This window comes from Cajanus cajan, chromosome 2, assembly GCF_000230855.2.
Source record: "Cajanus cajan strain Asha chromosome 2, NIPB_CcT2T_4, whole genome shotgun sequence".
Classification (NCBI taxonomy): Eukaryota; Viridiplantae; Streptophyta; class Magnoliopsida; order Fabales; family Fabaceae; genus Cajanus; species Cajanus cajan.
This window is the reverse complement of record NC_138518.1, coordinates 59,624,251-59,768,429: the sequence shown is the minus strand read 5'-3', so window position 1 is coordinate 59,768,429 and position 144,179 is coordinate 59,624,251. Positions and strand designations below refer to the sequence as shown.

The 144,179-nt window shown below is 33.9% G+C and overlaps 3 protein-coding genes, 1 long non-coding RNA gene and 2 pseudogenes across 5 annotated transcripts; 4 read left to right on the top strand and 2 right to left on the bottom strand.

Annotated features, from left to right (window-relative positions):
* The first annotated feature begins 14,596 nt into the window (after window positions 1–14,596).
* LOC145954426 (uncharacterized) lies at window positions 14,597–16,966 on the top strand. Its single transcript, XR_014431630.1, has 2 exons — window positions 14,597–15,743; window positions 16,698–16,966. It is a non-coding gene; the product is annotated as an uncharacterized LOC145954426 (long non-coding RNA).
* Window positions 16,967–19,837: 2,871 nt separating this feature from the next.
* LOC145955094 (secreted RxLR effector protein 161 pseudogene) lies at window positions 19,838–20,626 on the bottom strand (annotated as a pseudogene).
* A 17,185-nt stretch (window positions 20,627–37,811) lies between these two features.
* On the bottom strand, window positions 37,812–44,605 carry LOC114916984 (uncharacterized). 2 transcript variants are annotated; one of them, XR_014431629.1, is made up of 5 exons: window positions 42,220–44,605; window positions 41,950–42,034; window positions 41,704–41,785; window positions 39,887–41,184; window positions 37,812–39,794 (listed from the first exon to the last, which is right to left on the bottom strand). XR_014431629.1 is itself a non-coding variant. In XM_083068562.1 (5 exons), the coding sequence occupies exons 1-5, from the start codon at window positions 42,730–42,732 to the stop codon at window positions 41,044–41,046; spliced, it is 666 nt and encodes a 221-aa protein (XP_082924688.1). In that variant the 5' UTR covers window positions 42,733–43,918; the 3' UTR covers window positions 39,898–41,043. The 2 variants fall into 2 exon arrangements, 1 of the variants encoding a protein (XP_082924688.1); XM_083068562.1 differs by lacking the exon at window positions 37,812–39,794 and having other exon boundaries at window positions 39,898–41,184; window positions 41,950–42,032; window positions 42,220–42,346; window positions 42,500–43,918.
* Window positions 44,606–45,348: 743 nt separating this feature from the next.
* On the top strand, window positions 45,349–48,250 carry LOC145954425 (uncharacterized). The gene is made up of 6 exons (XM_083068561.1): window positions 45,349–45,933; window positions 46,076–46,213; window positions 46,318–46,557; window positions 47,169–47,303; window positions 47,440–47,509; window positions 47,931–48,250. Exons 3-6 carry the CDS (start codon window positions 46,318–46,320, stop codon window positions 48,155–48,157), a joined length of 672 nt encoding a protein of 223 aa, XP_082924687.1. The 5' UTR covers window positions 45,349–45,933; window positions 46,076–46,213; the 3' UTR covers window positions 48,158–48,250.
* An 8,966-nt stretch (window positions 48,251–57,216) lies between these two features.
* On the top strand, window positions 57,217–61,933 carry LOC145955093 (uncharacterized). The gene is made up of 6 exons (XM_083069793.1): window positions 57,217–57,889; window positions 58,023–58,138; window positions 58,253–58,561; window positions 59,849–59,952; window positions 60,580–61,239; window positions 61,819–61,933. Exons 1-6 carry the CDS (start codon window positions 57,217–57,219, stop codon window positions 61,931–61,933), a joined length of 1,977 nt encoding a protein of 658 aa, XP_082925919.1.
* A 10,910-nt stretch (window positions 61,934–72,843) lies between these two features.
* On the top strand, window positions 72,844–76,168 carry LOC145955318 (cytochrome P450 71D9 pseudogene; annotated as a pseudogene).
* Window positions 76,169–144,179: the final 68,011 nt, after the last annotated feature.

The window sequence follows — 144,179 nt, the reverse complement described above, 5'->3', positions numbered from 1 at the left end:
AAACTGAGTGAGATGTTTCTCACTCCCTTGTTGTTTTTGTATATGTTTTAAATTATGTTGCAGATAATCAGCATCATGGGGATGTTGGTGATGAGGCTTAAGGCTTCAGTGGGGCATGCTCTGATAGGATGTGACGTCGGGCATAGCTAGGTTTATTTTGGATGTTATTATATTAAAAAGCTTTAATTTTCTCTTCTTATGTAATTTTGAACGTTCCTGAGAAAAGACCAAAATGTACATCTTTATTATACTATTTTATTATATGATTTCAAAGTTATAAATTAATTCCTAACTAGGAGGCTCTGCCACCTTTGCTGGAATTAATCTATATTTTCCTTTATGTGATTTCTTGAATCTTAATACTTATATGTTGACTTTTTATGATTGATGAGTTACGAATGTGAATCTTCTACCTTATAATATTTGAAACAATTGTTTTATACATGAAAGATGTTATTAAACTATGAAAGATTTTATTTACCCAAAAAGAAAAAAAAAAAGAAATTTTTCTTATTACTTAATTGTGAATTGATGATGGGATAGAGGGTGTCACAAAGGCTGCGTTCGCTTTCGGCACCGTCTTCGCTAGTGTCATTTTCTTAATCATTTCTTGCTTTTTTTCTTTTCACCTGAGAAAAGATATGAACAGAAAATGACACCACCGAAGACAGAGCTAAAAGAGGTCACAACATTGTTCAGATGAAACTTCAACTTTATTTATTTTCATGATATGAACACTCTTATATATAGTATACAAGTTCTACTCCATGAGCCAAAATTTTCAAAAAGTTGTTATAATTTAAGGGTGAGTCAAAATTTTCAAAAGGTTGTTATAATTAATTTAACGGCGAGCCAATGTTTTCAAAAAGTTGTTAATATTTAAAAGCCACTTTATACAACGTTTATTTAATTAGTTGAAAGTTTAGAGTTTAGAAAATATATCTTAGGCAATAAGATATAAATTAAAAAATAATGTATATAAGTCCTTAAAATTATTTTAAATATTTAATTAAGTTCTGTTGTTAAAAATATTTTAGAATAATTCTTAAAGTTTAAAAATCTTGTAATTAAATCATTCATTTACTAATGTTGTTACAATTTTTTTTAGTTTTTGCTTACAATATATGACAATTTCTTTTAAATATGCTAATTACCTTTCTATCTGCATAATTAACATTTTAATTTAATATTCTATTTTTTATTATTATAGTTTGTGCAATACACTAAATGAATGTCTATTTTAAAATATAATTTATATTTTTAAAAATATTTACTTATTATAAACTTTAGTTATAGCATATTTAAATATTAAAAAATATTATTTTTTGTGGTGATTAAGATCTTTGCCAAAAATGTAATATGCTTTGACGGTTGATTGAAATTGCGAGAAATAAACGATCAATAATTTTAAATAAAAATTGTTGTGAATTAAAATTACTCTAATTAAATGTAAAAAAATTTTAAGTATTATGACAAAATTTAACAAATGAATTTATAATATATAATTTTAACTGCAAAATAATACGCTTAGACATTATTATCATATTCTTAGCCACATCATATATTTCGATGGTGTGTCATTTTGTTCTCACAATTCACGTCTCTTTTCATTAACCTTTCCCATTTGTAACTCTCATTTATACAATTAGTGTGATTACAACACATGCTTACTCTAATGAGAAAAAATCAAAACAATAATAACAACACAATAAAAATAACTCAATAAATTAGCAATAAGCAACAAAAATAAAATCCTCAACATGCAAGAATATAAGAGAAATGCCAAGAGAAGTAGAATAAAAATAAAGATAATTCAAACATATAAGAAATATAAAGATTTTTGAATTACATACTATTATTATGCTGACACATTATGAAACAAAATCTCACATGATGTCAAATCACTTCAATCTTGTCCTCGTGTGTATGAGATGTATTTTGTGTTACTTAACTATTTCGATCATACCCAGATAGTATATCCTCCTAGTGAGAGTGTGCAAAGGGTGCGACTTCACACATAATCTTATGCAACTTGACATGTATTGTTAGTGACAATGCCCAAGTGTGATATGTAATGTTTCTACTGACACCACAAACTTGATAATATGTAGTCCTTGTCCATTGGACAATACATTATCATGTATCTATTATTGCTTATTATGTTATGAATGAATAAGTATGATGATGATTGTCGTAACCAGAGTCATAATGGTAATGACGCAAAAATATATTTTTATGAATCAACCACCAATTTTTTATTTTAAGGGAAAAGTATCGGAAAATCCATTTAAAAATAATTTTTAAAATCAAAATTGGGTTTGGAAGTCAATTACGTGTAGGAAAGGTATTAACACCCTACGACACCTGTGACACCCTCTACCCCAACATACATATACAATAATTATAAAAAAAAAATAGAATTTTTCATCAATAAAAATCGAATTTCCAACCACGTAAGGGTAAAGAGTTCACATTCATAAACTTAATCCAAATAACATGCCTGTAAAATTACAAAGAAATAAAACTGAATTTTCCAAAATAATTTAATAAGAACATTTTAAACTAATCCTATCTATGTCCCGATGTCACATGTCCTATCAGAGCAAAACCCAACATAGAAGCCTAAGCTTCATCACCAACATCATCAGCCTCACGCTAATGATCACCTGTATATCAAACAAGAGAAACAACACAAAAGAAGGGAGTGAGAAACATCTCACTCTAGCTCACGGTGTAGGAACGCACACCGGATAGCCAAACACAAACAATACAGTTACCTCATAGATCAATCAACAACAATAGTTTATTCAATCATCCAAGTCATACAAATAGTAATTTATCATCATTTAATAATAAGGATGCACATGCATGAACACGGACTTCATATTATCATGCATGTGGCGCCAGTAAAACATCACATGACATATTGCCGCTAGCAATACACGAAGAGTAGTCTAGGAGTACATGCCGGGTTACACCCTCTGTGCACTCTCACTAGAAGGATATACTACCAGAGTCTCGTCGGGATAGCTAAGCCGCGCAAGATACATCCCATGCACACAATGGGCGAGACTGGGACTTCCAAACCGAGCTATCCCCAAGGACTAATCCCCAAAGCTTTTACACTAGGGGGCCTTCTCTGGCGGTGTATTCCATATCGTACCCTTAAAACATTTATGCAAATGATGCATGTCAAACAAGACTCTATGCATTAACACATATCACATTTTCATGTCTCATTCCCATATCACATTATCATGTCTCAACATATCTCATCATCACATCTCCTCATTATATTTCATCATCACATCTCATCATTACATTTCATCATCACATTCGCATTATCACATCATATTCACAATTTTCACAGAGCACTTTTATTCAAATCAGAACTCATCTATTTGCAAAAGTAAACATATATTCATACATCTCATACAATAATGAATACAACAGAACAACCAGAAGCTAAAACAGAAACTATTAGAAATATGTCTGTTTCTCATAGGATTCCCACAGGAACCCACAGAGCACTCTAATTCATATCAAAACTTGTTTATTTAATAAATTAGACACATATTTACGCTCAGCAAATATCAAGAAACACAACAGAAAACTCAGAAGGTAAAACAAAAAACATTTATATTTTGCCTGTTTTCTCATAGGGTTTCCCGTAGAAACCCACAGAGCACTCTAATTCATATCAAAACTTGTTTATTTAATAAATTAAACACATATTTATACATTACATTCAACAAGAAATACAATAGAGCAATCAGATAGCAAAACAGAAAACATTCCTATTTTGCCTGCTGCTCATAGGGTTCTCTCAAGAACCCATAGAGCGTTCCAATTTATGCAATAAACATTTAAAATAAGACAATTCACGTATATAATTAATATCACAATTAATTTACTCATACAAGCATCAATGCACTCCCTTAGGGTTTCCCGTAGGAACCCATAGAAGTACCAAATTCCACAATCATAGTCTAAACAAAGTTTTTATTCATACACGCATATTAAGTAAGTAATTGGAACATACAAGACAAATATGACATACAACAAACACAGGATTGGGGGCCAATCCCACTACCCTGCATACAATCCCACACTCAGAGCGAGGTTTCTCACTCCCCTCTTACCTCGATAAGCAGAGCCGAATCTTGTTGGTCGCCCCCTCTAGGTTCCTCTTCGTCTTCAGAGAGAAAGGAGGAAAAAGATAAGAAAATGAAAAAATGAGTTTTAGAGAGTGCAAAACGCTTTATTTATAGGAATCAGGTCGTGGCCAGAACGGCCCGTTCAAAATCCGAAACGGCCCGTTCTGGGCACATAGAATATGTACAAAAGCCTCTCCCAGAACGGCCGGTTTCAAGGTGGAACGGCCCGTTCTGGGGTTTTCGGAACGACCCGTTTCAAGGTGGAACGGCCCGTTCCGGGGTTTTCGGAACGACCCGTTCCAAGGTGGAACGACCCGTTCTGAGTTAATAACATGTTCTTAAAAACGACATCCGGAACGGCCCGTTCCCAAAGTGGAACGGCCTTTCCAGAACTATGAAAATCCAAGTTTTCTAATTAATAAATAAATAAATAACATATATATATATATATATATATATATATATCAAAATAAAACATCAATACAATTTAAAACATGATTTTCTTTAAATAATAATTATAACAAAATATCATAATTAATAATATTATACAAAATAATTTTCATAAATGATTAATATTAAAAAACCTTTAAAAATTCAATCAAACACATTTAATTAATCAAAATAATTATAAGGAAATAATTTTTATAAATAGAAAAATAAATAATAATTATTCGTAGTATTAGTAAAAAAATTCGGGGTGTTACAACACCTGTAAAAAATAGTACCTTTAATTAATTGCACAAAATTATATAAATTTATAAATATTTATTTTACTCTTAAGAAATGTATATTTTTTTATAAAAAAATTTTGAAATATGTTTCTTTTGTATTTTTAATTTTAAAAAAAGTTCGGATAAGAATTTAAGCTAACAAAGGGTTAGTCGTTAAACACCAAATTTGATCAAATTAAAGACAGAATTTGCTATTCAACTGTTATGAATAATTATTGTTGTTGATTTTCGTAAAAAGATAGCTTCTATTTTACTTTATGCGTAAAAGCTTATAATAGCATATGACTATTCTATAAACTTTCATGGCCTACGATTTTAAAGGTAGGAATGCTACTCAATTAATATCGTGAACCGTTGCACAAGTTAAAACATTTTATACATGGAATATACTCTTTTAATATATTTTAATTGGAGAAACAAAAATAATTATAAAAATTTGAGTTAGCAAATGACTAATCAATAAACCATTGCAATAACATTAAAGATAGAATTCCTATTCAATTAATGTTATTGATATTTATTCTTTATTATTATATTAAAATAAAAACTTTCATATTTTTACATTTTTATTTTATTTTAAAAAACATGCACAAGAATTTAAGTTAGAAAATGGTTAATCAATAAACCTTTGCAATAACATTAATGATAGAATTGTTATTCAATTAATGTTATTAATAACTGTTTTTATTTTTATAAAATGATAATTTTTATTATACCATAAAAGCTTAGGATAGCAAATAACAATTTTATAAGCTTTTATGATTTACATGATATTAAAGGCGTAAGAGTTCTACTCAATTAATATCATTAACCACTAAAAATAACTCACATGTGTGAGAGAAACCCCTTTCTTTAAATAAATTTTGTTTAACGAAATAAATTTTGCATACGGATTTAAATTAGTAGATGATTATTTATTACTCTCACAATTAAATAACGACATAGATACAACTGTTATTCAATTGACGTTATTGACTATTACAAATTAAAGTAAATTTTAAAGAATATTTTTTCCCAAGAAATAATTTACTATAAACAGAAAAATTCATGATAGCAAATGACTATTCTATAAATTCTTATGATTCACGTGATAATAAAGGTAGAAACGCTACTCAATTAACATCACAAATCATTGCATATGAGAAGATAATTTATATATAAAATAAACCTCTTTTATTTTTTTAAAAAGAGAAAACTTGTGTAAGAATTTAAGTTAGCAAATGGCTAATCATTAAACTCTTAAAACAACATTAATGGATATTCATTAATTGTAAGGTATGTTAAAAAATTTCCATATTAAATTGATAGTTTCTTTTGAAAGAAATTGTAGAATACTCTTTCATAACAAAAAATAAAATAAAATTATTCTCTGAGTTCTCTTTTCTTTTCTTTCTGCTTATACTTTCTTCTCTTCTTCCACTACAAGAAGTAACCTGAAACATAAAAAAAAAAAAAAAGAGAGTCAAAACCACCCTCCAACATCCAAGAAACAAAAGAAAATGCAAAAACATAACAAGAAACTGAATATATTGCTTTTATTTTTCTTCTTTCTTCTAACATTCGTTGGAACAAGGCTGCGTTCGCTTTCGGCACCGTCTTCGCTAGTGTTATTTTCTTAGTCATTTCTTGCTTTTTTTCTTTTCACTTGAGAAAAGATATGAACAGAAAATGACACCACCAAAGACAGAGCTAAAAGAGGTCACAACATTGTTCAGATGAAACTTCAACTTTATTTATTTTCATGATATGAACACTCTTATATATAGTATACAAGTTCTACTCCATGAGCCAAAATTTTCAAAAAGTTGTTATAATTTAAGGGTGAGTCAAAATTTTGAAAAGGTTGTTATAATTAATTTAACGGCGAGCCAATGTTTTCAAAAAGTTGTTAATATTTAAAAGCCACTTTATACAACGTTTATTTAATTAGTTGAAAGTTTAGAGTTTAGAAAATATATCTTAGGCAATAAGATATAAATTAAAAAATAATGTATATAAGTCCTTAAAATTATTTCAAATATTTAATTAAGTTCTGTTGTTAAAAATATTTTAGAATAATTCTTAAAGTTTAAAAATCTTGTAATTAAATCATTCATTTACTAATGTTGTTACAATTTTTTTTAGTTTTTGCTTACAATATATGACAATTTCTTTTAAATATGCTAATTACCTTTCTATCTGCATAATTAACATTTTAATTTAATATTCTATTTTTATTATTATAGTTTGTGCAATACACTAAATGAATGTCTATTTTAAAATATAATTTATATTTTTAAAAATATTTCCTTATTATAAACTTTAGTTATAGCATATTTAAATATTAAAAAATATTATTTTTTGTGGTGATTAAGATTTTTGCCAAAAATGTAATATGCTTTGACGGTTTATTGAAATTGCGAGAAATAAACGATCAATAATTGTAAATAAAAATTGTTGTGAATTAAAATTACTCTAATTAAATGTAAATTTTTTTTAAGTATTATGACAAAATTTAACAAATGAATTTATAATATATAATTTTAACTGCAAAATAATACGCTTACACATTATTATCATATTCTTAGCCACATCATATATTTCGATGGTGTGTCATTTTGTTCTCACAATTCACGTCTCTTTTCATTAACCTTTCCCATTTGTAACTCTCATTTATACAATTAGTGTGATTACAACACATGCTTACTCTAATGAGAAAAAATCAAAACAATAATAACAACACAATAAAAATAACTCAATAAATTAGCAATAAGCAACAAAAATAAAATCCTCAACATGCAAGAATATAAGAGAAATGCCAAGAGAAGTAGAATAAAAATAAAGATAATTCAAACATATAAGAAATATAAAGATTTTTGAATTACATACTATTATTATGCTGACACATTATGAAACAAAATCTCACATGATGTCAAATCACTTCAATCTTGTCCTCGTGTGTATGAGATGTATTTTGTGTTACTTAACTATTTCGATCATACCCAGATAATATATCTTCTTAGTGAGAGTGTGCAAAGGGTGCGACTTCACACATAATCTTAGGCTACTTTACATGTATTGTTAGTGGCAATGCTCAAGTGTGATATGTAATGTTTCTACTGACACCACAAACTTGATAATATGTAGTCTTTGTCCATTGGACAATACATTATCATGTATCTATTATTGCTTATTATGCTATGAATGAATAAGTATGATGATGATTGTCGTAACCAGAGTCATAATGGTAATGACAAAAAAATATATTTTTATGAATCAACCACCAATTTTTTATTTTAAGGGAAAGTACTGGAAAATCCATTTAAAAATAATTTTTAAAATCAAAATTGGGTTTAGAAGTCAATTACGTGTAGGATAGGTATTAACACCCTACGACACCTGTAAAAAATAGTACCTTTAATTAATTGCACAAAATTATATAAATTTATAAATATTTATTTTACTCTTAAGAAATGTATATTTTTTTATAAAAAAATGTGAAATATGTTTCTTTTGTAATTTTATTTTTAAAAAAAGTTTGCATAAGAATTTAAGCTAACAAAGGGTTAGTCGTTAAACTCCAAATTTGATCAAATTAAAGATAGAATTTGCTATTCAACTGTTATGAATAATTATTGTTGTTGATTTTCGTAAAAAGATAGCTTCTATTTTACTTTATGCGTAATAGCTTATAATAGCATATGGCTATTCTATAAACTTTCATGGCCTACGATTTTAAAGGTAGGAATGCTACTCAATTAATATCGTGAACCGTTGCACAAGTTAAAACATTTTATACATGGAATATACTCTTTTAATATATTTTAATTGGAGAAACAAAAAAATTTATAAAGATTTGAGTTAGCAAATGACTAATCAATAAACCATTGCAATAACATTAAAGATAGAATTCCTATTCAATTAATGTTATTGATATTTATTCTTTATTATTATATTAAAATAAAAACTTTCATATTTGTACATTTTTATTTTATTTAAAAAAACTTGCACAAGAATTTAAGTTAGAAAATGGTTAATCAATAAACTTTTGCAATAACATTAATGATAGAATTGTTATTCAATTAATGTTATTAATAACTGTTTTATTTTTAGAAAATGATAATTTTTATTATACCATAAAAGCTTAGGATAGCAAATAACAATTCTATAAGCTTTTATGATTTACATGATATTAAAGGCGTAAGAGTTCTACTCAATTAATATCATTAACCACTAAAAATAACTCACATGTGTGAGAGAAACCCCTTTCTTTAAATAAATTTTGTTTAACGAAATAAATTTTGCATACGGATTTAAATTAGTAGATGATTATTTATTACTCTCACAATTAAATAACGACATAGATACAACTGTTATTCAATTGACGTTATTAACTATTACAAATTAAAGTAAATTTTAAAGAATATTTTTTCCCAAGAAATAATTTACTATAAACAGAAAAATTCATGATAGCAAATGACTGTTCTATAAATTCTTATGATTCACGTGATAATAAAGGTAGAAACGCTACTCAATTAACATCACAAATCATTGCATATGAGAAGATAATTTATATATAAAATAAACCTCTTTTATTTTTTTAAATAGAGAAAACTTGTGTAAGAATTTAAGTTAGCAAATGGCTAATCATTAAACTCTTAAAACAACATTAATGGATATTCATTAATTGTAAGGTATGTTAAATAATTTCCATATTAAATTGATAGTTTCTTTTGAAAGAAATTGTAGAATACTCTTTCATAACAAAAAATAAAATAAAATTATTCTCTGAGTTCTCTTTTCTTTTCTTTCTGCTCATACTTTCTTCTCTTCTTCCACTACAAGAAGTAACCTGAAACATAAAAAGGAAAAAAGAGTAAAAACCACCCTCCAACATCCAAGAAACAAAAGAAAATGCAAAAACATAACAAGAAACTGAATATATTGCTTTTATTTTTCTTCTTTCTTCTAACATTCGTTGGAACAAGGCTGCGTTCATTTTCGGCACCGTCTTCGCTAGTGTCATTTTCTTAATCATTTCTTGCTTTTTTTCTTTTCACCTGAGAAAAGATATGAACAGAAAATGACACCACCGAAGACAGAGCTAAAAGAGGTCACAACATTGTTCAGATGAAACTTCAACTTTATTTATTTTCATGATATGAACACTCTTATATATAGTATACAAGTTCTACTCCATGAGCCAAAATTTTCAAAAAGTTGTTATAATTTAAGGGTGAGTCAAAATTTTCAAAAGGTTGTTATAATTAATTTAACGGCGAGCCAATGTTTTCAAAAGGTTGTTAATATTTAAAAGCCACTTTATACAACGTTTATTTAATTAGTTGAAAGTTTAGAGTTTAGAAAATATATCTTAGGCAATAAGATATAAATTAAAAAATAATGTATATAAGTCCTTAAAATTATTTCAAATATTTAATTAAGTTCTGTTGTTAAAAATATTTTAGAATAATTCTTAAAGTTTAAAAATCTTGTAATTAAATCATTCATTTACTAATGTTGTTACAATTTTTTTTAGTTTTTGCTTACAATATATGACAATTTCTTTTAAATATGCTAATTACCTTTCTATCTGCATAATTAACATTTTAATTTAATATTCTATTTTTATTATTATAGTTTGTGCAATACACTAAATGAATGTCTATTTAAAAATATAATTTATATTTTTAAAAATATTTACTTATTATAAACTTTAGTTATAGCATATTTAAATATTAAAAAATATATTTTTTTGTGGTGATTAAGATTTTTGCCAAAAATGTAATATGCTTTGACGGTTTATTGAAATTGCGAGAAATAAACGATCAATAATTGTAAATAAAAATTGTTGTGAATTAAAATTACTCTAATTAAATGTAAATTTTTTTTAAGTATTATGACAAAATTTAACAAATGAATTTATAATATATAATTTTAACTGCAAAATAATACGCTTACACATTATTATCATATTCTTAGCCACATCATATATTTCGATGGTGTGTCATTTTGTTCTCACAATTCACGTCTCTTTTCATTAACCTTTCCCATTTGTAACTCTCATTTATACAATTAGTATGATTACAACACATGCTTACTCTAATGAGAAAAAATCAAAACAATAATAACAACACAATAAAAATAACTCAATAAATTAGCAATAAGCAACAAAAATAAAATCCTCAACATGCAAGAATATAAGAGAAATGCCAAGAGAAGTAGAATAAAAATAAAGATAATTCAAACATATAAGAATTATAAAGATTTTTGAATTACATACTATTATTATGCTGACACATTATGAAACAAAATCTCACATGATGTCAAATCACTTCAATCTTGTCCTCGTGTGTATGAGATGTATTTTGTGTTACTTAACTATTTCGATCATACCCAGATAGTATATCTTCTTAGTGAGAGTGTGCAAAGGGTGCGACTTCACACATAATCTTAGGCTACTTTACATGTATTGTTAGTGACGATGCTCAAGTGTGATATGTAATTTTTCTACTGACACCACAAACTTGATAATATGTAGTCCTTGTCCATTGGACAATACATTATCATGTATCTATTATTGCTTATGATGCTATGAATGAATAAGTATGATGATGATTTTCGTAACGAGAGTCATAATGGTAATGACACAAAAATATATTTTTATGAATCAACCACCAATTTTTTATTTTAAGGGAAAGTATTGGAAAATCCATTTAAAAATAATTTTTAAAATCAAAATTGGGTTTAGAAGTCAATTACGTGTAGGATAGGTATTAACACCCTACGACACCTGTAAAAAATCGTACCTTTAATTAATTGCACAAAATTATATAAATTTATAAATATTTATTTTACTCTTAAGAAATGTATATTTTTTTATAAAAAAATGTGAAATATGTTTCTTTTGTATTTTTATTTTTAAAAAAAGTTTGGATAAGAATTTAAGCTAACAAAGGGTTAGTCGTTAAACTCCAAATTTGATCAAATTAAAGATAGAATTTGCTATTCAACTGTTATGAATAATTATTGTTGTTGATTTTCGTAAAAAGATAGCTTCTATTTTACTTTATGCGTAAAAGCTTATAATAGCATATGGCTATTCTATAAACTTTCATGGCCTACGATTTTAAAGGTAGGAATGCTACTCAGTTAATATCGTGAACCGTTGCACAAGTTAAAACATTTTATACATGGAATATACTCTTTTAATATATTTTAGTTGGAGAAACAAAAAAATTTATAAAGATTTGAGTTAGCAAATGACTAATCAATAAACCATTGCAATAACATTAAAGATAGAATTCCTATTCAATTAATGTTATTGATATTTATTCTTTATTATTATATTAAAATAAAAACTTTCATATTTGTACATTTTTATTTTATTTAAAAAAACTTGCAAAATGATATTAATAGAATACGGATTTATTATTCAATAAAAACTTGTATGATTTACATGATATTAAAGGCGTAAGAGTTCTACTCAATTAATATCATTAACCACTAAAAATAACTCACATGTGTGAGAGAAACCCCTTTCTTTAAATAAATTTTGTTTAACGAAATAAATTTTGCATACGGATTTAAATTAGTAGATGATTATTTATTACTCTCACAATTAAATAACGACATAGATACAACTGTTATTCAATTGACGTTATTAACTATTACAAATTAAAGTAAATTTTAAAGAATATTTTTTCCCAAGAAATAATTTACTATAAACAGGAAAATTCATGATAGCAAATGACTATTCTATAAATTCTTATGATTCACGTGATAATAAAGGTAGAAACGCTACTCAATTAACATCACAAAATCATTGCATATGAGAAGATAATTTATATATAAAATAAACCTCTTTTATTTTTTTAAAAAGAGAAAACTTGTGTAAGAATTTAAGTTAGCAAATGGCTAATCATTAATCTCTTAAAACAACATTAATGGATATTCATTAATTGTAAGGTATGTTAAATAATTTCCATATTCAATTGATAGTTTCTTTTGAAAGAAATTGTAGAATACTCTTTCATAACAAAAAATAAAATAAAATAATTCTCTGAGTTCTCTTTTCTTTTCTTTCTGCTTATACTTTCTTGTCTTCTTCCACTACAAGAAGTAACCTGAAACATAAAAAAAAAAAAAAAAGAAGAGTAAAAACCACCCTCCAGCATCCAAGAAACAAAAGAAAATGCAAAAACATAACAAGAAACTGAATATATTGCTTTTATTTTTCTTCTTTCTTCTAACATTCGTTGGAACAAGGCTGCGCTCGCTTTCGGCACCGTCTTAGCTAGTGTCATTTTCTTAATCATTTCTTGCTTTTTTTCTTTTCACCTGAGAAAAGATATGAACAGAAAATGACACCACCGAAGACAGAGCTAAAAGAGGTCACAACATTGTTCAGATGAAACTTCAACTTTATTTATTTTCATGATATGAACACTCTTATATATAGTATACAAGTTTTACTCCATGAGCCAAAATTTTCAAAAAGTTGTTATAATTTAAGGGTGATTCAAAATTTTTAAAAGGTTGTTATAATTAATTTAATGGCGAGCCAATGTTTTCAAAAAGTTGTTAATATTTAAAAGCCACTTTATACAACGTTTATTTAATTAGTTGAAAGTTTAGTGTAACAGCCCAATTTTCAATGGGCCTTGGGCCCAATTCGTTGCCCGTAACGGGCCGTTTCAAAAGTGAAATTGGCCTTTTCAGAATAAAGAATTTGCCTAAAAAACGTAGTTGAGAACGGGCCGTTCCGGTTGGAGAACCGACCGTTCTGGTTTGGAGAATGGGCCGTTCTAGAATTGGAACGGGCCGTTCTGCTGGGATTGAGAACGGGCCATTCCGGTTTTGGAACGAGCCGTTCTAGTTGAGATTTTTGCGTGGTTCTGGAGGGTCCAGAACGGCCGTTCCACTTTTGGAACGGGCCGTTCCGGGTTAGTGAGGCAGATTCCTATAAATAGGGGGCTTCACTTCTCATTTTTCACACACCTCTCATTCTCATTATTTCTTCTCTTCTGTTCTCTCTTCTTTCCCTCTCCTTCTTTCTGTAGACCAAGAGGAATCTAGAGAAGGAGGTTCTACCCTAGTTTTAGTTCCGGTCCCTGTTTAAGGAAAAGAGGAGGAGGTTCTGCCCTAGTTCCTATTTATCCAGGTACGGGGGAAAAAGGGATTATTTATATGTGAAGTTACATGAGGGAATTGGGTAGAAGAAGAGCCCTTAGGATTATGAGTAATTTTATAATTATTTTTGTTTGAAAAATTATTGGCATTATTTGATTCTGTATGAATTTAGGATTATGAATATATGATTTATTTGTAAAAAATGATGCTCTGGGAGAGAGAGCGAAATTGTAGAAAAGTGCCTGTAAGCTAGGTTTTGGGGAAAATTGGAATATTTCTGTTTGAGAAATTGATTATCCTAGTAGATTCTGTATGTGTTGAGGATTAGAAATACATATATAATTTGTAAGAATGATGATCTAAGAGGGAGAACGAAATTGTAGAAATAAAGTACTTGTGAGTTGGGTTTTGGAATAATTGGAGATTTTATCGTTTGTATTAAAATTATATTAAATTGCTAATTTATTGATTATTATTACATTTATGAATGTTATATTAAATTGATAATTCTATTGATTTTTAATATTGTATTAAACTGGGGAATTAACTGAGTTTTATATTATTGTTATAATGAGTATTCATGGTGAATTGCGTGAGGATGTGTAAACCCTTATTTTGTTAGACTTATCTGTTGAGTATGTGATATGAAATTGTGTATGTGATATGAAATCGTGATATGAGATGAGATGTTGTATGGACATGATTAAGGTTGTGATTGTGATGTGTTTCCTCACACTAGTGACTAGGGATGGCACGACCCCTGGGTAAGTGGTGCTACAGGGAGGGCGTGACCCTAGTATGGTGTGGGATGAGTAAGACAGTTAACACACACCACTTATGTCGATTATGGCAGCCCTGACATAGGGTTAATTGCAAGAGATTGTATGGATTGTAATGTGATTGTGGTTCCTCACATTCATGCTTCAGGGACGAGCGTACTTGTAACACCCCAGTTTTCCAAAATGGTTATTATTATTATATTTGATAGTTATCTTTTATTCCAAATGTAGCTAATTCACACTCCATTTATGCTTAATTATAGGCTTTAGAAACATATGTATATTGTTGGGCTTAATTAGATAGTTGTAAACTTTCTTTTTGTTAAAATCGTTTTCGCTGGGCTGACTGGCAAGCCTCGGTTTTTGGGGCATAACTCGGTCTGTGGTTGTCCAAATGATACAAACTTTATATCAATGGAAAGCTAAGATAAAATACTATAACTTTTATGAAGAATCCATTTTCAAATTCCTTCATCTACCATGTTGAATATTCTAAAAACCGCAACATATTTAACTCACGCTGGCAGCCTGACCCCTGTTCACTAAAACAGTCATATCTGGAGTTATAGATCTCCTTTTTCGGTGATTCCAAAACGATTGAAAAGATAACATCCTAAGCTACAACTTTCATGAAGACCTCGTGACCAAATTCAGTCGTCTAGAAGGTCAAAATGGGAGTGCCAAAGGACGTGTCCACTAAACTCCACTAACCATCCACCATCACCACTAACTCCTCCACTACCACCACTAACTCATCCACTAAACCTAATTTCCTTATATTTTAATGTCTTTTGAAGGCTATAAATAGCCCCTCAATTCTTCATTTCAGAACCTCCCTAAAACACTTCTCATTTCTCTTCTCTTGTAATTTTTCTCTCTACGTTCTGCTTAGACTGAAGGAGCCTAGGGGAAGAAGTTCTGCTCTAAGTTTTAGCGAGATTCTGCCCAAATTTTTGTATATCCAGGTAAGGGGGGGAGTGGGAAACCTCGCTTGGGGGTGTGGGAGTAATCGTTAAATAGTTGTTTGTAGATTGGCTCCCGATCTTATGTCTGTTGTTTGTATGAAATATTGTTATTAATGTGCTTTGCTTTTTTACTTGATTTCTTGTCTGTAGTAAATAATAACTATACTATTTTTATAAAAGAAAAATAAATAAATTGTTTATTAATAAAGATATGGAAGGCTAAGCCTCCTATTAATTAATAAATATGTAATTGATGTTAAAAATGAATAAGTTTTAAAATAAAAATACCTATACGAACTTATGAAGATCTTATTATGACTTGAGTATATGAAGTATATATGAGACCTGTGCGGACCTATGAGGATATGACCGTATGAAATATGTACTCATGACTTGTGACCTATGATCCATGAATGGACCATTGAACTGTTGAACTATTGGACCGTTGGACTATTGGACTGATTGGACCATTGGACCGTTGGACTATTGGACTATTAAAGTTGGATTAATAAAATAAATCATAATTATGAAATATGAATCTTATATGTGTAATATGCTAAATGTTGAGTCTATGAATGTATGACATGCATTATATGCATATATTATTCCAGGTGTGCCGCTGAGGCCGCATACCAGTGATGCTAACAAGGTGTGCCTTCGGGACACCAGTGATGTAACATGCTAACGAGGTGTATGAACACCAGTGATAGGTGTACCTTTGGGTCACCAGTGATAAATTCTGAAACTTCCGTATGGCGCCACATGCATGCATTTTGTGAGTCGAGTCAATAAAATCATTGCATGATTTATAAATGTACATATATATATATATATATGATATTGATTATATTGTATGTGTGTGTGCTATTTAACTTTTATTTCTATACCTGCAACTAAGTGAGAAGTTTCTCACTCCTCTTGTTATTCTTGTATATGTTTAAATTTATGTTGCAGGTAATCTTAATCATGAGGATGTTGGTAATGAAGTCTAGAGGCTTAAGTGGGCATGCTCTGATAGGATGTGACATCGGGCTTAGCTAGGCTTCTTTCTGGGATAATAATGTTTTATTTTCCTTCTTTTGAAATTTAAATATATTTGTATGATATAAAAAAAAATTATAAATTGATTCCTAACTAGGAGGCACTGCCACCTTTACTGGGATTAATTTATAATCTTTGTTTTATTATGACTTCTTGAGTTTGGTATAAATGTTAATTACGAATGTGCATCTTCTACCTTATGATATTTATTATTTTATATCACTCTAATATACTTTTTAAATATAGTTAATGCTTATTAAGTAATTATGTTGGGGTAGAGGGTGTCACAGTACTCCTGAGTGATCAGGGATGATACGAACCCTGGATAGGTGATGCTTCAGGGACGAGCGTACTCCTGAATGATCAGGGATGATACGAACCCTGGGTAGGTGATGCTTCAGGGACGAGCGTACTCCTGAATGATCAGGGATGATACGAACCCTGGGTAGGTAATGCTTCAGGGACGAGCATACTCCTAGATGATCAGGGATGATACGAACCCTGGTATGGTGTGGGTTGAGTGAGGCAATTAACCCGTATCACTTGTGTCAGATGTGGCGAGGTCTTGGCATAGTGTTAATTGTAAGATTGGCTTAAATTATGGACGTGAAAATGATATTATTAAACGTAAAATGGTGTGGATGGTGATGGATTGATAAATTATGATACATGCTTATATATATGAATTATGATGAGATTTCATTATGATGTGGTGGTATGTACTTTGCATATAGATATTTCTTTTTCTCACCGTATAAATTGTGGATGTTTTAGGTGAGGAAGATCCGGCTACGAGTAGAATGCCAACAGTTGAATTGTGGGTATGCTCTGATATTGTGACATCGGGGCAGAGGATTTTTAGGACATAGATTTGATATGGATTTGGAATTGTAAATATGATTTTGAAAACAATTTGTAAACTTTCAAGTTTTATTTTCAATTATTATGTTGGTTATTGATAAATGAATATGAAGGTTTTATGTGAACCTATTTACCAACGTTAAAAACTTTATTCTTTAGTTTATTTATATGATTAATATTTATATGTGTTGGGGTAGTAAGGGTGTCACATTTAGAGTTTAGAAAATATATCTTAGGCAATAAGATATAAATTAAAAAATAATGTATATAAGTCCTTAAAATTATTTCAAATATTTAATTAAGTTCTGTTGTTAAAAATATTTTAGAATAATTCTTAAAGTTTAAAAATCTTGTAATTAAATTATTCATTTACTAATGTTGTTACAATTTTTTTTTAGTTTTGGTTACAATATATGACAATTTCTTTTAAATATGCTAATTACCTTTCTATCTGCATAATTAACATTTTAATTTAATATTCTATTTTTTATTATTATAGTTTGTGCAATACACTAAATGAATGTCTATTTTAAAATATAATTTATATTTTTAAAATATTTACTTATTATAAACTTTAGTTATAGTATATTTAAATATTAAAAAATATTATGTTTTGTGGTGATTAAGATTTTTGCTAAAAATGTAATATGCTTTGACGGTTTATTGAAATTGCGAGAAATAAACCATCAATAATTGTAAAAAAAAATTGTTGTGAATTAAAATTACTCTAATTAAATCTAATTTTTTTTAAGTATTATGACAAAATTTAACAAATGAATTTATAATATATAATTTTAACTGCAAAATAATACGCTTACACATTATTATCATATTCTTAGCCACATCATATATTTCGATGGTGTGTCATTTTGTTCTCACAATTCACGTCTCTTTTCATTAACCTTTACCATTTGTAACTCTCATTTATACAATTAGTGTGATTACAACACATGCTTACTCTAATGAGAAAAAATCAAAACAATAATAACAACACAATAAAAATAACTCAATAAATTAGCAATAAGCAACAAAAATAAAATCCTCAACATGCAAGAATATAAGAGAAATGCCAAGAGAAGTAGAATAAAAATAAAGATAATTCAAACATATAAGAAATATAAAGATTTTTGAATTATATACTATTATTATGCTGACACATTATGAAACAAAATCTCACATGATGTCAAATCAATTGAATCTTGTCCTCGTGTGTATGAGATGTATTTTGTGTTACTTAACTATTTCGATCATACCCAGATAGTTTATCTATTGGGATAAATTTCTTAAGACAAATAGAAATTTTCCATTAATTATTATTAAGAACCGTTGTCTCAGACTATAGAGTTAATGTTAATAATACGTACATGTATCCATTGACGTTGATCAAAAGGTTGCAGCGGAATAGTCTTTTGGTGCAATGATCTTCCTCAGCCAAATCACTAGATTCCTTGATGGGACTTGATGTTACTCTTCTGATGGGGAGACAGAGAGACGTGTGTTTCTGATTTGACATATTGAGGACCATGACCATCTTTATGATTTTAAACCTATTAGGGTTCCCATTAACCCCTATCGGGCCAAATTTGGTTTCCACTTATTTAGGCCCATATCAGTTTTTTTCTGTTGGCAGTCTAAAGGCTCACTAAAATTAGATCACTTTTGTTGAGCCCAACTAAATGTAAATAACTAATATAAATACTACAAATAATATATGTTGCCCACAATAATTATTTGAAATAAAATTTCTAACAATCTCCCACTTGGGCTTTATATTCATTTAAGTATTTATATCACAAAAATATTTAGGCGCGCAATCGTATGTTATTTACTTTTTGACTTCCCTTAAACAATCTGGTCCATCTCATACAACAACAGGGAACCACTACAGCTTTCATCACTATCTAAATGTGATTAAACCATAATGATCACCACAATTGTATGCACTCAATGACATAGATCAAATATGGATAAGTGGCATGGAAATTACATGCAACGTGATCATAGTCATGTCTATTTCCAACTGGTCCAAACTTTATTCTTTATAGAGATCCATTCAAAATGCAACATATATATATTGCACAAAATAAGCTCAGAATAGAATTGTCAACTTTATTTCTATAGAAAATCCAAATAATACAAACATTTGGAAAAATTAAAAATAAAGAAGACACAAAACATAAATGAGACTCCCACTAAACTAAGGTACTATAAGGCATTACACCCATATGAGCAGTGTGCTCATGAAAGACTTTAGGCACCAAACCCTTAGTAAGTGGATCAGCTAGCATAAAATTAGTCCCTATATGTTCTATAAAAATTTGCTTATTCTGAACTCTTTCCTTAACAACCAGAAACTTTATATCAATGAAATTTGACTTGGTTGTACTCCTATTATTATTGGAATAAAGAACTGCAGAGTTATTATCACAATAGATTTTCAATAGCCTTTCAATGCCATTAACCACACGTAAATTAGTGATAAAATTTCGCAGCCATATCCCATGGTTGGATGCCTCAAAACAAGCAATGAACTCCGCAGCCATAGTTGATGAAGCTATAATCATCTGTTTAACAGACTTCCAAGAGATAGCTCCTCCAGCCAATATAAAGATGTATCCACATGTGGAGTGTTTACTGTCTTGACATCTGACAAAATTAGAGTCTGAGTATCCAATGATCTCTAAACTGTCAGACTTTTGATAAGTGAACATATATCCTTTTGATCTCTTCAAATAGCGCATTACACGCTTTACTGCTTTCCAATGCTGCATCCCAGGATTACTTAAGTATCTACCCAAAACTCCCACTATAAATGCAATATCGGGATGAGTACAAACTTGAGCATACATTAGACTTCCCACAGCTGAAGCATAGGGAATCTTTTGCATCTCATTTCTTTCAAGGTCATTATTAGGGCATTGTTTGAGGCTAAATTTGTCTCCCTTGGCTATAGGGGTATCTCTTGGTTTACTATCTTTCATGCGAATCTATCTAAAACTTTATCGATATAGTTCTCTTGTGATAACCTTATGATACCATGAGAACGATCTCTTAGTATCTTAATACCTAATACAAAAGAGGCTTCACCAAGATCTTTCATTTCAAAATTCTTTGTTAAAAATCTCTTGGTTTCGTGCAATAAGCCTATATCGCTGCTGGCAAGCAGTATATCATCGACATATAACACCAAGAATATATATTTACTCCCACTAAACTTATGATAAACACAATCATCAACTATATTTTCCTCAAAACCATATGAGGTAATAACTTGATGGAACTTGTGATACCATTGATGAGAAGCTTGTTTGAGACCATAGATGGTTTTTTTAGTTTGCATACCATGGACTTTGAGTCACCAGACACAAAATTTTCTGGTTGCATCATATAAATCGTTTCTTCAATGTCACCATTTAGAAACACAGTTTTTAACATCCATATGATGGAGCTCTAAATCATAATGAGCTACGAGTGCCATTATTATTCTAAAAGAATCCTTTGAAGAAACCGGAGAAAAGGTTTCTTTGTAATCAATGCCTTCCTTTTGAGTGAAACCTTTAGCAACTAAACGAGTCTTATATCTCTCGATATTACCTTTTGAATCCCTCTTGGTTTTAAATATCCATTTACAACCAATAGGTTTCACACCTTCAGGTAATTCAACGAGATCGCAAACATCGTTGTCTTGCATAGATTTCATCTCATCCTTCATGGAATCAATCCACTTTTGAGAGCTAGAACTTTGCATAGCTTGATAGAAGTTGATTGGATCATCCTTTGTTAAACCAATGCCATCCTTATGTTCTTGAAGAAACACAGTGTAATCATCTGGAATTGCACTTTTCCTTTCTCTAGTGGATCTCCTTAATGGCACTTCTTGAGATTGTTGAGCTTGCTCTATAGGTATTTGAGGGAGAACCTCAATATTGTCTTGTGTAGGGACAATGTCAGGAATAACTCCATGATTGTCACCTATTACTGGGGTAGGTACTGGAATAGTAATAGGCATGAGGAGTTGATCACTGTCAATGACAGGTTCTTCCTCAAAGACAACATTTCTTATGTTCTTTTCCTTCCCAAGCTCAACATCCTCAAGGAATCTCGCATTCCCTGTCTCAAAGAATGATCTAGTAGTGGGATTGTAAAATTTATAGCCTCGAGAGCGTTCAGGATAACCAACAAAATAACAGCTAACAGTCCTTGACTCCAGCTTGCTTTCATGCGGCCCATAAGGACGCGCTTCAGTCGGACAACCCCAAATGTGTAAATGTTTTAGACTTGGCCTTTTACCCATCCATAGCTCATAAGGAGTTTTGTTAACTACTTTACTTGGTACCCTATTTAGGATGTAGACTACAGTCTTAAGCACTTCTCCCCACAATGACTCTGGTAAGGAAGAATGATTAATCATACTTCTCACCATATCCTTAAGAGTCTTGTTTCTACGTTCTGCAACACCGTTCATGCTTGGTTTCCCAGGCATAGTATACTGAGGAACGATGCCACATTCCCTTAGGAAAAACGCAAAAGGCCCTGGACGTTGTTCACCTGATCCATCATATCTACCGTAATATTCACCACCACGATAAGATTTGACGGCCTTAATTTTCTTTCCAAGTTGAAGCTCAACTTTAGCTTTAAAAGATTTGAAAACATGTAGGGATTGAGACTTCTCATGAATTAAAAATAGGTAGCCGTACCTTGAATAATCATCTATGAACATAATGAAATATTGTTGTCTATTCCAAGATGCCGTAGGGAATGGTCCATAAATATCTGTGTCAATTAATTCCAAAATGTCCTTAGCCCTTTCGGCACCTAATTTTCTAGAATTTGTTTGTTTACCCTTAATACATTCAACGCAAACCTCAAAGTCTAACAAGTTAAAGGGTTCAAGAATCTCATCCGACACAAGCCTCTGAATTCTCTGTTTAGAGATATGGCCTAAACGCTTATGCCATAAGGTGGCTGAGTTCTCATTTATTTTACGCTTCGTACCACGAGAATTAATGTTAAAATTTTCTTTATTGGAACTAATTACATCTAGTAAGTATAAATTATCAATTAAAGAACTAGAACCGACAACATTTGAATTTTGATAGAGGCTAAATTTATTATTTCCAAATGAACAAGAAAAACCAAATTTGTCCAAACTAGAAATAGAAATTAAATTCCGCCTAAAAGACGGTGCAATAAAAGTCTCAAATAAATCCAAATGAAATCCAATTTTTAACTGTAATCTAAATGTTCCAATAGCCTCCACTGTGACCTTGTTTCCATCACCCACATATATAAATCTTTCATTATCACTTGGCGGTTGACTCCAAAGGCAACCCTACATGGATACACTAATGTGAGTAGTAGCACCAGAATCTACCCACGAAGTATCATGTGGTACAAAAGCTAAATTAACTTCAGAACAAACAAAAGAGAGAAAATTACCTTTCTTTACACGCCAAGAGGCGTACTTGGGACACTCTTTCTTCATGTGCCTAGGCTTCTTGCAGAAGAAGCAAGTAGGTGTGTTCTCATCCTTTTTGACTTTCTTTTGCTGAGAAGTCCTTTCTACAACATCCTTATTATTCTTTCTCTTCCTATTCTGAGAGCTTGACGCTAAATGAGCACTTTCAGTCTTTTCTCTTTGCTGCCTTTCCTCCTCTTACACATAGTGAGAAATCAATTCATTCAAGGTCCATTTATCTTTCTGAGTATTATAACTCACCTTGAATTGTCCAGAGTGTGTAGGAAGAGAAATCAAAACTAGATGCACGACCAAGTCATCAGACAACTCTATCTTTAGTGCTTTTAGATTTGACGCGAGATTAGACATTTCCATAATGTACTCCCTTATGTTTCCTTTACCTTTGTATCTCATAGAGATAAGTTTAGCAAGCAAACTGCTTGCATCAGCTTTCTCATTACATGTGAAATACTGCTCAACATCATCAAGGAAACCTTTAGCATTTTGGCTCTCAGAAACAGAGCCCCGAAAAACTTATGGAACAGATCTCTTCATGACCATCAAACACATTCGGTTTGAGCGTTCCCACTTTTAATTTCAACCTTATCCTCATCCGGGTTTTTCGGATTTGGAGTGGGTTTCTCAGCCCGAAGTGCAAGATCAAGATCCATGCAGCCAAGAATTATCTCAACTACTTCCTTCCAGGCCTTAAAGTTTGTCCCATTAAGCATGGGTATACAATTAATTTCAGCAGATAAGTTAACAGCACTAGCAACAACTGTAACAACCCATTTTTCGTGGGCCAAAGGCCCAATTCGTGGCCCAGAACGGGCCGTTTCAATTTTGAAACGGGCCGTTCTGGAATAGTGAGTATGGCCAAAATTGTAGAAACAGAACGGGCCGTTCTGATGGGAGAACGGGCCGTTCTGGTTTGGAGAACGGGTCGTTCTGGAATTAGAACGGGCCGTTCTGCTGGGTTTGAGAACGGGCCATTCTGGTTTGGGAACGGGCCGTTCCAGTTGAAAAATTTACGTAGGTTTGAAGGGCCCAGAACGGGCTGTTCCGATTTTGGAACGGGCCGTAGTGGTAGGTGGGCGAAATATCCTATAAATAGGCCTCAAATCCTCTCATTTCTACACACCTCTCATTCTCACTCTCTCTTCTCTTCTGTTCTCTCTTTCGTTCCTCTTCTTCTCTCTGAAGACCAAGGGGAACTCAGAGGATGAGGTTCTGCTCCATTTTTAGTTCCGATCCTTATTTAAGAAAAAAGAGGAGGAGGTTCTGCCCGAGTTCCTATTTATCCAGGTACGGGGGAAAAGGAGATTATTTATATGTAGAGTTACATGAGGGAAATTGGGTAGGGGAAGAGCCCTATTTTATAATTATTTCTGTTTGGAGAATTAATTATCTTATGTGATTCTATATATATTTAGAATTATGAATATATGATTTATTTGTAAAAATGATGCTCTGGGAGAGAGAACGAAATTATAGAAAAGTGCTTGTAGGCTAGGTTTTGGAAAAATTGAAATATTTCTGTTTGAGGAATTAATGATACCATTAGATTCTGTATGTGTTGAGGATTAGAAATATATATTTAATATATAAGAATGATGATCTGAGAGGGAGAACGAAATTGTAGAAAAGTGCCTGTGAGTTAGGTTTTGGAACAATTGGGGATTTTACTGTTTATGTTAAAATTATATTAAATTGATAATTCTGTTGTTTGTTATATTAGTTTATGAATGTTATTGTTATATTATTTGATGATCTAGATGATGAATTACTTGAGGGGTATGTGAATCACCATTTTTGTGGATTGTGTATGTATTGTGGAATTGAGATGTGGATGTGGATGTGGATGTGGATGTGGATGTGAATGTGAATGTGGATGTGAATGAGATGTGATTGTGGTTCTTCACATCTATGACCAGGGGTGAGCACGGCCCGAGATTGTTACATGAGTATCGTGACCTTGGTTAACATGTCAGGGGTGAGCACGACCCTAGGTTAGGGATAACGTGACCTTGGCACAGTGTTATATCAGGGGTGAGCACGGCTCTGGATTGTTACATGAGTATCGTGACCTTGGTTAACATGTCAGGGGTGAGCACGGCCCTTGAATAGGGATAACGTGACCTTGGCACAGTGTTATATCAGGGGTGAGCACGGCTCTGGATTGTTACGTGGGTATCGTGACCTTGGTTAACATGTCAAGGGTGAGCACGACCCTGGGATAGGGATAACGTGACCTTGGCACAATGTTATATCAGGGGTGAGCACGGCCTGAGATTGTTAAATGGGTAGCGTGACCTTGGCATAGTGTGAAGTGCAAGATTTGTGATGATTGGTGTGATTGAGAATTATGACGTGATGACGATGTATGATTGATTGAAATATGATATGTTGAAATATTTATGAATATTAAGTTATAATGAGATAATATGTTGTGTTTTCTTATGTGCTATATATATAAATGTTTTCTTTTCTCACCGTGCGATTTGTGGATATTTTAGGTGAGGAAGATCTGGCTACGAGTGAATCTAGAATGCTAACGATTGAGTTGTGGTTATGCTCTGATATTGTCACATCGGGGCAGAGGATTTTCTTTAGGACATAGATTGTTATATGGAATTAGAATTGTAAATATTATTTTTGAAAATCATTTGTAAACTCTCACGTTTCATTTTTATCGTTGTGGTTATTGAAGAATAATTTTGAAGATTCTCATGTGAACCCTTTTACCGAAATTGGACATTGTTTTTGTTAAGTTTTCATTATTACAATATATGTGTTGGGGTAGTAAGGGTGTCACAACAACAACTGTAATAGAACATAGAAAAAAATTAATTTAATTACATGCTCACAGTAAAATAAAATAAATAAAACATGCAGATTATTTACATAATAGACCCATTACAAGATACCAAGCATAACATTAATTATTTGTCTTTGGACATACAAATTAACTTGTTAGTGGTACTCTCAATGCAACGATCAAATATTGACAATTAATTCTGTCAAATAATAGTCTTTCTTTGGACCGACTATTATTTACATGATTGTAACTTTATAATTTTCACATATTTATCATCACAGGCATGTTATTATTTGGGCAAATTGTTTCTTCCTTTGGGATGAGCACAAATTGCATAAATAATCTCATACATAACATCTATTGTAATTTTTAATCAAATTAATTTTTGTAATAGGGATTGGTTTGGCAATATATTACATTAATTTATTTAATTAAAAATTACCAGACAAATTAACTAATAAAGAGGGTCTATAATCTGCTAACATTCGCACTCAAATTTGATATAAAAAAAATATCAATTTAAATTTGAACATAATATCGATCAAATTTCAAGAAAATAATTCTTACGCGAATGCCATTAAAAATTTGATAATGTGGAATTTAATATATTGATCATATAATTTTCCCAAATATCATTTAATATTACAACAATGATTTTGACAAAAAAAAAATCCACTTCTGATGGTACTCAAAGGATCAAACATAATATTTATATTTGTGTCTTTATCAACCCTTTTCCTTTTCACATTTCATATTATTTTCCCACTTCCGGTGAGAAAAAAAAAATTCTTTTATTTCATTGTTGCACAATTAACTCGCTTCTGGTGAGAAAATATTTCTTTATTGCATTGTTGCACAATTAACTCCCTTCTGGTGAGAAAATATTTCTTTATTGCATTGTTGCACAATTAACTCACTTCTGGTGAGAAAATATTCCTTTATTGCATTGTTGCACAATTATCTCACTTTCGGTGAGAAAATTAAAAAATTCAAAAAAATTTCTTCATTTGACAATGTCTTTAGGATCATTGCAAAATTGTTACATATATAAATATATAACATTCACAAAAAATTATACAATTTCACAATACAAAAAAAATTCTTTTTAAGAAAAAATCAATTTTTAATCGATCTCTTTATCCGTATAATCAATTAAACCAAATTGAAGCAAAAAAAATGACCAACGCATTCAAATACACGTATTATCAATGAAGAGAGAAAAAAAATTGCAACAATACGCTTTAGAACACCATAACCTAATAACAACGGCGGCTTTGATACCACTTGTTGGGATAAAATTTCTTAAGCCAAATAGAAAATTTTCATTAATCAATATTAACAACCGTTGTCTCAGATTACAGAGTTAATGTTAATAATACGTACTTGTATCCATTGACGTTGATCAAAAGGTTGCAGCGGAGTAGTCTTTTGGTGCAATGATCTTCCTCAGCCAAATCACTGGATTCCTTGATGGGACTTGATGTTACTCTTCTAATGGAGAGACAGAGAGACGTGTGTTTCTGATTTGGCATATTGGAGACCATGACTATCTTTATGATTTTAAACCTATTAGGGTTCCCATTAACCCCTAACGGGCCAAATCTGATCTCCACTTATTTGGGCCCATATCAGTTTTTTTCTGTTGGCAGTCTAAAGGCTCACTAAAATTAGCTCACTTTTATTGAGCCAAGTAAATGTAAATAACTAATATAAATACTACAAATAATATATGTAGCCCACAATAATTATTAGAAATAAAATTTCTAACAATATCCTCCTAGTGAGAGTGTGCAAAGGGTGCGACTTCACACATAACCTTAGGCTACTTTACATGTATTGTTAGTGACAATGCACAAGTGTGATATGTAATGTTTCTACTGACACCACAAACTTGACAATATGTAGTCCTTGTCCATTGGACAATACATATCATGTATCTATTATTGCTTATTATGCTATGAATGAATAAGTATGATGATGATTGTCGTAACCAGAGCCATAACGGTAATGACGCAAAAATATATTTTTTTGAATCAACCACCAATTTTTTATTTTAAGGGAAAAGTATTGGAAAATTCATTTAAAAATAATTTTTAAAATCAAAATTGGGTTTGGAAGTCAATTACGTGTAGGAAAGGTATTAACACCCAACGACACCTATAAAAAATAGTACCTTTAATTAATTGCACAAAATTATATAAATTTATAAATATATATTTTACTCCTAAGAAATGTATATTTTTTTTATAAAAAAATGTGAAATATGTTTCTTTTGTATTTTTATTTTTAAAAAAAGTTCGAATAAGAATTTAAGCTAACAAAGGGTTAGTCGTTAAACTCCAAATTTGATCAAATTAAAGATAGAATTTTCTATTCAACTGTTATCAATAATTATTGTTGTTGATTTTCGTAAAAAGATAGCTTCTATTTTACTTTATGCGTAAAATCTTATAATAGCATATGGCTATTCTATAAACTTTCATGGCCTACGATATTAAAGGTAGGAATGCTACTCAATTAATATCATGAACCGTTGCACAAGTTAAAACATTTTATACATGGAATATACTCTTTTAATATATTTTTATTGAAGAAACTAAAAAAATTATAAAGATTTGAGTTAGCAAATGACTAATCAACAAACCATTGCAATAACATTAAAGATAGAATTGCTATTCAATTAATGTTAATGATATTTATTCTTTATTATTATATTAAAATAAAAACTTTCATATTTGTACATTTTTATTTTATTTAAAAAAACTTGCACAAGAATTTAAGTTAGAAAATGGTTAATTAGTAAACCGTTGCAATAACATTAATGATAGAATTGTTATTCAATTAATGTTATTAATAACTGTTTTTATTTTTATAAAATGATAATTTTTATTATACCATAAAAGCTTAGGATAAGAAATAACAATTCTATAAGCTTTTATGATTTACATGATATTAAAGGCGTAAGAGTTCTACTCAATTAATATCTTTAACCTCTAAAAATAACTCATATGTGTGAGAGAAACCCGTTTTTTTTAAAATAATTTTTGTTTAACGAAATAAATTTTGCATAAGGATTTAAATTAGTAGATGATTATTTATTACTCTCACAATTAAATAACGTCATAGATACAACTGTTATTCAATTGACGTTATTAACTATTACAAATTAAAGTAAATTTTAAAAAATATTTTTTCCCAAGAAATAATTTACTCTAAATATAAAAATTCATGATAGCAAATGACTATTCTATAAATTCTTATGATTCACGTGATAATAATGGTAGAAACGCTACTCAATTAACATCACAAATCATTGCATATGAGAAGATAATTTATATATAAAATAAACCTCTTTTATTTTTTTAAAAAGAGAAAACTTGTGTAAGAATTTAAGTTAGCAAATGGCTAATCATTAAACTCTTAAAACAACATTAATGGATATTCATTAATTGTAAGGTATGTTAAATAATTTCCATATTAAATTGATAGTTTCTTTTGAAAGAAATTGTAGAATACTCATTCATAACAAAAAATAAAATAAAATTATTCTCTGAGTTCTCTTTTCTTTTCTTTCTGCTTATACTTTCTTCTCTTCTTCCACTACAAGAAGTAACCTGAAACATAAAAAAAAAAGAGTAAAAACCACCCTCCAACTTCCAAGAACCAAAAGAAAATGCAAAAACATAACATGAAACTGAATATATTGCTTTTATTTTTCTTCTTTCTTCTAACATTCATTGGAACAAGGTTGCGTTCGCTTTCAGCACCGTCTTCGCTGGTGTCATTTTCTTAATCATTTCTTCCTTTCTTTCTTTTCACCCAAGAAAAGATATGAACAGAAAATGACACAACCGAAGACAGAGCTAAAAGAGGTCACAACATTGTTCAGATGAAACTTCAACTTTATTTATTTTCATGATATGAACACTCTTATATATAGTATACAAGTTCTACTCCGTGAGCCAAAATTTTCAAAAAGTTGTTATAATTTAAGGGTGAGTCAAAATTTTCAAAAGGTTGTTATAATTAATTTAACGGAGAGCCATTGTTTTCAAAAATTTGTTAATATTTAAAACCCACTTTATACAACGTTTATTTAATTAGTTGAAAGTTTAGAGTTTAGAAAATATATCTTAGGCAATAATGTAACATCCCAAATTTTTTTACTAATACTATGAATAATTATTATTTATTTTTGTATTTATGAAGATTATTTCCCTATAATTATTGTGATTAATTAAATGTGTTTGATTGAAGTTTTAAAGGTTTTTAATAATAATCATTTATGAAAATTATTTTGTATAATATTATTAATTATGATATTTTGTTATAATTATTATTTGAAGAAAATCATCTTTTAAATTGTTTTGATATTTTATTTTAATTTGATATATATATATATATATATATGTCATTTATTTATTCATTAACTAATAATCCTGGATTTTCATAGCTCTGGAACGGGTCGTTCCAAATCAGGAATGCGTGGGTAAAATTTTAACCCAGAACGGGGCGTTCCAATTGGGGAACGGGCCGTTCCGGATGTGATTTTACAAGAACAAAGTTTGACTCAGAACGGGTCGTTCCACATTGAAACGGGCCGTTCCTGAAACCCCAGAACGGGTCGTTCTGGTTTTGGAACGAGCCGTTTTGGGAGAGGCTTTTGTACCTATTCCGTGTGCCCAGAACGGGCCGTTCTGGATTCGGAACAGGTCGTTCTGTTCGCTGCCTGATGCCTATAAATAGAGCTTTTTGCACTCTTTAAAATTCATTTTCTTCATTTTCTAATTTTTTTCCTCCTTCCTCTCTGAAGACGAAGGTCAACCTAGAGGGGGCGACCAGCAAGATTCGGCTCCTGCTTATCGAGGTAAGGGGGGAGTGAGAAACCTCGCTCTGGGTGTGGGATTGTATGCTGGGTAGTGGGATTGACCCTCAATCCTGTATTTGTTGTATGCTTCTTTATGAGGAGTTTCTCCCAATTATATTTTTTTCTTCTATTTGCTCTTTTTATACGTAAATAAATATATGATTTGAGATCTCTGTGGGTTCCTATGGGAAACCCTAAGGGAATGAATTAGTGATTGTAAGAGGAGATTGTTTAAAGAGTAATTATATAAGTAAATTATATTATTTTAAATGTTTATTGTATGAATTAGAGTGCTCTGTGGGTTCTTGTGGGAACCCTATGAGAAACAGACAAATTTTAAATGTATTCTGTTTTACCTTTTGAATTTTCTGTTGTGTTCTTTAATGTTTATAGAGTGTAAATAAATGTCTAGTTTTGAAAATAAATAAGTTTTGATATGAATTAGTTTGCTCTGTGGGTTCCTGTGGGAACCCTATGAGAAATAGGCATATTTATAATATTTTCTGTTTTACCTTCTGATTGTTCTGTTGTATTCTTTGTTGTACGAGATGTATGAATATATGTTTACCTTTGCAAATATATGAGTTCTGATATGAATAAAAGTGCTCAGTGAAAATTGTGAATATGATGTGATAATGCCAATGTGATGATGAAATGTAATGAGGAGATGTGATGATGAGATGTGTTGAGACATGATAATGTGATATGAGAACGAGACATGATAATGTGATATAAGAACGAGACATGATAATGTGATATGAGAACGAGACATGATAATGTGATATGAGAATGCATAGAGTCTTGATTGACATGCATCATTTGCATAAGTGTTTTAAGGGTACGATATGGAATACACCGCCAGAGAAGGCCCCCTAGTGTAAAAGCTTTGGGGATTAGTCCTCGGGGATAGCTCGGTTTGGAAGTCCCAATCTCGCCCATTGTGTGCATGGGATGTATCTTGCGCGGCTTGGCTATCCCGACGAGACTCTGGTAGTATATCCTTCTAGTGAGAGTGCGTAGAGGGTGTGACCCGGCATGTACTCCTAGACTACTCTTCGTATATTACTAGCGGAAATATGCCATGTGATGTTTTACTTGCGCCACATGCATGATAATATGTAGTCCGTGTCCATACATGTGCATTTTCAATGTTATATAATTAATTGATATTTTTATGTCTTGGACGAGTGTGATGTTATTATTAATTTATTTATGTTATACTTGTTTTGTTTGTGTTTGGCTATCCGGCGTATATTTCTACACCGTGAGCCAGGGTGAGATGTTTCTCACTCCCTTTTCTCGTGTTGTTTTGTTTTGACTGTTATACAGGTGATCGTCAGCGTGAGGCTAAGATGTTGGTGATGAAGCTTAGGCTTCTATGTTGGGTTTTGCTCTGATAGGACATGTGACATCGGGACATAGATATGATTAGTTTAAGATGTTCTTATTAAATCATTTTGGAATATTCAGTTTTATTTCTTTGTAATTTTATCGACATGTTATTTGGATTAAGTTTATGAATGTGAACTCTTTACCCTTACGTGGTTGGAAATATGATTTTTAATGATGAAAATTTTTATTTGTTTATAATTACTGTATATGTATGTTGGGGTAGAGGGTGTCACATTAAGTGGTATCAGAGCAGGTTGATCTAATCGACCGTGTGTGTTATGTGCTTATCATGACTCTGTTGTGTACTCTGACTGTGTCTTGTTTGTTGTGTACTATGATGATGTTTTGCTTTGATGATGATGATGTTCTTCTTGTGTTAATATTGTTGAGTTTGATATTGTTATTTTGTAATTAGAGGAATGATAGTCATGATAGTGTTAGCTAAAACCATTATGACCGCTCTTCTTCATTCTTATGATTGCTTATTTGTTTGATACTTCTTGCTTACGTAAGAAGTAGTGGTTGAGTGATATGGCTTGTGTTGCAAGCATATGTGCGAGTAGTGGTAGATGAAATATTGTGCTAATATTGTAGGAACTATTGAGGCCTTAAATTTGGGTAAGACATTGATTTTTTTTAGTGTATTAAGAGTTTACGATTGGTAGAATTTTTAAAAGCTATAGTTGTAGCGATTGAATCCAAGGATGATGTATGTTGAGAATTGGAGTTTTGATATTCTTAAGGAGAGATTGAAGTGTTGATGATTTCTAGAGTTTGATGGTTGCATGTTGACCTTTTATGGTTTAGGTAGCATGTGAATTTTATTTTCTAAGCCTTTTGTACTGAATATGTGAGTTGTTTGGTTTAGATTTGTAGTGGGAAGCTTTGATATGAAGTTGAGGTGTGAGTTTGGAAGGGTTGAGGTATTTTTGTGGCCTTAGATATATTGATACACTAATGTTGCTTGGTGTAGAGGATATTTTCGCTGCAGTTTTGTTGTGCCAGTATGAGTACCGTATTGACAGATTTTGATTTTATGGTCTTCACAAAAGTTGTAGCCTTGGACGTTATCTTTCTAATGGAACTGGAATCAGGTAAAACGGAGGTCTAGAACTCTAGTTATAGCTACTTTGGTGATCAAAGGTCTAGCTGTAAGCGCTGAGTATATCTGCTGAGGTTTTTGAGATTTTTAGCTAAGAAGATGATCTTTTTAGAATCTTATGTCTTCATAGGAGTTGTAGCTTATTCTCTTAGCTTTCGTTTGAGATAGGTTTGAGATCATTTAGATGAGTATAACTCTCTGTGTGTTATTTTCTTTGATAGTTGTTGAAAGGAGAAGTAGGCTGTAATAATGTTTTTGGGTTAGTAGGCAATGCAAGGATAAGAATTGATTTTGTTAAGATGTTTTGAGGTGTTTTCATGTGGATTGAGAGGTTGTTTAAGATTGTATGATGCTATGTGGTAAGGGTTGTTCATGTACATGCTTATGGATGGTATATTTGAAGGTTTAAACACTACTACAAAATTACTATTTTACATCGCTATATTTACATCGGTTCTAGTAGAACCGATGTAAATCATAAACGCGGTGGCAAACTTGTAAATAAATAAGAAAAAAAAAATAAATTTACATCGGTTTCGCTTATAACCGATGTAAAAATAAAATTCTGGAGATGTTCTGCATCGGTCTTGCTTATGACCGATGTAGAAATGAGAACCTAATTTTGCCCCTCTCGCTTTTCAGCAACGTAAACCCAGCCGCCTCCTCCCACTCCCAATCCCTCTCCCCCATCCACCAAACCCTAAACCTCATGCTTTCCTCCAGCCTCGCCCCCGACGTCGCTACTGCCGACATCGTCGTCCGCGCCCTCCGCCTCCCCAACACAACCATCTCCTACGAGCCCTCCTCCACTGCACCCGCCACAAAGACCTCCGTAAAGGTCGAGCCTTGCATGCTCTTATCCGCAGAACCAGTTCCATCTCCGCCACCTACCCTCGCGAACACGCTCTTAGCCTCTACGCCAAGTTCGGCCACATCGCCAAAGCCAACTTTTTGAGTATCGAATCTCGTCAGATTATTTGGTAATTAAGTCAACTAAACAATTATATAAATTATTTATTTACTTACATGTTTTGTTATTACTAATGAATTTTGCATTTTTATTATGTATACAATAGGAAAAGAAAAAGTGGGCACAAGAGTTATAGGCTCTTAATATCTACACCCACGTATTGTCTCGTGGGAGGTATGACAAGTTTGAGGAGGACATAATGTAGGAGACTGCTTGAGAAGTAGTATGGAGGATTCTCGTGGGAGGTAAGACAAGCTCGAGAAGTAGTATGGAGGACTGTAAGTATCCTCTTTTTCATATGTTGTATGGGCTACTCATCATCAATTACTAACAAATTTATTTAAATAAAATTATTGTGTTGTAGGGCTATTCAGAAGAACAGGTCAGCCATGGGAGCTTTGTCAAGACATATTGACGGTTACACTTGGAACATAAGAGCATCCAGGTCATGTGTGTACAACTAGAAGGGGTAGAGGCATCTGTCATGTCTTTGGAGCTCCTACAACTAGGCTTTTTAGTAGATCACAACTTTGTGATGATGACTGGGTATGCCTTAAATATGAGGTTTGACGAGACATTTTTCAAGACATGAAAAACACAACTTTTATTAGACCTCAAGGCAAAATGTCCATAAGTCCCATGAAACGACAACCTTTTCCTCATTCTCCTTGTCCTCTTCCTCCTCCTCCTATAAGCTTGAAGGGGAGTTATGTTGCCCTTGACACATCAAAAAAGGATGTAGTTGATGTGGCATAATCAGATGTTCAATTATACAATGATGGCACGTAGGAGTAATGGTAGGTTCGCATGTGGGGGTCAACCATTCACCAGTAGGTGATTGTAAATGATATGTTACGGTTGGAGGTTATCGATGTTAGAGAGCATGACGCTTGAGTCCTTGTGCCCATAATAGAGGTTCAAACAGTGGTGTAGGCCTTAGGTACCTTTATCACATGGTCGAGTAGGCTAACTAGGGCCTATGTGCCTAAGGTAATCAATGTTTCAATTTACTATATTCTAATGATATCCTTAATTAATTATGTTTTACTAACTTAATATGGTGTATTATATCATGTTTAGACTCGTAGACACCCAATTTCGTTTAGGATACCCAAAACAAGGCAAGAAGACTTGGAAGGCCCAACGTGACATTAGATTGGACCTGAACAAATGTCAAGAGGACCAGGAAGACCCTAGAAGGCCTGAAAACCCAAAAGTTGAATTAGAAGCCCAGAACTGGCTGTTCTCGATCTAGAACGGACCGTTTCAAGCTTCTGAAATGGCCTGGAAACCCTAGGTCAAAATGGGTCGTTGCCAATCTAGAACGAACCGTTTAGACCTAATTTGTTATAGGTTAATTTCAAATTTGGAATGGACTGTTCTGATCTCGGAACGGGTCGTCCTAGATTCAAAAATTACCCATAATAAACTAATCCAGAACGGCTCGTCCCAATCATCGGAATGGGCCATTCCATCATGAGTTGAGGCTATAAATAGAAATTCGTGAACAATGTTTAAGAGGGAATTTTTGGCTTATAGAGGTTCTATACAATTCATATATTTTCTCTTTTTCTCTCTTTTGTATTTCTAGAGTAAGCGAGATTATTTATTAATGAAAAAGGTTGTCAAAACGTGCATTGACTCTATATTGAAAGAATCATTCAATAAAAGTTCACTTCAGAGGTATTTTATGTAATCTCATCTCCTTTATTTAATTTTATATATATATATGAATATGCTATAAACGAGTAATAATCATGTAGATAGTTTACTTTCAAACGCTTGGGGTTAAAACCCCTATTTTTACAAATAACTGTAATAAATATAGCATGTAAATAATCAATAAAAGGGGGAATAAATATCCAAACTATTATTATTTATTATGCTAATTTTGTCATAGGGTACCGAATTAAGGCGTTGTAGGGTGCCTAACACCTTCCCTACACGTATCCGACCCCCGAACGCAATTCTGGCTATGAACGCCATAATTGCAAATTTTAAAAACCTTTTCTTTTTCTGATGTTTTGGGTAAAACATCGATGGTGAATTCTAAGAATCTTTTTAAAAAAACCCTGATTAGGGATTAGCCTAGTTTCTGGGCATTCCCTAACTGATGAGATTTTTAAAGAAAGTCCAAACCATTTGAGCACAAGATTGACATTTTTTGGGTTCTGACAAGGATACATGTGGAAAGGGGAAAGTTGTTGCTGCTACATGTGCACCACTTTCTAAGCTTTCTCCTATCTATCAATTGGCATTGGCATCAATTGATCTTAGGAGGCATGACATGCAAATAGACATACTTCTTGAGGTTGTTGGTAGGGACATGTCTATCCTTTTCTTTATATGCCAATGTGATACCTTAGACATAATTTTTGGTGTTGACCTCCTTTCCATATTAGTGATGCAGTTATGGGTTAGGTGAGTATTATTTATAATGGTTCTTATTTTAATAATTCAATTACACATTTCTTACGTTATATTTCTTTTTCACAAATATATATATCTTCATCGTGTGGATTTGGCCATGCAAAATTCCATTTATTATGGTTTAATCAACCTAACTGTCATCCAATGTGTTGGTAACAAAGACATTAAGGTGGAACATTATTTGATTGATTGGTTTAGGTTAGGAGGAAATGAGGTATACTTAGCACCTTATTTGAATGAGTAAATACTTGTATTATATTTTATTTCAAGTTTATAGTAACTTAATAGTTTCTAACAATATTAAAAAGTGCAATCCACGTTGGTAATTGCTTGTTATTATTTCGAGGCAGTTTCTTGTAGGTCTCTTGTGTTCATTACACAAGAAAACTACTAAGTTGTCTATTAGACACTTCATTGACCCATAAGTATTTATTTTCAATCTTTGTCATTTTTTTTTATAATTTCATTAAAAAATGATAATTTTATTCTTTAACTATTTTTGATTTATCATTTATTTTTTTGTAGATCTTTGGAAGCAAGCTTGATCTTACGAGTGCTTCCTCAAAAGCTAGGAAAAAACTTCAATATATGGTTTCCAATGTAAGTCAATTGTTAACCAAATAGTAGTTAGAGTTCAATTAAAATATATTCTAAGTATGATTTATTTATGTTTTATATTATAGTGCCCACATAAAACAGATAATCATATGTATGGCTATTACGTAATGCAACATACACTACTAGAAAAATTAAAATTAGAGAGGGAACAAATTCGTCACTAATCTGCATAAAATCCGTCACAAATAAATTAGTGACAGAATTTGTGACGGAAATGATTCCCTCACAAAATTTGGCGTCACAAAATATTTAGTGACGGATTATTTTCTCCGTCACAATTAGTGACGGAATTAAGGCATCACAAACAGTATAATTTCCGTCACTAATTTCTAATAATAAATGTTTAGAAATTAATAAAAATCCGTCGCAATTTGTGACGCCTCTAACTCCGTCGCAATTTGTGAGGGATTAAATCCCTCGCAATTTGTGAGGGATTAAACCCCCCACAATTTGAGAGGGATTGAGAGGTATGTGAGTCCGTCAAAATCCGTCACAATTTGCGACGAAGAAAATTCGTCACAAACTGTGATGCCTATTATTGACTAGAATCCGTCACAATTTGCGACGCCATAATTTCGTCACAATTTGCGACGGATAAAATTCGTCACTAACTGTGATGCCTATTATTTAAGAGTCTGGTAATCGATTACATGTATAGGTAATCGATTACCAGACAATGAAAATCATATGTTCAAAATTTACTTATTAAAAGGTTCTCTGGTAATTGATTACCCAATTATGGGTAATCGATTTCCAGAAGATGAAAATTTCAAAATTTGAATTTAAACTCTATAAAATTAAGAAGCCATCAAGTTTAAAATTTAAATTCATCTTTGTATCTAAGTAAAACTTTATAAAATTTAAGATCATCAAATTAGTACAACTCAAGCATAAGTGTAAGTTAGCAAGATGTTACATCTAAATTAATTATTAAAAAGATTAAAAATATTTTGTAAAATTTATTGTAGCAATTACATTCAATTATGCCAGGAAAGAAGAGACACTATGTGTTTGAGTGTTTGTCTATTTTTAAAATAAATTAAAATTAAAATAATAAACTCATTTGGTTTTTTCTTTTGTATCTTCGTCTGAATCCTCTGTTGCAGTAGTGCTAGTAATGTTATCTTCCCAAAAGATTCCTTTGCGTCTCCGAAAAAGTCTTTCACTTTATCAAGAACGGTTTTTAGTTGATCTTCTGTTGGGAGCTTGAATTCAGAAAAACATAATATATTAGTGGGAGAGTATCCAAAATTATTTAATTAATTAGAAAGTATACATAATGTAGACTATTATCAATAAATCCTAACTCATATATATATATATATATATATATATATATATAAATAAGGTTTTGAAAATATAAGTTTTGTGTATCTTAAGTTTTAATGAGGAAACTATTGTTTTAAGAGTCTGGTAATCGATTACCTATACATATAATCGATTACCAGACAAATGAAAATCATATGTTCAAAATTTACTTATTAAAAGGTTCTCTGGTAATCGATTACCCATTTATTGTAATCGATTACCAGAAGATGAAAATTTCAAAATTTGATTTTAAGCCGTTGTAATCGATTACCAAGTATTGTAATCGATTACCAGAGCCTATTATTCTGGACTAAACAATAACATTTGTCTTCTGAAATTTAATAACAAGTAACTAAGTGTGCTATATAATCCTATCAGCTGCAAACAATCATTGAAAAATGCGTTTATAGTATGTTAATGGAACAATATGTGACATCTAAATAGTCCAAATTCCAAAGTAAAAATTATGTCAAGACAATCTTAAGCACTACTACTAGTAGTAAGCAACACTAGACAAGCAATAAAAGAATTGACAAATTAGTCAGTTAGCACCAGTGTCACATATAGCATATATTGGTGCAATTCAGTTTTCACATGCAGTCATATTTTGTGGTTATTGATTATTGGTTTTCTCAATTTGTGGTTATTAGGATCAGTTGCTGCAATGCTATTGGATCAAATCAGATTTTAACACTCTATTAAGACTACTATTGTTGTTGTGGCTTCTACAAACTTAATATGCTAATACAACATATATATGTATGATAGAGTAAAAATGTAATAAAGCAAACTAGTGAAGCAGAGGTATAAGGGTCCCTTCTCAACTTTAGAAAATGCCTCAGCTTATAATTGAAGGAAAATGACATTTAGGATTATTTATAGTTGAACAAACCAGAAGGAGACATGTAATAACATGAATAGAGTACAAGCAACTATGAAAAATTCATGCAACTGAAATTAACTTAATGATTCATAAGGAGTTAAAGGAATCAAAATATATATGTTCATCCATTTGAATTAAAATACAAGAAATTGTTAGGAAATCATATGTGGATACAGTGCATTCCAAATATGAACAAAAAGGCCAATGCTCAGTAGGAAGAGGAGTCATTCTACTCAACATCTCTTGCCGAGAGCGATCTGGAGTAGAATAATTGAAGTGATACTGCCTTGCAATCACAACCTATCAATATTATAAAGAGTTAGTCATCAAAAGGTAGCTAAAATCATAAGCAGATTTAAAGGCATAAAATACAGAGTAGAGACACGACTTACAGCTTTCCTAATTCTTTGAGAAACGTGAAAGACAGCCTTCAGTTGGTCATGGTGCAGGTGGCATAGTATTTTAACCTCAATTTTGTCAGAGAATGGGTCAGCATGACAGAAATAGTTCACACAGATAAAATTTAATGCAGAAATACATGACTTAAGCCAATCAACTGAATATAGTAAAATGCAAATATAAAAAAGTGTTTGAAGTTGTGCAGCGATTCACAATGTTAATAATATTCAACAAGCTTGATTAATTCCTGGTGATCCTTCACAATTAAAAATAGCATATAGATAGATTAAAAACAATAAAAACTTACAGAAACATGAGAGATCCCAGTTATAACATAACAACCATACTAAACAGAATATCACACATGCTCTTGAGCATCACACAAATCGATAAAGATGGAGGATAATAGCGTGCAATCAACAAACTCATACTCCAGACTCCTGTATGAGTACTTCATCATAGCACTAACACAAACTTCTACATTCAAACAACTCAGAACACATCACTTATATCTATCTGATATATGAATCAATCAACATAAATTATTTTTAACTTTATCAATGGTCTGAAATTCAATGTTTTGAAATTCAAGTTCTGGATATACAGATATGTTAAATACTTAAAAAACTAAAGTTTGTTTTGATCAAAGTTTATATGTGTTTTTAAGAATTTTTCTACTAAAAATTGTTCTTTATTTAATAAGAAAGCTTTAAAAAGCACTTATAACTTGTATCCAATCAAACTCTTATATTAATTATTTAATTCTACTTGACAAATAGAACTATCTTCTTTAAAAGATAAATATGTACCAAACAAGACCCAAATACAAGTATACATACCTCTAGTAGTAGCCAAGGCATCTGTTCGCCTTAATTTTCGGTAATTTTAAAAGAATACAAATCCAAAATCTATCAAAAAAATTATAAACAACTCCAAAATTTCCATGCCAGTATATGTCTGCATATAAATTAACTGTAAACCAATCATTACGTACCTATTTATCATGAAAAGATGCAACAAAAGTTAATAGCATGTTTGGTTCAGTTTAATTCTAAATAAATAATCACTTATTTATCAAAGGTTCCCTCAAAAAGTTGAAAGAAATAAGAAATTATTCTTTTAAAATAAATTGAACCAATCATGTATTAAATCACTTTTCTTCAGTCTCTATACTTGGCCACCCTTGATCAGCCTGTAACTTGACAAACTCCGCCAATATCTTGATCTCTTCATCTTCCAAACGTGCTCCAAAGGTGCACTGACCCCGTGGCATGCACTCTTTACCAAAGCCCTGCATGGAAAAGCAAGACATTTTTCGACCAATTAGAATCAAAACATGCTTACAGAGACAAAATTTAAATACAATACATACAATAGTCATAAGTATCATTGATATTGTTCTCTAATAAGAATTGAAATTTTATCTTAGTAATATGCGTCAACATTTAAAGGAGGCCTTTAATTATGTATATTCTTAAGGTGAAATTTTAACTCTAATTAAAGAAAAGTACCAACAATATCTTTAGTATTGAATGTAAATTTTCTTCTTATTTAAACCATATCAGGCATGAAATATGAATGATAAGAGAAAATATTAAGGCATCAAGTGCAGCAAATTAACAATGTATTATGTATATATGTGTGTCTTTAGTGAGAGTGAAAGGTAAGGAAGGAGTTCTTCTTTGACCATACAAACTACACAGCAAACTATACATAATGGTCCAGATTGATTTTACTTCTAAACCTGACCATCTATTATTTTTCATTCTTCACAAAGTCTGAAACAAATGAGCTCTGAAATTCTTAGTACATTGTTTACAGATAAGCAAGTTGGGAAAGCAACACCTCTCTCAATCTTCCTCTTCACGTTCTTGTACACATTTCCAGTTTGTCTGTACACACACATAAAACAAACTCTAGAAGCTATAATCCAAAAATATTAAAAATAAATTAATAAACAAAACAGCAATTCCGTATGCATGTATTCACATGTATGTTAAAAAAGTATCACAATTCACAAATAATGCTCCTTCATATATAAATAATAAAACCTTACTCTCTAATATATGAATCCCCTTTCTCACAAATGTCCACAGCTTTGGCCTTAGGTTTGCATTCTGAAATAACTAACTTCAAGGCCTCTGCAAAATCATAAACAGACAAACAATAAAAGGTGAAAAAAAATGAAATCATCAATAAAACCAAAAATGCAAATAAAAAAAAAAGGTGTACTTCATCAAGATTCCAAAAAAAAAAATCATCCAAGATACGAAATTAAAAATAAAAATTCTTGAGAAAATAAAGACATTAAGAGGGTGAGAAACACATTGTTAGCGATCTCAGCCGCAGTCTTGTATTTGGTGACAACTTCATGAGAAGAGAGATCCAACTCCTTCTCCTCCCTTTCATCGTCCGACATGGTGGCAACTCCTAAAAATCTGACTTCTGAAACCCTAAATAAGATGGGTCGATAATTGAAGAAACCAATAACAAAAAATCAAATCTTTATCCAATTGGGTGTCCTGAAAGAGAACAAAAAATGAAGAAAAACAAAGAAGACCCATGTAAAAAGTTAGAAATTTGATGAATTCTGAAGTAAGACTTACTGTGAAGAGGTTAGAGATGAGGCGAATGAGTGATGAAGAAAAAGGTTTAAAGAATGATATAGAAAAAGGGTAAGTGTTGTAGAGCCAAGAGGTGGCTCAGAACAACTAGGGTTACAACCACAGCGGCAGCTTTGCAGTACAACCACCGCAAGAGAACGACCACTTCCCCTTCCGGTTCGGGTTCCGGTTCGGCCTACCCCGTTCCGAGCCGCTCCGGCTCCCAGCAACCGCATTTGATGCTCTCCGGTGGTAAGGAGGATTTGGGCGCGCTGGCCATGTTGGAGGACAGTGTGAAGAAGTTGAAAAGCCCCAAAACGTCTCCTTCCACAAGTACCAGCTGCAGGAGTACGGCCACACCTGGCTCCTCCGCCTCCCGCTTCGAATTCGTCTCCGTCTTTGCCATGATGGAGTGAGAATGGAGGAATTAGAATTTTCAAAAAGAGAAAGTTAAAATTAGGAAGAGAGAAACCTAGGAAGAGAGAAAGGAGGGGTAAGATTTTTGTTTTGGCGCTCTCTCCACTCACCAAAATGGGTCCGTTAAAATAATAATAATCGTTGATATATTTTTTTAAAGTAATTACTCACAACTATTATTTTAATTTATTTTTTATTTATCTTTTAAAAATTAAGAGGTATCAAGTGTTTCCTTTTTTTCTACTAGCCTAAATAAATGCTTTTATGTTATTTTAGTTTCTAACATATACAATAACTTATTATATAATATCTTAAATAAGTTATTTCTTAAAATATATCCTTATTTATCGGATGTTTAATAATAATATAATTTGTTAAAATCTTTAATATTAATATGATTCGTTGAATCTCTAATTAAAACTTACATGGTTTAAAATCCAAAAAAAAATTAATAGTGGAGGTTAAAAATGGACATCAAGTGTAAATTAAAATCACTAGAAATTATAGAGTTAACGACGCTAACTTAATTGGATTGAAAAGATTATATTATAATAAAAAAAATACCAAATCCAAACAAATAAATAAATTAAGAGATGTATGCTCACCATCATTACCAACAACATTACGGACTCATGGAGAAAGGTATTACATTTTAAAATCAAATTAATTACTTTCAATGATTATAAAACAATGGAATGATCATGTTTATATTAACTCTATTTTGAATTAATTCAGTAGGTATTCAAAAATCCACATTTATTTGCCTATGAAGATATGGAAAATATCTGCAAAAGATGAACACCTTCTTTTCTTAAGGAAATTGAGGGTTGATTTATATTTTTCATAAATTGTTTTAGTTTTATTTGTGTACATTGACTAGATATTTATATTTTAGTTTTATCCTCTTGGTACATCTTTGTGTACATTGTTTTAGTTTTATTTGTGTACAATGTTATTAATTAATGACAATTATTATCAACTTTAGCTTTATAGTTAACTGTCTTTGATTCTTATGAAGTTTAATTCATACATTGTTTATTAAATTTGAATGATAGATATTAGATATTATAAGTTTGTATTGAACTAGACAACAATATGTTGAGTTGAACTGCTTGGAATATACTGGAATGTATTTTTATTATTGTGCAAGTTTGGAAAATTCAAAAGGTGTACAACATATTAAAAAAATTACACATTCTTTGAAAGATGTGATCATACCCATCATAAAATGTGAACTTTTTGTGGTAGGTGTGACCATACCCTTCATAGAATGTGAGCCTTTTATGACGGGTGTGACCATACCCACCATAAAAGGTTCACATTCTATGACGGACATGGTCACACTCGTCATAGAATGTGGAAGTCAATGTATTAATATTCATCCCCTTAAACACTTAGTATGATGGATGTTGACCATGCAACATAGAATGTGAACTTTCTATATCAGGTGTTGACTTGTCATAGAATGTGCAAATATTCTATGTTGTCAGGATTTGTGGTGTGTTCCTAGCCAACATAGAATGTCCAAAATATCCATCATAAAATGTCACTAGCACACTAGTGCAATGGGTTAAAATCCCCAAAAATTAAGTTCTCCAAAGCTCAAATCAACTTGAAAATCCTAAACAACCTTCCCAAGGTTTGGAAGCCTAAGGCCATTGTCATCTCAAAGGCATATGAACTGAAGACTCTTAACACTGGAAAAAATCTTAGGAGCCCTAAGAGTTCATGAAGTTTATTTGAACAACAAGGATCATATGAAACTAGATGATATTGTTGTTCTATGAATTGGTGAGACCAATAAGAGAAAGAGAAAGGAATCTAAGCACAACAACTTAGAAAAAGGTTTTGAAGACTTAATAGACAATGAGATTTCTCTCATTTTTAAGAAGTTCAAGAACATGTTAAACAAGAAATCAAGACTCGTAAGCTTCCACAGAAAAAAGGACAAGTCAAAAAGCCCATTAAGGAACTAAAAGGGAGATCATTTGCTTTGAGTGTAAAAAGCTTGGGGACATGAAGGTTGAATTGAATGCCCTAAGATAAAAGAAAATATGGTTTAGCAAGAAAAAGGTCAAGAATAGCTTGATGGCCACCTGGGAGGATCTGGACGGTGGCAACAATAGTTCAGATGATGAGAAAGTCTACATTTGTCTCATGGTAGATTATGATCCTAGCACTAATTCTAGTTTATCTGATGAGTAAAAAAAAACCTCTAAAAAGGAACAAATGTCCTATAAAACTCTTTTGAAACACTACTACAAAATTACTATTTTACATCGCTATATTTACATCGGTTCTAGTATAACCGATGTAAATCATAAACGCGGTGGCAAACTTGTAAATAAATAAGAAAAAAAAAATAAATTTACATCGGTTTCGCTTATAACCGATGTAAAAATAAAATTCTGGAGATGTTCTGCATCGGTCTTGCTTATGACGTATGTAGAAATGAGAACCTAATTTTGCCCCTCTCGCTTTTCAGCAACGTAAACCCAGCCGCCTCCTCCCACTCCCAATCCCTCTCCCCCATCCACCAAACCCTAAACCTCATGCTTTCCTCCAGCCTCGCCCCCGACGTCGCTACTGCCGACATCGTCGTCCGCGCCCTCCGCCTCCCCAACACAACCATCTCCTACGAGCCCTCCTCCACTGCACCCGCCACAAAGACCTCCGTAAAGGTCGAGCCTTGCATGCTCTTATCCGCAGAACCAGTTCCATCTCCGCCACCTACCCTCGCGAACACGCTCTTAGCCTCTACGCCAAGTTCGGCCACATCGCCAAACCCACCCTCGTGTTCCACACCATCACCCACAAAGACGCCGTCTCATGGAACTCACTCATCAACGCCTTCTCCCAGCAACAATCCCACGCCACCTCTCTACACGCCGTGCGCCTCTTCCGCAGCATGATGGGACACAACACCCTCCTCGACGCCCACACCTTCGCCGGCCTCTTCACCGCCGCCTCCACGCTTTCCGACGCCTGCGCCGGCCTCCAGGCCGTTTCGTGCATTTATGGTTTATTCTTCATTTTACTAATGATATTATTAGTAATCAGTCATTCCTGTTTTCTTCATTTTTTACAATTTGCCACTTTTTATTTTATTTTATTTTTTTATATTTTGCATCTTGTCTGATTTTGCGGTGATTAACCAAGCAGATAATGTCAGTAAAGGCTATATCACTAATCTTGTTGTGGTGTAACCAAATCAAAAGAGATGCTCCACATAACTCTGCTTTCACTTTTATATGGCAATTCTTCTAGAGGACTACTAGCTCTTCACTTTCTTGCTCAGAGGTAGCTTGCATACATTAGATGAATTTTCTGTTATAAAATTTGTGAGTTTCTGTCAAAATTGAAGTGTTTGATGATATACTTGTTGCTATGTATGTCTAATGCAGATGGGAGCAGAAATTTCTCTTGCAACATATGAAGCATTAGTTTCTGTTGTCAGAGTTCTTGCTTCAACATACTTTCCTCATTTCTTTAATCTCGTTAAGGAAAATAAGCAATTGTGTTCAGAGACAGAAGGAAGGCCTCAGTTAGATTATATGTGTGCATCTTTCATTCAAAATATCAATGTTCTCCTAGGGTCAGGAGTTTTGACAAGAACTCGAAGGGCTGTTTTGTTGGATATAAAGGTCTCAATCTGTCTTTGTCACAGGGGCACATATCTTTATTGCCATAATATCTTATCTTTATTGCCATAATTTATTTTTTTGGATTGTGATAATTGGACTCTGCAATTTGCATATTCATTTCCTCTTTTATTAATGTTCTGATCATTCATTACCTGTGTCCTGGCATATTATCCTTTCAACTAATCTGTTCCACTTAACGGTCATAAAGCTTAAGCAGTTAATACAATGGTTAGTTTTCACTAGTTATAGGATGTTAAGTAATATATTGGAAAATTTTAACTGATTTATTACTGATTCAGTGGGTGTGCCTAGAATCTTTGCTGTCAATTCCTTCGTGTGCTCTCAAGAATGGATTTTATATTCATTTTAACTGATTTATTCGCCGCGAGCTCCCTCCTCAACATGTACTGCAAAACGGGCCTCGTTTCGGAGGCGCGTCACCTGTTCGATGCAATGCCCGAGAGAAACGCGGTTTCGTGCATTGTTAATTTATTTTTAAATTTTTTGGGTTTAGGGCATTACTAACAATTGATTCCATAAATTATGTAGATAAATTCATGAATACTTTTGACTTGATCAATGGTTGCTAATAATATCTTTTTGTCTTATAGGTATTGGTTATGACACCCCAGGTTCTTTTGAATGCCTTAAGAAAAGCATTCCTGCGTATAGAAATGATAAGCCTGATAATTATTGATGAATGTCATAGAGCTATTGGCAACCATCCCTATACACAAATAATAAAGGTGAGTACTGGAAAACATTCCTTGTTTTTTTCCCTTGTATTTTACTAGTTTGTATATGATTTCTACTCTTTTTGTCTATTCATTTTTTGGGTTAGAGAATATATTTACAAATAACTATTGTCTTATGCCAATGAAGGAATTTTATCACCAAGCTGACGAAAAGCCAAAAATTTTTGCGATGACAGCATCACCGGTAGGAGAAAAAGGTAATTGTTTACGTGCAAACTTTGAGAAACAACCATGGGTTGTGATATCCAATTTACTCCCAATCATATTATTTATTTTGTAGTAGTTTTGCTCCTTCATTTTTTTTAAAAATAAATTATTTCCATTCATTGATGTACTGTATAAATTTAAATATCTTTTTCTACCACAAAAAAATAAATAAATGAAAAGGACACTTATAGAACAAAAAATATAGTTTAGTGAAGACAGCTATGGATACTTACCATAAAAGAAACAATGCATTAAATTTGAAGTAGAATAATCTTCTAAAATTTGTAAAGAGCTAGAACTTATTCCACTCTGTTCAAGTTATTCCCCTGAAATGCTATAACTTATTTGACATTTGAATTTTACTTTATAATAGCAAGTGTTGATTACTATCTGTCACTGTCTATTGTTTAGGCTGGACAAAGCCAATATGCATTGGAAGACATGCTTTTGGAGACCAAGGCGTGTGGCAGCTATGGCCCACTCATGGTATAGTAGGCTGCACCCAACCAAGGCGTGTGGCAGCTATGAGTGTTGCCAAGAGAGTCAGCGAGGAGATGGATACAGAGTTGGGTGATGAAGTTGGCTATGCTATACGTTTTGGGGGGTTTGCTCTTAATTTTATAGTTTCTTTTAAATGATTGAAATCTTTAATGTGATAAATTAAAACTGATAATTTGTTTGTGTAATTTTTGTTATTGTAATTTGGTGGCCAAATTAATCTTGATTGACAATATTTGTCCATTATATATAGAAAAAAAAGAATCCAAAAACAAGCATATTTTTTTTTAAAAAAAAAATGCAATCTACATCGGTTCTCAAGCATAAATCTACATCGGTTCTCAGGAGAACCGATGTAGATTTATGCTTAAATCTACATCGGTTTTTCAGAACCGATGTAAAAATGTATACATTTTCTACGTCACTCTATTCTACATCGGTTTTAGAACCGATGTAGATGACTTTAAAGAACCGATGTAAAATATGCATCTTGTAGTAGTGAAAGTAGGTATTCTAATATGATTTAATATGCATGTATGTTGATATGTGGATAGATGATCTTAGGGATCAATTGGTGAATGTCGTGTGGTTAGTGAGATTGATCTTAGGGTGTGATATGATCATATTGTAGTTGAGGGTGGAGATATATTCAAGACGGTTGTATGTTAAGTTATCTAAGTATTACTATTTTATTTTATCTTATTTTATTTATTTTATTATTTTTTTTTATTGTATGTGATAAGTTTTCTAGTTCCTGTAAATTCTAGTTGAGGTAAACATGGATCTGTCTCAGGTAGAAGTTGTGTTTAAGTGGGGACATATCTAAGCCAGTTAGTGAAGATAAGAGTTTTATGAGGTTAGCTTATTATTATTGGAGATTTATTGAAGGAATTTCTAAGATAGCATTGCCCTTAACTACATTCACTAGGAGGAGTATTCTCTTTATGTGGGATAGTAAGTATGAGAGTAGTTCCAACTCTTAAGGCAAGATTGACTAGTGTTAATATTATTGGATTTTAGTAAGCCTTTTGTGGTATATAGTAGTACTTATAAGATGAATTTGGATGCATTGTTGATGCAAGAAGGAAAGGTAGTAGCTTATGTTTCTAGGCAATCAAAAATTCATGAGAGGAATTACCTTATCTATGAGTTAGTGATTATGATATTACATTAAGATTTGGAGACACTACCTATATGATTCTAAGCTTGAGGTATTTAGTGATTGTTAGAGTCTTAAATATCTTTTGACCAAAAGAGATAGTTGGAATTTCTTAAGGACTAGGATTCTAATCTCAGTTGCTATCTAGGTAAAGGTAATGTGGTGACAGATGTCTTGAGTAGGATGATCTTTCATCTATCATTTTGATGATTTAAAGGTCAAATTTGATTGAAGAGTTTAGAGATTTAAGCTTGATTTGTGAGCTTACCCTTAGAAGCATTGAATTGAGTATGTCGAAGGTAACTAGTGAATTAATGGATGAGATTAGAGGAGCCTAAGAGTTAGATCCTTTCTTAGTGAACCAAGTGGAGAGGATTGGTAAGGGTATAGATAGCCCTTTTCGAGTGGAAGTTGATGGTGTTTTGTGGTTTCAGGATAGAATCTATGTGTCTAATAATCCCGAATTAAGGAAGATGATCTTAGAAAAAGGCAATAAGAGTACTCTTAGTATTCACTTAGGAGCTATTAGGATGAATTAAGACCTTAGGAGGATGTATGAGAGTGGCGTAGCAGAAGCGTAGTGGTCTAAGGTGAAAAGAGGAGTAGAGGAAGTTGTGGACCCGTGTAGTATTCCAGAAGTCTAAGTTGGAACATTAGAAAGTCAAATGCAGGAGACATATCCATTTTTATTTGCTTCAAGTAATTTTGGGGACGAAATTTTTAAAAAGAGGGGAGAATTGTAACATCCCGAATTTTTCTACTAATACTACGAATAATTATTATTTATTTTTGTATTTATGAAGATTATTTCCTTATAATTATTGTGATTAATTAAATGGGTTTGATTGAAGTTTTAAAGGATTTTAATAATAATCATTTATGAAAATTATTTTTTATAATATTATTAATTATGATATTTTGTTATAATTATTATTTGAAGAAAATCATCTTTTAAATTGTTTTGATATTTTATTTTAATTTGATATATATATATATATATATATATATGTCATTTATTTATTCATTAACTAATAATCCTGGATTTTCATAGCTCTGGAACGGGCCGTTCCAAATCAGGCATGCGTGGGTAAAATTTTAACACAGAACAGACCGTTCCACTTTAGGAATGGGCCGTTCCAAATCAGGCATGCGTGGGTAAAATTTTAACCCAGAACGGGGCGTTCCAATTTGGGAACGGGCCGTTCCGGATGTGATTTTACAAGAACAAAGTTTGACTCAGAACGGGTCGTTCCACATTGAAACGGGCCGTTCCGGAAACCCCAGAACGGGCCGTTCTGGTTTTGGAACGGACCGTTCTGGGAGAGGCTTCTGTACCTATTCCGTGTGCCCAGAACAGGCCGTTCCGGATTCGGAACGAGCCGTTCCGGATTCGGAACGAGCCGTTCCGGATTCGGAACGGGCCGTTCTGTTATCGGCCTGATGCCTATAAATAGGGCTTTTTGCACTCTTTAAAATTCATTTTCTTCATTTTCTAATTTTTTTCCTCCTTCCTCTCTGAAGACGAAGGTCAGCCTAGAGGGGGCGACCAGCAAGATTCGGCTCCTGCTTATCGAGGTAAGGAGGGAGTGAGAAACCTCGCTCTGGGTGTGGGACTGTATGCTGGGTAGTGGGATTGGCCCTCAATCCTGTATTTGTTGTATGCTTCTTTATGAGGAGTTTCTCCCAATTATATTTGTTTCTTCTATTTGCTCTTTTTATATGTAAATAAATATATGATTTGAGATCTCTGTGGGTTCCTATGGGAAACCCTAAGGGAATGAATTAGTGATTGTAAGAGGAGATTGTTTAAAGAGTAATTATATAAGTAAATTATATTATTTTAAATGTTTATTGTATGAATTAGAGTGCTCTGTGGGTTCTTGTGGGAACCCTATGAGAAACAGGCAAATTTTAAATGTATTCTGTTTTACCTTTTGAATTTTCTGTTGTGTTCTTTAATGTTTATAGAGTGTAAATAAGTGTCTAATTTTGAAAATAAATAAGTTTTGATATGAATTCGTTTGCTCTGTTGTGTTCTTTAATGTTTATAGGCATATTTATAATATTTTCTGTTTTACCTTCTGATTGTTTTGTTGTATTCTTTGTTGTACGAGATGTATGAATATATGTTTACCTTTGCAAATATATGAGTTCTGATATGAATAAAAGTGCTCAGTAAAAATTGTGAATATGATGTGATAATGCCAATGTGATGATGAAATGTAATGAGGAGATGTGATGATGAGATGTGTTGAGACATGATAATGTGATATGAGAACGAGACATCATAATGTGATATGAGAATGCATAGAGTCTTGATTGACATGCATCATTTGCATAAGTGTTTTAAGGGTACGATATGGAATACACCGCCAGAGAAGGCCCCCTAGTGTAAAAGCTTTGGGGATTAGTCCTTGGGGATAGCTCGGTTTGGAAGTCCCAATCTCGCTCATTGTGTGCATGGGATGTATCTTGCGCGGCTTAGCTATCCCGACGAGACTCTGGTAGTATATCCTTCTAGTGAGAGTGCGCAGAGGGTTTGACCCGGCATGTACTCCTAGACTACTCTTCGTATATTACTAGCGGCAATATGCCATGTGATGTTTTACTAGCGCCACATGCATGATAATATGTAGTCCGTGTCCATACATGTGCATTTTCAATGTTATATAATTAATTGATATTTTTATGTCTTGGACGAGTGTGATGTTATTATTAATTTATTTATGTTATACTTGTTTTGTTTGTGTTTGGCTATCCGGCGTATATTTCTACACCGTGAGCCAGAGTGAGATGTTTCTCACTCCCTTTTCTCGTGTTGTTTTGTTTTGACTGTTATACAGGTGATCGTCAGCGTGAGGCTAAGATGTTGGTGATGAAGCTTAGGCTTCTATGTTGGGTTTTGCTCTGATAGGACATGTGACATCGGGACATAGATAGGATTAGTTTAAGATGTTCTTATTAAATCATTTTGGAAAATTCAGTTTTATTTCTTTGTAATTTTACCGACATGTTATTTAGATTAAGTTTATGAATGTGAACTCTTTACCCTTACGTGGTTGGAAATTTGATTTTTAATGATGAAAATTTTTATTTGTTTATAATTACTGTATATGTATGTTGAGGTAGAGGGTGTCACAAATAAGATATAAATTAAAAAATAATGTATATAAGTCCTTAAAATTATTTCAAATATTTAATTAAGTTCTGTTGTTAAAAATATTTTAGAATAATTCTTAAAGTTTAAAAATCTTGTAATTAAATCATTCATTTACTAATGTTGTTACAATTTTTTTTAGTTTATGCTTACAATATATGACAATTTCTTTTAAATATGCTAATTACCTTTCTATCTGTATAATTAACATTTTAATTTAATATTCTATTTTTATTATTATAGTTTGTGCAATACACTAAATGAATGTCTATTTTAAAATATAATTTATATTTTTAAAAATATTTACTTATTATAAACTTTAGTTATAGTATATTTAAATATTAAAAAATATTATGTTTTGTGGTGATTAAGATTTTTGCCAAAAATGTAATATGCTTTGACGGTTTATTGAAATTGCGAGAAATAAACCATCAATAATTTTCAAAAAAAAATTGTTGTGAATTAAAATTACTCTAATTAAATGTAACTTTTTTTTAAGTATTATGACAAAATTTAACAAATGAATTTATAATATATAATTTTAACTGCAAAATAATACGCTTACACATTATTATCATATTCTTAGCCACATCATATATTTCGATAGTGTGTCATTTTGTTCTCACAATTCACGTCTCTTTTCATTAACCTTTACCATTTGTAACTCTCATTTATACAATTAGTGTGATTACAACACATGCTTACTCTAATGAGAAAAAATCAAAACAATAATAACAACACAATAAAAATAACTCAATAAATTAGCAATAAGCAACAAAAATAAAAACCTCAACATGCAAGAATATAAGAGAAATCCGAAGAGAAGTAGAATAAAAATAAAGATAATTTAAACATATAAGAAATATAAAGATTTTTTACTTACATACTATTATTATGCTGACACATTATGAAACAAAATCTCACATGATGTTAAATCACTTCAATCTTGTCCTCGTGTGTATGAGATGTATTTTGTGTTATTTAACTATTTTGATCATACCCAAATAGTATATCCTCTTAGTGAGAGTGTGCAAAGGGTGCGACTTCACACATAATCTTAGGCTACTTTACATGTATTGTTAGTGACAATGCACAAGTGTGATATGTAATGTTTCTACTGACACCACAAACTTGATAATCTGTAGTCCTTGCCCATTGGATAATACATTATCATGTATCTATTATTGCTTATTATGCTATGAATGAATAAGTATGATGATGATTGTCGTAACCAGAGTCATAATGGTAATGACGCAAAAATATATTTTTATGAAGCAACCACCAATTTTTTATTTTACGGGAAAAGCATTGGAAAATTCATTTAAAAATAATTTTTAAAATCAAAATTGGGTTTGGAAGTCAATTACGTGTAGGAAAGGTATTAGCATCCTACGACACCTGTAAAAAATAGTACCTTTAATTAATTGCACAAAATTATATAAATTTATAAATATTTATTTTACTCCTAAGAAATGTATATTTTTTTATAAAAAAAAATGTGAAATACGTTTCTTTTTTATTTTTATTTTTAAAAAAAAGTTCGGATAAGAATTTAAGCTAACAAAGGGTTAGTCGTTAAACTCCAAATTTGATCAAATTAAAGATAGAATTTTCTATTCAACTGTTATCAATAATTATTGTTGTTGATTTTCGTAAAAAGATAGCTTCTATTTTACTTTATGGGTAAAAGCTTATAATAGCATATGACTATTCTATAAACTTTCATGGCCTACGATATTAAAGGTCAAAATGCTACTCAATTAATTTCATGAACCGTTGCACAAGTTAAATCATTTTATACATGGAATATACTCTTTTAATATATTTTTATTGAAGAAACAAAAAAAATTATAAAGATTTGAGTTAGCAAATGGCTAATCAATAAATCATTGCAATAACATTAAGGATAGAATTCCTATTCAATTAATGTTATTGATATTTATTCTTTGATATTATATTAAAATAAAAACTTTCATATTTGTACATTTTTATTTTATTTAAAAAAACTTGCACAAGAATTTAAGTTAGAAAATGGTTAATCAATAAACCTTTGCAATAACATTAATGATAGAATTGTTATTCAATTAGTGTTATTAATAACTGTTTTTATTTTCAGAAAAAGATAATTTTTATTATACCATAAAAGCTTAGGATAGTAAATAACAATTCTATAAGCTTTTATGATTTACATGATATTAAAGGCGTAAGAGTTCTACTCAATTAATATCATTAACCACTAAAAATAACTCATGTGTGAGAAAAACCCCTTTTTTTAAAATAAATTTTTTTTAACGAAATAAATTTTGCTTAAGGATTTAAATTAGTAGATGATTATTTATTTCTCTCACAATTAAATAACGTCATAGATAAAACTGTTATTCAATTGACGTTATTAACTATTACAAATTAAAGTAAATTTTAAAGAATATTTTTTCCCAAGAAATTGTGAGACCCTTTTCTGACTCTTCCTTTCTTCCATAAGACCTCACCCTCTCCCTCTCATTTTGAACTGAAGCCTCTTTCCTTCAATCCTTTAAAACTCTTTTCTCTCCTTATTTGAACTCAAGGTGGTGGTGCTGAGTTGTGAGGTGTGCTAGCCGGTGTCGGGATCCCCTCTCCTTCCTCTTGCATTCGAAGCTCATTAGTTCTTTTTTCTCCTCTGTTCAAAGCTTCCCGGAACTCGGAATCTTCACCCGAGGTAAGGGAAGCTAGTATTTTTGTTCTTTTTCGCTATTTTTGGGTGTGGATCTGTGCTAGAAACTCGTTGGATGCTTGTAGATGGTTGATTCGTGGCTGGATTAAGAGAAACTTGTTGTTTGGGGTTTCGGGGTGTTGAGAAATTTTGGGGGAAAATCCTTGATTTGTTGTTGCATGTTGAAAAAGGTGGTATTTTTGGACTCTTGGATGAATTTGTAGTGATTCGAACCGATTGCATGTGAAGTTTCTGGTTGTTTTGCAGATTGTTTGAAGAGTTTTTCAAAAATGGTTGGCTGCTGCTGAGCTTCGCGCTGAGCGCAGTTCTTCGCGCCTGGGCGCGTGGCCATCAGGAGACCCCATTTGGCCAAGCTCGCTGAGTGCAATGATGAGTGCGCTGAGCGCGCTTGAGAAGGTGGGTCTCTGGCTGGCCCGCGCTGGGCGTGACTTGGACCGCGTTGGGCGCGATACCAGTTGTGGCAGGTTTTGGTTTTTCTTTTGGGCGCTGAGCGCGCCCCTTGTCGCGCTGGGCGTGAGACTCCTCAGGAGTCTCTGCCTTGTGGGCGCTGAGCGCAAATTTAAATTGCGCTAGGCGCGAGACCAAGGGAGGTCTCTGCCTTCCCCGCGCTGGGCACGGGTTTTGGTGCGCCGGGCGCAAGAGACTCCTTGAGTCTCTGCCCGGCCAGTGTTGGGCGCAAGGACTATTGCGCTAAGCGCGAGATAGTCTTGGGTTCTCTGGTTGAGTCCCGCTGGGCGCGTGCATGCATGCGCTGGGCGCGCTGGCCCCCTGGTGCTCTCTGGTTGCGCTGCGCTGGGCGCAGCCACGTGTGCGCCGGGCGCGGAGAAGGGATGTTCGTGTATGAAATTTTGTGCTGAATTGAATTGAAATAGACGGTTATGAAATGATGTATAGCAGATAAAGTTATTTTTGATATTAAATTGTATCTGATGAATGTGTTGAGAAGTGAGGTTATGTTGTGGCTGATTTGTTGAACTGTGAATTGATATGTTGAGATGTATAAGTTATGTTGTGCTGGAATATTGATGTGAGTTGTTGTAGGCCGCAAGGCTGAGTTGTTGTAGGCCGCAAGGCTGAGTTGTTGTAGGCCGTAAGGCTGAGTTGTTGTAGGAGATCTCCGAGTTGATATGCGTGACGACGCATTGTATGCTCATTGATAATCATGTTGAAAAACCGATGGGATGTATGTTGATGAAGTGTTGATAGTTGTAGTTGTTTATATTACTTAAATCTTTCTATATGTTGTTTCTTTTTATGCTAGCTTACCCTTCTGTTGTTTCCATGTGGTTGGACTGCAATGATCATACTATGTATGGGAGCAGAGCAGGGATAGGTGGTGGATAGTGGTGAGTCTGCAGCTGGTAGGCGGAGCTGACTCCTATGGATGTTTTGTTTTGTTTTTGTTACGACTACTTGATATAGTGGTTTTGGATGTATTTTGTACTCTACACTCTAACTCTAGTCGGATGTAGGACATTGTATATACTTATATTCTAGACACTATATTTATATACTCGTTCTATCCTGTCTCGAGTTTCCGGTGTACTGTGATGGTGAGTGTAGTGACCTGCCGGGTCGTTACACTTTAGTGGTATCAAAGCAGGTCGAGTCTAGTGGACACTCTTTGGGGGTGGTTCCTTTAGGCTTTTGTTGTGTTAACTCTGTGATGTGTTGCCTTGTTGTGTTGCTTGCTGTGCTAATTGATGTGATGAATTACTGTGTTGATAGTTGTTGTTTGGGTGATTGGTAGTGTACTAAAGATATTGTTATTTTGTAGACGATGACTAGAACCAACGAACAGATAGCCCGTGCCATAGAGATGATGGCTATGGCTATGCAACAGCAGAATGCATATTTTGCTAGGATGGAAGCTGAGAGAGCTGCAGCTGGTGCAGCAAGGCCCACGGGGTCACAGGAGAGCCGGGACCTAGCTGAGTTCCGGAAGTGTCAACCCCCGCAGTTTACGGGTGAAGCGGATCCAGAGGTAGCTGACCGCTAGATACGTGAGTTAGAGAAGATCTTTAATGTTCTGGGGTGCTCTCCAAAGAAGAGGTTGGCATATGCTGTGTATATGCTGGTAGGAGAGGCCGAACATTGGTGGAGAAACACTTACCAAATGCTTACTGCTCGGGGAGTTACAGTTGATTGGGAGTGTTTCAGAACCGTATTCATGGAGAAATACTATCCGGAGAGCGTGAGACACGCCAAAGAGGCCGAGTTTTTGCGATTGATTCATGGTGGGTTGACTGTATCAGAGTATGCATTGAAGTTCGAGCACTTGGCTCATTTCTATTCTCAGGCTATTTCTGAAGCCTGGAAGTGCAGAAAATTTGCGGAGGGGCTGAAATATGAGTTGAAGAAGGTGGTGGTGCCTATGGCCATCACCGAGTTTCCCGCCTTAGTGGAGAAGGCGAAGATTGTAGAGAGGTTGGAAGGGAGTAGTCGGGTGATCAGAGCTGCTGATGGACCATCTGGGTCCAAGAGAGGAAGTGGAAGTCAGGGGAGCCGTATGATAGGCCCCAGCCACAACAAAGGGGTCCTGTTATTAGGCAACCTACTGAGACTACAAGAGGGGGGGGGACAGGGTGGAGGTGCTGCCCTTAGGTGTTACAGATGTGGTGGATCCCATTTGATCAGGGATTGTCCACACACTGAAAGCAGGTGTTTCAGATGTCAACAGATAGGACATGTGTCTTTCAACTGTCCCACCAGGGGTAGACCGGAGAGGAGTACTCAGAGGAGCGATGCACAGAGAGCTGATACTCAGAGGAGTAGCGTTCAGAGGACAGAGACTCAGAGGGGTGACCGACCCACTACAGCTGGTAGGGTGTTCGCTTTGACTGGTGCTGAGGCTTCGACTTCTTCTGACCTAGTGAAGGGGAAGGGCAAGGCTGCTGGTAAGGATGTGATGCTTTTGTTTGATTCTGGGGCTTCCCATTCTTTTTATTTCCTATGCTTGTGTTGCTATGTTGGGAGTGCCTGTGTCTGATTTGGGGTTGAGACTGCTAGTGTCGACGCCCGCTTCTGCTTCAGTAGTCGCTTCTGAGCTGTGTGCTGGCTGCCCCATTGTGGTGAATGGGAAGAAGTACAAGGTAAACTTGATTTGTTTACCTTTAGTTGATATTGACATAATCTTGGGGATGGATTGGTTATCTGCCAACCGTGTTCTCAGAGATTGTGCCAACCGACGGTTGATCTTTCCACAGGAGGGAGATGAGTTATTGATTTCAGCTGGTCAAGCTGAATCATGGTTGAGGGATGGAGCAGAAGGTTGCCTTCTGTTTGCTATGATGAGTGAGGAGACTGAGAGAATCATTTCTGAGATAGATGTGGTGAGAGACTTTGCTGAAGTATTCCCTGATGAGGTGCCTGGGTTACCTCCTGTTAGGGAGATAGAGTTTGGCATTGATCTGGTTCCAGGTGCGGGGCCAGTGTCGGTGGCTCCCTACAGGATGGCTCCTGCCGAGCTGAGTGAGTTGAAGGATCAGTTGGAAGACTTATTGGAGAAGCAGTTGGTGCGGCCGAGCGTTTCACCGTGGGGTGCTCCTGTGTTGTTGGTGAAGAAGAAAGATGGGGGCAGTCGTCTTTGTGTGGATTACCGGCAGTTGAATAAGTTGACCATCAAGAACAAATATCCTCTCCCCCGGATAGATGACTTGATGGATCAGCTAAGAGGAGCATCGATGTTTTCTAAGATCGATTTGAGGTCGGGGTATCACCAGATTAGGGTGAAGGAGGGTGACATACCAAAGACTGCTTTCAGGACTAGGTATGGTCACTATGAGTACGTCGTAATGCCGTTTGGCGTGACCAACGCCCCTGCAGTGTTCATGGATTACATGAACAGGATCTTCTGGCCGTTCTTGGATAAATTCGTGGTGGTGTTCATTGATGATATTTTGGTTTATTCAAGAACCCGGGAAGAGCATGGAGAGCATTTGAAGATAGTGCTAGAGGTTTTGAAGGCAAAGCAGCTATATGCTAAGCTTTCTAAATGTGAGTTCTGGTTGGATGAAGTGAAGTTCTTGGGCCACGTGATTTCAACTGAGGGGATTGCTGTTGATCCGGCTAAGGTGGAGTCGGTGTTGCAGTGGGAGCGTCTGAGGACTGTGACTGATATTCGGAGCTTTGTGGGGTTGGCGGGCTACTATCGTCGGTTCATTGAATGATTCTCTAAAATAGTAGCGCCTCTGACCCAGTTGACGAGGAAGGAACAGCCGTTTATTTGGACAGATGCCTGTGAGCGGAGCTTTGAGGAGTTGAAGAGGAGGTTGACTACTTCCCCTGTGTTGGTGTTGCCGGATTCTGGTGAGCCCTTTGATGTGTATTGTGATGCTTCTCACCAGGATCTTGGGTGTGTACTGATGCAACATGGGAAAGTGGTGGCCTATGCTTCAAGGCAACTGAAGAACCATGAGAGGAATTACCCCACTCATGACTTGGAGTTGGCAGCTGTTGTTTTTGCCTTGAAGATATGGCGACACTATTTGTATGGAGCCCGGTTCAGCGTCTTTAGTGATCATAAGAGTCTGAAGTATCTGTTTGATCAGAAGGAGCTGAACATGAGGCAGAGACGATGGATGGAGTTCCTGAAGGACTATGACTTCCAGTTGATGTATCATCCTGGTAAGGCCAATGTTGTGGCGGACGCGTTGAGTAGGAAATCCATCCACATGTCGAGCATGATGGTGAGGGAGATGGATCTAATTGAGAAATTCCGAGATTTGAACCTCGGTGTGGAGTTAGCTCCGGATCACATTAGTTGTGGGGCAGTCACCATAACTAGTGAGTTCCTGAGGCAGGTTGGACTTAAGCAGTTGCAAGATGCCGAGTTGGTGAAGCTTCTTGGGTTGTTGGGTACCGAGAAGGCTGTTGGCTTTGAACTAGGAGGAGATGGAATCTTGAGGTTCAAGGGCAGAGTCTGCCTACCTCAGGATGCTGAGTTGAAGAAAGCTGTGTTGGAGGAAGGCCACAAGAGTAGACTTAGCATACATCCGGGTATGACTAAGATGTACCAGGACCTCAGGAAGACTTTCTGGTGGCCTGGCATGAAGAGGGAAATAGCTGAGTATGTGGCGGCCTGTCTGACTTGTCAAAAAGCAAAGGTGGAGCATCAGAAGCCGAGTGGGTTGATGCAGCAGATGGAGATTCCGGAGTGGAAGTGGGATAACATTACTATGGATTTCATTGTCGGGTTACCTAGGTCAGCTAGGAATAGTGATGCTATCTGGGTGATTGTAGACCGGTTGACCAAGTGCGCACACTTCTTGCCTGTCAACATCAAGTGGTCCTTGGAGAAGCTGACGTAGTTGTATGTGAGGGAAATAGTACGGTTGCACGGGGTGCCTTCCAGTATTATTTCAGACAGAGATCCGAGGTTCACTTCCAGATTCTGGCAGAGTCTACACCAAGCCTTAGGCACGAAGTTGAAGTTGAGCTCTGCTTATCATCCACAAACGGATGGTCAGTCAGAAAGGACAATTCAGTCCTTGGAGGATCTACTTAGGGCGTGTGTGTTGGATCACTTGGGTAGCTGGGAGGAGATCCTACCATTAGTTGAGTTCACCTACAACGACAGCTTTCACGCAAGCATTGGGATGGCACCATTCGAAGCGTTGTATGGCAGAAGATTTAGGACTCCTCTGTGCTGGTACCAGGATGGTGAGGCAGTGGCAGTAGGTTCGGATTTGATCCTACAGACCACTGAGAAAGTGAAAATGATTCAGGAAAGAATGAAGACTGCTCAGAGTAGGCAGAAGTCGTATGCTGACAAGAGGAGGAAGCCGTTAGAATTTTCCGAAGGGGAACACGTGTTTCTGAAGGTGACTCCGACCTCCGGTGTGGGTAGAGCACTGAAAGCAAAGAAGTTAACACCGAGGTTTGTGGGTCCCTACCAGATCATACAGCTTGTGGGTCCGGTTGCCTATCGGTTGGCTTTGCCACCATCTCTCTCAAATCTGCATGATGTGTTTCATGTCTCCCAGCTGAGGAAGTACGTCCACGACCCGAGTCATGTGGTGGAGTTAGATGATGTGCAGGTGAAGGAGAACCTGACCTTTGAGAAGTTTCCGGTAGCTGTAATTGATCGTAAACTGAAGGAGCTGAGGGGCAAGTCAATTGCTCTGGTAAAGGTATTGTGGGACGCAGCTACCGGTGAGGCTACTTGGGAGGTGGAACAGCAGTTCAGGGAGCAGTATTCGTTCCTTTTCTCAAGTAAGTCTGTTTTCGGGGACGAAAACTCTTGTTGTTGGGGAGGTTGTGAGACCCTTTTCTGACTCTTCCTTTCTTCCATAAGACCTCACCCTCTCCCTCTCATTTTGAACTGAAGCCTCTTTCCTTCAATCCTTTAAAACTCTTTTCTCTCCTTATTTGAACTCAAGGTGGTGGTGCTGAGTTGTGAGGTGTGCTAGCTGGTGTCGGGATCCCCTCTCCTTCCTCTTGCATTCGAAGCTCATTAGTTCTCTTTTCTCCTCCGTTCAAAGCTTCCCGGAACTCGGAATCTTCACCCGAGGTAAGGGAAGCTAGTATTTTCGTTCTTTTTCGCTATTTTTGGGTGTGGATGTGTGCTAGAAACTCGTTGGATGCTTGTAGATGGTTGATTCGTGGCTGGATTAAGAGAAACTTGTTGTTTGGGGTTTCGGGGTGTTGAGAAATTTTGGGGGAAAATCCTTGATTTGTTGTTGCATGTTGAAAAAGGTGGTATTTTTGGACTCTTGGATGAATTTGTAGTGATTCGAACCGATTGCATGTGAAGTTTCTGGTTGTTTTGCAGATTGTTTGAAGAGTTTTTCGAAAATGGTTGGCTGCTGCTGAGCTTCGCGCTGAGCGTAGTTCTTCGCGCCTGGGCGCGTGGCCATCAGGAGACCCCATTTGGCCAAGCTCGCTGAGTGCAATGATGAGTGCGCTGAGCGCGCTTGAGAAGGTGGGTCTCTGGCTGGCCCGCGCTGGGCGTGACTTGGACCGCGTTGGGCGCGATACCAGTTGTGGCAGGTTTTGGTTTTTCTTTTGGGCGCTGAGCGCGCCCCTTGTCGCGCTGGGCGTGAGACTCCTCAGGAGTCTCTACCTTGTGGGCGCTGAGCGCAAATTTAAATTGCGCTAGGCGCGAGACCAAGGGAGGTCTCTGCCTTCCCCGCGCTGGGCACGGGTTTTGGTGCGCCGGGCGCAAGAGACTCCTTGAGTCTCTGCCCGGCCAGTGTTGGGCGCAAGGACTATTGCGCTAAGCGCGAGATAGTCTTGGGTTCTCTGGTTGAGTCCCGCTGGGCGCGTGCATGCATGCGCTGGGCGCGCTGGCCCCCTGGTGCTCTCTGGTTGCGCTGCGCTGGGCGCAGCCACGTGTGCGCCGGGCGCGGAGAAGGGATGTTCGTGTATGAAATTTTGTGCTGAGTTGAATTGAAATAGACGGTTATGAAATGATGTATAGCAGATAAAGTTATTTTTGATATTAAATTGTATCTGATGAATGTGTTGAGAAGTGAGGTTATGTTGTGGCTGATTTGTTGAACTGTGAGTTGATATGTTGAGATGTATAAGTTATGTTGTGCTGGAATATTGATGTGAGTTGTTGTAGGCCACAAGGCTGAGTTGTTGTAGGCCGCAAGGCTGAGTTGTTGTAGGCCGTAAGGCTGAGTTGTTGTAGGAGATCTCCGAGTTGATATGCGTGACGACGCGTTGTATGCTCATTGATAATCATGTTGAAAAACCGATGGGATGTATGTTGATGAAGTGTTGATAGTTGTAGTTGTTTATATTACTTAAATCTTTCTATATGCTGTTTCTTTTTATGCTAGCTTACCCTTCTGTTGTTTCCATGTGGTTGGACTGCAATGATCATACTATGTATGGGAGCAGAGCAGCGATAGGTGGTGGATAGTGGTGAGTCTGCAGCTGGTAGGCGGAGCTGACTCCTATGGATGTTTTGTTTTGTTTTTGTTACGGCTACTTGATATAGTGGTTTTGGATGTATTTTGTACTCTACACTCTAACTCTAGTCGGATGTAGGACATTGTATATACTTATATTCTAGACACTATATTTATATACTCGTTCTATCCTGTCTCGAGTTTCCGGTGTACTGTGATGGTGAGTGTAGTGACCTGCCGGGTCGTTACAGAAATAATTTACTCTAAACATAAAAATTCATCATAACATATGACTATTCTATAAATTCTTATGTTCACGTGATAATAAAGGTAGAAACGCTACTCAATTAACATCACAAACCATTGCATATGAGAAGATAATTTATATATAAAATAAACCTCTTTTATTTTTTTAAAAAGAGAAAACTTGTGTAAGAATTTAAGTTAGTAAAGGACTAATCATTAAACTCTTAAAACAACATTAATGGATATTCATTAATTGTAAGGTATGTCAAATAATTTCCATATAAAATTGATAGTTTCTTTTGAAAGAAATTGTAGAATACTCTTTCATAACAAAAAATAAAATAAAATTATTCTTTGAGTTCTCTTTTCTTTTCTTCTGCTTATGCTTTCTTCTCTTCTTCCACTACAAGAAGTAACCTGAAACAGGAAAAAAAAAAGAGTAAAAACCACCCTCCAACTTCCAAGAAACAAAATAAAATGCAAAAACATAACAAGAAACTGAATATATTGCTTTTATTTTTCTTCTTTCTTCTAACATTTGTTGGAACAAGGCTGCGTTCACTTTCAGCACCGTCTTCGCTGGTGTCATTTTCTTACTCATTTCTTGCTTTCTTTCTTTTAACCTAAGAAAAGATATGAGCAGAAAATGATATCACCAAAGACAGAGCTAAAAGAGGTCACAATGTTGTTCAGATGAAACTTCAACTTTATTTATTTTTATGATATGAACACTCTTATATATTGTATACAAGTTCTACTCCGTGAGCCAAATTTTTCAAAAAGTTGTTATAATTTAAGGGTGAGTCAAAATTTTCAAAAGGTTGTTATAATTAATTTAACGGCGAGCCAATGTTTTCAAAAAGTTGCTAAAATTTAAAAGCCACTTTATACAACGTTTATTTAATTAGTTGAAAGTTTAGAGTTTAGAAAATATATCTTAGACAATAAGATATAAATTAAAAAATATAAAGTTAAATTAATGTATATAAGTCCTTAAAATTCTTTCAAATATTTAATTAAGTTTTGTTGTTAAAAATAATTCTTGAAGTTTAAAATTGTTGTAATTAAATCATTCATTAACTAACGTTACAATTTTTTTTTACTTTATGCTTACAATATATGACAATTTCTTTTAAATATGTTAATTACCTTTCAATCTGTATAATTAAAATTTTAATTTAATATTAGTTTTTTTTGTTCGTCTCTGGAGTATCCATCGCCGATAGCAGTGACTAATATCCTCGCTACGTAGGCATCTCAAAGGGTGGGATAGCTGGCCCCAAGATTTAATATTATAGCTAAGCCGCGCAAGATACATCCCATGCACACAATGGGCGAGACGGAGACTTCCAAACCGAGCTATCCCCAAGGACTAATCCCCAAAACTTTTACACTAGGGAGCCTTCTCTGGCGGTGTATTCCATATCGTACCCTTAAAACACATGCAAATGATGCATGTCAATCACGACTCTATGCATTCTCATATCACATTATCATTTCCCATGGTCATTTCACATCATCACATTTCGTTATCACATTTCATTTTCATATTATCTCATCATATTCACAAAGCCTCCACAGAGAACTTTAATTTATATCAAAACTCGTTTATTTATAAAATTAAATACATATTTACATTATACATCACACAAGGAACGTAACAGAACATTCAAAAAGCAAAACAGAAAACATTTATATTTTGCCTGTTTTCTCATAGGGTTTCCCGTAGAAACCCACAGAGCACTCTAAATCATATCAAAACATATTTATTCTCAAAATTAATCACATACTTACACATTACATTCAACAAGGAATACAATAGAGCAGTCAGATAGCAAAACAGAAAATATTCATATTTTGCCTGTTTCTCATAGGGTTCCCATAAGAACCCATAGAGATCTCAAATCTTACAATTAATTGCATATAAGAAAAATAATAAGCAAAATAGATACAATTGGGAGAAATCCCTCATACATGAGCATACAAAAATACAACAAACACAGGATTGGAGGCCAATCCCACTATCCAGCATACAATCCCACACCCAGAGCGAGGTTTCTCACTCTCCCCTTACCTGGATGAGCAGAAGACGGATGGTCTTGGTGTGATCTAAGATCGTTCCTGAGTACTCTTCCTTAGAGCTCTTTGTTTCTCCTCTCTTTTTTTTTTTCCTAACCCCTCAGAATGCAAATGAGGCAGATAGGGTTAACACTACCTGATTCCTTTCTTAAAATTAATCTATTGGGCTAGGTCAACCCAACCCATTTTCCTTCTCTTCTAACCCACTTCTCTTTCTCCTCAAAATAATTAAATAAAATAAATACATGTATATTATAAAATATTTTTCCTCTATAATAATAATATATCTCTGACCCAAAATATAATAATAAATTTCAATAACAAAATATCATATAAAATCAACCTTCTCTTAAAACATATAAATATGTATTTAAAAATACTAATAAAAATACTTATTTAATACGTACAAAATAATTGTCCAAAATAATAATTATTTAAAACGTACAAAATAATATTTCTATATAATTATTAAAATAATTATGATCAAATACCATATAATAATAATATTAACAATAACCTTTTTGAAAACTGGGGTGTTACAATACTTCCCCCCTTTTAAGAAATTCGTCCTCGAATTTCTGAAATGAAGAGGTTCGACTATGACTCCTTCATTAAACTAAGATTCTTCCTAAACTTCTTAGGCAAACCCATAACAAAGTCTAACGCATTATCTCACTTCCAAACAGGGACATCTAAAGGTTACAAAAGTCCTAAAAGGCTTCTGATGTTCTATCTTAGACTTATACCATACTAAACATGAGTACACAAGCTTCCTCTACTCCTCTCTTCACCTTAGGTCACCATGCTTCTGCTGCGTCACTCTGATACATCTTAGTAGCTCCTAAATGGATGTTAAGAGTACTATTATGTCCTCCCTCTAAGATCATTTTCCTAAATTCAAGATTACTAGGCCATAGATCCTATCATTGAACCCCAAAACACCATCAACTTCCACTCGTAAAGGGCTATCTATACCCGTACCAATCCTCTCCACTTGGTTCACTAAGAAAGGATCTAACTCCTAGGCTTCTCTAATCTCGTCCATTAATTCATTAGTCGCTTTCAACATAATTGATTCAATGCTCCTAAAGGTAATCTCACACACCAAGCTTAAGTCTCTAAACTCTTCAATCAAATCCAACTCTTAAATCATCAAAGATGATAGATGAAAGATCATCCTACTCAAGGTATCTTCTAGAATAATAGCTTTATTTCTACGACCCTCTCCAAAGATCAAGTGCCTAAGCGTAAGTTCACTAGGTACACAGAATCGGTCTCCAAGTCTTACCACTTCATCTATACCCAAGGCAACTCTTCTCTCCATTACCTTGTCCTATAGCTTCATATCTTGTCACCAAATTGAATCAACTAATTATGCTTCTCCAATTTCCTTCAACAATCCACTCGTTACTCGAGTCATACCTAGTCTCACACTACTAAGGGTAACCTCATAAGCCAAACTTAAATCCTTAGACTAAGCCAAAAGATCCATCTCTCTAACCATAAGGAAAGGAAAATATAAAGGTTTCCTACTCAAAGCATCGATCACCACATTGGCTTTACCTAGATAACAACTAAAATTAAAATCCTAGTCCTTAAGAAATTCCAACTATATCCTTTGGTCAAAAGATATTTAAGGCTCTAACGATCACTAAATACCTCAAGTTAGAATCATATAGGTAGTGTCTCCAAATCTTAGTGTAAATATCATAACTACTAACTCAAGGTCATGGGTAAGGTAATTCCTCTCATGAATTCTTAATTTCCTAGAAGCATAAGCTACTACCATTCCTTCTTGCATCAACACTCTGCCCAAACTCATCCTAGAAGCACCACTATATACCACAAAAGACTTACTAAATCTAGTAGTATTAACATTAATCAATCTTTCCTTAAGAGTTTGGAAACTACTCTCACACTTACTATCCCACACAAAGACAACACTCTCCCTAGTTGACCTAGTCAAAATTAATGTTATCTTAGAAATTTCCTCAATAACTCTCCTATAATAATAAGCTTATCTAAGAAAACTCTTAACCTCACTAATTGGCTTAGATATCTCCCCACTTAAACATAACTTCTACCTGAGACAGATCCTTGTTTACCTCAACTGGAATTTACAAGAACTAGAAAACTTATCTCATACAATCAAAAAAATAAAATAAAATAAATAAATCAATCAATCAATCAATAAATAAAAAAAAAGATAAAATAAAATAAAATAGTAATACTTAGATAACTTAACATAGAACCGTCTTGGATATATCTCCACCCTCAACTACAATATGATCATATCACACCCTAAGATCAATCTCACTAACCACACGACATTCACCAATTGATCCCTAAGGTCATCTACCCACATATTAACATACATGCATATTAAATCATATTAGAATACCTACTTTAAACCTTCAAATATACCATCCATAAGCATGTACATGAACAACCTTTACCACATAGCATCATACAACCTTAAACAACCTCTCAATCCACATGAAAACACCCCAAAACATCTTAACAAAATCAATTTTTATCCTTGCATTGCCTAACGATTCAAAAATATCATGACACCATACATATCCCTTCAACAATGATCAAAGAAAATGATACCTAGAGATTTATACTCATCCAAATGATTTCAAACCTATCTCAAAAGAAAGATAAGAGAATAAGCTACAACTCCTACGAAGACATAAGATTCTAAAAAGATCATGTTCTTAGCTAAAAATTTCAAAAACCACAGTAGATATATTCAGCGCTTACAGCTAGACCTTTGATCACCAAAGTAGCTATAACTGGAGTTCTAGACCGCCGTTTTACCTGATTTCAGTTCCATTGGAAAGATAACGTCCAAGGCTACAACTTTTGTGAGGACCATAAAATCTAAATCTGTCAATACGGTACTCATACTGGCACAACAAAACTGCAGCGAAAATATCCTCTACACCAAACAGCATTAGTGTATCAATATATCTAAGGCCACAAAAATACCTCAACCCTTCCAAACTCACACCTCAACTTCATATCAAAGTTTCCCACTACAAATCTAAACCAAACAACTCACATATTCAGTACAAAAGACTTAGAAAATAAAATTCACATACTACCTAAACCATAAAAGGTCAACATACAACCATCAAACTCTAGAAATCATCAACACTTCAATCTCTCCTTAAGAATACCAAAACTCCAATTCTCAACATACATCATCCTTGGATTCAATCGCTACAACTATAGCTTTCAAAAATTCCACCAATCGTAAACTCATAATACAGTAAAAAAAAAATAATGTCTTAACCAAAGCTAAGGCCTCAATAGTTCCTAAAATATTAGCACAATATCTCGTCTATCACTACTCGCACACATGATTGCAATACAAGGATATCACTCAACCACTACTTCTTACGTAAGCAAGAAGTATCAAACAAATAAGAAATTATAAGAATGAAGAAAAGCGGTCATAATGATATTAGCTAACACTATCATGACTATCATTCTTCTAATTACAAAATAACTTAACAATATCAAACTCAACAATATCAACACAAGAAGAACATCATCATCATCAAAGTAAAACATCATCATAGTACACAACAAACAAGACACGGTCAGAGCACCCAACAGAGTTGTGATAAGCACATAACACACACGGTCGATTGGATCGACCTGCTCTGATACCACTTAATGTGACACCCTCTACCCCAACATACATATATAGTAATTGTATAAAGTAAATAAAATAAAATACAATTCTTCAACATAAGACGATCAAATCTCCAACAACATAAGGGTAAAGAGTTCACATTCATAAACTTAATCCAAATAACATGTAGAGAAATTACAAGGAAATGAAACTGAGTTTTTTTCAAAATGATTTAATAAAAATAACATTCCAATATAATCCTATTTAAGTCCCGATGTCACATGTCCTATCAGAGAAAATCCCAACATAGAAGCGTAAGCTTCATCACCAACATTCTCAGCCTCATGCTGATAATAACCTGTATGACAGTTAGAGAAAACAACACAAGAGAAAAGAGAGTGAGAAACATCTCACTCTGACTCACAGTGTAGAAATATATGCCAAATAGCCAAACACAAACAAAAACAAGTATAACATAGATAAATTAATAATAACATCACACTCATCCAAGACATAAACCATCACTTTATCATATAACATTAAGAATGCATATGGATGGACACGGACTACATATTATCATGCATGTGGCGCCAATAAAACATCACATGGCATATTGCCGCTAGCAATACATGAAGAGTAGTCTAGGAGTACGTGCCGGGTCACACCCTCTGCACACTCTCACAAGAAGGATATACTACCAGAGTCTCGTCGAGATAGCTAAGCCGCGCAAGATACATCCCATGCACACAATGGGCGAGACTGGGACTTCCAAACCGAGCTATCCCCAAGGACTAATCCCCAAAGCTTTTACACTAGGGGGCCTTCTCTGGCGGTGTATTCCATATCGTACCCTTAAAACACATGCAAATGATGCATGTCAATCACGACTCTATGCATTCTCATATCACATTATCATTTCCCATGGTCATTTCACATCATCACATTTCGTCATCACATTTCATTATCACATTTCATATTATCTCATCATATTCACAAAGCCTCCACAGAGCACTTTTTATATCAAAACTCGTTTATTTATAAAATTAAATACATATTTACATTATACATCACACAAGGAACATAACAGAACATTCAAAAAGCAAAACAGAAAACATTTATATTTTGCCTGTTTTCTCATAGGGTTTCCCGTAGAAACCCACAGAGCACTCTAAATCATATCAAAACATATTTATTCTCAAAATTAATCACATACTTACACATTACATTCAACAAGGAATACAATAGAGCAGTCAGATAGCAAAATAGAAAATATTCATATTTTTTCTGTTTCTCATAGGGTTTCCCATTAGAACCCATAAAGATCTCAAATCTTACAATTAATTGCATATAAGAAAAATAATAAGAAAAATAGATACAATTGGGAGAAATCCCTCATACATGAGCATACAAAAATACAACAAACACAAGATTGAGGGCCAATCCCACTATCCAGCATACAATCCCACACCCAGAGCGAGGTTTCTCACTCTCCCCTTACCTGGATGAGCAGAAGACGGATGGTCTTGGTGTGATCTAAGATCGTTCCTGAGTACTCTTCCTTAGAGCTCTTTGTTTCTCCTCTCTTTTTTTTTCCCTAACCTCTCAGAATGCAAATGAGGCAGATAGGGTTAACACTACCTGATTCCTTTCTTAAAATTAATCTATTGGGCTGGGTCAACCCAACTCATTTTCCTTCTCTTCTAACTCATTTCTCTTTCTCCTCAAAATAATTAAATAAAATAAATACATGTATATTATAAAATATTTTTACTCTATAATAATAATATATCTCTGACCCAAAATATAATAATAAATTTCAATAACAAAATATCATATAAAATCAATCTTCTCTTAAAACATATAAATATTTATTTAAAAATACTAATAAAAATACTTATTTAATACGTACAAAATAATTGTCCAAAATAATAATTATTTAAAACGTACAAAATAATATTTATATATAATTATTAAAATAATTATGATCAAATACCATATAATAATAATAATAAAAATAACTTTTTTGAAAACTGGGGTGTTACATTCTGACCGTACTTCGACTTCTGCTCGTGAAGGTAAGGGGGAGTGAGAAACCTCGCTCGAGAGTGTGGAAATATTTGTTGGGTAGTAGGATTGACCCCTGATCCCTTGCTTGATGCATGCTCATAGGAACAAGCAAATTCTGAATATTTTTTTTTTTGGTGTTTGATGTTTTTGATGTGTTCCTTGTTGGATGTTTTGCATGAATATGTAATGAATTTCGAAGATTGGTATGTTTTGATGTGAATTAGAGTGTTTTGTGGGTTCTTATGAGAAACCCTATGAGAAATAATTAGGGATATGATCATTCGACAAGAATTGAAGTATTTAATGTAAAATTGAGTATGAATTAGTGTTCTAGAAGTTATTTGAAGTAATTGTACTGATTGGTTTGCATGGATATGTGTTTTAATGTGAAAATCGCGTGATTGCGAAGCCTAGGTTAGCATTGAGGGCGTCGGGTGCGGTCCTTCGTGCTTGGCGCAAATCAATAGGTTCCTAGGAAAATTGAGCCAAGCTTCGAAAAATTGAGCCGAGCTCAGGAAAATTGTGTCGAGCATAGGTAAGTTTCACTAGGTGTAGGAAAGTTACACCAAGCGCATGTCAAGTTGCGCTGGGCGGATTTCTCCGCTTTAGGAACGACATTAAATTTGTTAGGCACGCTTAAGGTGCGTTGCTCCATTTTTCATGCAACATTTAATTTGCTGGGTGCGAGTTGGGGTGTGTCAGGCGTGACCCCTGCTGATGTCTATACGTTTTCTTGTGTGTTTGGGGGTACAAAATGGATGTGAATTGTCTTGTACTTATTTGATGTGAATTATGTGTTCTTATGAATGTTACGATGAAGAGAATCCCTATGTGTGTGACCTTTTGAATATGATAATGTAAAAAGTGAACAAGTGACATGAGACATGATATGATATGACAATTAAAGTGAAGAGTCCTTGATATTGTGAATGTGTGACATGCATCATATGCATTTATGTGACAGGGTACGATATGGAGTACACTGTTAGGAAATTCTCTCCAGGTGTGAAACATCTTGGAGGAGTCCTAGGGGATAGCGTGGTTTGGAAGGCCTAATTTTTCTCGTTTGTGTGCATGGGACGTATCTTGCGTGGCTTTGCTATTCCAACGAGACTCTAACAGTACATCCTTCTAGTTGAGAGTGCACAGTTGGGCCTACATGTACTCCTAGACTACTCCAGGTGTGTTGCTTTGACCACATACCACATGATATGTGATGAGATATGTGACTGGCGCCACATGCATGCATTTATGAGTCAAGTTCATGGCATCATTGGATGATAAGTGATTGTGCATGTGTTATTGTGCATGTGTTATTGTATTATTTATGATTAAAAAAATTACATAACATCTTTAAAAACATAAATAACCGTATATATATATATATATATATATATATATATATATATATATATTATTTATTATATGTATGGACATCACAACAACAATTTATTCATTGTCCTCATAGACGGCATCAATGTTGGTGGTGGCAATGGAAGAGGTGTTGATGTGATGGAAGTGATAGAGATAACGATAACAATGATAATGAAAATTATGTTAGTAACAATACATGATAATTTTATTTGTAACTTTTTAATCTAAATCATTTATTTTAGTTTTAAATTTGTTATTAGTTGTTCCCATATTCTCATGTCGTATCCCTCTATTAATGATATTATTAGCGGTTAAAATTTTTTTACCATCATAATTAAATATTTTAATATTCCTTATTTTACTTGTCAATTTAATTAAATGTTGTTTATGTCAACAATGTTCCTTTTATATATATGAAGTTGTAAATTTTCTTATTTCAATATGTTATTTTTGTGCTAAGTCATACACCCTTATTTTTCATATTTTGTTAACATATATCAATAAAGAATGAGAAATTGTTATTTTAACTCCTTGAAGTTATAGAAATAGTAGTAGAGATAAAATACCTAACCTACTGCATCAAGCCCGCAGGGGTCTCTGAAGGACGTTTTTCAGTTGGTCTTTTCATTTTATCATTTTTGTGTATCAATAAATGAAAGTGACCTTTACAATCTTCTAATTCAGGTGGGAACCTCTTCGGAATTTTCTCTTCATGCCATGCCATAATTCCGGTTGTAAATCCACGAATGGCATGCATATTTTCCCTGGCTTTTAGTGGCAGTGCATGTGACAGTCAAGGACTGTTTGGTTAAATGTTTTCTATTTTCATATTTTTATAAAACCAGAAAATAAATAATAAAAAAAAAAATTCTCTCCAATCTGTCTGTAAGAAGTATAGCAATAAGTAGGAAGTAGAGGAGCATGATGTTCCGATGCTGTTGAGCAAGTAGGACAGAAAGAAGAGGTTGATGCAGAGGCATTCCAAAGATGATAATATTATTACATAAGAAAATGATAATAAAAGTTTTGTGAGATGCCACGTAAGGTGGTAAGGGTGTAATGTGTATCAGCCAATTAAGGGAGTTTTCTGCAGGTATAAAAGTGTCTGGGGTATTGAGTGTAATTGAACCTAAATTCAGGGGGATCCAAGTGTAATTATTTATTGCGAAAGCTAAGTGTCATAAAATATGTGAATGATTGCTCTAAAATTTAATAAATCCCACAAGTTTTGTAAATTTTAAAGCCATATGATTTTGATTGGGAGTTTTCTAAAACTGAATGTTTGTCACTTGATGCATCATTCTACAACTAATTTGCATATAGAAATATATATCTGTCTTTCTAGCTTTTGCCTTTTGGTAAGAGATACTAACATCCTTGTCCATTTTGGATTGATGTTACATTCATCAGATACATCATCAAATTATCTTGTAATCACTAATCAGGAGATTATTAATACATCATCCTTGTCCATTTTGGCTAATCGATTCCATATTCTATATATTATCAGAGTAACAAGAAAAATTTCTAAGTAAAACTGAAAACCTTGATCTAAGTTTGTTTCTTCCATGGATCTCCAACCCCTCTACTTCACATCCGTATCCATTTTATCCATTTTAATTTTTGTGTTTATGGCACACAAAATAATGACAAAGAAATCTGCCCCAGATCCAAATTTACCACCTGGGCCATGGAAGCTACCTATCATAGGGAACATACACAACCTTGTTTGCTCTCTTCCCCATCGTAGGCTGAGAGATTTATCAGCAAAATATGGACCCTTGATGCATCTGAAGCTTGGAGAGGTTTCTACTATTGTGGTTTCATCCCCAGAGTATGCTAAAGAGGTGCTGAAAACCCATGATCTTATCTTTGCATCAAGGCCTCCAATACTAGCTTCAAAGATAATGTCTTATGATTCCATGGGCATCTCTTTTGCACCTTATGGAGATTATTGGAGACAGATGAGGAAGATTTGTACATTGGAGCTATTAAGCTCAAAACGTGTCCAATCTTTCCAACCGATCAGAGAGGAAGAACATACTAACTTGATCAAAAGGATTGCTTCAAAAGAAGGGTCAGCCACAAATCTCACCAAAGAAGTGGTTACAACACTATCTATGATCATTTAAAGGACAGCCTTTGGCAACAAGTGTAGGGACCATCAGAAATTCATATCAGCAGTAAAGGAAGCCACAGAGGTTGCTGGAGGCTTTGACTTGGGAGATTTGTACCCTTCTGCTGAATGGCTTCAGAACATCTCAGGATTGAAGCCTAAGCTTGAGAAAAGTCATCAACAAACCGATCGAATTATACAAAGCATCATCAATGAACATAGAGAAGCCAAGTCAAGTGCAACAGAAGTAGATGTGCTCTTGAAGGAGGAGTTTGGCTTAAGTGATGATAGTATCAAGGCTGTGATTTTGGTAAGTGTATTTACATCTGCCATCAATGTTATTTGCATGGTAGAAAGTGATGAACTATTCGCATAACAATAACATCTTACCTATGGTTAACCAATAGCTGGTGTGTTCCTTACTTTTTATTAACTTGCTGTTGTGTACTGATAACTTCTGAAGTGTGTTAAATTAGAAAATTTACCAACACATGCATGAAAGTCATTGAGAAGCAAAACTAAGTTGCTACTTGACACTGACAATTCCAAATAAGAATAGGTTATTTAGTTACAAATACTATGCATCAATTATTAAATGTCACTAAAAATCTATTTTTTTCGAACATTTTTCTTTTAACAAGCATAAGACTTTATATAGTTTTATGTTCCACTTTGCATATATTTTGACAATTAGAAGATATTAAATGGCTCGTCAGAACAAACTAAATTGGACCAACTTTTTTGGGCCACTTTTTTTCAAAGCCCAGTCTGCTGAGCTGCTAGACTAATGTCAATCCATTGAGTTTGGACCATTTTCAACACTTCTAATTTTTATTTTTATTTTATAAAAAAAGTTCAATTTTTATAATGTAATTTAATTTTTTCATAAAAATATTTAATTTCATGTTATTTTATGTAAAGAGTTCAGTTTTTATAATTCATTTAAGCAAAATTCAATTTGATTTATTTTGCCTAGCTTAGTCAACAAACAAGCTATAGCTTTCAATGGCAGCCTTAATTGGAAAACTAGATATAAACCTACGCAGCACAGACATTTAATCTAGAATAATAATTAAAAATAAATTGAACGATAGAAAATTCATTTAAACTCTCCAATTTTAATTAATTTGGTGTATAAATGCACCAAAGTAATGTTGAAACTCTTTGTCGATCAATTTTTACCAAATAATATAACAATAATATTTATAAATTAATATAAAATCCAATTGAATCACCAATTCAATAGAATCTTAACTCAAATAGTAAAATCCCCAATTTTTTTCAAAACCTAACTCATAGTCATAGACTCTTTTTTACGATTTCGTTCTTTCTCCCAGATCATCATTTTTATAAATTATTTACATATTCATAATCCTCAATACATGCAAAATCTAATGGGATCATCAGTTTCTCAAACAAAAATAATTATAAAATTACCCATAATCCTACGAGATTCCTCCTCTACTCGATTTCCTCAAGTAACCTTGCATACTGTAACAGCCCAATTTTCACTGGGCTGTGGGCCCAATTCGTTGCCTGGAACGGGCCGTTTCAAAAGTGAAACGGGCCGTTCCGGAATAAAGAATTTGCCTAAAAAACGTAGTTGAGAACGGGTCGTTCTGGTTGGAGAACGGGCTATTCTGGTTTGGAGAACGGGCCATTCCGGAAGTGGTACGGGCCGTTCTGCTGGGATTGAGAACGGGCCGTTCCGGTTTTGGAATGGGCCGTTCCATTTGAGATTTTTGCGTAGTTCTGGAGGGTCCAGAACGGCCGTTCCACTTTTGGAACGGGCCGTTCCGGGTTAGTGAGGCAGATTCCTATAAATAGGAGGCCTCGCCTCCCATTTTCACACATCTCTCATTCTCTCTTTCTATTCTCTCCTGTTCTCTCTTCTTTCCCTCTTCTTCTTTCTGATGACCAAGGGGCACTTAGAGGAGGAGACCAAGAGATCCCTGTTTTAGTTCAACTGCTGTTTATCCAGGTACGGGGGAAAAGAGGATTATTTATATGTAGAGTTACATGAGGGAATTGGGTAGAGGAAGAGCCCTTAGGGTTTGAATAATTTTATCATTATTTCTATTTGGAGAATTAATTGTCTTATGTGATTCTATATATATTTAGGACTACGAATATATGATTTGTTTGTAAAAATGATGTTCTGAGAGAGAGAACAAAATTATAGAAAAGTGTCTGTTAGTTAGGTTATGAAAAATGGGATGACTTCTGTTTGAGGAATTGATGATCCCATTAGATTCTGTATGTGTTGAGGAGTATAAATATGCTAATAATTTGTAAGAAAAGTGTCTGTGAGCTAGGTTTCGGGACAATTGGAGATTTTACTATTTATGTTAAAATTATATTAAATTGATAATTCTATTGTTTATTATATTAATTTATGAATGTTATTGTTATATTATTTAATAAGAATTGATGATCTAGATGTGAATTGCTTGAGGGATGTGTAAACCCTTATTTTGTTAGACTTATCCGTTGAGTATGTGATATGGAATCGTGATATGAGATGAGATGTTGTATGGACATGATTAAGAATGTGATTGCGATGTGTTTCCTCACACTAATGACTAGGGATGGCACGACCCCTGGGTAAGTGGTGCTACAGGGAGGGCGTGACCCTAGCATGGTGTGAGATGAGTAAGACAGTTAACACACACCACTTATGTCGATTATGACAGCCCTGGCATAGGGTTAATTGCAAGAGACTGTATGGATTGTAATGTGATTGTGGTTCCTCACACTCATGCTTCAGGGACGAGCGTACTCTTGAATGATCAGGGATGATACGAACCCTGGGTAGGTGATGCTTCAGGGACGAGCGTACTCCTGAATGATCAGGGATGATACGAACCCTATTATGGTGTGGGTTGAGTGAGGCAATTAACCCGTATCACTTGTGTCAGATGTGGCAAGGTCTTGGCATAGTGTTAATTGAAAGATTGGCTTGAATTATGGATGTGGAAATGATATTGTTAATCGTAAAATTGTGTGGATTGTGATGGATTGATAAATTATGATACATGCTTGTATATATATGAATTATGATGAGATTTCATTATGATGTGGTTGTATGTACTTTGTATATAGATTTTTCTTTTCTCACCATATAAACTGTGGATGTTTTAGGTGAGAAAGATCCGGCTACGAGTGACATCTAGAATGCCAACAGTTGAATTGTGGGTATGCTCTAATATTGTGACATCGGGGCAGAGGATTTTTAGGACATAGATTTTATATGGATTTGGAATTGTAATTATGATTTTGAAAACAATTTGTAAACTTTCAAGTTTTATTTTCAATTATTATGTTGGTTATTGATAAATGAATATGAAGGTTTTATGTGAACCCTTTTACCAACGTTAAAAATTTTATTCTTTAATTTATTTATATGATTAATATTTATATATGTGTTGGGGTAGTAAGGGTGTCACACATACAAATAATTTCCTTTTCCCACGTACCTCGATAAGTAGTAGCTAAAACTAAGGTAGGATCTGATTGGTCTCCTCCTCTAGGTTCCCCTCGGTCTTTAGAGAGTGTAGAAGAAAAATGAGTCAGAAGTGAGAAATGTGCTTTTGAGAGTGCTTGAGTATATTATTTATAGGCATCAAGTGTGGCCAAAACGACCCGTTTCAAATCTGGAATGGCCCATTCTAGACTCATTCATCATGTGTAAATTTCACATCCAGAACAGCCCGTTCTTAAACTAGAACGGCCCGTTCTGGGGTTGCAGTTTAACCCATAACAACCATGTTTGGAATGACCCGTTCCCAGTTAGGGTTATAGGCCATTTTAGTAGTCTAGAACGACCTGTTCCAGTTTGAAAACGACCCGTTCCAACTTGGAAATGACCCATTCTGTGCTATTAAATCACCCTTGTTTTAGTAGTTTGAAACGGCCTGTTCTAATTTGGGAACGGCCCGTTCTGGACTACTAAATCACCTTGAAAATTACTAAATTACCTTCAATAAAAGTATGAAAACTAGGGTGTTTCAAAAGATATAAAATTCAAAAAATATATTTATCCTTATTTTATTTTCTAATTATCAACCATTAATAAAATACTAACTTAAAATCTTATCTAATTATATCATAATATTTTCACATCAAATTTAAAACTAGATATTAGTTATACAAAAATATTAAGATCATATAGTAAATTTTCAATAAGATTTTAGTTAAATAATTTAAAATAATTAATGCTTCAATTATATTGTTAATTAGAAAATAATTCATTCCAAAGCTAATTAATTTCTATATTATTTATCAATAAAATTTAATAACTTTTAATTTAACAATTGGATCGATAAAATTCAACACATACCATGAATTATTGAGCGAAATAACTTTAACAAGAGTTATTTTATAAATTATTTGATTCTTCCACTCTCTCTCTCTAAGAGAGAAAGAGGAAGGTTATGTAACTTTTACTAAGTATTACACACCGCTCAAAAACTTTATATTAAATGTGAATTTTGTAAATTCAACCATTAGATTACTATAAAAATATAATAATAGATAATAATTATATTACAAATAATAATAATAATATATTTAATTAATCTTTATTTATATATACTTAATTTTATAATTAACAATCTATTTATTTCTATTTAAAATTATAATTTAAATTATTTATTTTTATAATTTATAATGATAATATAATTTATAAATTACAAATATTTATTTATTACATACTTATAAATTAAATTTTAACATTTTAAATAAACTATTAAATAATTTAATATATTTATTTATCTTAAATCAAAGATATAAAATTCAAAAAATGTATTTATCCTTATTTTGTATATTATTATATAATTATAACGGTTCGGATACACCAAAATGATAAGAATCCAAAGATAGTACAAGTATAAGATTGGATAGTTGAGGATGACTTAAATGAATTATTTTGTACCACTTATACTAACAACATGCATCTGTTTTTTGGTAGCTTATCTCATTAGAACTTTATAGTTAAGCATGTTTGACTTGGGGTAATATAGGGATGGGTGACCTTCTGGGAAGTTTCAAGAAATTGTGTAATTAAAGACAAAACATGCTAAAAAGTTAAGTATTGTGAAATAAAATTCTTAAGAGGCCAAATATGAGTGGTTCATAGCGACCAAATTCGCGACGTCTATAAAATTTAATAAAATAAAAAATAAATATTTAGCGACCGATTTAGCAACCGATTTATTTGGTCATTAATTTGGTCTCATACACTTCAGCGACCAAAATCATTGCAACCATTTTTGTAACACCCCAGTTTTTATTTCATTTTTATTTTATTTTATTGAGGGTATTTTGGTAATTTTTATAAATGTATAAGGGTGATTTAGTAGCTTGGAACGGGCTGTTCCAGAATTGGAACAGGTCGTTCCAAACTACCAGAATGAATGTGAGTTAGTAGCCTAGAACGAGCCGTTCTCAAGTTGGAACGGGCCGTTCCGAACTATGAAAACTACCTTTAAGCCTAAATGGGAACGGGCTTGGAACGGGCCATTTCCAAAATATGACCGTTATGAGTAATAAATGCACACCAGAACAGGCCGTTCTGGTTTGAGAACGGGCCGTTCTGGATGTGATTTTTACCCATGATTTAAGGGTCCAGAACGGGCGTTCGGATTTGGAACGGGCTGTTCTAGCGAAGCCTGATGCCTATAAATTGAGCTCTCTATCACTCCCAAAAAGCACACCTCTCATTTTTTGATTTCTTTTCTTCTGCTCTCTCGTCTTTCCCTCTACTTTCTGCTTCAGACCGAGGGGAACCCAGCGAGGGGGACCAACCAGATCTTGTGTAGGTTCAGCTTCTACATATCAAGGTATGGGGGAAAAGGGAATTATTTATATGTAGAGTTACATGAGGGAATTGGGTAGAGGAAGAGTCCTTAGGATTATGAGTAATTTTATAATTATTTATGTTTGGAGAATTATTGGTCTTATGTGATTCTGTATGTATTTAGGACTATGAATATATGATTAATTTGTAAAAATGATGCTTTGGGAGAGAGAACGAAATTATAGAAAAGTGTCTGTAAGTTAGGTTCTTGGAAAAATTGGACTATTTCTGTTTGAGGAATTAATGATACCATTAGATTCTGTATGTGTTGAGGATTAGAAATATATATTTAATTTGTAAGAATGATGATCTGGGAGAGAGAACAAAATTGTAGAAAAGTGCCTGTGAGTTAGGTTTTAGAACAATTGGGGGTTTTACTATTTATGTTAAAATTATATTAAATTGATAATTCCATTAATTATTATATTAATTTATGAATGTTATTGCTATATTACTTGATAAAAATTGATGATTTAGATGTGAATTGCTTGAGGTGTATGAAACCCATTATTTTGGACTTATCTGATGTGTGTATGAAATTGAACTATGAGATGTTGTGTGGAATGTGAATGAGATGTGATTGTGGTTCTTCACACCTATGACCAGGGGTGAGCACGACCTGAGATTGTTACATGGGTATCGTGACCTTGGTTAATATGTCAAGGGTGAGCACGGCCCTAGGTTAGGGGTAACGTGACCTTGGCACAATGTTATATCAGGTGTGAGCACGGCCTTGGATTGTTACGTGGGTATCGTGACCTTGAATAACATGTCGGGGGTGAGCACGATCCTAGGCTAGATATGCTACAGGGGAATCGTGACCTTGGCATAGTGTTATATCAGTGGTGAGCACGGCCTTGGATTGTTAAATGGGTAGTGTGACCTTGGCATAGTGTGAAGTGCAAGATTTGTAATGATTGGTGTGATTGAGAATTGTAACGTGATGACGATTCACATTGGTTGAGCATCCACAAGCAAATGGCCAAGCCGAAGCGGCTAACAAAGTCATCCTCTCGGAATTGAAAAAACGCTTAGGGACAGCCAAGGGTGCATGGGCCGATGAGCTTCCCGAAGTATTATGGGCGTATCGTTGGACCCCTCAATCCACCACACAGGAGACCCCCTTCCGATTGACATATGGTGCCGATGCGATGATACCTGTAGAAGTCGGAGAACCCTCTTTCCGCTGAACACATTTCAATGAGCTCTCCAAAGATACATCCTTACGGGTAGAAGTTGATTTGGTCGATGAGGTACGAGCTAAGGCTCAGATCATTGCCGAAGCATGCAAGCTGAGAATGACTCGAAGATTCAATTCCAATCTCATTAGAAGAAGTTTCAAAGAGGGAGACTTGGTGTGGAGAGTGCAAGGACCGGCAAGACGCAATCCGAAAGAAGGCAAACTGGCGGCGAATTGGGATGGCCCGTTTCGAGTCCGTCACAGCCTCGACAACGGTGCATATAAGCTTGAAGAGCTCTCGGGAAAAGTCATCCCCATAACATGGAACGCGTCCCATTTGAAGGCATATTATAGTTGAATTTTGTAACAAATAAGAATGTAATCACATAGTGCACTCTTTTCCTTGATCGGTCTTTTCTCCCCTTATAAAAAAGTGAAAAGGGGTTTTGGCCGACAAGGTTTTTAACGAGGCACACATCAATGAAAAGAAATTCATCTTATTCTTACTCTTCTACTTGTCCACAATCATTAAAAGGTTTCCCTCCCGAGTTAATCAACTTGGCCAAGGATGTACCTTACAAACCATAAAAGGTTTCCCTCCCGAGTTAATCAACTCGGCCAAGGATGTACCTTTCAAATCATAAAAGGTTTCCCTCCCGAGTTGATCAACTCGGCCAAGGATGTACCTTTCAAATCATATAAAGGTTTCCCTCCCGAGTTGATCAACTCGGTTAAGGATGTACCTTACAAATCATATAAAAGGTTTCCCTCCAGAGTTGATCAACTCGGCCTAGGATGTACCTTATAAATCATAAAGGTTTCCTTCCCGAGTTGATCAACTCGGCCAAGGACGTACCTTCACAATCATTTAAAAGGTTTCCCTCCCGAGTTCGTCAACTCATCCAAGGACGTACCTTCAAAGTCATTAAAAAGGATTTTCTCTCGAATCGATCACCTCGGCCAAAGATGCACCTTCACAAACATAAAAAAAGGATTCTCTATCGAATTGCTCAATTCGGCCAAAGAAGACATCAAAGAATTTCCGAGTAACATCCACTCGGTTTTGCTAAGACATCAAAGCATTTTCGAGTAACCCCCATTCGGTTTTGCTAAGAAATCAAGGCATTTCCGAGTGACCTCCACTCGGTTTTGCTAGAATGCCAAGCATTCCCGAGTGACCTCCACTCGGTTTTGCTAAGGAAGTCAGGCATTTCCGAGTGACATCCACTCGGTTTTGCTAAGAAATCAAGACATTTTCGAATGACCTCCACTCGGTTTTGCTAGAATGCCAAGCATTCCCGAGTGACCTCCACTCGGTTTTGTTAAGGAAGTCAAGCATTTCCGAGTGACATCCACTCGGTTTTGCTAAGAAATCAAGACATTTTCGAATGACCTCCACTCGGTTTTGCTAAGACATCAAAGCATTTCCGAGTAACCCCCATTCATTTTTGCTAAGAAATCAAGGCATTTCCGAGTGACCTCCACTCGGTTTTGCTATGAACGCCAAGCATTTCCGAGTGACCTCCACTTGGTTTTGGACCATTCTTTCGGAACAGTTTATATAAAACATTCTTGGAATAAATTCGTTAAGTTTTAAAGTTAAGAGAGATGATCTGAATTAGCATTGATTCAAAAATACACCACATGATTCAACAGAAAATACCATTTTATTAAAAAAGTGGAGGCTCTATCGGCCTCCTTGCTACAAAAATTCAAAAAGTGGAGGCTCTATCGGCTCCCCTTGCTACAAAAAACCTTGTAAAATACTAACACTACTCCTCCGAATTTCTGACCGTGTCATCCTGAGCATGAGTCTCAGTTTCCCCTTCTGGTTCAGGATTGGCATGTTCTTCATCTTCCTCTTCACTAGACGAAGCGTCAGCATCTCCTTCCGGCTGGGGGGCAGGTCCCGGCTCCGAGTCATCAGGATTCGCCCCCTCGAGCATCTCAGCAAAGGACATAAATGACCCTTGATAAAAATCCTGGGTCATGTCGAATTCAAAGTCCTCATGGAATTGGCCGAAGTGCTTTGCCTGCCGAACATCATGTTTGAATCCAGCCTCGTGCTGAGCAACGATCTTCTCCTTAGCCTGTTCTTTTAGGCGATTGTATTTGGCTTGGGCGATCTCTGTTCAGCGGCGCTCTTCATTGACTGCCTTTTGTAGATCCAGGTGAAGAGTGTCATTCTCCCGCCTAACAGAATCCAGCTCGGCAGCCAACTCGCGATTTCTGGCCGCTGCTTGTTCGGTGACCGAAATAGCTTTGGCTGTGGCCTTATCGGCCTCTTCAAGACTTTGTTTCAGATGCATCACCTCGCCGACAGGCTCCATGGTTAGGTGATGAGCCAAGGCCAACGAACGCGCTTGCATCTCGCAGAAAAGTCTCCACTTGGTTCTCGTCTCCAAGCCGGCCAAGAACTCCTGCCCGAACGGCGACACAGCATCGGACCGAATCAGGGTATTGGCCGATACATCATCACTCAGAAAAGCCCGAGACATTAGTTGGGGCGGCACCACAATCACGGTCCGATTAGGTGATGCCTCTGGCACCGATTTAGCCTTCTTCGGATTCCTTGATTGTTCTTTAGAACCCTTCCTCTTCGTTCACTCCCGATCAACCTCTTTCCCCTTCCTCCCCTTCTTTTTTTTCCGTTCAGGTGAAGGAAGCTCTCGGTTATCTTGCTCACGTTGGGGAGTGCGTGCAACAGTCGAAGTACCAACACCCCCGACTTGCTTAACCTGCTTCACTCGAGCGGCCAACAAGTTGCGGATGTTAAGTTCGTCAGCTCCACTGGACACCATAATTCCTGCAAAAAGATAAAGTAAACATCAATAGGAATTTAGCCGATAGCCGAAAATAGGATGGATAACGTACCTATCAGGTCGTTCTCCCATAGGGGAGACTCAACCAAGTTAATTAGAGATCAGGTCGGCAAGCACCGAGGAAGGCGGAGTAACAGTTTCAAATCTTTCCGTTCTTTAGCTGAAAGTAGACTCTTCGGTACTACATCGTATGGCCGAGGGGCACGCGTCCAGTATAGAGGAAACAAGCTTCTGTTATCCTCACCAAAAAAGAAACGCCTCCCATTCGGACGAATGGTCACTCAAAAAAATCCCGCCTTGAAATTCTTATAGGAGGATGTAAAGCTATCCAACAATTGTCGTTCCCCTACTCGACTCAATGACAACCACTTGGCCAATATGGAGGGTCTGGACGAGTAGAAATAAAGAAAGAGGAGTGGGGAAGGCCTAATGTGAATACATCGGAACAAGTGCTTGAAACCCTGTAGTTGAGCCCAGCTGTTCGGATGTAATTGGGTTGGGGCAACATTGAGAACCCTCAACACTCCCATAGTAAACTCATCAAAAGGTAGTTTTACTTTGATAGCTTTGGTCTTGTTTTGATTCACTTCAATCCCTTTCTGGTGTATGACGAACCCCATAAATTCTCCCGCTGTAACACCAAAAGCACATTTTAGTGGATTCATTTTTAAACCATGTTTTCTCATTCTCTCGAAAGATAATTTTAAATGGCTTAGGTGATCCTCCTTTTGTTTCGACCCAATAATTATATCATCAATATATACTTGTACAAACTTACCAATTAAATCATGGAATATTAAATTCATTGCCCTCTGATAAGTGGCACCTGCGTTTTTTAATCCAAACGGCATCATCACCCATTCATAGACGCCTAAAGCACCTGGACATCGAAAAGCAGTTTTCGATACGTCATTAGCTACAATATAAATTTGGTTATATCCAGAATAACCATCGAGTAAACTCATAATTTCATTACCTGCAACAGCGTCTATCATAGTTTCAGCAATGGGCATAGGATATTCATCCTTGGGTGTTGCTGTGTTAAGATTTTGAGAGTCGATGCAAACTCTGAGTTTCCTATTCTTTTTTATAACAGGCACGACATTCGATATCCACTCAGCATATCTTGAAGTTCTGATGAATTTTGCTTTCAGTAATCTCTCGATTTCTTCTTTGATTTTCTCGATTACTTCAGGAGTGAATCTTCGAGGGCTTTGCTTGACAGGTTTCTTTCCTGGGATCATGGGTAGCGTATGCTCTACCAATCCTCGATCTAATCCTGGCATTTCATCGTAATCTCATGCAAAGCAATCTTTATATTCATGCAAAACTCGAATTATTTCCTCCTTCAATTCCCTTTGCAAGAGCTTGCTAATATAAGTCACTTTTCTGTTCTCAACAGTTCCCAAGTTAATTTCCTCGAGTGGATCTTCAGATTCTAATTTATGTTCCTCCTTTGTTGCTCTTTTGAATCCCAACGATGAATCATCGAAAATACAATCTAACTTGAGTTCTGACTCTTGCTCTTTACCATCTTTCAACTTTTCGACCTCCTGGTCCATTTTAATTTCTATTTTTTCTTTTTCTGTTTGTCTCGAGACGACCTGGTCTCCTCGTTTTTTGTCTATTTTTTCTTTTTCTTCATTCTTTTCGACTTCGAAATCTATATCCCCTTTCTTTTGTTTTTGTTTTTCTTCCTTCTTTTTGACCTTGAAATCTATTCCCTCTTTCTTTATTTTTTGTTTTTCTTCGCCCAAAGTAGCTGTGCTATTTTCATCAATCTCCACTTCATTTGTATGTACCTCCCTGTCTTGATCTTCTTCGGCCATGTTGGTCGTTCGACCGGCCATGTAGGCCGATATTCGAGCTAAGAAGCTCGAATAAGGATCTTCATCTTTCATTCCTCAATCGGAGCCAAATCTTTTTCGGATCGAATTACAAAACCTTTCTTCACATCCCAGCAGAAAGTTTTCTTAACTCCTTCTTCCTCTTCCTCTGAGTTCCCCTTGGTCTTCAGAGAGAAGAAGAGGAACGAAAGAGAGAACAAAAGAGAAGAGAGAGTGAGAATGAGAGGTGTGTAGAAATGAGAGGATTTGAGGCCTATTTATAGGATTTTTCGCCCACCTACCACTACGGCCCGTTCCAAAATCAGAACGGCCCGTTCTGGGCCCTTCAAACCTACACAAATTTTTCAACTGGAACGGCCCGTTCCCAAACCAGAACGGCCCGTTCTCAAACCCAGCAGAACGGCCCGTTCTCCAAACCAGAACGACCCGTTCTCCAAACCAGAACGGCCCGTTCTCCCTCTGGAATGGCCCGTTCTCCAAATCGGAGCGGCCCGTTCTCCCTCCAGAACGGCCCGTTCTGCTTCTCAAATTTTGGGCCTTTAACTTATTCCAGAACGGCCCGTTTCACTTTTGAAACGGCCCGTTCTGGGCAACGAATTGGGCCTACGGCCCAATGAAAATTGGGTTGTTACAATACTTCCCTCCTTTATGAAATTTCGTCCTCGAAATTTTTGCAATGGTAGACTCCTCGCTTCTTACTTTCTAATTATTATGCGACCTCACTACCTTATTGATATACAACTCTATCAAAAGATATCTAAGGGCAAAACAAGTAAACTTGGCAAGCCTATCCACTAAAATACAAATAGAATTAACCTCTTAAGCATCTCAGACAAACCTACAATTAAGGCCTATCCACCCATCATCTCACTTCCACAATGGGACGTCTGAGTGCTACAAAATTCCTAAAGACTTCTAGCATACTAAACACAAGTATACAATTTCTCTACTCCTTTCTTCACCTTAGGTCACTTCACTTCCGCTGCGCTATGCAGATACATCCTACTAAGGTCTCGATACATCTCATTAGCTCCTAAATATATATATTAAGAGTACTGTTATGTACTTCCTCTAAAATCATCTTCCTTAATTCAAGGTTACTATGCACCCAAGTTTGTTCTTGCACCTCAAAACAATGTCGATTTCTACTCATAAATGGTTATCTATACTTCTACCAATCTTCTCCACTTGGTTCTCTAAGAAAGGATCTGACTCCTAGGCTTCTCTAATCTCATCCATTAATTCACTAGTCACTTTTAACACAATCAATTCAATGCTTCTAAGGAAAATCTCATACACCAAGCATAAGTCTTTAAATTCTTCAATCAAATCTAACCCTTAAATCATCATAAATGATATACTAGAGGTCATCATAATCAAGGCATCGGCCACAATATTGGTTTTACTTCTGTGATCATCTTTAAAGATTAAGCACCTAAGCGTAAGTTCACTAGGTATACATATCAGATCTCTAATTTCACCAGTCCATCTACACCCAAGTCAAACTCTTATTCATCACCTTATCCTATAGCCTCATATCTTGTCACCAAAATTAATCAATTAATTATACATCTCCAATTTCCTTCTGGAACGGCCCGTTCTCCCTCTGGAACGGCCCGTTCTCCCTCCAGAATGGCCCGTTCTGCTTCTCAAATTTTGGGCCTTTAACTTATTCCAGAACGGCCCGTTTCACTTTTGAAACGGCCCGTTCTGGGCAACGACTTGGGCCTACGGCCCAATGAAAATTGGGCTGTAACAAAGGGTTAGTCGTTAAACTCCAAATTTGATCAAATTAAAGATAGAATTTGCTATTCAACTGTTATGAATAATTATTGTTGTTGATTTTCGTAAAAAGATAGCTTCTATTTTACTTTATGCGTAAAAGCTTATAATAGCATATGGCTATTCTATAAACTTTCATGGCCTACGATTTTAAAGGTAGGAATGCTACTCAATTAATATCGTGAACCGTTGCACAAGTTAAAACATTTTATACATGGAATATACTCTTTTAATATATTTTAATTGGAGAAACAAAAAAATTTATAAAGATTTGAGTTAGCAAATGACTAATCAATAAACCATTGCAATAACATTAAAGATAGAATTCCTATTCAATTAATGTTATTGATATTTATTCTTTATTATTATATTAAAATAAAAACTTTCATATTTGTACATTTTTATTTTATTTAAAAAAACTTGCACAAGAATTTAAGTTAGAAAATGGTTAATCAATAAACTTTTGCAATAACATTAATGATAGAATTGTTATTCAATTAATGTTATTAATAACTGTTTTTATTTTTATAAAATGATAATTTTTATTATACCATAAAAGCTTAGGATAGCAAATAACAATTCTATAAGCTTTTATGATTTACATGATATTAAAGGCGTAAGAGTTCTACTCAATTAATATCATTAACCACTAAAAATAACTCACATGTGTGAGAGAAACCCCTTTCTTTAAATAAATTTTGTTTAACGAAATAAATTTTGCATACGGATTTAAATTAGTAGATGATTATTTATTACTCTCACAATTAAACCCTAAACCCTAAACCCTAAACCCTAAACTGTTATTCAATTGACGTTATTAACTATTACAAATTAAAGTAAATTTTAAAGAATATTTTTTTCCAAGAAATAATTTACTATAAACAGAAAAATTCATGATAGCAAATGACTATTCTATAAATTCTTATGATCCACGTGATAATAAAGGTAGAAACGCTACTCAATTAACATCACAAATCATTGCATATGAGAAGATAATTTATATATAAAATAAACCTCTTTTATTTTTTTAAAAAGAGAAAACTTGTGTAAGAATTTAAGTTAGCAAATGGCTAATCATTAAACTCTTAAAACAACATTAATGGATATTCATTAATTGTAAGGTATGTTAAATAATTTCCATATTAAATTGATAGTTTCTTTTGAAAGAAATTGTAGAATACTCTTTCATAACAAAAAATAAAATAAAATTATTCTCTGAGTTCTCTTTTCTTTTCTTTTTGCTTATACTTTCTTCTCTTCTTCCACTACAAGAAGTAACCTAAAACATAAAAAAAAAAAAAAAAAAAAAAGAGTAAAAACCACCCTCCAACATCCAAGAAACAAAAGAAAATGCAAAAACATAACAAGAAACTGAATATATTGCTTTTATTTTTCTTCTTTCTTCTAACATTCGTTGGAACAAGGCTGCGTTCGCTTTCGGCACCGTCTTCGCTAGTGTCATTTTCTTAATCATTTCTTGCTTTTTTTCTTTTCACCTGAGAAAAGATATGAACAGAAAATGACACCACTGAAGACAGAGCTAAAAGAGGTCACAACATTGTTCAGATGAAACTTCAACTTTATTTATTTTCATGATATGAACACTCTTATATATAGTATACAAATTCTACTCCATGAGCCAAAATTTTCAAAAAGTTGTTATAATTTAAGGGTGAGTCAAAATTTTCAAAAGGTTGTTATAATTAATTTAACGGCGAGCCAATGTTTTCAAAAAGTTGTTAATATTTAAAAGCCACTTTATACAACATTTATTTAATTAGTTGAAAGTTTAGAGTTTAGAAAATATATCTTAGGCAATAAGATATAAATTAAAAAATAATGTATATAAGTCCTTAAAATTATTTCAAATATTTAATTAAGTTCTGTTGTTAAAATTATTTTAGAATAATTCTTAAAGTTTAAAAATCTTGTAATTAAATCATTCATTTACTAATGTTGTTACAATTTATTTTAGTTTTTGCTTACAATATATGACAATTTCTTTTAAATATGCTAATTACCTTTCTATCTTCATAATTAACATTTTAATTTAATATTCTATTTTTATTATTATAGTTTGTGCAATACACTAAATGAATGTCTATTTTAAAATATAATTTATATTTTTAAAAATATTTACTTATTATAAACTTTAGTTATAGCATATTTAAATATTAAAAAATATTATTTTTTGTGGTGATTAATATTTTTGCCAAAAATGTAATATGCTTTGACGATTTATTGAAATTGCGAGAAATAAACGATCAATAATTGTAAATAAAAATTGTTGTGAATTAAAATTACTCTAATTAAATGTAATTTTTTTTAAGTATTATGACAAAATTTAACAAATGAGTTTATAATATATAATTTTAACTGCAAAATAATACGCTTACACATTATTATCATATTCTTAGCCACATCATATATTTCGATGGTGTGTCATTTTGTTCTCACAATTCACGTCTCTTTTCATTAACCTTTCCCATTTGTAACTCTCATTTATACAATTAGTGTGATTACAACACATGCTTACTCTAATGAGAAAAAATCAAAACAATAATAACAACACAATAAAAATAACTCAATAAATTAGCAATAAGCAACAAAAATAAAATCCTCAACATGCAAGAATATAAGAGAAATTGTGACACCCTTCTACCCCATAATAGATAAGTAACAACAATAAGAATAATTCAATAAATATAACATCAAGAAGGGTCCACATATTTTAATAAAAACTCATAGGTTCACAAGTCTTGAAATAAATAGAAATAATAATAATAATGATAATAAAGTTTTACTCTTAAAAGAAAATTATCAAGGTCTCTAAAGAAAAATGAAAGGGATCCAGAATTTACAAATATAAGGTGAATATAAAACTCCTAAAAATAAGTCTCCTCAAACGACAAATAACAATTCATAACTAAAGCATCCTAAATTCATGCCCCAATGTCACATCCTATCAGAGCAGAACTTTTTCCCTTTAGAACTCAACACTATGAGTGCCTTCATTTTCACCTAAAAGAAAACCACATAAAAACAGGACGGTGAGAGATAGATAACATCATATATGAACATAGAGCTACCCAATTCCCACCCCACACCGTGCACCAAAATATCATCATTAACTATAAACAACAAATACATCTCATATAATTACCAAACATCATTTTTTTTTAATCATACAAGCTTTCATACACATGCTCACTATATGCTCATACACATCTCTTCTCCTAAGAGTCTCAACTTGGCACTCCGCACAATGGGCGTACCTCGTCAATTCCCTTAGTTTTTGCCAATGCGGGCATACCGTTCTCACACCCTCCCAGGGCCGGTATGTTGCACGGTTAAACACCCAGCGGCCCGTGCAAAGGCAATCCACCCACCGTTAAACCCTCTGTGGCTAGTGAGCTGCGCAGTTAAACACCCAACGGCCCACGCATGGAATGCCTCCCATCATGGTCCCCCCCTGTCTCAACCCCTCTCTAGGCCCAGGGTCCAATGCAATATAGCCACGTCTGGCTTCTCAAGCACCACATGCAACTCATAAGTCTCATAGACCACAAATTTCACATAATTCTTCACACACATCACAATATCTATGACATTCAGTTAATAATTTAACCATAACTCGAGATATACATATCCTTTCTAAGTGATCCCAACTCCATTAGAATCCTAACATCAATATCTACAAATTTCATGAAGAACACAAATCCTAATAAAGTCGTTTAGGTTACCATTCAGGGCTCACAAAAATTGATGTTGTGGTTCGCACACAGATTGGAAGGCTCAAATTGCAACTCACATAACTTGATCCAATATTAATATTTTTACACGATTCGTGTGTCTAAATGGTAGCCCCAGATGTCTAGTTTCTAAAAAAACAAACGGCACTCGATTTGGATAACTACACAGAAAGATATCGCAAAATTACAAACGTATGTCGGGGTCCCGATGCCCGACGCCCAAAACTGGCGTTGAGCGCTCAAATCTCTGCCCAGACTCCCCTCTGTGAAATTAAACCTGCGTTTTACGAGTTTCAACAAGGTTTTTACCAATTTTCACTACTTCTACACCCCGTTGGTTCAGTTTAACTCCATTTATATTCTTCATACGTTCCAAATCAATCCATACACATCTCAAGCCTCAAAAATTGGTTTCCATTGGTTTTACAAAAAAAAATCTAAACTCTTCTTAACACATAAAATTCAAGTCATCAAATTTAAGGATAAAGAATTAACAAGAAAGCCCCAATGGAATTCAAAGACAATTCAAGAAATAAGTTCTTCCAAATGAATTAAGAATTTAAAACATCGATTGCACAGATAATCGTTCAAAATTTTAAATAGAGTTCCTAGAGGGACTTAGGGATTGCCCTCACTACCCGAACACCCCTATATTCACATATGAAGAAACTCATCTTCCCCGTACCTGGATGAGCAGAAGATGAATGGTCTTGGTGTGATCTAAGATCGTTTCTGAGTACTCTTCCTTATAGCTCTTTGTTTCTCCTCCTTTTTTTTTTCCTAACCCTTCAGAACGCAAATGAGGCAGATAGGGTTAACACCACCTGACTCCTTTCTTAAAATTAATCCATTGGACTGGGTCAACCCAACCCATTTTCCTTCTCTTCTAACCCACTTCTAATTTTCCTCAAAATAATTAAATAAAATAAATACATGTATATTATAAAATATTTTTTTCTCTATAATAATAATATATTTCTGACCCTAAATATAATAATATAATTTCAATAACAAAATATCATATAAAATCAACCTTCTCTTAAAACATATAAATATTTATTTAAAAATGCTAATAAAAATACTTATTCAATACGTACAAAATAATTGTCCAAAATAATAATTATTTAAAACGTACAAAATAATATTCCTCTATAATTATTAAAATAATTATGACCAAATACCATCTAATAATACTAATAATAATAATAATAATAATAATAATAATAATAACCTTTTTGAAAATTGGGGTGTTACAATACTCCCCTCCTTTAAGAAATTTCGTCCCCGAAATTTTTGTAATGGTAGACTTCTCTCTTCTTACTTTCTAATCCTTATGCAACCTCACTACCTTATTGATGTACAACTCTATCAATTTCACCAAAGGATATCTAAAGGTAAAACAAGTAAACTTGGCGAGTCTATCCACTAAAACACAAATAGAATCGATCTCTTAAGTATCTCAGACAAACCTACAGTTCCAAAATGGGACGTTTAAGTGCTACAAAATTCCAAAAGACTTCTTGCATACTAAACACGAGCATACAATTTCTCTACTCCTCTCTTCACCTTAGGCCACCATGCTTCCGCTGCACTACTCTGATACATCCTCCTAAGGTCCCGATACATCTCAGTAGCTCCTAAATGAATGTCCTTCCTCTAAAATCATCTTTCTTAATTGAAGGTTACTAAGCACCCAAATTTGTTCTTGCACCTCAAAATAACATCGATTCTACTCAAAAAAATTATCTACACTCCTACCAATCTTTTCCACTTGGTTCTCTAAGAAAGGCCCTATCTCCTAGGCTTCTCTAATCTCATCCATTAATTCACTAGTCACTTTCAACATAATCAATTCAATGCTCCTAAGGATAATCTCACACACAATGCATAAGTCTCTAAATCCTTCAATCAAATCCAACCCTTAAATCATCATAAACGATATACCAGAGGTTATCATAATCAAGGCATCTGCTACAACATTGGTTTTACTTCTATGATCATCTCTAAAGATTAAGCACCTAAGCGTAAGTTCACTAGGTATACATATCAGATCTCTAATTTCACCACTCCATCTAGACCCAAGTCAAACTCTTATCCATCACCTTATCCTATAGCCTCATATCTTGTCACCAAAATTGTGCTTCTCCAATTTCCTTCAACAATTCATTCGTTACTCAAGTCATACTTAGTCTCACACTACTAAGAGTAACCTTATAAGCCAAACTTAAATCTCTAATTTGAGCCAAAAGGATTCATCTCTCTAATCATAAGGGAAGATAAATATAAAGGTTTCCTACACAAAACATCGGTCACCACAATAGCTTTACTCAATTAACAACTAAGTTTGAAATATTAGTCCTCTAGAAATTAAACTATCTCTTTAGTCACATAATTAACTACTCAGTCAACAGATAATTAAGGCTCTAACGATCAAAAAATACTTCAAGCTTAGAATCATATACATAATGTCTCCAAATCTTAGTATAAATATTAAAGCTACTAACTCAAGGTCATAGATAAGAAAATTCCTCTCATGAATTTTCAATTGCCTAAAATCATAACCTACTACCTTTCCTTCTTGTCACAATACTCCTCCCAAACATATCTTTAGAAGCATAACTATATATCACAAAAGGCTTACTAAGATCGGCCAATGCTCACACTAGCGCACTAGTCGATCTTTCCTTAAGAATTTGGAAACTACTATCACACTTACTATCTCACACAAAAATAACACTCTTCTTACTCAATATGTTCAAAGATAATGCTATCTTAGAAAGTTACTCAATAAATATCCAACAACAATGAGCTAATCCAAGAAACTCATAACCTCGCTAATAGACTCATGTATCTCTCACTTAAGCACAACTTCTATCTTAGATAGATCTACGTTATACCTCGCAAGAAAATTACATGGCCTAGAACACTCATCTCATACAGTCAAAAATCATACTTAGATAATCTATCCTAAATTTATCTTGGATATATCTTCACACTTAACTCTTAATATGGTGATATCACATCCTAAGATCAATCTCATTAATACACAAACATCCACTAATTGATCCATAAAGTCATCTATCCTCATATATACATACATGCATATCAAATCATATTAGAATACCTACTTTAAAATCTTCATATATACTATCCCTAAGCATATACGAATCAATCATCGTTTACACCATAAAGCATGAATCAACTTTACCACATAACATCATACAATCTTAAACAACCTCTCAATCCACCTAACATCTTAGAATCATGACAAAAATCAATTTTTATCCTTGCATTGTCTAACGATTCAAAAATATCATGACACCATACATATCCCTTCAACAATGATCAAAGAAAATGATACATAGAGAGTTATACTCATCCAAATGATCTTAAACCTATCTCAAAAGAAAGCTAAGAGAATAACTTAAAACTCTTATGAAGACATAAAATTCTAAAAGATCCTCTTCTTAGCTAAAAATTTCAAAAACCGCAGCAGATATATTCGGCGCTTACAGCTAGACCTTTGATCACCAAAGTAGCTATAACTGGAGTTCTAGACCTCCGTTTTACCTGATTCCAATTCCATTGGAAAGATAACGTCTAAGGATACAACTTTTATGAAGATCATAAAATCTGAATCTGTCAATATGGTAGTCATAATGGCACAACAAAACTGAAGCGAAAATATCCTCTACACCAAACAGCAATAGTATATCAATATATCTAAGGCCACAAAAATACATCAACCCTTCCAAACTCACACCTCAACTTCATATTCAAGCTTCCCACTACAATCCTAAACCAAACAACTCACATATTTAGCACAACAGACTTAGAAAATAAAACTCACATGCTACCTAAACCATAAACGGCAAACATGCCAACACCAACACTCAAGGGAATTACCAACATTTCAATCTCTCATCAAGGATACCAAAACTCCAATTCTCATATACAACCTCCTTGGATTCAATCGCTACAACTATAGATTCTAGAAACTCCATTAACCGTAAACTCTCGACAAATCAATGTCTCACCCAAATCTAAGGTCCCAATAATTTCTAGTTGATTAGCAAGGCTTCGTCCACTACTACTGGCACATATGCTTGCAATACGAGCGATACCACTCAACCACTACTTCTTACGTAAGCAAGAAGTATCAAAACAAATAAGCAATCATGAATAGCCTCAACTAAGCTATATCATGTCTTTCAGCCAAATTATGAGAAAACAATATAAGTGTAAGCACAACACTAACAACACAAGGGAAACATCATCATCATCATCATTATCCTCATCATAAAGCAAAACATATTCCATCATTCATCTACCAAACAAGCATAGTAGACTCATAACTCACGGCCGATTGGATCGACCTGCTCTGATACCACTAAATGTGACACCCTTCTACCCCATAATAGATAAGTAACAACAATAAGAATAATTCAATAAATATAACATCAAGAAGGGTCCTCATATTTTAATAAAAACTCATAGGTTCACAAGTCTTGAAATAAATAGAAATAATAATAATAATGATAATAAAGTTTTACTCTTAAAAGAAAATTATCAAGGTCTCTAAAGAAAAATGAAAGGGATCCAGAATTTACAAATATAAGGTGAATATAAAACTCCTAAAAATAAGTCTCCTCAAACGACAAATAACAATTCATAATTAAAGCATCCTAAATTCATGCCCCAATGTCACATCCTATCAGAGCAGAACCCTTTCCCTTTAGAACTCAACACTATGAGTGCCTTCATCTTCACCTAAAAGTAAACCACATAAAAATAGGACGGTGAGAGATAGATAACATCATATATGAACATAGAGCTACCTAATTCCCACCCCACACCGTGCACCAAAATATCATCATTAACTATAAACAACAAATACATCTCATATAATTACCAAACATCATTTTTTTTTAATCATACAAGCTTTCATACACATGTTCATACACATCTCCTCTCCTAAGAGTCTCAACTTGGCACTCCGCACAATGGGCGTACCTCGTCAATTCCCTTAGTTGTTGCCAATGCGGGCATACCGTTCTCACACCCTCCCAGGGCCGGTATGTTGCACGGTTAAACACCCAGCGGCCCGTGCAAAGACAATCCACCCACCGTTAAACCCTCTGTGGCCAGTGAGCTGCGCAGTTAAACACCCAACGGCCCATGCATGGAATGCCTCCCGTCATGGTCCCCCCTGTCTCAACCCCTCTCTGGGCCTAGGGTCCAATGCAATATAGCCACGTCTGGCTTCTCAAGCACCACATGCAACTCATAAGTCTCATGCAACTCATGCATCCCACGTAACTTGTGACACCCTCTACCCCATTATTAATATACAACAAATGTAACAATAAAATATTACTTTTCTTCTTTTTGGGTAAATAAAATCTTTCATAGTTGACAAATATTTCAAATATAACAAGGTAGAAGATTCACATTCGTAACTCATAAATCATAACTCTAGTGTAAAAATTATAAAAGAAAAGAAGTTAAGATTTTCAATACAATTTAGTGTAAAACAAGAAATCATATATATACAAATAATAATAAAGGAAATATAAATTAACTCCAGTAAAGGTGGCAGTGCCTCCTGGTTAGGAATTAATTTATACTCCCAAATCATATAATAAAATATAACAAAAATGTACATCTTGGTTTTTTATCAAGAACGTTCAAATTACAATTCTTAACATATATTTTCCTTGAATTATACATGTTATCTACGTTATCTCTTCGTTAGAAATTACAAAAGAAGAGAAACTAAAGTTATAAAAACAATAACATATTAAACTAAAATAACTATGCCCCGATGTCACATCCTATCAGAGCATGCCCAAATTGAAGCCTTTAAGCCTCATCACCAACATCCTCATGATGTTGATCATCTGCAACACAATTTAAAACATATACAAAAACAATAAGGGAGTGAGAAACATCTCACTCAGTTTCAGGTGCAGAAATAACTGCTAGATAGCACACACACACACACAACATATATAAGCCACATGTAAACAATACACATAAATAGTCAATATCACATATATATACTCATTTATCATGCTTATGATGTCATGGACTCAACTCATAAATGCATGCATGTGGCGCCATACGGAAGATTCACAATTCATCGTTGGTGACCCTAAGGTACACCTAGTTACATCACTGGTGACCCTAAGGTACACCTTGTTAGCATGTTACATCGTGGGTGACCCTAAGGTACACCTTGTTAGTCGTGGGTGACCATAAGGTACACCTTGTTAGCATGTTACATCGTGGGTGACCATAAAGTACACCTTGTTAGTCGTGGGTATGCGGCCTCAGCGGCACACCTGGAGTAATATATGCATATGATGCATGTCATACATTCACTATTTCATTAACTCAACATTTAACTTATTACATAATTTCATTTAGTACATCATGTCATTATTTGTCATAGTATCATAATCATAGTTTGTCTCAATAGTTCATTCTTAAGTCTCATGTCATTTGTCCATATTTCACATGGTCATGTCATCAATACTCCTCATAAGGTCTGCATAGGTATTCACAGAGAGCATTCTTGTTCATATTAAAACTCATTTATTATTAACATTAATTTCATACTCATTTATTACTTTCAACAAAGAACAAAGTAGAATAAATAGAAAATCGGACAGAACAACGACACCTTCAACAAAAACAAAGTAGAGTAAATAGAAAATCAAACAGAACAACGACACCTTCAACAAAAACAAAGTGGAGTAAATAGAAAATCAAACAGAACAACGACGTCTTCAACAAAGAACAAAATAGAGTAAATAGAAAATCAGACAGAACAACGGCAAGGGATTGGGGGCCAATCCGACAAACAACTATCCAACAATTATCCCCACACCCCTGAGCGAGGTTCTCACTCCCCCCATTACCTGGATAAGCGGAGTTGAAACTTGGGCAGGGTCTCCTCCTCTGGATTCTCTCTTTCTTCCCTCTCTTTCTTTCTTTCTTTCTTTCTCTCTCTCTCTCTCTCTCTCTCTCTCTCTCTCCTCTTTCTCTCTCTAAGATTATCACTTCTTGCTCGGTATATAATTTTCACCCCCCCTTGGCCCTATTTATAGGCAATCCGACGCACCCGGAACGGCCTGTACTGATTTCGGAACGGCCCGTTCCAGATCCTTCAAACATGGGCTAATTTTTCAACTGGAACGGCCCGTTCCCAAAAAGCAGAACGGCCCGTTCTGAAGCCAGAACGGCCCGTTCTCAATCTCAACAGAACGACTCGTTCTCCCTCCGGAACGGCCCGTTCTCCATACCAGAACGGTCCGTTCCAGGCCCGTTCTGGGACTACAAAAACCTCACATTTTCAACATTTGGAACGGCCCGTTTCACTTTTGGAACGGCCCGTTCCGGAACCCAAAATACCCCTATAACTTTATTAAAATTACGAAAATGCCATTAAAATAATAATAATAAAAATTTGGGTGTTACAATTCTCCCCTCCTTTTAGAAATTTCGTGCCCGAAATTTACCTGAAAACAGAAATGGATAAGCTTCTCGCATCTTGCTTTCTAATTCCCATGTAGCACTTTCTTCAATATTTCCTCCCCAAATGACCTTAACCAAAGGGATTTCCTTTCCTCTTAGTTGTTTCACTCTCGTGTCATCAATCCTTAGAGGAACCGTTTCATAAGTAAGATTATCCTTCAACTGAATGTTGTCAGACTCAATGATATGGGAAGGATCATGGACATACTTTCTGAGTTGGGAAACATGAAAGACACTATGGAGATTTGAAAGAGATGGAGGCAAAGCAATTTGATAGGCCACTTCACCGATTCTTTTAAGAATTTGATAAGGACCAATGAAACGTGGAGTAAGCTTACGGGATTTCAGTGCTCTGCCTACTCCTGTCCAAGGAGTGACTTTAAGGAATACATGATCACCTTCTTTAAACTTAAGGTCTTTTCTCCTCTTGTCATTATAACTCTTTTGCCTACTCTGGGTTGCTCTCATCTTCTCTTGGATCATCTTAACCTGTTCAGTAGTTTGTTGAACTATCTCAGGTCCTAACATGACATTCTCTCCAGGTTCTGTCCAACATAAAGGTGTTCTACATCTCCTACCATACAGAGCCTCATATGGTGCCATCCCAATACTAGAATGGTAGCTATTATTGTAGGTAAATTCTATCAAAGGTAGGAAACTATTCCAACTACCCCCATGTTCTAAGATGCAAGCCCTCAACAAGTCTTCCAAAGATTGTATGGTTCTCTCAGTTTGGCCATCTGTTTGGGGATGGTAAGCTGAACTCAATTTAAGCTTAGTGCCTAAAGCCTTATGCAAACTCTCCCAAAATCTAGAGGTGAACCTAGGATCTCTATCAGACACAATACTAGTAGGAACTCCATGCAACCTCACGATCTCACTGATGTACAACTTGGTTAACCTCTCCAAAGAGTACCTAATATTAATGGGAATAAAATGGGCAGACTTAGTCAATCTATCCACAATGACCCATATAGCATCCAAGTTCTTCACAGTCTTAGGTAACCCAACTACAAAATCCATAGAGATGCTATCCCACTTCCACACAGGCACATCTAAAGGTTGCATCAAACCTGAAGGTTTTTGGTGTTCTACCTTAGCTTTCTGACATACTAAGCAAGCATACACAAATTCCTCCACTTCCTTCTTCATCTTAGGCCACCAAAACATCTTCTTAAGGTCTTGGTACATCTTAGTGGCTCCTGGATGGATACTAAGGATACTCTTATGACCTTCTTCCAGGATTGCTCTCTTAAGTTCTGGCACACTAGGAATGCACAACCTATCCTTAAATCTTAAAACTCCATCCACTCCAATTCTAAACTCACTTTTCACACCTTGATTCAACTTCTCTACCCGACTCAATAAGAAAGGATCCATCTTCTGACCTTCTCTAATCTCATCTATCAAGCTATTAGTCACTCTTAAAGCTCCCAACTTAATACTCTTAGAGGTCAACTCACACCCTAAGCTCATATCCCTAAACTCCTCAATCATTTGCAATTCCCTAATCATCAAGGAAGACACTTTCAAAGATTTTCTACTCAAAGCATCAGCTACAACATTAGCCTTGCCAGGGTGATAATTCAATTGAAAGTCATAATCCTTAAGAAACTCTAACCATCTCCTCTGCCTCATATTCAATTCCTTTTGGTCAAACAAGTACTTAAGGCTTTTATGGTCACTAAAAACCTCAAATCTAGACCCAAACAAGTAATGTCTCCACAACTTGAGCACAAAAACTATTGCAGCTAACTCAAGGTCATGGGTAGGATAGTTTTGCTCATGAATTTTAAGTTGTCTTGAAGCATAGGCTACTACCTTACCCTCCTGCATAAGCACTCCTCCTAAACCCAATTTAGAAGCATCACAAAATACCTCAAAAGTCTTACTAGGATCAGGTAATACTAACACAGGAGCACTAGTTAATCTCCTCTTAAGTTCTTGAAAACTTTCCTCACACTTAGAATCCCACACAAAAGGTTGGTCTTTCTTCGTCAGCTTAGTCAAAGGAAGAGCTAGCCTAGAGAAATTCTCTATGAACCTTCTGTAATAACCAGCTAGTCCTAGGAAACTCCTAATCTCAAATACTGATTTAGGTGTTCTTCACTCTAACACAGCTTCTACCTTAGCAGGATCTACAACTATTCCACCCTTGGATATCACATGTCCTAGAAAGTTCACACTATCCAACCAAAATTCACATTTTGACAATTTAGCATACAACTGTTTCTCCTTAAGGGTTTGAAGAACGATCCTAAGGTGCTCAACATGCTCTTCCCTAGTCTTGGAATACACTAAGATATCATCTATGAAGACCACTACAAATCTATCCAAGTAAGGGTGAAAGATCCTATTCATGTAGTCCATAAAAATACCAGGTGCATTAGTCACACCAAACGGCATAACTAAATACTCATAGTGCCCATAGCGAGTCCTAAAGGCAGTCTTAGGAACATCCTCAGCTCTCACTCTAATCTGATGGTATCCTGACCTTAAATCTATCTTACTGAACACACAAGCTCCAACTAGCTGATCCATAAGGTCATCTATCCTAGGCAAAGGATACTTATTCTTAATGGTCACTTTATTCAGTTGCCTATAGTCTACGCACAACCTCATGCTCCCATCTTTCTTCTTAACCAACAAAACAGGCGCTCCCCAAGGCGAGACACTAGGCCTAATGAATTGTTTTCCTTGTAATTCCTCTATTTGTTTCTTAAGCTCAACTAACTCTTTAGGGGACATCCTATAGGGTGCTATAGATATAGGTGGGGTACCTGGTACTAAGTCTATGCTAAACTCAATCTCTCTCTCAGGTGGTAAACTAGACACATCCTTAGGAAATACTTCTGGAAATTCTCTCACTAAGGGAATCTCATCTAGCTTACTATCAGCCTCAAGTGTTAAAGAGGCTAAGATCATGTACACTCTTTCATTGTCTTTTAAACAAGTTTTAATGTCAGCAGCACTAAGAAATTCCGTACTCTTACATTCACCAAAGGAAATAGATTTCTCAAAGCAGTTTAAAAGGACATGGTGAGAAGATAACCAATCCATACCAAGAATTACATCTAATTGACTAAGAGGCAAACAAATTAAGTCAACTAGAAACTGCTTATCAGAAACTGTCAAAGGACATTTCAAACACACTAGGGATGTAGTCACAGGACCATTAGTAGGGGTTTCCACAACTAAATCAAAATCTAACAAAGACACAGGCAAATTCAATTTTTGGACACAAGAGACAGAAATAAAGGAATGAGTTGCACCAGAATCAAATAGTACAACAAAAGGAGTCTCAGCTATGAAACAAGTACCTTGTATCAAATTTTCTGACCGAGAAGCTTCAGTACCACTAAGAGCAAATACTCTCCCCACAGTCTTTGGACGCTCAGTTTGCGAACCCGATCCAATAACACGTGTTCTTCGTGGTTCAGGACATTGGGTGCTGATGTGACCCTTGCCACTGCAATTGAAGCAGGTAATCTCCTTGTCAAGACACTCAGACTGATTATGACCAACACGTCCACACTTCCCACATCTTCCGGAAGGAGTGGACACAGACCCTCCAACACTTCCAGTAGCACTAACAGTGGATCCTCTAGTAAACAACTTACTTTTATTAGCAGCAGCTTTACTCCCTTGAAATCTATTAGAAGCGGAGTAAGGCTTACTCCTTCCCGAAGTACTAGAACTCACAGCACGGATAGGACCTCCAACTCTTTTATAAAAAGCAGCACGAGCACGGTTGTCATGATCATAAATGCTGCACTTATTGACCAGAGTGGGAAAGTGATATATCTCCTGATAGTTAATTGCAGTTTTCACTTCAGGACGTAGACCATTTACAAATTTTATGCATTTAGCTCTTTCACCACCCTCACCATGGTAGTGTGTGCAATAACGAACCAAAGCATCAAATTTGGCAGCATACACAGCCACTGTGTCGTTCCCTTGATTCAGCTCAAGGAATTCCATTTCTTTCCGACTTCTCACATCATCCGGGAAATACTTCTCAAGAAAGACCTTCTTGAAGTTGTCCCAATTCAAGTGCACCCCTCCATCAATCATCCTCCGAAGTGCTCCTTCCCACCAAAAGTGAGCATCAGCAGTCAACATGAATGTGGCCAACTTCACCTTCTGAGCGATGGGACAATCCATAACATTGAAAATTTTCTCTATTTCTGTTAGCCAATTCATAGCAGCATCTGGGTCATATCCTCCTTTAAAGGTAGGTGGGTGATTTCGTTGAAATTGCTCCAACCAGTTAGGAGTAACTTCAGTCCTATTGTTATTATTCATAGCTTGTGCTAATGCTTGAAGAGCATCGGCAATCGCACGATCATTTCTACCAGCCATAGTCTAAGAAAATAATACAATCAATAAACATAATCAATCATCATACTAGCATACCAACAAGTTTTACAATCAGTTTAGTCCATCATTCATGTACCAAATAAACATAGTAAATCAAATAAGCATAGTAAACTCATAACTCACGGTCGATTAGATCGACCTGCTCTGATACCACTAAATGTGACACCCTCTACCCCATTATTAATATACAACAAATGTAACAATAAAATATTACTTTTCTTCTTTTTGGGTAAATAAAATCTTTCATAGTTGACAAATATTTCAAATATAACGAAGGTAGAAGATTCACATTCGTAACTCATAAATCATAACTCCAGTGTAAAAATTATAAAAGAAAAGAAGTTAAGATTTTCAATACAATTTAGTGTAAAACAAGAAATCATATATATACAAATAATAATAAAGGAAATATAAATTAACTCCAGTAAAGGTGGCAGTGCCTCCTGGTTAGGAATTAATTTATACTCCCAAATCATATAATAAAATATAACAAAAATGTACATCTTGGTCTTTTATCAAGAACGTTCAAATTACAATTCTTAACATATATTTTCCTTGAATTATACATGTTATCTACGTTATCTCTTCATTAGAAATTACAAAAGAAGAGAAACTAAAGTTATAAAAACAATAACATATTAAACTAAAATAACTATGCCCCGATGTCACATCCTATCAGAGCATGCCCAAATTGAAGCCTTTAAGCCTCATCACCAACATCCTCATGATGCTGATCATCTGCAACACAATTTAAAACATATACAAAAACAACAAGGGAGTGAGAAACGTCTCACTCAGTTTCAGGTACAGAAATAACTGCTAGATAGCACACACACACACACAACATATATAAGCCACATGTAAACAATACACATAAATAGTCAATATCACATATATATACTCATTTATCATGCTTATGATGTCATGGACTCAACTCATAAATGCATGCATGTGGCGCCATACGGAAGATTCACAATTCATCGTTGGTGACCCTAAGGTACACCTGGTTACATCACTGGTGACCCTAAGGTACACCTTGTTAGCATGTTACATCGTGGGTGACTGTAACACCCTAATTTCCTTAAAAGGATATTTTTATTAGTAATGGCATTTTCGTAATTATTGATGGCATTTTCGTAATTATTGATGGCATTTTCGTAATTTTATAAAGGTATTAGGGGCATTTGAGTAACTCGGAACGGGCTGTTCCGAAAGTGGAACGGGCCGTTCTGAGCATTTAAAATAAGCTAAAATTTTAGGTTGGGAACGGGCCCAGAACGGGCCGTTCCAACAAGGAGAACGGGCCGTTCCGGAGGGAGAACGGGCCGTTCTGCTGAGTTTGAGAACGGGCCGTTCTGGTTTCAGAACGGGCCGTTCTGGTTTCAGAACGGGCCGTTCTGCTTTTTGAGAACGGGCCGTTCCGATTTTGGAACGGGCCGTTCCGATTCTGGGTATCGGAATGGGCCGTTCCAAATGCAGAACGGGCCGTTCCAAAAGAGCGAATATGCTATTTTTTTCAAGTTCCAGAACGGGCCTGGAACGGGTCGTTCTGGATGGAGAACGGGCCGTTCTGGTATGGAGAACGGGCCGTTCTAGAAACAGAACGGGCCGTTCTGCTGAGTCTCGGAACGGGCCGTTCCAGTTGAGAAATTTGCCCACGTTTGAAGGATCCGGAACGGGCCGTTCCGAAATCAGTACGGCCGTTCCGGTTGCGCCAGGAGGCCTATAATTTGCCCATGTGAAATATGGACGTTCCGGTTGTCCATATTTCACATGGTCATGTCATCAATACTCCTCATAAGGTCTGCATAGGTATTCACAGAGAGCATTCTTGTTCATATTAAAACTCATTTATTATTAACATTAATTTCATACTCATTTATTACTTTCAACAAAGAACAAAGTAGAATTAATAGAAAATCGGACAGAACAACGGCACCTTCAACAAAAACAAAGTAGAGTAAATAGAAAATCAAACAGAACAACGACACCTTCAACAAAAACAAAGTGGAGTAAATAGAAAATCAAACAGAACAACGACGTCTTCAACAAAGAACAAAATAGAGTAAATAGAAAATCAGACAGAACAACGGAAAGAGATTGGGGGCCAATCCGACAAACAACTATCCAACAATTATCCCCACACCCCTGAGCGAGGTTCTCACTTCCCCCCTTACCTGGATAAGCGGAGTTGAAACTTGGCTAGGGTCTCCTCCTCTGGATTCTCTCTTTCTTCCCTCTCTTTCTTTCTTTCTTTCTTTCTCTCTCTCTCTCTCTCCTCTTTCTCTCTCTAAGATTATCACTTCTTGCTCGGTATATAAGTTTCACCCCCCCTTGGCCCTATTTATAGGCAATCTGACGCACCCGGAACGGCCTGTACTGATTTCGGAACGGCCCGTTCCAGATCCTTCAAACATGGGCAAATTTTTCAACTGGAACGGCCCGTTCCAAAATCGGAACGGCCCGTTCCCAAAAAGCAGAATGGCCCGTTCTGAAACCAGAACGGCCCGTTCTCAATCTCAGCAGAACGGCTCGTTCTCCCTCCGGAACGGCCCGTTCTCCATACCAGAACGGTCCGTTCTAGACCCGTTCTGGGACTACAAAAACCTCACATTTTCAACATTTGGAACGGCCCGTTTCACTTTTGGAACGGCCCGTTCCGGAACCCAAAATACCCCTATAACTTTATTAAAATTACGAAAATGCCATTAAAATAATAATAATAAAAATTTGGGTGTTACATAACTCATAATTAATGCATCTCCATTATATAACATCATCACATGTCAATAACAATCCATGCAATATCATCCTCACATGCTAGGTACCTATCATTAAGTTATCAACATCATAGACCACAAATTTCACATAATTCTTCACACACATCACAATATCTATGACATTCAGTTAATAATTTAACCATAACTCGAGATATACATATCCTTTCTAAGTGATCCCAACTCCATTAGAATCCTAACATCAATATCTACAACTTTCATGAAGAACACAAATCCTAATAAAGCCTTTTAGGTTACCATTCAGGGCTCACAAAAATTGATTTGTGGTTCGCACACAGATTGGAAGGCTCAAATTTCAACTCACATAACTTGATCAAATATTAATATTTTTACACGATTATTGTGTCTAAATGGTAGCCCCAGATGTGTAGTTTCTAACAAAACAAACGGAACTCGATTTGGATAACTACACAGAAAGATATCCCAAAATTACAAACATATGTCGGGGTCCCGACGCCCGACGCCCAAAACTGGCGCTGAGCGCCCAAATCTCTGCCCAAACTCCCCTCTGTGAAATTAAACCTGCGTTTTACGAGTTTCAACAAGGTTTTTACCAATTTTCACTACTTTTACACCCCGTTGGTTCAGTTTAACTCCATTTATATTCTTCATACGTTCCAAATCAATCCATACACATCTCAAGCCTCAAAAATTGGTTTCCATTGGTTTTACAAAAAAAAATCTAAACTCTTCTTAACACATAAAATTCAAGTCATCAAATTTAAGGATAAAGAATTAACAAGAAAGCCCCAATGGAATTCAAAGACAATTCAAGAAATAAGTTCTTCCAAATGAATTAAGAATTTAGAACATCGATTGCACAGATAATCGTTCAGAATTTTAAATAGAGTTCCTAGAGGGACTTAGGGATTGCCCTCACTACCCGAACACCCCTATATTCACATATGAAGAAACCCATCTCCCCCGTACCTGGATGAGCAGAAGATGAATGGTCTTGGTGTGATCTAAGATCGTTCCTGAGTACTCTTCCTTAGAGCTCTTTGTTTCTCCTCCTTTTTTTTTCCCTAACCCTTCAGAACGCATATGAGGCAGATAGGGTTAACACCACCTGACTCCTTTCTTAAAATTAATCCGTTGGACTGGGTCAACCCAACCCATTTTCCTTCTCTTCTAACCCACTTCTAATTTTCCTCAAAATAATAAAATAAAATAAATACATGTATATTATAAAATATTTTTTTCTCTATAATAATAATATATTTCTGACCCTAAATATAATAATATAATTTCAATAACAAAATATCATATAAAATCAACCTTCTCTTAAAACATATAAATATTTATTCAAAAATGCTAATAAAAATACTTATTTAATACGTACAAAATAATTGTCCAAAATAATAATTATTTAAAACGTACAAAATAATATTCCTCTATAATTATTAAAATAATTATGACCAAATACCATCTAATAATAATAATAATAATAATAATAATAACCTTTTTGAAAATTGGGGTGTTACAGAAATGCCAAGAGAAGTAGAATAAAAATAAAGATATTTCAAACATATAAGAAATATAAAGATTTTTGAATTACATACTATTATTATGCTGACACATTATGAAACAAAATCTCACATGATGTCAAATCACTTCAATCTTGTCCTCGTGTGTATGAGATGTATTTTGTGTTACTTAACTATTTCGATCATACCCAGATAGTATATCTTCTTAGTGAGAGTGTGCAAAGGGTGCGACTTCACTCATAATCTTAGGCTACTTTACATGTATTGTTAGTGACAATGCTCAATTGTGATATGTAATGTTTCTAATGACACCACAAACTTGATAATATGTAGTCCTTGTCCATTGGACAATACATTATCATGTATCTATTATTGCTTATTATGCTATGAATGAATAAGTATGATGATGATTGTCGTAACCAGAGTCATAATGTAATGACACAAAAATATATTTTTATGAATCAACCACCAATTTTTTATTTTAAGGGAAAAGTATTGGAAAATCCATTTAAAAATAATTTTAAAAATCAAAATTGGGTTTAGAAGTCAATTACGTGTAGGATAGGTATTAACACCCTACGACACCTGTAAAAAATAGTACCTTTAATTAATTGCACAAAATTATATAAATTTATAAATATTTATTTTACTCTTAAGAAATGTATATTTTTTTATAAAAAAATGTGAAATAAGTTTCTTTTGTATTTTTATTTTTAAAAAAAGTTCGGATAAGAATTTAAGCTAACAAAGGGTTAGTCGTTAAACTCCAAATTTGATCAAATTAAAGATAGAATTTGCTATTCAACTGTTATGAATAATTATTGTTGTTGATTTTCGTAAAAAGATAGCTTCTATTTTACTTTATGCGTAAAAGCTTATAATAGCATATGGCTATTCTATAAACTTTCATGGCCTACGATTTTAAAGGTAGGAATGCTACTCAATTAATATCGTGAACCGTTGCACAAGTTAAAACATTTTATACATGGAATATACTCTTTTAATATATTTTAATTGGAGAAACAAAAAAAATTATAAAGATTTGAGTTAGCAAATGACTAATCAATAAACCATTGCAATAACATTAAAGATAGAATTCCTATTCAATTAATGTTATTGATATTCATTCTTTATTATTATATTAAAATAAAAACTTTCATATTTGTACATTTTTATTTTATTTAAAAAAACTTGCACAAGAATTTAAGTTAGAAAACGGTTAATCAATAAACCTTTGCAATAACATTAATGATAGAATTGTTATTCAATTAATGTTATTAGTAACTGTTTTTGTTTTTATAAAATGATAATTTTTATTACACCATAAAAGCTTAGGTTAACATATAACAATTCTATAAGCTTTTATGATTTACATGATATTAAAGGCGTAAGAGTTCTACTCAATTAATATCATTAACCACTAAAAATAACTCACATGTGTGAGAGAAACCCCTTTCTTTAAATAAATTTTGTTTAACGAAATAAATTTTGCATGCGGATTTAAATTAGTAGATGATTGTTTATTACTCTCACAATTAAATAACGACATAGATACAACTGTTATTCAATTGACGTTATTAACTATTACAAATTAAAGTAAATTTTAAAGAATATTTTTTCCCAAGAAATAATTTACTGTAAACAGAAAAATTCATGATAGCAAATGACTATTCTATAAATTCTTATGATTCACGTGATAATAAAGGTAGAAACGCTACTCAATTAACATCACAAATCATTGCATATGAGAAGATAATTTATATATAAAATAAACCTCTTTTATTTTTTTAAAAAGAGAAAACTTGTGTAAGAATTTAAGTTAGCAAATGGCTAATCATTAAACTCTTAAAACAACATTAATGGATATTCATTAATTGTAAGGTATGTTAAATAATTTCCATATTAAATTGATAGTTTCTTTTGAAAGAAATTGCAGAATACTCTTTCATAACAAAAAATAAAATAAAATTATTCTCTGAGTTCTCTTTTCTTTTCTTTCTGCTTATACTTTCTTCTCTTCTTCCACTACAAGAAGTAACCTGAAACATAAAAAAAAAAAAAAGAAGAGTAAAAACCACCCTCCAACATCCAAGAAACAAAAGAAAATGCAAAAACATAACAAGAAACTAAATATATTGCTTTTATTTTTCTTCTTTCTTCTAACATTCGTTGGAACAAGGCTGCGTTCGCTTTCGGCACCGTCTTCGCTAGTGTCATTTTCTTAATCATTTCTTGCTATCTTTCTTTTCACCTGAGAAAAGATATGAACAGAAAATGACACCACCGAAGACAGAGCTAAAAGAGGTCACAACATTGTTCAGATGAAACTTCAACTTTATTTATTTTCATGATATGAACACTCTTATATATAGTATACAAGTTCTACTCCATGAGCCAAAATTTTCAAAAAGTTGTTATAATTTAAGGGTGATTCCAAATTTTGAAAAGGTTGTTATAATTAATTTAACGGCGAGCCAATGTTTTCAAAAAGTTGTTAATATTTAAAAGCCACTTTATACAACGTTTATTTAATTAGTTGAAAGTTTAGAGTTTAGAAAATATATCTTAGGCAATAAGATATAAATTAAAAAATAATGTATATAAGTCCTTAAAATTATTTTAAATATTTAATTTAGTTCTGTTGTTAAAAATATTTTAGAATATTTCTTAAAGTTTAAAAATATTGTAATTAAATCATTCATTTACTAATGTTGTTACAATTTTTTTTAGTTTTTGCTTACAATATATGACAATTTCTTTTAAATATGCTAATTACCTTTCTATCTGCATAATTAACATTTTAATTTAATATTCTATTTTTATTATTATAGTTTGTGCAATACACTAAATGAATGTCTATTTTAAAATATAATTTATATTTTTAAAAATATTTACTTATTATAAACTTTAGTTATAGCATATTTAAATATTAAAAAATATTATTTTTTGTGGTGATTAAGATTTTTGCCAAAAATGTAATATGCTTTGACGGTTTATTGAAATTGCGAGAAATAAACGATCAATAATTGTAAATAAAAATTGTTGTGAATTAAAATTACTCTAATTAAATGTAATTTTTTTTTAAGTATTATGACAAAATTTATCAAATGAATTTATAATATATAATTTTAACTGCAAAATAATACGCTTACACATTATTATCATATTCTTAGCCACATCATATATTTCGATGGTGTGTCCTTTTGTTCTCACAATTCACGTCTCTTTTCATTAACCTTTCCCATTTGAAACTCTCATTTATACAATTAGTGTGATTACAACACATGCTTACTCTAATGAGAAAAAATCAAAACAATAATAACAACACAATAAAAATAACTCAATAAATTAGCAATAAGCAACAAAAATAAAATCCTCAACATGCAAGAATATAAGAGAAATGCCAAGAGAAGTAGAATAAAAATAAAGATAATTCAAACATATAAGAAATATAAAGATTTTTGAATTACATATTATTATTATGCTGACACATTATGAAACAAAATCTCACATGATGTCAAATCACTTCAATCTTGTCCTCGTGTGTATGCGATGTATTTTGTGTTAACTATTTCGATCATACCCAGATAGTATATCTTCTTAGTGAGAGTGTGCAAAGGGTGCGACTTCACACATAATCTTAGGCTACTTTACATGTATTGTTAGTGACAATGCTCAAGTGTGATATGTAATGTTTCTACTGACACCACAAACTTGATAATATGTAGTCCTTGTCCATTGGACAATACATTATCATGTATCTATTATTGCTTATTATGCTATGAATGAATAAGTATGATGATGATTGTCGTAACCAGAGTCATAATGGTAGTGACACAAAAATATATTTTTATGAATCAACCACCAATTTTTTATTTTAAGGGAAAGTATTGGAAAATCCATTTAAAAATAATTTTTAAAATCAAAATTGGGTTGAGAAGTCAATTACGTGTAGGATAGGTATTAACACCTACGACACCTGTAAAAAATAGTGCATTTAATTAATTGCAAAAAATATATAAATTTATAAATATTTATTTTACTCTTAAGAAATGTATATTTTTTTATAAAAAAATGTGAAATATGTTTCTTTTGTATTTTTATTTTTAAAAAAAGTTCGGATAAGAATTTAAGCTAACAAAAGGTTAGTCGTTAAACTCCAAATTTGATCAAATTAAAGATAGAATTTGCTATTCAACTGTTATGAATAATTATTGTTGTTGATTTTCGTAAAAAGATAGCTTCTATTTTACTTTATGCGTAAAAGCTTATAATAGCATATGGCTATTCTATAAACTTTCATGGCCTACGATTTTAAAGGTAGGAATGCTACTCAATTAATATCGTGAACCGTTGCACAAGTTAAAACATTTTATACATGGAATATACTCTTTTAATATATTTTAATTGGAGAAACAAAAAAATTTATAAAGATTTGAGTTAGCAAATGACTGAACAATAAACCATTGCAATAACATTAAAGATAGAATTCCTATTCAATTAATGTTATTGATATTTATTCTTTATTATTATATTAAAATAAAAACTTTCATATTTGTACATTTTTATTTTATTTAAAAAAACTTGCACAAGAATTTAAGTTAGAAAATGGTTAATCAATAAACTTTTGCAATAACATTAATGATAGAATTGTTATTCAATTAATGTTATTAATAACTGTTTCTATTTTTATAAAATGATAATTTTTATTATACCATAAAAGCTTAGGATAGCAAATAACAATTCTATAAGCTTTTATGATTTACATGATATTAAAGGCATAAGAGTTCTACTCAATTAATATCATTAACCACTAAAAATAACTCACATGTGTGAGAGAAACCCCTTTCTTTAAATAAATTTTGTTTAACGAAATAAATTTTGCATACGGATTTAAATTAGTAGATGATTATTTATTACTCTCACAATTAAATAACGACATAGATACAACTGTTATTCAATTGACGTTATTAACTATTACAAATTAAAGTAAATTTTAAAGAATATTTTTTCCCAAGAAATAATTTACTGTAAACAGAAAAATTCATGATAGCAAATGACTATTCTATAAATTCTTATGATTCACGTGATAATAAAGGTAGAAACGCTACTCAATTAACATCACAAATCATTGCATATGAGAAGATAATTTATATATAAAATAAACCTCTTTTATTTTTTTAAAAAGAGAAAACTTGTGTAAGAATTTAAGTTAGCAAATGGCTAATCATTAAACTCTTAAAACAACATTAATGGATATTCATTAATTGTAAGGTATGTTAAATAATTTCCATATTAAATTGATAGTTTCTTTTGAAAGAAATTGTAGAATACTCTTTCATAACAAAAAATAAAATAAAATTATTCTCTGAGTTCTCTTTTCTTTTCTTTCTGCTTATATTTTCTTCTCTTCTTCCACTACAAGAAGTAACCTGAAACATAAAAAAAAAATAGTAAAAACCACCCTCCAACATCCAAGAAACAAAAGAAAATGCAAAAACATAACAAGAAACTGAATATATTGCTTTTATTTTTCTTCTTTCTTCTAACATTCGTTGGAACAAGGCTGCGTTCGCTTTCGGCACCGTCTTCGCTAGTGTCATTTTCTTAATCATATCTTGCTTTTTTTCTTTTCACCTGAGAAAAGATATGAATAGAAAATGACACCACCGAAGACAGAGCTAAAAGAGGTCACAACATTGTTCAGATGAAACTTCAACTTTATTTATTTTCATGATATGAACACTCTTATATATAGTATACAAGTTCTACTCCATGAGCCAAAATTTTCAAAAAGTTGTTATAATTTAAGGGTGAGTCAAAATTTTCAAAAGGTTGTTATAATTAATTTAACGGCGAGCCAATGTTTTCAAAAAGTTGTTAATATTTAAAAGCCACTTTATACAACGTTTATTTAATTAATTGAAAGTTTAGAGTTTAGAAAATATATCTTAGGCAATAAGATATAAATTAAAAAATAATGTATATAAGTCCTTAAAATTATTTTAAATATTTAATTAAGTTCTGTTGTTAATAATATTTTAGAATAATTCTTAATGTTTAAAAATCTTGTAATTAAATCATTCATTCACTAATGTTGTTACAATTTTTTAGTTTTTGCTTACAATCTATGACAATTTCTTTTAAATATGCTAATTACCTTTCTATCTGCATAATTAACATTTTAATTTAATACTCTATTTTTATTATTATAGTTTGTGCAATACACTAAATGAATGTCTATTTTAAAATATAATTTATATTTTTAAAAATATTTACTTATTATAAACTTTAGTTATAGCATATTTAAATATTAAAAAATATTATTTTTTGTGGTGATTAAGATTTTTGCCAAAAATGTAATATGCTTTGACGGTTTATTGAAATTGCGAGAAATAAACGATCAATAATTATAAATAAAAATTGTTGTGAATTAAAATTACTCTAATTAAATGTAAATTTTTTTTAAGTATTATGACAAAATTTAACAAATGAATTTATAATATATAATTTTAACTGCAAAATAATACGCTTACACATTATTATCATATTCTTAGCCACATCATATATTTCGATGGTGTGTCATTTTGTTCTCACAATTCACGTCTCTTTTCATTAACCTTTCCCATTTGTAACTCTCATTTATACAATTAGTGTGATTACAACACATGCTTACTCTAATGAGAAAAAATCAAAACAATAATAACAACACAATAAAAATAACTCAATAAATTAGCAATAAGCAACAAAAATAAAATCCTCAACATGCAAGAATATAAGAGAAATGCCAAGAGAAGTAGAATAAAAATCAAGATAATTCAAACATATAAGTATGATGATGATTGTCGTAACCAGAGTCATAATGGTAATGACACAAAAATATATTTTTATGAATCAACCACCAAATTTTTATTTTAAGGGAAAGTATTGGAAAATCCATTTAAAAATAATTTTTAAAATCAAAATTGGGTTTAGAAGTCAATTACGTGTAGGATAGGCATTAACACCCTATGACACCTGTAAAAAATAGTACCTTTAATTAATTGCACAAAATTATATAAATTTATAAATATTTATTTTACTCTTAAGAAATGTATATTTTTTTATAAAAAAATGTGAAATATGTTTCTTTTATATTTTTATTTTTAAAAAAAGTTCGGATAAGAATTTAAGCTAAGAAAGGGTTAGTCGTTAAACTCCAAATTTGATCAAATTAAAGATAGAATTTGCTATTCAACTGTTATGAATAATTATTGTTGTTGATTTTCGTAAAAAGATAGCTTCTATTTTACTTTATGCGTAAAAGCTTATAATAGCATATGGCTATTCTATAAACTTTCATGGCCTACGATTTTAAAGGTAGGAATGCTACTCAATTAATATCGTGAATCGTTGCACAAGTTAAAACATTTTATACATGGAATATACTCTTTTAATATATTTTAATTGGAGAAACAAAAAAATTTATAAAGATTTGAGTTAGTAAATGACTAATCAATAAACCATTGCAATAACATTAAAGATAGAATTCCTATTCAATTAATGTTATTGATATTTATTCTTTATTATTATATTAAAATAAAAACTTTCATATCTGTACATTTTTATTTTATTTAAAAAAACTTGCACAAGAATTTAAGTTAGAAAATGGTTAATCAATAAACTTTTGCAATAACATTAATGATAGAATTGTTATTCAATTAATGTTATTAATAACTGTTTTTATTTTTATAAAATGATAATTTTTATTATACCATAAAAGCTTAGGATAACAAATAACAATTCTATAAGCTTTTATGATTTACATGATATTAAAGGCGTAAGAGTTCTACTCAATTAATATCATTAACCACTAAAAATAACTCACATGTGTGAGAGAAACCCCTTTCTTTAAATAAATTTTGTTTAACGAAATAAATTTTGCATACGGATTTAAATTAGTAGATGATTATTTATTACTCTCACAATTAAATAACGATATAGATACAACTTTATTCAATTGACGTTATTAACAAATACAAATTAAAGTAAATTTTAAAGAATATTTTTTCCCAAGAAATAATTTACTGTAAACAGAAAAATTCATGATAGCAAATGACTATTCTATAAATTCTTATGATTCACGTGATAATAAAGGTAGAAACGCTACTCAATTAACATCACAAATCATTGCATATGAGAAGATAATTTATATATAAAATAAACCTCTTTTATTTTTTTAAAAAGAGAAAACTTGTGTAAGAATTTAAGTTAGCAAATGGCTAATCATTAAACTCTTAAAACAACATTAATGGATATTCATTAATTGTAAGGTATGTTAAATAATTTCCATATTACATTGATAGTTTCTTTTGAAAGAAATTGTAGAATACTCTTTCATAACAAAAAATAAAATAAAATTATTCTCTGAGTTCTCTTTTCTTTTCTTTCTGCTTATACTTTCTTCTCTTCTTCCACTACAAGAAGTAACCTGAAACATAAAAAAAAAAAAAAAAAAAAAAAAAGAGTAAAAACCACCCTCCAACATCCAAGAAACAAAAGAAAATGCAAAAACATAACAAGAAACTGAATATATTGCTTTTATTTTTCTTCTTTCTTCTAACATTCGTTGGAACAAGGCTACGTTCGCTTTCGGCACCGTCTTCGCTAGTGTCATTTTCTTAATCATTTCTTTCTTTTTTTTCTTTTCACCTGAGAAAAGATATGAACAGAAAATGACACCACCGAAGACAGAGCTAAAAGAGGTCACAACATTGTTCAGATGAAACTTCAACTTTATTTATTTTCATGATATGAACACTCTTATATATAGTATACAAGTTCTACTCCATGAGCCAAAATTTTCAAAAAGTTGTTATAATTTAAGGGTGAGTCAAAATTTTCAAAAGGTTGTTATAATTAATTTAACGGCGAGCCAATGTTTTCAAAAAGTTGTTAATATTTAAAAGCCACTTTATACAACGTTTATTTAATTAGTTGAAAGTTTAGAGTTTAGAAAATATATCTTAGGCAATAAGATATAAAATAAAAATTAAGGTATATAAGTCCTTAAAATTATTTCAAATATTTAATTAAATTCTGTTGTTAAAAATATTTTAGAATAATTCTTAAAGATTAAAAATCTTGTAATTAAATCATTCATTTACTAATGTTGTTACAATTTTTTTTAGTTTTTGCTTACAATATATGACAATTTCTTTTAAATATGCTAATTACCTTTCTATCTGCATAATTAACATTTTAATTTAATATTCTATTTTTATTATTATAGTTTGTGCAATACACTAAATGAATGTCTATTTTAAAATATAATTTATATTTTTAAAAATATTTACTTATTATAAACTTTAGTTATAGCATATTTAAATATTAAAAAATATTATTTTTTGTGGTGATTAAGATTTTTGCCAAAAATGTAATATGCTTTGACGATTTATTGAAATTGCGAGAAATAAATGATCAATAATTTTAACTGCAAAATAATACACTTACACATTATTATCATATTCTTAGCCACATCATATATTTCGATGGTGTGTCATTTTGTTCTCACAATTCACGTCTCTTTTCATTAACCTTTCCCATTTGTAACTCTCATTTATACAATTAGTGTGATTACAACACATGCTTACTCTAATGAGAAAAAATCAAAACAATAATAACAACACAATAAAAATAACTCAATAAATTAGCAATAAGCAACAAAAATAAAATCCTCAACATGCAAGAATATAAGAGAAATGCCAAGAGAAGTAGAATAAAAATAAAGATAATTCAAACATATAAGAAATATAAAGATTTTTGAATTACATACTATTATTATGCTGACACATTATGAAACAAAATCTCACATGATGTCAAATCACTTCAATCTTGTCCTCGTGTGTATGAGATGTATTTTGTGTTACTTAACTATTTCGATCATACCCAGATAGTATATCTTCTTAGTGAGAGTGTGCAAAGGGTGCGACTTCACACATAATCTTCGGCTACTTTACATGTATTGTTAGTGACAATGCTCAAGTGTGATATGTAATTTTTCTACTGACACCACAAACTTGATAATATGTAGTCCTTGTCCATTGGACAATACATTATCATGTATCTATTATTGCTTATTATGCTATGAATGAATAAGTATGATGATGATTGTCGTAACCAGAGTCATAATGGTAATGACACAAAAATATATTTTTATGAATCAACCACCAATTTTTTATTTTAAGGGAAAAGTATTGGAAAATCCATTTAAAAATAATTTTTAAAATCAATATTGGGTTTAGAAGTCAATTACGTGTAGGATAGGTATTAACACCCTACGACACCTGTAAAAAATAGTACCTTTAATTAATTGCACAAAATTATATAAATTTATAAATATTTATTTTACTCTTAAGAAATGTATATTTTTTTATAAAAAAATGTGAAATATGTTTCTTTTGTATTTTTATTTTTAAAAAAGGTTCGGATAAGAATTTAAGCTAACAAAGGGTTAGTCGTTAAACTCCAAATTTGATCAAATTAAAGATAGAATTTGCTATTCAACTGTTATGAATAATTATTGTTGTTGATTTTCGTAAAAAGATAGCTTCTATTTTACTTTATGCGTAAAAGCTTATAATAACATATGGCTATTCTATAAACTTTCATGACCTACGATTTTAAAGGTAGGAATGCTACTCAATTAATATCGTGAACCGTTGCACAAGTTAAAACATTTTAGACATGGAATATACTCTTTTAATATATTTTAATTGGAGAAACAAAAAAATTTATAAAGATTTGAGTTAGCAAATGACTAATCAATAAACCATTGGAATAACATTAAAGATAGAATTCTTATTCAATTAATGTTATTGATATTTATTCTTTATTATTATATTAAAATAAAAACTTTCATATTTGTACATTTTTATTTTATTTAAAAAAACTTGCACAAGAATTTAAGTTAGAAAATGGTTAATCAATAAACTTTTGCAATAACATTAATGATAGAATTGTTATTCAATTAATGTTATTAATAACTATTTTTATTTTTATAAAATGATAATTTTTATTATACCATAAAAGCTTAGGATAGCAAATAACAATTCTATAAGCTTTTATGATTTACATGATATTAAAGGCGTAAGAGTTCTACTCAATTAATATCATTAACCACTAAAAATAACTCACATGTGTGAGAGAAACCCCTTTCTTTAAAGAAATTTTGTTTAACGAAATAAATTTTGCATACGGATTTAAATTAGTAGATGATTATTTATTACTCTCACAATTAAATAACGACATAGACACAACTGTTATTCAATTGACGTTATTAACTATTACAAATTAAAGTAAATTTTAAAGAATATTTTTTCCCAAGAAATAATTTACTATAAACAGAAAAATTCGTGATAGAAAATGACTATTCTATAAATTCTTATGATTCAAGTGATAATAAAGGTAGAAACGCTACTCAATTAACATCACAAATCATTGCATATGAGAAGATAATTTATATATAAAATAAACCTCTTTTATTTTTTAAAAAAGAGAAAACTTGTGTAAGAATTTAAGTTAGCAAATGGCTAATCATTAAACTCTTAAAACAACATTAATGGATATTCATTAATTGTAAGGTATGTTAAATAATTTCCATATTAAATTGATAGTTTCTTTTGAAAGAAATTGTAGAATACTCTTTCATAACAAAAAATAAAATAAAATTATTCTCTGAGTTCTCTTTTCTTTTCTTTCTGCTTATACTTTCTTCTCTTCTTCCACTACAAGAAGTAACCTGAAACATAAAAAAAAAAAAGAGTAAAAACCACCCTCCAACATCCAAGATGTAACACCCCAATTTTCAAAAAGGTTATTATTATTATTATTAGATGGTATTTGGTCATAATTATTTTAATAATTATAGAGGAATATTATTTTGTACGTTTCAAATAATTATTATTTTGGACAATTATTTTGTACATATTAAATAAGTATTTTTATTAGCATTTTTAAATAAATATATATATGTTTTAAGAGAAGGTTGATTTTATATGATATTTTGTTATTGAAATTATATTATTATATTTAGGGTCAGAAATATATTATTATTATAGAGAAAAAATATTTTATAATATACATGTATTTATTTTATTTAATTATTTTGAGGAAAATTAGAAGTGGGTTAGAAGAGAAGGAAAATGGGTTGGGTTGACCCAGTCCAATGGATTAATTTTAAGAAAGGAGTCAGGTGGTGTTAACCATATCTGCCTCATTTGCGTTCTGAAGGGTTAGGGAAAAAAAGAGGAGAAACAAAGAGCTCTAAGGAAGAGTACTCAGGAACGATCTTAGATCACACCAAGACCATTCATCTTCTGCTCATCCAGGTACGGGGGAGATGGGTTTCTTCATATGTGAATATAGGGGTGTTCGGGTAGTGAGGGCAATCCCTAAGTCCCTCTAGGAACTCTATTTAAAATTCTGAACGATTATCTGTGCAATCGATGTTCTAAATTCTTAATTCATTTGGAAGAACTTATTTCTTGAATTGTCTTTGAATTCCATTGGGGCTTTCTTGTTAATTCTTTATCCTTAAATTTGATGACTTGAATTTTATGTGTTAAGAAGAGTTTAGATTTTTTTTTTGTAAAACCAATGGAAACCAATTTTTGAGGCTTGAGATGTGTATGGATTGATTTGGAACGTATGAAGAATATAAATGGAGTTAAACTGAACCAACGGGGTGTAGAAGTAGTGAAAATTGGTAAAAACCTTGTTGAAACTCGTAAAACGCAGGTTTAATTTCACAGAGGGGAGTCTGGGCAGAGATTTGGGCGCTCAGCGCCAGTTTTGGGCGTCGGGCTTCGGGACCCCAACATACGTTCGTAATTTTGCGATATCTTTCTGTGTAGTTATCCAAATTGAGTGCCGTTTGTTTTGTTAGAAACTAGACATCTGGGGCTACCATTTAGACACAAGAATCGTGTAAAAATATTAATATTTGATCAAGTTATGTGAGTTGCAATTTGAGCCTTCCAATCTGTGTGCGAACCACAACATCAATTTTTGTGAGCCCTGAATGGTAACCTAAAAGACTTTATTAGGATTCGTGTTCTGCATGAAAGTTGTAGATATTTATGTTAGGATTCTAATGGAGTTGGGATCACTTAGAAAGGATATGTATATCTCGAATTATGGTTAAATTATTAACTGAATGTCATAGATATTGTGATGTGTGTGAAGAATTATGTGAAATTTGTGGTCTATGATGTTGATAACTTAATGATAGATACCTAGAATGTGAGGATGATATTGCATGGATTGTTATTGACATGTGATGATGTTATATAATGGAGATGCATTAATTATGAGTTACGTGGGATGCATGAGTTGCATGAGACTTATGAGTTGCATGTGGTGCCTGAGAAGCCAGACGTGGCTATATTGCATTGGACCCTGGGCCCAGAGAGGGGTTGAGACAGGGGGGACCATGACGGGAGGCATTCCATGCGTGGGTCGTTGGGTGTTTAACTGCGCAGCTCACTGGCCACAGAGGGTTTAACGGTGGGTGGATTGCCTTTGCACGGGCCGCTGGGTGTTTAATCGTGCAACATACCGGCCTTGGGAGGGTGTGAGAACGGTATGCCCGCATTGACAACAACTAAGGGAATTGACGAGGTACGCCCATTGTGCGGAGTGCCAAGTTGAGACTCTTAGGAGAGGAGATGTGTCTGAGCATATAGTGAGCATGTGTATGAAAGCTTGTATGATTGAAAAAAATGATGTTTGGTAATTATATGAGATGTATTTGTTGTTTATAGTTAATGATGATTGTAACACCCAATTTTTTTGTATTATTATTTTAATGACATTTTCGTAATTTTAATAAAGTTATAGGGATATTTTGGGTTCCGGAACGGGCCGTTCCAAATGTTGAAAATGTGAGGTTTTTGTAGTCCCAGAACGGCCTTGGAACGGGTCGTTCCGGAAGGAGAACGGGCCGTTCTGCTGAGATTGAGAACGGGCCGTTCTGGTTTTTTGGGAACGGCCCGTTTCGATTTTGGAACGGGCTGTTCCAATTACAAATTTTGCTCAGATTTGAAGGATCCGGAACGGGCCGTTCCGAAATCAATACGGGCCGTTCCGGGTGCGTCAGATTGCCTATAAATAGGGGCAGGGGGTGAAAATTTTTATACAGAGGAAGAAAGTGAAATTTTAGAGAGAGAAAGAGAGAGAGAGAGAGAGAGAGAGAGAGAGAAAGAAAGAGAAAGAAAGAAAGAGAGAAAGGAAGAGGGAATCCAGAGGAGGAGGCTCTGCCTAAGTTTCAGCTCCGCTTATCCAGGTAAGGGGGGGAGTGAGAATCTCGCTCAAGGGTGTGGGGATAATTGTTGGATAGTTGTTTGTCGGATTGGCCCCCAATCCTTTGTCGTTATTCTATTTAATTTCTATTTACTCTACTTTGCTTTTTGTTGAAGGTGCCGTTGTTCTGTCCGATTTTCTATTTATTCTACTTTGTTTTTGTTGAAAGTGCCGTTGTTCTGTCTGATTTTCTATTTACTCTACCTTTTTCTTTGTTGAAGTAATAAATGAATATGAAATTAATGTTAATAATACATGAGTTTTAATATGAATAAGAATGCTCTCTGAATCTCTGTGAATACCTATGCGGACCTTATGAGGAGTATTGATGACATGACCATGTGAAATATGGACAAATGACATGAGACCTAAGAATTGACTATTGAGACAAACTATGATTATGAGACTATGACAAATGAGGACATGATGTACTAAATGAAATTCTGTAATAAGTTAAATGTTGAGTTCATGAAATAATGAATGTATGACATGCATCATATGCATATATTACTCCAGGTGTGCCGCTGAGGCCGCATACCAACGATGCTAACAAGGTGTACCTTAGGGTCACCGACAGTTGATGCTAACAAGGTGTACCTTAGGGTCACCGACAGTTGATGATATGCTAACCAGGTGTACCTTAGGGTCACCGACAGTTGATGATATGCTAATCAGGTGTACTTTAGGGTCACCGACAGTTGATATGCTAACCAGGTGTACCTTAGGGTCACCGACAGTTGTGCAGGTGTGCCTTAGGGTCACCAGTGATGATATGTGAAACTTCCTTATGGCGCCACATGCATGTATTTATGAGTTGAGTTCATGACATCCTAGCATGATAAATGAGTATATATGTGATATTGATTATTTATGTGTATTATTTACATATGACTTGTATTTGTTGTGTGTGTGTGTGTGCTATCTAACCTTTATTTCTGCATCTAAAACTGAGTGAGATGTTTCTCACTCCCTTGTTATTTTTGTATATGTTTTAAATTATGTTGCAGATAATCAACATCATGGGGATGTTAGTGATGAGGCTTAAAGGCTTCAATTGGGCATGCTCTGATAGGATGTGGCACCGGGGCATAGTTATTTTTAGTTTAATATGTTATTGTTTTAATAACTTTAGTTTCTCTTCTTTGTAATTTCTAACGAAGAGATATCGTAGATAAAGTTTATAATTCAAGGAAATTGTATGTTAAGAATTGTAATTTGAACGTTCTTGATAAAAGACCAGAATGAATATCCTTGTTATATTTTATTACATGATTTGAAAAATATAAATTGATTCCTAACTAGGAGGCACTGCCACCTTTACTGGAGTTAATTTATATTTCCTTTATTATTATTTGTATATATATGATTTCTTGTTTTTCACTAAATTGTATTGAAAATCTTAACTTCTTTTCTTTTATAATTTTTTTTTTACACTGGAGTTATGATTTATGAGTTACGAATGTGAATCTTCTACCTTGTGATATCTGAAATATTTGTCAACTATGAAAAATTTTATTTACCCAATAAGAAGAAAAGAACTATTTTATTGTTACATTTGTTGTATATTAATAATGGGGTAGAGGGTGTCACATTTAGTGGTATCAGAGCAGGTCGATCTAATCGACCGTGAGTTATGAGTTTACTATGCTTATTTGATTTACTATGTTTATTTGGTACATGAATGATGGACTAAACTGATTGTAAAACTTGTTGGTATGCTAGTATGATGATTGATTATGTTTATTGATTGTATTATTTTCTTAGACTATGGCTGGTAGAAATGATCGTGCGATTGCCGATGCTCTTCAAGCATTAGCACAAGCTATGAATAATAACAATAGGACTGAAGTTACTCCTAACTGGTTGGAACAATTTCAACGAAATCACCCACCTACCTTTAAAGGAGGATATGACCCAGATGCTGCTATGAATTGGCTAACAGAGATTGAGAAGATCTTCAATGTCATGGATTGTCCCCTCACTCAGAAGGTGAAGTTGGCCACCTTCATGTTGACTACTGATGCTCACTTTTGGTGGGAAGGAGCACTTCAGAGGATGATTGATGGAGGGGTGCACTTGAATTGGGACAACTTCAAGAGGATCTTTCTTGAGAAGTATTTCCCGGATGATGTGAGAAGTCGGAAAGAAATGGAGTTTCTTGAACTGAATCAAGGGAATAACACAGTGGCAGAGTATGCTGCCAAATTTGACGCTTTGGTTCGTTATTGTACACACTACCATGGTGAGGGTGGTGAAAGAGCTAAATGCATAAAATTTGTAAATGGTCTGCGTCCTGAAGTGAAAACTGCAATTAACTATCAGGAGATATATCACTTTCCCACTCTGGTCAATAAGTGCAGTATTTATGATCGGGACAACCGTGATCGTGCTGCTTTCTATAAAGGAGTTGGAGGTCCTATCCGTGCTGTGAGTTCTAGTACTTCGGGTAGGAGTAAGCCTTACTTCGCTCCTACTAGATTTCAAGGGAATAAAGCTGCTGCTAATAAAAGCAAGTCATTTACTAGAGGATCCACTGTTAGTGCTACTGGAAGTGTTGGAGGATCTGTGTCCACTCCTTCAGGAAGATGTGGAAAGTGTGGACGTATTGGTCATAATCGGTCTGAGTGTAATGACAACGAGGTTACTTGCTTCAATTGCAGGGGTAAGGGTCACATCAGTACCCACTGTCCCGAACCACCAAGAACACGTGTTATTGGATCGGGTTCGCAAATTGAGCGTCCAAAGACTATAGGGAGAGTATTTGCTCTTAGTGGTGCTGAAGCTTCTCAGTCAGAAAATTTGATACAAGGTACTTGTTTCATAGCTGAGACTCCTTTTGTTGTACTATTTGATTCTGGTGCAACCCATTCCTTTATTTCTGTCTCTTGTGTCCAAAAATTGAATTTGCCTGTGTCTTTGTTAGATTTTGATCTAGTTGTTGAAACCCCTACTAATGGTCCTGTGACTACATCCCTAGTGTGTTTGAAATGTCCTTTGACAGTTTCTGATAAGCAGTTTCTAGTTGACTTAATTTGTTTGCCTCTTAGTCAATTAGATGTAATTCTTGGTATGGATTGGTTATCTTCTCACCATGTCCTTTTAAACTGCTTTGAGAAATCTATTTCCTTTGGTGAATGTAAGAGTATGGAATTTCTTAGTGCTGCTGACTTTAAAACTTGTTTAAAAGACAATGAAAGAGTGTACATGATCTTAGCCTCTTTAACACTTGAGACTGATAGTAAGCTAGATGAGATTCCCTTAGTGAGAGAATTTCCAGAAGTATTTCCTAAGGATGTGTCTAGTTTACCACCTGAGAGAGAGATTGAGTTTAGCATAGACTTAGTACCAGGTACCCCACCTATATCTATAGCACCCTATAGGATGTCCCCTAAAGAGTTAGTTGAACTTAAGAAACAAATAGAGGAATTACAAGGAAAACAAATCATTAGGCCTAGTGTCTCGCCTTGGGGAGCGCCTGTTTTGTTGGTTAAGAAGAAAGATGGGAGCATGAGGTTGTGCGTAGACTATAGGCAACTGAATAAAGTGACCATTAAGAATAAGTATCCTTTGCCTAGGATAGATGACCTTATGGATCAACTAGTTGGAGCTTGTGTGTTCAGTAAGATAGATTTAAGGTTAGGATACCATCAGATTAGAGTGAGAGCTGAGGATGTTCCTAAGACTGCCTTTAGGACTCGCTATGGGCACTATGAGTATTTAGTTATGCCGTTTGGTGTGACTAATGCACCTGGTGTTTTTATGGACTACATGAATAGGATCTTTCACCCTTACTTGGATAGATTTGTAGTGGTCTTCATAGATGATATCCTAGTGTATTCCAAGACTAGGGAGGAGCATGTTGAGCACCTTAGGATCGTTCTTCAAACCCTTAAGGAGAGGCAGTTGTATGCAAAATTGTCAAAATGTGAATTTTGGTTGGATAGTGTGAACTTTCTAGGACATGTGATATCCAAGGGTGGGATAGCTGTAGATCCTGCTAAGGTAGAAGCTGTGTTAGAGTGGAGAACACCTAAATCAGTATTTGAGATTAGGAGTTTCTTAGGACTAGCCGGTTATTACAGAAGGTTTATAGAGAATTTCTCTAGGTTAGCTCTTCCTTTGACTAAGCTGACGAAGAAAGACCAACCTTTTGTGTGGGATTCTAAGTGTGAGGAAAGTTTTCAAGAGCTTAAGAGGAGATTAACTAGTGCTCCTGTGTTAGTGTTACCTAATCCTAGTAAGACTTTTGAGGTATTTTGTGATGCTTCTAAATTGGGTTTAGGAGGAGTACTTATGCAGGAGGGTAAGGTAGTAGCCTATGCTTCAAGACAACTTAAAATTCATGAGCAAAACTATCCTACCCATGACCTTGAGTTAGCTGCAGTAGTATTTGTGCTTAAGTTGTGGAGACATTACTTGTTTGGGTCTAGATTTGAGGTTTTTAGTGACCATAAAAGCCTTAAGTACTTGTTTGACCAAAAGGAATTGAATATGAGGCAGAGGAGATGGTTAGAGTTTCTTAAGGATTATGACTTTCAATTGAATTATCACCCTGGCAAGGCTAATGTTGTAGCTGATGCTTTGAGTAGAAAATCTTTGAAAGTGTCTTCCTTGATGATTAGGGAATTGCAAATGATTGAGGAGTTTAGGGATATGAGCTTAGGGTGTGAGTTGACCTCTAAAAGTATTAAGTTGGGAGCTTTAAGAGTGACTAATAGCTTGATAGATGAGATTAGAGAAGGTCAGAAGATGGATCCTTTCTTATTGAGTCGGGTAGAGAAGTTGAATCAAGGTGTGAAAAGTGAGTTTAGAATTGGAGTGGATGGAGTTTTAAGATTTAAGGATAGGTTGTGCATTCCTAGTGTGCCAGAACTTAAGAGAGCAATCCTGGAAGAAGGTCATAAGAGTATCCTTAGTATCCATCCAGGAGCCACTAAGATGTACCAAGACCTTAAGAAGATGTTTTGGTGGCCTAAGATGAAGAGGGAAGTGGAGGAATTTGTGTATGCTTGCTTAGTATGTCAGAAAGCTAAGGTAGAACACCAAAAACCTTCAGGTTTGATGCAACCTCTAGATGTGCCTGTGTGGAAGTGGGATAGCATCTCTATGGATTTTGTAGTTGGGTTACCTAAGACTGTGAAGAACTTGGATGCTATATGGGTCATTGTGGATAGATTGACTAAGTCTGCCCATTTTATTCCCATTAATATTAGGTACTCTTTGGAGAGGTTAACCAAGTTGTACATCAGTGAGATCGTGAGGTTGCATGGAGTTCCTACTAGTATTGTGTCTGATAGAGATCCTAGGTTCACCTCTAGATTTTGGGAGAGTTTGCATAAGGCTTTAGGCACTAAGCTTAAATTGAGTTCAGCTTACCATCCCCAAACAGATGGGCAAACTGAGAGAACCATACAATCTTTGGAAGACTTGTTGAGGACTTGCATCTTAGAACATAGGGGTAGTTGGAATAGTTTCCTACCTTTGATAGAATTTACCTACAATAATAGCTACCATTCTAGTATTGGGATGGCACCCTATGAGGCTCTGTATGGTAGAAGATGTAGAACACCTTTATGTTGGACAGAACCTGGAGAGAATGTCATGTTAAGACCTGAGATAGTTCAACAAACTACTGAACAGATTAAGATGATCCAAGAGAGGATGAGAGCAACCCAGAGTAGGCAAAAGAGTTACAATGACAAGAGGAGAAAAGACCTTGAGTTTAAAGAAGGTGATCATGTATTCCTTAAAGTCACTCCTTGGACAGGAGTAGGCAGAGCACTGAAATCCCGTAAGCTTACTCCACGTTTCATCGGTCCTTATCAAATTCTTAAAAGGATCGGTGAAGTAGCCTATCAAATTGCTTTGCCTCCATCTCTTTCAAATATCCATAGTGTCTTTCATGTTTCTCAACTCAGAAAGTATGTCCATGATCCTTCCCATATCATTGAGTCTGACAACATTCAGTTGAAGGATAATCTTACTTATGAAACGGTTCCTTTAAGGATTGATGACACGAGAGTAAAACAACTGAGAGGAAAGGAAATTCCTTTGGTTAAGGTCGTTTGGGGAGGAAATATTGAAGAAAGTGCTACATGGGAATTAGAAAGCAAGATGCGAGAAGCTTATCCATTTCTGTTTTCAGGTAAATTTCGGGGACGAAATTTCTAAAAGGAGGGGAGAATTGTAACACCCAATTTTTTTGTATTATTATTTTAATGGCATTTTCGTAATTTTAATAAAGTTATAGGGATATTTTGGGTTCCGGAACGGGCCGTTCCAAATGTTGAAAATGTGAGGTTTTTGTAGTCCCAGAACGGCCTTGGAACGGGCCGTTCCGGTATGGAGAACGGGCCGTTCCGGAAGGAGAACGGGTCGTTCTGCTGAGATTGAGAACGGGCCGTTCTGGTTTTTTGGGAACGGGCCGTTTCGATTTTGGAACGGGCCGTTCCAATTACAAATTTTGCTCAGATTTGAAGGATCCGGAACGGGCCGTTCCGAAATCAATACGGGCCGTTCCAGGTGCGTCAGATTGCCTATAAATAGGGGCAGGGGGTGAAAGAAAGAAAGAGAAAGAAAGAGAGAGAGAAAGGAAGAGGGAATCCAGAGGAGGAGGCTCTGCCTAAGTTTCAGCTCCGCTTATCCAGGTAAGGGGGGGAGTGAGAACCTCGCTCAAGGGTGTGGGGATAATTGTTGGATAGTTGTTTGTCGGATTGGCCCCCAATCCTTTGTCGTTATTGTATTTAATTTCTATTTACTCTACTTTGCTTTTTGTTGAAGGTGCCGTTGTTCTGTCTAAATTTCTATTTACTCTACTTTGCTTTTTGTTGAAGGTGTCGTTGTTCTGTCCGATTTTCTATTTATTCTACTTTGTTTTTGTTGAAAGTGCCGTTGTTCTGTCTGATTTTCTATTTACTCTACCTTTTTCTTTGTTGAAGTAATAAATGAATATGAAATTAATGTTAATAATACATGAGTTTTAATATGAATAAGAATGCTCTCTGAATCTCTGTGAATACCTATGCGGACCTTATGAGGAGTATTGATGACATGACCATGTGAAATATGGACAAATGACATGAGACTTAAGAATTGACTATTGAGACAAACTATGATTATGAGACTATGACAGATGAGGACATGATGTACTAAATGAAATTCTGTAATAAGTTAAATGTTGAGTTCATGAAATAATGAATGTATGACATGCATCATATGCATATATTACTCCAGGTGTGCCACTGAGGCCGCATACCAACGATGCTAACAAGGTGTACCTTAGGGTCACCGACAGTTGATGCTAACAAGGTGTACCTTAGGGTCACCGACAGTTGATGATATGCTAACCAGGTGTACCTGATGGAACTAGGTGAGGAGATTGATGATTCCTTCACTTGCTCCATGCTTAGGACCGTGAATGCTATTGAGGTTAAGACTCCAATGACTCTTTGAAGCTCCTTGAAGTGTTCTTCAATGGAGAAGAAGCCTTGAAGTGGCTCGGTTACTCCTTAGCTTGAGGTAGAAGCTTAAGGAACCAAGGTAAGGTTGAAGCACCTTTGGAGAGAACTTAGGAGAGAAAGTTCTCTTCGGTTTTTGTGACTCTTGATTTAGAGAGAAAATTCAGATTTCATTTCTCAAATTGGTCAAAAGTGTTTTACAATCAAAGAATTACAAGTTTATAGGAGTAGGAAACTTGGAGAGCAAGCTAGTCTTGACCATGGTTCACTAGGAACCATGGTTGAGTCTAGATAAACCGTCCAAGGTCAAGAGGCTTGGAGAGCAAGCTTCTCACTTGGCTTGCTTGGTAAGCTAGCCAAGGAGAAGCTTGTGCTTCAAGCTTCCAAGCTTAAGAAACTCCATGAATTTCGTCCAAGTGTGAACACAAGTGTGAACACACTTCTAAGGTGGGCGGCTTCTTGGAATTAATTTACTCCTTTTGATTTGAAAATGGTTAATTTGGTTTAGTTAGGTTCATTCAATGGGAATGGAACCTAGCTAAATCAAATCTATGAAAAATTAGGAGTAAAATGAGTCCAATATGAAAAATTTAGCCTAGGACCACCTTTGGCTAAATTGCTAGGAGCACTCTCTAGCTTACTAAGGACACTCTCTAATTTGCTAATGCCACTCCTACTAGAAAACTAAGAAAAGAATGTATTTCTAGGTTAGGTTAAATGGAGTCAAAGTGTCCAAGTAACCTACCCTAGAATCAATATACAATAGCTACTAAAAAGGGAAATAAAGTGCCTTACAAATACAAAGGCAAAAATAACCTATACAAAAGAAACTATGTACAAGATATTTACAACATATGAAAAAGGTCTTCAAAATCATCCCATTCCTCTTGGTTCTTTTAATGTATCTCCTCTTGGATTCCTTGGCCTTGGCCATAGTCTATCAGTACCTTAGGGTCACCGACAGTTGATGATATGCTAATCAGGTGTACTTTAGGGTCACCGACAGTTGATGATATGCTAACCAGGTGTACCTTAGGGTCACCGACAGTTGTGCAGGTGTGCCTTAGGGTCACCAGTGATGATATGTGAAACTTCCTTATGGCGCCACATGCATGTATTTATGAGTTGAGTTCATGACATCCTAGCATGATAAATGAGTATATATGTGATATTGATTATTTATGTGTATTATTTACATATGACTTGTATTTGTTGTGTGTGTGTGTGTGCTATCTAACCTTTATTTCTGCATCTGAAACTGAGTGAGATGTTTCTCACTCCCTTGTTATTTTTGTATATGTTTTAAATTATGTTGCAGATAATCAGCATCATGGGGATGTTAGTGATGAGGCTTAAAGGCTTCAATTGGGCATGCTCTGATAGGATGTGACATCGGGGCATAGTTATTTTTAGTTTAATATGTTATTGTTTTAATAACTTTAGTTTCTCTTCTTTGTAATTTCTAACGAAGAGATATCGTAGATAAAGTTTATAATTCAAGGAAATTGTATGTTAAGAATTGTAATTTGAACGTTCTTGATAAAAGACCAGAATGAATATCGTTGTTATATTTTATTACATGATTTGAAAAATATAAATTGATTCCTAACTAGGAGGCACTGCCACCTTTACTGGAGTTAATTTATATTTCCTTTATTATTATTTGTATATATATGATTTCTTGTTTTTCACTAAATTGTATTGAAAATCTTAACTTCTTTTCTTTTATAATTTTTTTTTTACACTGGAGTTATGATTTATGAGTTACGAATGTGAATCTTCTACCTTGTGATATCTGAAATATTTGTCAACCATGAAAAATTTTATTTACCCAATAAGAAGAAAAGAACTATTTTATTGTTACATTTGTTGTATATTAATAATGGGGTAGAGGGTGTCACAATGATATTTTGGTGCACGGTGTGGGGTGGGAATTGGGTAGCTCTATGTTCATATATGATGTTATCTATCTCTCACCATCCTGATTTTATGTGGTTTTCTTTTAGGTGAAGATGAAGGCACTCATAGTGTTGAGTTCTAAAGGGAAAGGGTTCTGCTCTGATAGGATGTGACATTGGGGCATGAATTTAGGATGCTTTAGTTATGAATTGTTATTTGTCGTTTGAGGAGACTTATTTTTAGGAGTTTTATATTCACCTTATATTTGTAAATTCTGGATCCCTTTCATTTTTCTTTAGAGACCTTGATAATTTTCTTTTAAGAGTAAAACTTTATTATTATTATTATTATTATTTCTATTTATTTCAAGACTTGTGAACCTATAAGTTTTTATTAAAATATGTGGACCCTTCTTGATGTTATATTTATTGAATTATTCTTATTGTTGTTACTTATCTATTATGGGGTAGAAGGGTGTCACATTTAGTGCTATCAGAGCAGGTCGATCCAATCGGCCGTGAGTTATGAGTCTACTATGCTTGTTTGGTAGATGAATGATGGAATATGTTTTGCTTTATGATGAGGATAATGATGATGATGATGATGTTTCCCTTGTGTTGTTAGTGTTGTGCTTACACTTATATTGTTTTCTCAAAATTTGGCTGAAAGACATGATATAGCTTAGTTGAGGCTATTCATGATTGCTTATTTGTTTTGATACTTCTTGCTTACGTAAGAAGTAGTGGTTGAGTGGTATCGCTCGTATTGCAAGCATATGTGCCAGTAGTAGTGGACGAAGCCTTGCTAATCAACTAGAAATTATTGGGACCTTAGATTTGGGTGAGACATTGATTTATCGAGAGTTTACGGTTAATGGAGTTTCTAGAATCTATAGTTGTAGCGATTGAATCCAAGGAGGTTGTATATGAGAATTGGAGTTTTGGTATCCTTGATGAGAGATTGAAATGTTGGTAATTCCCTTGAGTGTTGGTGTTGGCATGTTTACCGTTTATGGTTTAGGTAGCATGTGAGTTTTATTTTCTAAGTCTGTTGTGCTAAATATGTGAGTTGTTTGGTTTAGGATTGTAGTGGGAAGCTTGAATATGAAGTTGAGGTGTGAGTTTGGAAGGGTTGATGTATTTTTGTGGCCTTAGATATATTGATATACTATTGCTGTTTGGTGTAGAGGATATTTTCGCTGCAGTTTTGTTGTGCCATTATGACTACCATATTGACAGATTTAGATTTTATGATCTTCATAAAAGTTGTAGCCTTAGACGTTATCTTTCCAATGGAATTGGAATCAGGTAAAACGGAGGTCTAGAACTTCAGTTATAGCTACTTTGGTGATCAAAGGTCTAGCTGTAAGCGCCGAATATATCTGCTGCGGTTTTTGAAATTTTTAGCTAAGAAGAGGATCTTTTAGAATTTTATGTCTTCATAAGAGTTTTAACTTATTCTCTTAGCTTTCTTTTGAGATAGGTTTCAGATCATTTGGATGAGTATAACTCTCTAGGTATCATTTTCTTTGATCATTGTTGAAGGGATATGTATGGTGTCATGATATTTTTGAATCGTTAGACAATGCAAGGATAAAAATTGATTTTTGTCATGATTCTAAGATGTTAGGTGGATTGAGAGGTTGTTTAAGATTGTATGATGTTATGTGGTAAAGTTGATTCATGCTTTATGGTGTAAACGATGATTGATTCGTATATGCTTAGGGATAGTATATATGAAGATTTTAAAGTAGGTATTCTAATATGATTTGATATGCATGTATGTATATATGAGGATAGATGACTTTATGGATCAATTAGTGGATGTTTGTGTATTAATGAGATTGATCTTAGGATGTGATATCACCATATTAAGAGTTAAGTGTGAAGATATATCCAAGATAAATTTAGGATAGATTATCTAAGTATGATTTTTGACTGTATGAGATGAGTGTTCTAGGCCATGTAATTTTCTTGCGGAGGTATAACGTAGATCTATCTAAGATAGAAGTTGTGCTTAAGTGAGAGATACATGAGTCTATTAGCGAGGTTATGAGTTTCTTGGATTAGCTCATTGTTGTTGGATATTTATTGAGTAACTTTCTAAGATAGCATTACCTTTGAACATATTGAGTAAGAAGAGTGTTATTTTTGTGTGAGATAGTAAGTGTGATAGTAGTTTCCAAATTCTTAAGGAAAGATCGACTAGTGCACTAGTGTGAGCATTGGCCGATCTTAGTAAGCCTTTTGTGATATATAGTTATGCTTCTAAAGATATGTTTGGGAGGAGTATTGTGACAAGAAGGAAAGGTAGTAGGTTATGATTTTAGGAAATTGAAAATTCATGAGAGGAATTTTCTTATCTATGACCTTGAGTTAGTAGCTTTAATATTTATACTAAGATTTGGAGACATTATGTATATGATTCTAAGCTTGAAGTATTTTTTGATCGTTAGAGCCTTAATTATCTGTTGACTGAGTAGTTAATTATGTGACTAAAGAGATAGTTTAATTTCTAGAGGACTAATATTTCAAACTTAGTTGTTAATTGAGTAAAGCTATTGTGGTGACCGATGTTTTGTGTAGGAAACCTTTATATTTATCTTCCCTTATGATTAGAGAGATGAATCCTTTTGGCTCAAATTAGAGATTTAAGTTTGGCTTATAAGGTTACTCTTAGTAGTGTGAGACTAAGTATGACTTGAGTAACGAATGGATTGTTGAAGGAAATTGGAGAAGCACAATTTTGGTGACAAGATATGAGGCTATAGGATAAGGTGATGGATAAGAGTTTGACTTGGGTGTAGATGGAGTGGTGAAATTAGAGATCTGATATGTATACCTAGTGAACTTACGCTTAGGTGCTTAATCTTTAGAGATGATCATAGAAGTAAAACCAATGTTGTAGGAGATGCCTTGATTATGATAACCTCTGGTATATCGTTTATGATGATTTAAGGGTTGGATTTGATTGAAGAATTTAGAGACTTATGCTTTGTGTGTGAGATTATCCTTAGGAGCATTGAATTGATTATGTTGAAAGTGACTAGTGAATTAATGGATGAGATTAGAGAAGCCTAGGAGTTAGAGCCTTTCTTAGAGAACCAAGTGGAAAAGATTGGTAGGAGTGTAGATAATTTTTTTGAGTAGAATCGATGTTATTTTGAGGTGCAAGAACAAATTTGGGTGTTTAGTAACCTTCAATTAAGAAAGATGATTTTAGAGGAAGGACATTCATTTAGGAGCTACTGAGATGTATCGGGACCTTAGGAGGATGTATCAGAGTGGTGCAGCGGAAGCATGGTGGCCTAAGGTGAAGAGAGGAGTAGAGAAATTGTATGCTCGTGTTTAGTATGCAAGAAGTCTTTTGGAATTTTGTAGCACTTAGACGTCCCATTTTGGAACTGTAATGGTGAGTGGATAGACCTTAATTGTAGGTTTGTCTGAGATACTTAAGAGATCGATTCTATTTGTGTTTTAGTGGATAGACTCGCCAAGTTTCTTGTTTTACCTTTAGATATCCTTTGGTGAAATTGATAGAGTTGTACATCAATAAGGAAGTGAGGTTGCATAAGGATTAGAAAGTAAGAAGAGAGAAGTCTACCATTACAAAAATTTCGGGGACGAAATTTCTTAAAGGAGAGGAGTATTGTAACACCCCAATTTTCAAAAAGGTTATTATTATTATTATTATTAGATGGTATTTGGTCATAATTATTTTAATAATTATAGAGGAATATTATTTTGTACGTTTTAAATAATTATTATTTTGGACAATTATTTTGTACGTATTAAATAAGTATTTTTATTAGCATTTTTAAATAAATATTTATATGTTTTAAGAGAAGGTTGATTTTATATGATATTTTGTTATTGAAATTATATTATTATATTTAGGATCAGAAATATATTATTATTATAGAGAAAAAATATTTTATAATATACATGTATTTATTTTATTTAATTATTTTGAGGAAAATTAGAAGTGGGTTAGAAGAGAAGGAAAATGGGTTGGGTTGACCCAGTCCAATGGATTAATTTTAAGAAAGGAGTCAGGTGGTGTTAACTCTATCTGCCTCATTTGCGTTCTGAAGGGTTAGGGAAAAAAAGAGGAGAAACAAAGAGCTCTAAGGAAGAGTACTCAGGAACGATCTTAGATCACACCAAGACCATTCATCTTCTGCTCATCCAGGTACGGGGGAGATGGGTTTCTTCATATGTGAATATAGGGGTGTTCGGGTAGTGAGGGCAATCCCTAAGTCCCTCTAGGAACTCTATTTAAAATTCTGAACGATTATCTGTGCGATCGATGTTCTAAATTCTTAATTCATTTGGAAGAACTTATTTCTTGAATTGTCTTTGAATTCCATTGGGGCTTTCTTGTTAATTCTTTATCCTTAAATTTGATGACTTGAATTTTATGTGTTAAGAAGAGTTTAGATTTTTTTTTGTAAAACCAATGGAAACCAATTTTTGAGGCTTGAGATGTGTATGGATTGATTTGGAACGTATGAAGAATATAAATGGAGTTAAACTGAACCAACGGGGTGTAGAAGTAGTGAAAATTGGTAAAACCTTGTTGAAACTCGTAAAACGCAGGTTTAATTTCACAGAGGGGAGTCTGGGCAGAGATTTGGGCGCTCAGCGCCAGTTTTGGGCGTCGGGTGTCGGGACCCCGATATACGTTCGTAATTTTGCGATATCTTTCTGTGTAGTTATCCAAATCGAGTGCCGTTTGTTTTGTTAGAAACTAGACATCTGGGGCTACCATTTAGACACAGGAATCGTGTAAAAATATTAATATTTGATCAAGTTATGTGAGTTTCAATTTGAGCCTTCCAATCTGTGTGCGAACCACAACATCAATTTTTGTGAGCCCTGATTGGTAACTTAAACGACTTTATTAGGATTTGTGTTCTTCATGAAAGTTGTAGATATTGATGTTAGGATTCTAATGGAGTTGGGATCACTTAGAAAGGATATGTATATCTTGAGTTATGGTTAAATTATTAACTGAATGTCATAGATATTGTGATGTGTGTGAAGAATTATGTGAAATTTGTGGTCTATGATGTTGATAACTTAATGATAGGTACCTAGCATGTGAGGATGATATTGCATGGATTGTTATTGACATGTGATGATGTTATATAATGGAGATGCATTAATTATGAGTTACGTGGGATGCATGAGTTGCATGAGACTTATGAGTTGCATGTGGTGCCTGAGAAGCCAGACGTGGCTATATTGCATTGTACCCTGGGCCTAGAAAGGGGTTGAGACAGGGGGGACCATGACGGGAGGCATTCCATGCGTGGGCCGTTGGGTGTTTAACTGCGCAGCTAACTGGCCACAAAGGGTTTAACGGTGGGTGGATTGCCTTTGCACGGGCCGCTGGGTGTTTAACCGTGCAACATACCGGCCCTGGGAGGGTGTGAGAACGGTATGCCCGCATTGGCAACAACTAAGGGAATTGACGAGGTACGCCCATTGTGCGGAGTGCCAAGTTGAGACTCTTAGGAGAGGAGATGTGTATGAGCATATAGTGAGCATGTGTATGAAAGCTTGTATGATTGAAAAAAAATGATGTTTGGTAATTATATGAGATGTATTTGTTGTTTATAGTTAATGATGATATTTTGGTGCACGGTGTGGGGTGGGAATTGGGTAGCTCTATGTTCATATATGATGTTATCTATCTCTCACCGTCCTTTTTTTATGTGGTTTTCTTTTAGGTGAAGATGAAGGCACTCATAGTGTTGAGTTCTAAAGGGAAAGGGTTCTGCTCTGATAGGATCTGACATTGGGGCATGAATTTAGGATGCTTTAGTTATGAATTGTTATTTGTCGTTTGAGGAGACTTATTTTTAGGAGTTTTATATTCACCTTATATTTGTAAATTCTGGATCCCTTTCATTTTTCTTTAGAGACCTTGATAATTTTCTTTTAAGAGTAAAACTTTATTATTATTATTATTATTATTATTATTATTTCTATTTATTTCAAGACTTGTGAACCTATGAGTTTTTATTAAAATATGTGGACCCTTCTTGATGTTATATTTATTGAATTATTCTTATTGTTGTTACTTATCTATTATGGGGTAGAAGGGTGTCACACAAGAAACAAAAGAAAATGCAAAAACATAACAAGAAACTGAATATATTGCTTTTATTTTTCTTCTTTCTTCTAACATTCGTTGGAACAAGGCTGCATTTGCTTTCGGCACCGTCTTCACTAGTGTCATTTTCTTAATCATTTCTTGCTTTTTTTCTTTTCACCTGAGAAAAGATATGAACAGAAAATGACACCACCGAAGACAGAGCTAAAAGAGGTCACAACATTGTTCAGATGAAACTTCAACTTTATTTATTTTCATGATATGAACACTCTTATATATAGTATACAAGTTTTACTCCATGAGCCAAAATTTTCAAAAAGTTGTTATAATTTAAGGGTGAGTCAAAATTTTTAAAAGGTTGTTATAATTAATTTAATGGCGAGCCAATGTTTTCAAAAAGTTGTTAATATTTAAAAGCCACTTTATACAACGTTTATTTTATTAGTTGAAAGTTTAGTGTAACAGCCCAATTTTCAATGGGCCTTGGGCCCAATTCGTTGCCCGGAACGGGTCGTTTCAAAAGTGAAACAGGCCGTTTCAGAATAAAGAATTTGCCTAAAAAATGTAGTTGAGAATGGGCCATTCCGGTTGGAGAACCGGCCGTTCTGGTTTGGAGAATGGGCCGTTCTGGAATTGGAACGGGCCGTTCTGCAGGGATTGAGAACGGGCTGTTCCGGTTTTGGAACGAGCCGTTCCAGTTGAGATTTTTGCGTGGTTCTGGAGGGTCCAGAACGACCGTTCCACTTTTGGAACGGGCCGTTCCGGGTTAGTGAGGCAGATTCCTATAAATAGGGGGCTTCACTTCTCATTTTTCACACACCTCTCATTCTCATTATTTCTTCTCTTCTGTTCTCTCTTCTTTCCCTCTCCTTCTTTCTGTAGACCAAGAGGAATCTAGAGAATGAGGTTCTACCCTAGTTTTAGTTTCGGTCCCTGTTTAAGGAAAAGAGGAGGAGGTTCTGCCCTAGTTCCTATTTATCCAGGTACGGGGGAAAAAAGGATTATTTATTTGTGAAGTTACATGAGGGAACTGGGTAGAAGAAGAGCCCTTAGGATTATGAGTAATTTTATAATTATTTATGTTTGAAAAATTATTGGCATTATTTGATTCTGTATGAATTTAGGATTATGAATATATGATTTATTTGTAAAAAATGATGCTCTGGGAGAGAGAGCGAAATTGTAGAAAAGTGTCTGTAAGCTAGGTTTTGGGGAAAATTGGAATATTTCTGTTTGAGAAATTGATTATCCTAGTAGATTCTGTATGTGTTGAGGATTAGAAATACATATTTAATTTGTAAGAATGATGATCTAAGAGGGAGAACGAAATTGTAGAAAAGTACTTGTGAGTTGGGTTTTGGAATAATTGGAGATTTTATCGTTTGTATTAAAATTATATTAAATTGCTAATTTATTGATTATTATTACATTTATGAATGTTATATTAAATTGATAATTCTATTGATTTAATATTGTATTAAACTGGGGAATTAACTGAGTTTTATATTATTGTTATAATGAGTATTCATGGTGAATTGCGTGAGGATGTGTAAACCCTTATTTTGTTAGACTTATCTGTTGAGTATGTGATATGAAATTGTGTATGTGATATGAAATCGTGATATGAGATGAGATGTTGTATGGACATGATTAAGGTTGTGATTGTGATGTGTTTCCTCACACTAGTGACTAGGGATGGCACGACCCCTGGGTAAGTGGTGCTACAGGGAGGGCGTGACCCTAGTATGGTGTGGGATGAGTAAGACAGTTAACACACACCACTTATGTCGATTATGGCAGCCCTGACATATGGTTAATTACAAGAGATTGTATGGATTGTAATGTGATTGTGGTTCCTCACATTCATGCTTCAGGGACGAGCGTACTCCTGAGTGATCAGGGATGATACGAACCCTGGGTAGGTGATGCTTCAGGGACGAGCGTACTCCTGAATGATCAGGGATGATACGAACCCTGGGTAGGTGATGCTTCAGGGAAGAGCGTACTCCTGAATGATCAGGGATGATACGAACCCTGGGTAGGTGATGCTTCAGGGACGAGCATACTCCTAGATGATCAGGGATGATACGAACCCTGGTATGGTGTGGGTTGAGTGAGGCAATTAACCCGTATCACTTGTGTCAGATGTGGCGAGGTCTTGGCACAGTGTTAATTGTAAGATTGGCTTAAATTATGGACGTGAAAATGATATTGTTAAACGTAAAATGGTGTGGATGGTAATGGATTGATAAATTATGATACATGCTTATATATATGAATTATGATGAGATTTCATTATGATGTGGTGGTATGTACTTTGCATATAGATATTTCTTTTTCTCACCGTATAAATTGTGGATGTTTTAGGTGAGGAAGATCCGGCTACGAGTAGAATGCCAACAGTTGAATTGTGGGTATGCTCTGATATTGTGACATCGGGGCAGAGAATTTTTAGGACATAGATTTGATATGGATTTGGAATTGTAAATATGATTTTGAAAACAATTTGTAAACTTTCAAGTTTTATTTTCAATTATTATGTTGGTTATTGATAAATGAATATGAAGGTTTTATTTGAACCTTTTTACCAACGTTAAAAAATTTATTCTTTAGTTTATTTATATGATTAATATTTATATGTGTTGGGGTAGTAAGGGTGTCACATTTAGAGTTTAGAAAATATATCTTAGGCAATAAGATATAAATTAAAAAATAATGTATATAAGTCCTTAAAATTATTTCAAATATTTAATTAAGTTCTGTTGTTAAAAATATTTTAGAATAATTCTTAAAGTTTAAAAATCTTGTAATTAAATCATTCATTTACTAATGTTGTTACAATTTTTTTTTGTTTTTGCTTACAATATATGACAATTTCTTTTAAATATGCTAATTACCTTTCTATCTGCATAATTAACATTTTAATTTAATATTCTATTTTTATTATTATAGTTTGTGCAATACACTAAATGAATGTCTATTTTAAAATATAATTTATATTTTTAAAATATTTACTTATTATAAACTTTAGTTATAGTATATTTAAATATTAAAAAATATTATGTTTTGTGGTGATTAAGATTTTTGCTAAAAATGTAATATGCTTTGACGGTTTATTGAAATTGCGAGAAATAAACCATCAATAATTGTAAAAAAAAATTGTTGTGAATTAAAATTACTATAATTAAATCTAATTTTTTTTAAGTATTATGACAAAATTTAACAAATGAATTTATAATATATAATTTTAACTGCAAAATAATACGCTTACACATTATTATCATATTCTTAGCCACATCATATATTTCGATGGTGTGTCATTTTGTTCTCACAATTCACGTCTCTTTTCATTAACCTTTACCATTTGTAACTCTCATTTATACAATTAGTGTGATTACAACACATGCTTACTCTAATGAGAAAAAATCAAAACAATAATAACAACACAATAAAAATAACTCAATAAATTAGCAATAAGCAACAAAAATAAAATCCTCAACATGCAAGAATATAAGAGAAATGCCAAGAGAAGTAGAATAAAAATAAAGATAATTCAAACATATAAGAAATATAAAGATTTTTGAATTATATACTATTATTATGCTGACACATTATGAAACAAAATCTCACATGATGTCAAATTAATTGAATCTTGTCCTCGTGTGTATGAGATGTATTTTGTGTTACTTAACTATTTCGATCATACCCAGATAATATATCTATTGGGATAAATTTCTTAAGCCAAATAGAAATTTTCCATTAATTATTATTAAGAACCGTTGTCTCAGATTATAGAGTTAATGTTAATAATACGTACAAGTATCCATTGACGTTGATCAAAAGGTTGCAGCGGAATAGTCTTTTGGTGCAATGATCTTCCTCAGCCAAATCACTAGATTCCTTGATGGGACTTGATGTTACTCTTCTGATGGGGAGACAGAGAGACGTGTGTTTCTGATTTGACATATTGGGGACCATGACCATCTTTATGATTTTAAACCTATTAGGGTTCCCATTAACCCCTAACGGGCCAAATTTGGTTTCCACTTATTTAGGCCCATATCAGTTTTTTTCTGTTGGCAGTCTAAAGGCTCACTAAAATTAGATCACTTTTGTTGAGCCCAACTAAATGTAAATAACTAATATAAATACTACAAATAATATATGTTGCCCACAATAATTATTTGAAATAAAATTTCTAACAGTCTCCCACTTGGGCTTTATATTCATTTAAGTATTTATATCACAAAAATATTTAGGCGCGCAATCGTATGTTATTTACTTTTTGACTTCCCTTAAACAATCTAGTTTATCTCATACAACAACAGGGAACCACTACAGCTTTCATCACTATCTAAATGTGATTAAACCATAATGATCACCACAATTGTATGCACTCAATGACATAGATCAAATATGGATAAGTGGCATGGAAATTACATGCAACGTGATCTTAGTCATGTCTATTTCCAACTGGTCCAAACTTTATTCTTTATAGAGATCCATTCAAAATGCAACATATATATATTGCACAAAATAAGCTCAGAATAGAATTGTCAACTTTATTTCTATAGAAAATCCAAATAATACAAACATTTGGAAAAATTAAAAATAAAGAAGACACAAAACATAAATGAGACTCCCACTAAACTAAGGTACTATAAGGCATTACACCCATATGAGCAGTGTGCTCATGAAAGACTTTAGGCACCAAACCCTTAGTAAGTGGATCAGCTAGCATAAAATTAGTCCCTATATGTTCTATAAAAAATTGCTTATTCTGAACTCTTTCCTTAACAACCAGAAACTTTATATCAATGAATTTTGACTTGGTTGTACTCCTATTATTATTGGAATAAAGAACTGCAGAGTTATTATCACAATAGATTTTCAATAGCCTTTCAATGCCATTAACCACACATAAATTAGTGATAAAATTTCGCAGCCATATCCCATGGTTGGATGCCTCAAAACAAGCAATGAACTCCGCAGCCATGGTTGATGAAGCTATAATCGTCTGTTTAACAGACTTCCAAGAGATAGCTCCTCCAGCCAATATAAAGATGTATCCACATGTGGAGTGTTTACTGTCTTGACATCTGACAAAATTAGAGTCTGAGTATCCAATGATCTCTAAACTGTCAGACTTTTGATAAGTGAGCATATATCCTTTTGATCTCTTCAAATAGCGCATTACACGCTTTACTGCTTTCCAATGCTGCATCCCAGGATTACTTAAGTATCTACCCAAAACTCCCACTATAAATGCAATATCGGGACGAGTACAAACTTGAGCATACATTAGACTTCCCACAGCTGAAGCATAGGGAATCTTTTGCATCTCATTTCTTTCAAGGTCATTATTAGGGCATTGTTTGAGGCTAAATTTGTCTCCCTTGGCTATAGGGGTATCTCTTGGTTTACTATCTTTCATGTCGAATCTATCTAAAACTTTATCGATATAGTTCTCTTGTGATAACCTTATGATACCATGAGAACGATCTCTTAGTATCTTAATACCTAATACAAAAGAGGCTTCACCAAGATCTTTCATTTCAAAATTCTGTTAAAAATCTCTTGGTTTCGTGCAATAAGCCTATATCGCTGCTGGCAAGCAGTATATCATCGACATATAACACCAAGAATATATATTTACTCCCACTAAACTTATGATAAACACAATCATCAACTATATTTGCCTCAAAACCATATGAGGTAATAACTTGATGGAACTTGTGATACCATTGACGAGAAACTTGTTTGAGACCATAGATGGTTTCTTTAGTTTGCATACCATGGACTTTGAGTCACCAGACACAAAATTTTCTGGTTGCATCATATAAATCGTTTCTTCAATGTCACCATTTAGAAACACAGTTTTTAACATCCATCTGATGGAGCTCTAAATCATAATGAGCTACGAGTGCCATTATTATTCTAAAAGAATCCTTTGAAGAAACCGGAGAAAAGGTTTCTTTGTAATCAATGCCTTCCTTTTGAGTGAAACCTTTAGCAACTAAACGAGTCTTATATCTCTCGATATTACCTTTTGAATCCCTCTTGATTTTAAATATCCATTTACAACCAATAGGTTTCACACCTTCAGGTAATTCAACGAGATCGCAAACATCGTTGTCTTGCATAGATTTCATCTCATCCTTCATGGAATCAATCCACTTTTGAGAGCTAGAACTTTGCATAGCTTGATAGAAGTTGATTGGATCATCCTTTGTTAAACCAATGCCATCCTTATGTTCTTGAAGAAACACAATGTAATCATCTGGAATTGCACTTTTCCTTTCTCTAGTGGATCTCCTTAATGGCACTTCTTGAGATTGTTGAGCTTGCTCTATAGGTATTTGAGGGAGAACCTCAATATTGTCTTGTGTAGGGACAATGTCAGGAATAACTCCATGATTGTCACCTATTACTGGGGTAGGTACTGGAATAGTAATAGGCATGAGGAGTTGATCACTATCAATGACA

What these genes read in the sequence shown, in the direction of transcription:
- LOC114916984 (XM_083068562.1), bottom strand. Translation starts at nt 42,732, where the DNA reads ATGCGGTTGCTGGGAGCCGGAGCGGCTCGGAACGGGGTAGGCCGAACC. An exon ending in TCATCTCTAACCTCTTCACA is followed by an intron (nt 42,347 to 42,499) that starts GTAAGTCTTACT and finishes CATCTTATTTAG; the next exon opens with GGTTTCAGAAGTCAGATTTT. An exon ending in CGGCTGAGATCGCTAACAAT is followed by an intron (nt 42,033 to 42,219) that starts GTGTTTCTCACC and finishes GATTTTGCAGAG; the next exon opens with GCCTTGAAGTTAGTTATTTC.
- LOC145954425 (XM_083068561.1), top strand. Translation starts at nt 46,318, where the DNA reads ATGGGAGCAGAAATTTCTCTTGCAACATATGAAGCATTAGTTTCTGTT. An exon ending in CTGTTTTGTTGGATATAAAG is followed by an intron (nt 46,558 to 47,168) that starts GTCTCAATCTGT and finishes TTTGTCTTATAG; the next exon opens with GTATTGGTTATGACACCCCA. An exon ending in CCTATACACAAATAATAAAG is followed by an intron (nt 47,304 to 47,439) that starts GTGAGTACTGGA and finishes ATGCCAATGAAG; the next exon opens with GAATTTTATCACCAAGCTGA.
- LOC145955093 (XM_083069793.1), top strand. Translation starts at nt 57,217, where the DNA reads ATGGAGAAATACTATCCGGAGAGCGTGAGACACGCCAAAGAGGCCGAG. An exon ending in ACTTATTGGAGAAGCAGTTG is followed by an intron (nt 58,562 to 59,848) that starts GTGCGGCCGAGC and finishes TTCCTGAGGCAG; the next exon opens with GTTGGACTTAAGCAGTTGCA. An exon ending in GGAGGAGATGGAATCTTGAG is followed by an intron (nt 59,953 to 60,579) that starts GTTCAAGGGCAG and finishes TCACTTGGGTAG; the next exon opens with CTGGGAGGAGATCCTACCAT.